Consider the following 144,179-nt stretch of genomic DNA (forward strand, 5'->3'; position numbering starts at 1 on the left):
GGTTACACAGTGTTAAATAGTGTAGCATAGTGTTGCATAATAAGGATTTTCTCACCTATAAATAGGTGAGTTGCATAGTAATGAAATCACAAGAATAACAAACGAAGGGTATTTGAAAGAGTGAGCTAAAATCAAAAGTGAGAGTAAAGGATCAAATTTGAGGTGAGTTTTATTATATTTTGAGCTACCATAAACTGCTTTATGTAAATATGTTTTGCAAATTATATTAGTTTTTAAAGTATTATTTGTTAAATGAATCATATTTGCTTAAAAGGGGAAACGCGTGATATAACTGTTTTATTAAATGTATTTTGCATAATTATTTTGTAAGTACCACCACGGAGGTCCCATGCCTTGGGGGACTTAAATAACCATTAGCCTTCTGCATTGTCACTTTAAATGACCCTCTGTTTATCATGGATTTATTGACCCTTTAATTTATGGTATAGAGCAAAGTGTTGTACGGAGCTAAGTGTTACACTATTGTGGGAGCCACCTCTTGAGTCCATACATCTATTCTATTCTATTATCTAGTATGGCGCAAAATACTATGCAGAGCTAAGTGCTACACTATTGGGGGAAGCCACCTTTAGAATTCGTACAAGCCACATCTTGAGTCCATACATCTGTTCTATTTTGTTTTGTACAATGGTTATGATGTATTATATGTCTGTTATTCAAATGATTTTTGTATTATATACTCTGTATTTTAATATTAAACTGAGTTATGTTTAGCCAAATAATTATCCATGGTGATTTTTATACCCTTTGTGCTCCCAGTATAATATTTCACACTCTACCATGCGCTTATAGTTGTTAATCACTTTTAGGTGACGTGCTAGGATCAGTGTGTGGGGTAGGTACAAGGCACTTTGTAGTCGTAGTTCAGCTTTGACAATGTAAATGAATAGAAACTCCAATGTATATGTTATAATTAAGATTTGGGTACCCTTTTTATTTTATTGTGCTGTGTTTTTAATGTGTTACGTTTGGTATTGACTTATGTTTTGTCCTGTCACGACGCCTAGCCTTTGGATACCGAGTTTGGGTCGTGACATTAATAGTTATAGAAGTAATAATATAAGTCATGATAATGATGGTAGTGGTAGTGGTGATAACAATGGCGATGGTGATAGCTGTGGTAGCAGAATTGTGGTAATGATAAGTCATTGTAGCTTTGTTGGCAGTGGTAAGGTGGTGTTGTGGTAGTTGTGGCAGTGTTAGTAGAGTGGTGATTCTCACGATGGTAGTGTGGTAGTAATATGATTTTAGTGAAGGTGGGGGTAAGAAAGTGGTTTTGGGGTCAAAGTCAATAACAGTGGTGGTAATATGGTAATGGTTATAGTGATGGTAATAACGACAACAATAGTAAGGTGGTGGTGGTAGTGGTAGCATGGACAATAGTAAGATAGTAATGGTGTGGTGGTTGTGGAAATGGTTAGAGTGGTTGTGGCGGTGGTAGTGGTGGTTGTAGTGGTGGTGACAATAAGGTGATTCTCATGGCATTGACGGTAGTAGTAATGGTGGTGATGGTAGAAGGGAATGGTAGTGGTAGCTAATTGATAATGTTTTATGGTGATTCTATGATGGAATGAAATGACTATTCATTAGATTGAAGGAAATAAATGCATTTTCACATTTTGTTGGAATAGCCATTCCATTTAAATAATTATTTCTACTTAAATATATCGTACCAAACAAGAGAAATAAAACACAAAACTATAATAGACATTTCATCATATGAAATGTGCTTTTAGGTCAAAGCATAGAGTGATTTCAATTACATTACTAGTTTATCTCTTTACACCATTCAGCTCATTACACCATTAAAAAAAATGTGATTTTCATTACATCTATTATACTACCAAAACTAACACTAAACTAAAAACTCTTCAAAACATTTTTAGTTTTGTCTCTTATACTGATAGCTTTTGGTAATATAAATTTGAATTACTCTTGCGCCATGTTATTAGACAAACTAATATTTTCCAGCCATTTGTTGTCGTTCGATTAGATGATTTTACTTTACTTTAATAGGAAATTAGTTGGAGCCCGTTTGTGAAGTGCATATTTATTGATACATTGCTATACAAATTAGATTACTCCAACGTTGTGAATTGTCTTCATTGTTGTAACATTAAAAGCATCCCTTCATTTCATTTTAATCAGCATCTCTTTTAGTTGCATCATACTCTTTAACATACCAACTAACAAAGATGCTTCCTCCTTAGATAATCTACCAACAAATGAGTGTCCTTCAAGATGTTTAGTAGCAGGGTGATTGTATTTGCATTGTTGCAATGAATAGAAGCATAATCATTCCATATATATATATATATATACACATGTAATGAAATTGGAAATGTACGGTAATGAGTAATCGAACAAATTAAAAATGTTCGGCCTTGGGTTACTAAAAATGTATTTTTTATTTAGCAGTGGTTATCGGACATATATTTTTTGTTTGACAATGTGATCTTGGACTATATTATTTTGTTCAATTTTGACACATTTAACAAAATTTGAAAAATTCTCTAAAAAACGAAACGAAAACCTACCAAACAAATAAAAAAAAATTCACAATTTCACTTTTTTGATGGTTCTTTATTACCGTTTCTTCATCCATTGTCTTATTCTATGATCAAAACACAATGATTCTCATTTTTTGAAAAGAGATATGTAGCAGGGGAGAAAAACTAAGAAATGAAGAAGAACAACAAGGATTGAAGGAACAACTTTTAAAAAATGTTTGGCCTTGGGTATTGAAAATGTATCTTTTATTCGGCGGTGGTTATCGGACATATATTTTTTGTTCGGCAATGTAATCACGGACTATTTGATTTTGTTTGATTTTGACACATCGAACAAAAGTCAAAAACTTCTCTAAAAAAATGAAACGAAAACCTACCAAATAAATAAAAAAACTCACAATTTCACTTTTTTGATAGTTTTTCATTATCGTTTCTTCATTCATTGTCTTATTTTATGATCAAAATTATCACTTTTTAAAAAGAGATATGTAGCAGGGAAGAAACTGAGAAATGAAGAAGAACAACAAAGATTGAAGAACAATGGATGTAAGCAAATAATAAAATATATTTAATTTTAGCTTTTTATCCTTAAATATAATTTCACGTAAAATAAGAAAAAAAAAAAATTCCCATATAGAAGGTACAAAAAGATAAATTTTAGTAGAGTAAGTTAGAATTACTTCAAAGCAGAGCCCATTTAGGGGGTGTATTTGTCAAACTTTGACGCTAACAGATATTGAGGACACGAGTGCAAAACAAAAAACAAGGGATTCTTATGTTCCAAATTAGGGTTGGCTTGGAGTGTCCTAAAAAAATGTATTTTTTATTTTTTTATGAAAAGATATACAGAAAAATAGAGAGGTGATGTGATGAAAAAAAGATAAAAAGATAAAAAGATAAAAAGATAAATTATATAGGTTATGCTAAACCAACCCTTAATTTAGTGTGTCTGGTTTTAATTTTTTGAAAATTAATTTTTTTTATTTTTAGTGAATATTTGTAAAATTTTAAGTATTTATTTGTTACTTTTTTTAGATCTACCTTATTTAGGTGTATCTAAAAAATAAAATATTTATAAAAAATCAATACATACATAAAAATACGAAAAATATATTAAATTATCGTATTTTTTAGGTCAAGTTTGGCATCTACTAAATAATACAAAAAGTCAAAAAGTCATTATCCTATTTAAGTCACATCATCTTATATAAATTGCATCACCTCTCTATCACATCACATCAAACCCAACCCATATAAGTCAATAAGTCAAAAAGTGCATTTTTTTAGAACATCTAAAACCAACCCTAATATTTTTGAAATTTAGTAAATTTTTTAATTTTTTTTTACAAATATTATAATTTTTAAATATATTTATATTAATGCCTCATTTGAAAATATTTTATTTCAACAATTTTTTAATTTTTTACAAAAAGATGTATAAAAAAAAGTAGAGAGAGTGATATAATAATTTGTAGTAACTTTTTAACTAAAACGTACAAATAAACATGACCCAAGGTCTCGTTTGGCAAGTGATTTTTTTGCTAAAAAGTCAAAAAGCCAAAAAATCATTAAAAAAATTAAAAAGTCAACAATTTATACAAAAAAGTCAAAAATTTTATTTTTTCTTTATTTTTTACATATTTTTTCATAAAAAATCAAAAAATTATCTCAAATATATTATTTTTTTATATCATATTTTAATTAAAAAGTTAAAAAATTATTAAAAAATTTGTTGTTAAACGAAACATAAGTGTATCTAAAAATTTTTAAAAAAATTATTTAAAATATTAAAAAAATTTAACAAAAATTTTAAAAACATACAAAAAAAACAAAATTTATTTTTTATTTTTTAAAAGTAAATTATGAACCAAGTGTCTTCCGAGAACAAGGGACGCGAGGCCACGACCAGAGAGAGAGAGAGAGAGAGAGAGACGCTCGAAGAAAGAGAGAAGAGAGAGAAAGAGAGAGTGAGTCTCTCTCTCTCCTCGTCGGCTAGCGTGTCAAAAAAAACCCCACTCTCTTCTTCTTCTTTCTCCTCTACAGGCACGCCTTCCTGCAAACCCATGAATCAAGATTGCGGTGGTAACCCCTCGCTCTCTCTCTTGCTCTCTGCTCCGTACTAGTGTATCTGCTTCGGGCTATGAAATGCTATTTGTGTTTGATTTGTACTTGTTAGGATCGTCAATGCATCACAGTCTAGGGTTTTCTCGTTGTGTTCTGCTTCTAGGGTTTCTTTATTGCTACATTTTTATACGCTGATCTGAATCGTGAACTCTCTCTTTGTTTGTGTGTGTTTGTGGGTTAGGTTGTTGGTGAAGGTGTGTGGACTGGTTGAGTCCCGAGAATGCCTTTGTATAAGAGAAAACCTTTTGCTCTGGTCGAAAGGCCCAAGGATTTGGAGCCCCACGAGCTCGTTTTTCAAGTTCGGTTCACCAAAGAGATTTTTAGGGATTATGGGTATCCTTCTATTTCAGTTTCCTGAAAATTTGAATCTAATTGCATGTTTGCTTGAGTTTTGATCTCTCTCTCGCGAGAATTTGGTGGACTATTTCTTCAAATTGTTTTATGATTTTTTTTTTTATAATTTCTGAAAGTAACCCATTTTTTAGGAACCATTTTTTTTTTTTGAATTTTAAAAAAATGCTTTTTACAATGGTGTTTTTTTTTTTTTTATGTTTTTGAAATCATGTCAATGAAACTGAAAATGAAAATAAACAGAGCCAGACGGGACTTAATGTTTGCAGGATTTTGTTGTTGAATTATGAACTGTTAGTATTAGTAATCTCATCACATCACTTTGTATTGCAATTCTTAACTTGAGATGTTCTAGTGAATACTTGAATCGGATAAATCTATATCGCCAGAGAGTTTGGACATGTAAAGTTACTGCAAAGACTAACTTGACCTATGAAGAGGCATTGGTGTCGGAGAAACGGGCGACGGAAAAGGTTCAACAGTTCCCCAAAGAATTAGTGGCGCCTGTGCTGCGTGATGTCCAATTCAGTAAGAACTCCATTTCTGAACTTTGTGTCGTGTGTAAAATGTGCTTCAGTTTCATTTTGTATATATTATTATGGTATGCTATAGTTATGAAAAACAGGGAAAAAGGGAGTTTCCAATATTTCTATTTGCTATTTGCTATCTATTTTGATTTTGTTGTGCACATATGACATGAACTGAACGCGGGGCTGAGTTGCGGATATGTTTAAATGTTAATGGATTGGTTGTATTAAAGAGAGACTGTCATAAGCATATGGTAGCCTTCAGCTAAATCCTTGAATGCAAAATAGAGATTCAGTCTTGCTAGTTTGATGAAAGGCGGTGACTTTTTCAAATATGCTGTCTTAAGAGGGTACCAAGGTGTCCATAAAAGGAGAATTTGTTGTTTACATATTTTCCCTTCAGACATTGATGTGTGCCACTTCTCTTTTTGTATTTGAGATTTCTGGTGGGGATTTCTTTGCAGCTTTTGTTTTGCTCTCTCTTTGTTTCTAGTTCTGAATTAGATCATCTGATTTTATTATGGCAAAAGATGATCAATTAGGAAATTGTTACATTATAGCATCTTCATGTCAGAGACAGAAAGGGGGGTTGATTAAAGTCATCTTATGAGAAACACAATACTAGGGGAGCAGGTACTAAAATTGGCACGAACGACGTGCTTATGAAAAATAATGTCGAAGCCATTTAGATTTTTGGGTGTAGAAGTAAGCAATCTTTGTCTCACACGTTAATTTGGAGTGCATGTGTATTGGTTTTAAGACTAAAGTGTTTGTATGGACCATGACCCACAAGAAACTTATTTGCTCTATTAATACTTTAATCTTTAGTTATTGTTTGCTTTCTTCAATATTGAGTTGCTGTTGCCTTGTAGTTGCAAGTACATCCAATTCAATCAATACAATCTTTTTTTTGATGATTTTTTGTTTTGTCAGGCATGCTCACGTTAAAAGATCTTGTAAACAAAATTGCCACAAAGTTGCAGGAGAACGTGTCAGAGGGTACTGAGTTATATGGAAAGAGGAATAGTCGTGTATATCCTTGCAAAATAATAAAAGTTATAGTGGAAGAGGCTGACAAAACCCAATATGAGGTAGTGTGGCTTGACAACGATAAAAAAATAACTGGAAATGCTGTAGTGAATGGAGAAGATTTGGTACGGAAGAAACTGCCTTTTACTAGAGATGTTCTCAAGTCTTTTATTAGAGAATCAACATATCGAAGTGTCCCTTGGGTGCTCCATGATAAATTGGCAAGGAAGCATGGAATCTCAATTGATCCTCCTGAAGAGTTGAGAAGCAAATTTTCCTTCCAGGATGGACGTGTAGTCAACAATAGGAAGAGAAGTAGAAATGAGGAAGATAGACAGAATACGGGGGTAATTATCGTGGTTCACTATTTTTGTTTTGTTCTGGAAGTGTGTGCTCTTATTGGTTTTCTATATTTATCATATTCAGGAAAGAAATAAAGAAGAGCTCAGAAAATGTAAACGAAAGAAATTGGGGAAGGAAAAATCAGAAGGCTTGTTCTCTGAGGAAAATGCTGAGAAAGGTAAGCCCTTTTATTTTCTTAATCTTTTCTTCTTATTTACTTATTTTGACGGGGTTGCAATGCTTTTCAATGTGGTGAGTATGTTTCAAGTCTAATAATTTTCATTTGATCTTGTAACTTCTTTCCTTATTTTGGAATTTGCAGAAGACCACCAAACGGACGAGCCCATTAAATATCCAATTGATGATCTATTAGTGCAACCTGCTGTGGATGATCCAGTTTTCACTGAACGCCCTTCTCTGTCAAGGGACTTCAATGTTCCCATGAATTGTGTGGGGGATCTTTTAATGGTTTGGGATTTCTGTTCTTCTTTTAGCAGCCTATTGCACTTGTGGCCGTTCTCCCTTGCAGATTTTGAAAATGCTCTGTGCCACAAAGACAGTAATCTGGTCCTTATTGTAGAAACTCATTCAGCTGTTCTCCGCATGCTTATAAAGGATAACAGGAACTATACTACGACTATAGAGAAGAAAAAAAGGAAGCCAAAGGTTAAACAATAAAACTAGATACTTAAAGTTCTTTTTTGCTGAAAAGTATATATGTTCTTGAAGTCAGACTTTCTTATCTTCCGTGGCATTTTGGTTTGTTTTTGCCTAGTTATGATATTCCCTGATTTTGATTTTTTGTTTTTTTAATTCAGATTACATTAGTCACTTGGACGGAGTATTTGTGTGATTTCTTAGAAATGGTTGATGTTGCTGAGCTATCCACTTACGTATCAACCATTAAGCGGGGTCATTATGGCCTTCTGGATGTTAATGCTAAATTAGGAATTCTACGAGAATTGGTTGCTCAAGCCCTTACTACAGATTTTGTTAGGGAGAAGTTGGATGAGTATATTGAACAGCAGCAAGTACTTGCAGCCAAGAGAAGGGAGGAAGCATTGGAGGAAGGAAGAAAAAAGAGAGAAGATAAAGAACGTCTGAAGGCAGAGTCTGATAGCAAGGAAATCACAAAAGGGCGTAATGTAGAGTCTGCAGGAAGCAGCTTAAATGCCTTAGTGAATGGCAATCACAGTAGGGAGAATGGAGATATTGCAGATAAATGGTATGCGAATGCTCTATTTTCTTGAGAAAAACATACGTTGGAGAATATTTTTCAGTGAATATTCTTACCCCCATGAGTTGCATTGGTTTTTAGGCCTTTTTTTTTTTTTAATTATTATTTAATTTTGTATATATTTTAAAAAGTTGACACTCCTACAAAATACAGGAAGCAAGTAGACACCGAGGAGAAAAGGTATGGGAAGCAACAGAAGATGGAAGCTAAAGCTCCAGTAGAAAATACAAAAGATTCAGCTAGGAAGGGAGCTCAAAAAATGACTACTGATGACAGAATGGGTGCAAAGCAAAAAAGGAGTAAAGAACAGAGGGTACTCTTTCTCTTTGTGTTTGTGTGCATGTTTGTGTGGGTAGGGCTGTGTTTATGTATTTATAGACATACATATATAGACATATATATATGTGTGTGTGTGTGCATAGACTAGGTTGTATGTTCACAAAGATAGACACTTAATCCACCTTTATGAATGCACGTTTTCTATTCATCTGTATTAACACCATGTAAAACACAGAAAGAATATATTGAACGTGAGATGGAGAAAAGATTCATACGCACCAATAGCTTGGGGAAAGACAGATATTATAACAGGTATTGGTTTTTTAAACGTGATGGGAGAATATTTGTTGAGAGTTCAGACTCAGCAGAGTGGGGCTATTACAATACGAAGGAAGAGGTATTGATTCTGCATGTAATAAAAATTACCAAATTATTTGATGTCTTTGTAGTTTTGGTGATTCTTACCTCCCTTTCTTGACAGCTCGACGCCTTTATGGGCTCACTGAACCGAAAAGGTGAGCGAGAGAGGGCACTTAAGAAACAGCTGGACAAGTACTACGATAGAATATGGTGAGTTAATCTAGAACTTGTTCCCAAGAAAATTTTGAATTGCCTTTAGAATATTCTTATCAAGAATTCATATGCTTTAATTTCTTTTGTTTGTTTGCTTGTTGGGAAACAATCCTTTTTCGTTGATGTTGAGTGCAAGTATGTGCTGACACAAAGTATCCCTATTGTTGAAAGGCCGATTAGAAGAACGCTGATTTTTGTCCTTTCTATTTTTGAAGTTAGTTTTTTTCTTATTTTCTATTTCTTGGCTACAGCTGCTGTATCTTTTTAATCACAGAACACTCCCCCACATGTATTAGTGTATAGACATTCACATATGATTAAATATGTAGTATAATCAATGATGAGTCACTCTTAGCTCCCCTAAGGAATTTGATGCCTACAAGGGATACCCTCTTGTTTGGGGGAAAAAAATGCACATACCTACTTCTTCATAGGTTTTGAAGAATAGCTTCTATGAACGTAGAGTCTCACATTGCTTGAGAGACATTTGAACTTGGGCTAATATAGCTCTGCCCTCCTCTGTAACGTGCTTTTGGCGTGTATGGGTGCACCAGATGACAAATCTGTGCAGGACCATGGTGGGTCCAAAGCAGACAATACTATGCAAATGGGTTTGGGGTATGCTATTCTGTTTAAATTTATTTATTTGAATTTCGCAATTCAAAAGGAAATGGACATATTTTTCCAATAAAATAATTTAAAACACGAGGGTAGCATTGTAACTTCATTTACTCTGATGATGCTGTTTTTGTTTTTATTTTTTATTATTTATTTTTTCTTGAAATGGTAGGAGTAATACCACTCGAAGATTATTCAACAACCCCCCCCCCCCCCCCCCCCCCCCCCCCCCGGGCCAAAAAAAAAAAATACCAGTTGAAGATAAGTTGAGAGAGAGCATGCTAAGATGGTTTGGTTATGTATAATGAAGACCTATAGATGTAACGGTAAGAAAGAGAGATGATCATCATAAATGAAAATGTTAGGAGAATGGGAAGACCTAAACTGATATGGGGTGTCGTAGGTAAAAAAGATATGAATCTATTTAATATAATTGAGCATGTAACCCTTGACATTTTTGTTTTGATAAGTAAGTCATATTGTAACCTAGAAAGGAAAGATATACAATGAAGTTTAATACACATCTTTTGTAGGGAGCAGAAAATTAAACAAAAACGAACTACTCTCATCAAAAGAAACAAAACTAAGTCTATAGAAGACAAAAACAACATTCACAGCAAAAAGAATTCAAAATTTCCCTCTAGCACTCTTCAAGTTATGAAGTTTCACTCTGAGTTTTCTTCTATTATTCTCCTTTGTAGTCTCTTCATTACTGGGGTTACTTGGAGATGGACTCACTCTAAAAAAAGATTTAGTGGGATACAAGGCTTAGTTTGGTTATCTGTTGTATTTTCTACTCCACATTATATGCAACACCTATTTGGGAGTCTATATCCTGTCGTTATCAAATTATCAGTAGTAAGAATGGTATCTAAATCAGTGGTCCAAACAGATAATGCCACCATTGTTGGCATACCGGATTGTTAAACAATTTTTGTAGGGAAATGGTTCCTCAACTCTTTACCATTCAAGGAATGATAGGATTTTACCAAGAATATCCCCTTACCATGCTTCCATCTCATCTAATTTGTCCCATTTATAAGAACAACGATATCATCTAAGAGCTTATTGCAACCCCAAGGGGTTGGTCTAGTGGTCAAGGTTTGGGATTTGAGGGTGTGCTCCCTTCATGATCTTAGGTTCAAAATCTCCTAGGTGCAAATAATTTCTTGGAGCCAATCCATTCAGGGCTTTGTCTTGTCTTTAATTGGCCCCCCACTAGTGGACGGTGGGATTGGTCCCCTGGGATAGCCAGTCCATTGGACTACATACCAAGTTATCAACAAAAAAGTAAAAATAAAAAAATTTAAGAGCTCAATGCCTTGATCCTCTAATCACATAGAGATCTAATAAAGAGAGGTTCCCATGATCCCAAAATCATGAAGGCCTTGTTTGGTTTGTATCTAGAGATATAATTTTTGATAAAAAATCTCAAAAATTTGTTTGGTTGAAAATTTTTGAATTTTTTTTTTTCAAAATCACTTCTCTCTCTATTACACATCAATCAATCATTTTTTTTTCTTCCCTCGCTTTCTCTCACATCCTGCACATCAATCAATCACTTTTTCTCCCACACCCATCTGCTGAACTTCAAAAAAAAAAAAAAAAAAATTAAATCATCCCAAACTCCAAAATTATTATCAAAACATACAACCAAACAAAATTTCAAATTTTGTGAACTCTTTCTAGAAAGTTATTTTTCAAAAATTGTTTGACAAATACAAACCAAACATGGCCAAAGTCTCTAGCAATCTGCAACCAAGGCATCCTTATTAGCGGTTGCTATAAAAGGTTTGGAAATGCTGCCAATAAAGGAGTACCCCTGCACCGCACATCATACAAAATTGGATTCTATAGCCGTTTCCTAGTTCAAACCGCATATTTACAAAATTTAACCAACCCATCTCGATTCCTTTCCACTAACCCTTCCCATATGGCTCTCGAACTTCCCTTGATGTCCAACCCCTCTAATTCACTTCAAACTTGCTATTATTAATTGACCATTCCTCCGTTTTAGCATATCTACGTAACTTTTTACCCAGTAGGGCTTGATTAAAATGGAGAAAATGATGAATCCCCAAGCCAATATCTTCAATAGGAGTACATATTTTATCTCACCCTCAAAGTAAAATTTAAATTTCTTCCATAAGCCTCGCCACAAAAAAAAAATTAGCTACATATTTTTTTCCAACCTTTCCTCAACTGAAGTAGGTATGGTAAAGAGAGACTTAAAGTAATTAGGAGAACTAGCTGAAGGACTGTTAATGAGAGTTTGTCTCCTTGAACATATATTGTCTTTTCCATCCCGCAAGGTTCTTTCCGAAACATTTAACAACTTCATCCCAAATTGTTGTGGCCTTGAAAGATGATTCAACAAGAAGCCCCAAGTACACGAATGGAAGATTTCCAACTTTGTAACGCAAAGAATTGACTGGATCTTGCACATTCCAAACCTCTCACTAGAATATGTTCTCTCTTCCTAATTTTGATTTGCACCCAGACGCTGTTTTGAAGTAGATCAGAACATATTGCAAATGCCTCAACTGCTCCACTTCTGCCTCACAAAACACTAAGGTATCACTTGCAAAAAAAAAATAAAAAATGAGAATACACCACCGCTTACCTTCCTCTATCACTCACCTTAAAACCTTTTATCACTCTGCCTTGCATTGTTTGTTTGTTTGTTTGTTTTTTTTTTTTTTTTTTTAAGGATCAACAACAAAATTTTATTGATTAATCAAAAAGAAGAAATGAGGATAAGGCATTCTCTACGTAAGAGAAGCAAAAAAAGAAAATACATAACCCAAACAAAGACTACATTACAAATCATACACTGACAACCAATCTCTAGCTTACAAAAACAATGGAATTCCCCTAAAAAGAGGATTCACCAAAGTCCAGAAAGAAGTTAAGTGGCAGACTTTATCCCACAAAAAATCCACATCTCGAGATTTATCTTCGAAAATCCGTACATTCCTTTCTAACCATAAAACCTAGAAAGTTGCAAAGATGGTGCAAAACCAAAGCACTTTGGCTTTCTTTGATCCTCCCAAAACGCGAAAATCGATTAGAAGCATATGCGCACTATCTTTTGGGGCCACTCACATAATGTTCCTCAAAGGAAACAGTCTATGCCATAAATCCAAAGCAACTGGATAGTACAAAAATAAATGATCCAAGGATTCACCATCCTTACAACACATAATGCACCATTGAGGGTTTAGAGAATGATTAGGTCTCTATCATTTGTCAAAATGCCTCCTTGAACCAAAGATCACATGAACACCTTTACCTTAAGAGGGACACAAGCCTTCTAAATTCTTTTACAGAAAGAAAACTGAGAAACTTGAAGATTATCGATAATTTTGTCAAAAAAAGACATGCAAGAAACGATACCCCAATGAATGAAGAGCCCAAATCCTCTTATCTTAAAGAGGAACAAAAGGAGAAATGATCAAGTCTTGACAACAAAGATGTCAACTGTACAGTCTCCCTATCATTGAGATTCCTAGAGAAACTGAAATTCCAATAGATGGGAGCAAAAAATGAACAAGTCATAGAAGCAATAGAGCAATTATGAGATTGAGACACTCGATATAAATGTGGAAAATCAGAGGCAAAGGAGGAGGAGCCCATCCAAAGATCTGCCTAGAATTGAACAAGTTCCTCATTATCCACCCTCACAGAAAGATAATGAGAACAAAAAGGAGATAATGGATCATCCTATATTTGTGAAGTCCCACATTGTGGGTACAAAGGGTATGTGCTGTATAAGCACAAGGGTATCCTCACTTCACATGCTAGCTTTTGGGATTGAGTTCTACCTATAACCTATATAACATGATATTAGTTTGGGGGAGTTCTTGGGTTCAAGTCTCTTCATTTGCTTTCGGGGTTGGGTTCTTGTTTTCTTTTAGCTTCTCTCTCTCTGTCTCTTTGCATCTTCATGTGTAAGACAAGGTTGGATATGAGGGGAGGGTTTTGGATAGCTTGATATAAAATGTTGAGCCCATTTCCTAACAATTTGAGTTTTTGGAACAATTGGTGATCTGACAATCTCAACTTGTTAGAACAAGAGAAGAAGCCTGATGTGGAACCATTGATCAGGACAGATAATTTAACTGAACAAATGCACTAGCTGATCCCATTCATCCGTTACAATCCAAACCTCATTCTCTAACTTGAACAGACCAAATAAACCCCTATTGCCATGATCATATGTTTTTTCAATGTCCGCATCGCAAACCAGGCACCTCATCTCCATTGCAACTTTTCAAAGCCTCCAAGATTTCCTTCTGTGAACCTTCTTTCCAAAGTAAAAATAAAGTCATGTATATTGGATAAATTAAGCTTTCATCTTCCAAAATTAATACATAAATAGATATCAGTTAATAAATAAATCGAACTTTAAACTTTCATCTTACCAAAATAAATACATAAATAGATATCAGTTAATAAATAAATTGAACTTTGTATCAGCATAGGTAGGAGTTTGAGATTCAAATGTTGAAGTTCAAAAGTTTTTTGTTGTGGTGAGTTGCGTGGGTTTGGACTTGTAGGCCTCTTTAAAAAAATAGAGGAGGTATTACTATTATTTTGGGATCAAAAGAACTCATCCTATATCAAGCATGTGTTCAACCCTTGTGAGCATTATATGTCCCTTATCAAGACTCCAAAAGTTGGGCCCTGGGTATGTGTGTGCGTGTTTGGACATATGGAGTAGGGGTCCTTGTGATAAAAATTTGGTGAAGCTCTATTGAAAATGAGGGACCTGTGCACCAAACTTACTAGTGGATTTCTCCAAGTAGTGACCTTCTCTTCCGAAGGAGCAGATACACTTGGATTTCTCCAAGTAGTGACCACCTCTTCTGAAAGCTGGACGATACAAACTATTCTACTTTCTGGTATTATCTGCTGCTGTTAATCTAAATGAGAAATTTGAGTTTTTGGTTAATTAGTTGGTATTCAATGGTGAATCTTTGGATTTTGCAATTTGAAGCTAGACTTGTTCTAGGACTTGGTTTAAATGTGAGGTTCTGACACTAATGTAATTCTTTTTACTTGTGCTGCTGTCTCATGATGAATTTATTTAATTCATGCCACTCAAATGGATTTTTACAGCTTGAAATTGCACAAGAGATCGAAGGAGGTAGCTCGAGAGATTGCAATGGATGAGGCTGTTCTTCGGAGGTCAACTCGTGTTCGTGCCCCGCCTAGGGACAACCCTGCTGTTGCTTTCCTTAGGTACGTTAACAAGTGGAAGGAAGACTAAGACTAATTGCTCTTCATTATAATCTCAAAAGTGGTGTTTTATATTGGCTGCAATTTAACTATTACTGGGATATAGGAGAAAAGATTTTTTTTTAATTATTTTGGAGCAATTGAAGAGCCTGTTCATTATTTCTTTAGTCGAATACTCGGGTGGATAGAGGGGCCATGGTGGGGTGGAGCCCAATTTTTTGGTTTTTTTCCCAGCCCCCCCTAATGACAATGGTCGCGTGTAATTGTGATTGAGGCTCGAATTTTGTAAGTGACCTAGTTCGGCATTAGAAAAATAGACCGGCATATAGTTGCCGAATTTTGTTCCATATGCTATATTTTTTACATTTTCATATTATACAGATTTATTTGTTCAATTTGGATGCAAAGAGCACAGAAAAACAGATCCAATGTTTTGTAAGTTGCCAACATTTGTTTCTCGTGCTAGCAATTTCTCAGGCCAACCAAACCAAGTGGGTTTTTTGTTGCATGAGAAGAGCTGCCGGTTGGTGGATTTAATCCGGTCCTAACATCAAGATGGGACCTTTTAGTCTGGTGGTTTAAGCCGGCTACAAGATAATTTGGTTGGTCATTTTTTGGATAATTGTGTCGATCATATAGGTAAAGAATTAAATTGATTTAAGGGAGTGTCGGTGAGCGGTAGGGATGGCCACGGGATGGGTTTGCCATTCCCTGCTCCCGCCGACAAGATCCCGTTGCCGGGTGATCAAAATATAATCTATCCCTGTCCTACATAAGTGTCAGGGTGGGTAAAATCCGCCTCATTCAGGTGGATATGGACGGATCCTGTGAATTGGATTAAAATGGCTATCCTAGTGAGCGGTGTCTCGATCTCAAATTTCCATGCATAAAGGACTCGGTTTAAAAGTTTTCCTTTGAGCATTTTCCTCTGAGCGAAGGTCAATGTATAAGAAAAATGCCCCTGTGAAATTATAAAAGTTTTTCTTCTAACTAGTCACCACAACCCTCAGGCAATACCTGCCTCTTTTGGTGACCTATTTCAAATCACACCATCATCACCTAGCAAACAATAAAAAAATTCAAAAGTTACCATTTTGTACGTAGTATAGTTATGCTTTGACAATAAAATTTTGCTATTTGAATTTAATTCAACAGTTAAACAGTAAAGTTTTACCATCACCGGTATTAAATGAATAACAAGTACAATTTTACAAAAGCAGCCTATTTTTTTGGTGGAAAGTAATATGAGCAAAATCAAGGGAATACAATTATCAAATCAATTTTATTATATATATATAAACGTAGGTTTTGAACGGAACATATCATTGGAACGGGCCTTGTGTTGGGTCCATTGGGATAGACTGGATTTGTTGGATCCAGTTATGAAAAGCCCATTTTTACCCAAAATTGAAGTCAGAATTTGAGATTGTCCTGTAAGTGCTTATTCAATTAATAATAATAATAATAATAATAATAATTTAATTAATTAATTATTTTTTGCTTTTATGACATTGGACTGCAGATTTGTATCTATCAATTAAGGAAGGATACTTAAAGCGGAGATGTTTCTTATAGTTGTAGAATTTCAAAAGCTGGAAATTTAATGTCTTCACAAGCATAATTTGAAAATTTAACAAAATTTGAAAAGTTTGAATAAGATAAAAAATAAGTCAATATTTGCCAAGGGAATTGGCATATTTTCGTTTTATTTGGATTTTAAAAAAAAAATATTTGATTGATTTATTTATTTGATTTTTGTGTTCTTCAACATTAGATGAACTTGAAATTCAAAAAAATAATCAAATTTTAAAAAATCCCAATAAAAAAGCACTCTATTTAAAAATATATAATAAATCTTACAAATTTGATATAATTATACGGACATATTTTTTTAGTAAGGTTAAAGTTATTAAAATTAATGCCGATAATGTGTAGATACAAGGCTAAATAATGACAAAATATATATTTCATGTGAAAAAGATGATAGAGTTATTTTTTTAAATCATATAACTAACAAAATAATGATCAAAATGGGACAAAATGTTATGTGAATTAAACTTTAAACGAACTAAGTATAATTATATCAAACTTGTAAAACTTGATTTATTTTCTCAAAATCTTAAGAAAAGTTGGTGTAATTTATAATATATAAATATAAAAAAAGTATATATATTTTAATATTTCATGGTCAGTAGCTTCACTCGTTGAAAACACTAACCTAAATTTATATGTAGAGGGTCTTCCAAACTTGTGAGCTTACAATAACAAAAAAATGGGTTATGATTGGATCAAAGGTTAATTGTGGGATGTGATGTGAGAATTTGTGTCTTTCGGTTTGGGGTTGCACCAACCAAACTCCTTCCAGTGCAAATAATATATATATATATATATATAAATCTACTCACATTCCATAGATTCACTACTTGGTTTTAGAATCCAATAACTAATATTTTCAATTTTATTTCATAATAAGGTTCAACATATCATTATTAAAAAATTAGACGTAAAACACAAGATGCGAAGAGGTGAAGCACACGCCTTGCGTAATGGTAGTGCTTGTCTCTTCATTATATCCAATTGGTTCAATTAGTATGTCCATCGAGCTCAAAATACATGAATGACATTTAAATAATTGGGCACTGAGATTAGAAATCTATTTATGAAATTATTGGATTAACAGGGTTAAGTTTAAATGTTTTTGAATTAAAATGATACTTATTTGTTCAAAGTTTAGCTATTTGTTGATCTATTTAAATGTCACTTATCTATTCAAAAGTTACTTATCTGTACATGTGTTACTTATTTGTTCAAATGTCTATACGTGCTATTTGTTTATTTACCTATCTGTTCAATGTCGCATATCTCACCACCACCAATCTCCACCATGACCAACTTTTCAACGTGTGTCTTTATCATAAAAAAAGATTAAACTTTGGACTAAATAACATATGATCCTATAGGAATAGCCTTTTTACCAATTAATCCAAAACAATTTACAATTGAAATAAATAAATAAATAAATAAATAAAATAAAATGTGATTGAGATTAGATCATTACGAGTGGTGAGTCACTTATACTACCATGATCTCGAGAGGGATAGATGAGAGGGGCTAGGGTTCCGCAAATTGAAGAGGTGAGGTGAAGATATCGAGGTGGTGGTGAGTGAATGAGGCAGTAGCATTGGCTTCTTCTTGAGTGAAGTTTTCTTTCGCCTCCTATGGATTATTTGAATTCATGCACGATAATTATCCAATATATATTAAATAGTTATTCACCATCATATAGATTATTATTGTGATAATTTTATTCACACTTTCCATTTAGAGGTGTAAAAAAAGATGAAATGCTAAGAATAAAGATATATTTAATATTATAAAAAAATATAATAAAATCAAATATAAATTTCAAATTTCAGCATCCTAAACAAAAATGACTCCTTCCTATAAATATATATGAGATCACAAAAACTTACAATAAATAAATTCAGTATACTTGGCGATAATAAAGATATTAATATAATAAAATCAAATATAAATTTTAAATTGTGAAAAAGGTGTAATGAATAAATGTACACGGTGTTTGATACCCCCACAAAAGAATATTTCTATGACCATTACTGATATATTGACTTGTGTTTGAATTTTTTTTTTTTTTTTGAAAATTATATCTAATAATAACATAAATAATTCAGATCAATTATAAAATTATGTTTTAGGAAATCTCTATCATTCCTACAGTATAAATAGAATGACCACAATAATAACCCATCCTATGGGTAATAAAAAAATTAAAGGGCAAAAAAGTAACTCCAACACCAACATGAAAAGTAGAGCTACCTACCAAATCCAGCACTAACTTAATTGCAACCACTCTCTCTCTCTCTCTCTCTCTCTCTCTTTTATTTATTTTTCTCACCAACTTGGTCAAACCACCACCCTCACCCCTCAACCCCACCACTCCCCTCCATTCTTTACTGAGGTCCCGAGTCAATTGCCCCCCTCCCCCCTTCTATTTAAATACTCTCCCCTCCTTTTTGTCCTCAATTCCTCTCTCTCTCTCTCTCTCTCTCTCTCTTTCGTCCAAGTTCCATGGGCAGATCTCCTTGCTGTGAGAAAGAACACACAAACAAAGGAGCATGGACCAAAGAAGAAGATGAACGCCTCATCAACTACATCAAAGCTCATGGTGAAGGCTGTTGGAGATCTCTCCCCAAAGCTGCTGGTAAACCAATCCCCCCCCCTCTCTCTCTCTCTCTTAAATTATAGAGTTTTTATTTTTTTGTGAGAAAGTATTCGGGATTTTGTTCTGACTAATTTTCATATATATTGAGTAATTATCGAGCATAAAATGGAGTGTTTGATTTTATTTTTTTTATAATTTTATTTATTATAATAGGTTTGCATAGATGTGGAAAGAGTTGTAGACTCCGATGGATAAACTACCTTCGACCTGATCTAAAGAGAGGAAACTTCACTCAAGAAGAAGATGAACTCATCATTCACCTCCATGGCTTGATTGGAAATAAGTATTCCCCTCTCTCTCTCTCTCTCACTCATTCCACATTTTTATTTTCTTAGATGTCATATGTTATGGTATTGAGAAAGAGTCTAGTGAGCAATGATCCTCTAGAGTTTTTTTTTTTTTCTAAAATTTTTTAGAGTTTTTTTTTTTTTCTAAAATTTTTTAAAGTGGACCACTTTAGAAAACTTTAGAAAAAAAACACTCTATAGGATCCTGATGAAAAACTATGGTTGAGGGCTTGTGGTTCTGCGTTTTGCTAGGTCTGTTTAGACCCCTCCTGTTTCACTCCTTGTTAATAGGAGATCCTTTGATCGCGATTATTAAGAATTGTTACGGTTGGCCGTCTCTTATTCCGTTATTCAACAAAATTTTTTTTTTTTTTTGGTTCTTAAAATCAATTATTACTATTGCAGATGGTCCCTTATTGCAGCGCGAATGCCAGGAAGAACAGACAATGAGATCAAGAACTACTGGAACACTCACATCAAAAGGAAGCTCCTCATCCGTGGCATCGACCCCCAAACTCACCGCCCACTCAACCACACACCTACAACCACCACCACCACCAATTACATCATCAACGCCACCACCATCACCACCACCGCCACGAAATCTCCACACCAACCATCACTTAATTCCATGCCATTGACAATACCACTCCTTGACAACCAGAATGGTTCAATTGACGACGCCAGCAGCAGCAGCAGCAGCAGTATGATTAATGAACAGCAACAAGAAGTAGTACACAAAGAACTCGACCTCGAGCTCTCTATAAGTCTCCCAAATCCACCTCATCATCATCATCATCACGCTTATTCTTCTTCTGCTTCTTTCACCATCGTCAATTCAAATGAATCGAAACACCAGAAACAACAACAACAACAACAACAACAGCTCGCTTATGAGCGGCTCTTCGGGGCATCATCATTGGCGATTACTAGATCATCTATCCATGAAAACAAAGTTGGTTTCAAAGAGTTCCCGGATATATTACATGCCTTTGGACTTGTAACTCCTAGAAAATAATAGTTGGTTCTTTAATTAGGTCATGTTCAAGCTTTCTCACCCTCCCTCTTCTTCATACATGTATCTTGCTCTCTAGAAGTACTGAAATGAATCCAACTACTAACAAAATAGTTGTTAATTCAAGCACGGAAATCATATGTTATGGTATTGAGAAAGAGTCTAGTTACGGACACACCATTTTCTAACACATGTTCACAATAAGTGGGCGGAGTGAGCTCACTAGGTTGATAAGTTGTGCCACAAAAAATGATATAATTTTATTTCTTTTCATTAAAGAATACAATTTTTTTATAAGCAAGAAAACATACGCACAATTAGTCCCCTATTGAATGGGGTTTGAGAGGGGTAAATTTGCATCAAATGGTATCTCCTGGAAATAAAATGTTTATGTATTCGAGTGCTACAACTCTTAGAAGTTTAAGACTGTTTTCGAATTATGGATTAATGTTGAGAATAAAGAAAAGGGTCGAGAAAAAGATAAGATGGTAATATAGTCAACATGGTTTTTTTGTCTTTAAATTGATGTCTCTCTATTTCAAGATTATTTGAATTATACATGCAGATTTTTGTATTTCGAAATTTTCACGTGTTACAATTTGAATTATGCATTGCAATTTTTATACATTGAGATTCTTAACAAGAGGGACTATTTCAAATAGGAGAGCAAAGAGATTTTTGAAGACAAAGAATCGTTAACCTAATAAGTTAATGGGTTGTAGTGCTTTCATAAATTCCAAACCAAGCTGCTCAATCCACTGAATTATGACCCAACTTGAGAGACCTCAATTATCTCTTGACACCACAAAACAAAATGGACAAAAGGAAACACTAATGTCAAAGCTAAAAACGTTACTTCCACGTCTCACCTAATCCATATTTTCAAAAGAGTATATAATAATGTTTTGAACCACAACAACTTTCACTTTGGCCTTATTCCTTAAATGCCAGACTTGCACTCAACACAACAAATCTTATTGACAAAGATATACAAATATACAAATATTCAAATCTCATAAATTATTTTTATTAATAGATGTGATAGTATTTTAGTATTACATATCACATCTCCTAGTAAAAATAATTTCAAATTTAGATGTTTATAGGGTTAATTTCACTTTTATAACTCTCATTCTATAAATTTATTTATTTAGGGGTCTTTTGAGAAGTCAAAAAAAGTCAAATTTTAGCTTTTTATTGATTTTAGATCACATCACTTCTCACATTTTTTATTCACAAAAAGACAAAATAGATTAAAAAAATCTAAAAAATTAATTTTTTACCAACTTCTCAAAACACCACTTAGTTCCTAAAATTCATGTGGTCCAATACTATTGTTGATAGTGTACAAATCAATAATAATTGAAATTTGATTTGATGGGCAAAAAACTTATTTAAAAAAAATAAAATTGAACAACTTATAACCAAATTATTTAGGTAATCGGTTACTGATTATTCACATGAATTGTTCGCCTCATATATTTCAGTCATGTTTAAAATTTCAAAGTTTATCCTTGCATATGCCACATTTGCTAATTTATATGATATTTTTTTCTTAAATTTTTGAGTTATGAATCAATTAAAAATAATAATATTATACAATTTTTTTTTTCTTCTTATTTTCATGAGTTATCTCTATTATATCATTTAGGGTAAATTATACTAATACTCCCTGAAATTTCTATTTAATATAGATCACCCCTCACATTCGAAAAATTACATATTCCCCTCCCTAAAGTATGTAATCTAGTTACAAATTGCCTCCTAAATTGCTAATGTCATGTCCTAAATTTTTTTAAATGACTATCTCGCCATTTTTTTCTATCTTTCTTATTTCTATCATTATGACTACATTCTACAACTTTCCATCATTAAATTATATCTGAACATATTCTTACTGAGTGATGATATACAAACATACATTTTTTATAAAATTTTCAAAAATACAATGATATAGCTTAATGATAACCTTTCACTTTAAAACAAAACATCCATATATAAATATGATTTATATTTTTAACAATATCACTATCACAATATTTTTATAATATTTTTTGTATAAATTTTTATATATGAATATAATTTTTCATTTTTATTTTCACCATTATATCTAGACTAAATACTAGATATACAAATTTTTTTAAAAAATCCATTGAATACAACGAAATAAGATAATATATGAAATTTTTGCATTTTTGTATTTTTTTTTTTGGTATTTGTTGGATTTAAATAATACAAAATATTATAGTTTTTAAGTATATCTAGATTAGGTGTATCTAAAAAATAAAAAAATTACTTAAAATATTTTTAAAAATTTATTAAAAATAAAAAACATGAAAAATAAAAATATTAAAATTTTTGTTTGAGTTAAACTAAAGAAAATGATTGTTATTTCCCTTGAAATTATATGAATAAAATATTTATATTATTTTATTATTTTATATGTATAAAGATTAAGGGATAAATATGTCATTTTAATTTGGCAGGGGAGTAAGTGTAACTTTTCAAATGTGAGGAGGGGTAAATGTAATTTTTTAAATATGAAGAGGAGATTTGTATTAAATAGAAGTCTAAAGGGATATTTGTGTAATTTATTCTATCATTTTAAATGCATTTTATTTCATATTTCAAAATATTTTAAAAAAAGTATTTATAAAGTGTATTAATTAATTTACGATAGAGGAGAGAGCACAAGTGCATGAGAGTTGGTACTGGTAGGTGGGAGATGACGTCATGGAGCCAACTATCAGCTGGCCTACTCCATAAATTGCTTTATAAATTTATGGTTCTGAAAGCGATTCTCTTTCTCACATATGTAACAAATTGATTGATAAATTTAATTTAATTTATGAAAAATATCATAATAATGTAGCAACAAAGTAAGATTTATATAATTAAATGTATAATAAATCAAAATTTGATACATATTATGTTAGAGTCAAATTAAGGGAGCTTTCTTAAAATTCATAAATATTTTTCTACTTATTCGAATTCTGTTAATGACAGTTCTAAACACTATCAATAAAAACATAATGTCAAAATATTTATAATATCAATACACTTTTTATATTTTTTTATACATTTTTAACATTAACATTAGCTCTAAGAATTATTTTTAATATTTTTCAATTTATATTAATGAATGATTTGTTTTTTTTAGAACTTCTAGAAGGCCGGACAAGTAGACAAATCAAAACTCCTTCCTCCCCACCTAACTTATTTGTTTCATCTCCTATCATCTTAACGACTTTATGAGAGAGAAAACCCCCCCAAACAAAGTTGATGGGTTTTCTTTGGTCATTTGAAAGTGACCTAATATTGCACCAAAACAAGTGACCTAATGTTAACTCATTATAATAATTGAAGCCTCCCATCAATAGCCACCCTAGAATATTTTATGAAAATAATTTTTGGATCTTTGTTTAAGAATGTATTGATTGAGTAAAAATTTTTAGGTTAAATTTTATTTTGCACCTACTTTACTTTACACCCAATTTTATTTTACTTCCTAACTTTTTCAATTATCTAAGTCAACTTCTTAGATTTTGAATTGAATTACAATTGAGTCTAATCTTATAATGTTATAGTGAAAATTGATGGAAGGATTAAATTGAAAAACTTAAAATGAAATTTTAATAAATATATATATATATATATATATATATTAAAGACTAAAACGAAATTATTGTAAAAGTACATGGGAACTAAGTACAATTACTATTATCATGTGATTATTTTCTTGGAGAACTTACTGATAAGTCCCATGTAACAAGTTCAAAACCCAACTAATCCCAAAACAAAATACTTGCACCAATTAGTCCAACACATTTTTAATTGTTACCAAAAAATCCTTTTTTTTTTTTTAAATTTATAGACATTGTTCACATCTTACTACTGTCGGACTTCCGTTTAACGGTCGCCGGAGACTCACCGGAATGTCTAGAATATTGCCGGAAAAAAAAAAATTAAAAAACATGTTATGAAACTGTAAAATTTTACAGTTCTAAAAAATGTTATAAAACTGCAAAATTTTACAGTTTTAAACCATGATTCATTCCAGCACCAAAAAAAAAATTTGAAACTGCAAAATTTTACAGTTTTCACCGCCTGTAACTAAAACTCGAAAACTGCTTGTTCAGAATTCGAAAATTTTCTCCATTAGAACAGAAAAACAGAAGTGTATAGCAGAGAGAGAAAAAAAAAAAAGAGATCGAAGGGGAAAGACGGATGTCTAACCAAATCTGTGTAGATCTACTCAGATTTGATGTAGATCTATATCAGATCTAAGTAGATCCATTCATCTTCTTCGTCGGAAAATATATCATCTTCTTCGTCGGAGTTGATTTCAATGCTTGGTGGTTATCAATGAACCCCGATCAATGGAGAAAGATATGATCACCGGTGGTCCTCTTCCATGACAAACACGGTGACAGAAAAATGTAGAAAAAAAAACGAGAGAGGAAGGGAAGCAAAAAGCAGAGAGAGAGAGGAAAGGACTTTTGGGTGTAGTGAAAAAGTTATGAGATTAAATGGAGATCACATGTTTCCCATGGGACCTATGGGTAATTTCCCCTATTTTCTTTTAGTTTTCGAAACAGTTCTACAGAAATGGGCCTAGTCTCAACCTCATTCTAATTTTAGGAAGTTGATTAGAATCATTAAAAGGTAGAGAGGTGAAATGACATTTATCCAAAATTTTAGTAGGAAAGCTTTTAAATGCCCTCTAATTTTATTATTTTTTTGGATCCCTACCATTTAATTGTAAAGGTTCTATGCACGTCACATATAATACCAAAACTAACCTCCATCTTTTTAAAAGAGTCGTGTTGCATGCCTTGAATATAGAGGCGCGAATTTGCCTTGAATTTGTTTAACTGGTCGTTCGAACGACAGTTTATCCCCGGTGAATGGAGCGAACTGGTCCAAGCTCCTCAAGCCCAAGCCCAAATGATCGAGCCCACCGGATACCCTGCAAACAAGTTCAACGGGGAACGGGGTAGTCCCCTAGTGAACCCTCCGACGATCAAGTTAGGAAGAGAAGTAGAGTATATAGGAGGAGATTAGAGATAGAAAACTTAACCTTTTTCTTGTCTACAACGTTCGCTTATATCCTTTGGCAATCATTTCGTTGTCCCTTTCGACCTGCTCTCCTTGCTGAAAGCCTATGCTGTAGCTTACCTTGCTCAGGGTAAGGGGGTCCTGTTTTGGCGGAGAGGTGTTGTCGTAATAAATGCTGTGATGGGCTGTATTAATGGTGATGTGCAGTGGCAATAACTTTGCAGATCTTTGTCTGCTGATGTGGTTCGTCCTTCTCCTGCCGTGTGTCTGAATGTCATTGGCTCTTTATGCCATGTTGGACTCTAGCTGTCCTAGACCTCGTCAGTTGGGTTATGCACTGGGCTTCAAGTGATGGGCCATAGGTGATTCATGGCCTTTATGGGCTTATACATGTCAGTAGTCCCCCATTCCCGAGTGCAGCTTCAGTCCAACGAAGGGAATATTAGTGACATAGATGAGTGTGTTAGGGATTGGCAGGATGGAGGTTGACCGGAAGGGGTGATCGAGGGGGGGACCGACCGCGGTGGTTGGCCGAGCGGGAGGGCCGACCGCGGTGTTGGCCGAGTGGGAGGGCTGACCACGAGGAGGGATGACCGCGGCATTTGGCTGAGCGGGAGGGCTGATCACGAGGAGGGCCGACCGCAGTGTTGGTCGAGTGGGAGGGCTGACCACGAGGAGGGCCAACCGCGATGTGGGCTGACTGGGAGGGCCGACCGCGGCGTTTGGCCGAGCGGCAGGGCTGACCGCGGGGAGGGCTGACCGCTGCGTTTGACTGAGCGGGAGGGCCGACCGCGAGGAGGGCCGACCGTGAAGGGTAAGGTGGAGGGGCGTGGAGCTCGAGACGCGGTGGGTCACGTGGTGAGTTCAAGTGGAAAAGACAAGGTAAGGGGAGGGGAAGTGGATCGTGGACGTTGTAGACGTCCCCAAACGCCCCGGGAGGGTGAGTCCCGTTCTGTTCATTTAGGGTCACTACAGCTCGGACTCTCAAATCGTCACGGTTCTAAATCTGAACCAAAGAGTCCAAATCCGGCAAATCGTTTTGAGAAAACAGATTTTGAAAGAAGTGCCAAACATGGACTGCTTTGCCAGATACAGAGTCGCCACCTAAATATTTTATTTTGGGGAAATTTAGGAAACTCTGACTCGTTGCCTAAGGCCACGTGTCCGTCATCACCAAAGTTGGGTACGATTGGGGAAGGTCACTTCGTGAGCACCCCCGCTCGCCCGATCAAAGATTGGCCTCTACTAACCATGATATCAGGTTTTGAAAACATTGTGTGTTCTTATTCCGATTTTTTAGCCTAGGTTTACTATGTGATACGCACAACATACAAGTATAGACTGGATCGCCTGAATTGGAACAAAACATTTCATGTTTATTTGTTTGAAAATGGTTTGATGGTGCTACCCGCAAGTAGGCTAAGACGTGGATTTGCCACCCTCAGGTGGGCTTAGAAAACATGATTTTGCCACTATCTAGTGGGCTTAAAACACATATTTGATGAATTGTTCCAATCCAAATAACCCAACCTTCACCCACAGGCATTCAGGCAGTCATATCACATAAGAATATAGTCTCATGGTAAGCATGCTATTCATGGCAGTCACTCACACATATGTAAGGATGCTAAAGCATAAAACTCACCGAGTACTCCAAGTCAAAACATAAGCTAATTAGAAATCCATGCATGATCCTAAATATGCTGAAATGCCTAATGCAACACATGCAAGAATGCAACTATAGCAGGCTCGATTATTCTAAACATGGCATATGAGGCGCAACAGCTAACAAGTATTCAATCTTGGAATTGAAATACAAATGTAGTTAGTATGATGCGCCGAGCCTGGTGCATGCAAAACAGATGAATGATGCAAACATGTTGTCATACTGTATGCTAATTGAAACATGCCATAATCTAACCATTATAAGCGGGTAAATAAAAGGGAGAAAGACGTGGGGTTGGAAGACATACATCACATACACGCACACTTATTACAGTTGTGCCCTCGCGCAGAGGGTCCGAAAGAATAATACAGTCCCAAATGAATATTACAGTCCAAATAATTACAAAATCCTAATTAATTAACAAATTTAACTAAGAAAGCTGTAAACTAACATGCAAGCTAGGGACTGCCTCGACTCTGCTTCGAAGGATGAATGATGCATGTCCGGGTTGCTTTGGCGCAGAAATCCACTACGATGCCCCAATTAGCCTCTATTTGCGATTGATGCCGCAATGCTTTGCAAGGCCTTTGAAAGGCTACTGATTCTTGATTTGCTGCAACAAAGAGCACGAAAAGGGCATGGCAATGTATTTTCACAAATGTATGCATGCCTCGATCCTCGTGCCACCAATCACGCATCTCGATGCATGATGGCCGAGGAATCGATTTGCACGACTTAATATAAAATGAATGCACATATGAACACAACAAAACCTAAACTCCATCATGGGTGATCCGAAGTGTCAGTGACTGGGAATTGAGACACGTTCCGTCACTCGAAGTACGAAACGTCTCTCGTTTCCCGCCCTCGAGCTAAGTCCTATCCCAAGCACAATGCAATATGCATGACATGCATGAATGCAATTAATATACAACCTAGCATGCACAATGCTATGAAACGACATACACGATGCACGAGGTAACATGGCATACACAATGCGCTAACATACAACCTAGCATACGTAATGCTATGAAATGAGATGGCAAACACAATGCAAAATGGACTTACACCAACATGAGTGGACCTCAGCCACACTCACATAAGAGGCCATAAGATGAAAATGTGAAACTCGAAATGCGTGCACACATGCACGCAAACCGATGACCGAACCTAAGGCACGAAATGCCACTCTAACAAGACATGGCAAGGCATGGAATATGGAATACAAGCATGCAAATTTCAGCGCAGAAATATGATGCGAAACAGCCCCGAATCATGGAAACATGGCACCCGATGCATGAAATAAGACCCGAAATGCAGAACTAGGCATACGCAATGGCCTATAGCTATACAAAACATAAATTATTTGATCATGAAGCATGAAGACAGATTCAAGGCAGTCCCAAAAAAAGCATATTTACAGTTTTAAGCAAGGCCAAATAGTGAACACAAATGGGGCTAAGCTAGCATGCAAAAATGGCCCCGAAAGAGAGATAATGAAGCAAGTGGCAGCTGCTGTCCCTAAAAAGAGAAGGGCCCTTCTACAATGTTGAAGAGGGGCCCAAAATATGGTATTCTACAGTTGGTGGCCGAGCCAAAAACAGTACACAAGCATGCTCAAAATACTATACAAAATAAGGCCTAAAAAGAGGTCTAAACACAAAGTGTAAAAAGGATGCTCCAAACAGCAAAAGACCCTTAATGAAACATAAAGAGGGGGTCAAAATAAGGCCATTTTCAGTTCGGACCAAAGTCCATAAACACAACCACAAGGGGCTAACAAATCATGCAAAAATGAGGCCAAAAGAGGGATAAAGAGGCAAGTGCCAAAATGAGGCCTTAAACAGTGATGAGCCCTTCAACAATGTTGAATAAGGGCTCAAAATAAGCTACTTCACAGTTTAGCTCGGAGCCCATAAATGCTTAAAAATAGGGCTAACATATCATGCAAGAATAGGCCCTAAAAGAGAGGTAAAGAACAAAGGGGGAGAACAAGACTTAAAACAGCAAAAAGTTCTTAATCAAACATGAATATGACCTCAAAATATGATCTTTTTCAGTTTGGATCGAAGTCCAAAAATACTTGCAAGTAAAGCTAAACAATCATGCAAAAAAGTGCAAGTTTAAGGGAAATAGGGACTCACCCTTGAATAACAACTTTCCAGCAGCTTTTAGTCCAAAAATCTGAGCTTTCAACCTCTTCAAATGTCCTCCAAGGTACTGAAATGAGTAATGGAGGTGATAGGCTAGGGGTTGTAGGGTAAATAGTGCAAGAAGCTTAGGGTTTTAGAGCATGGATGAGAAAGAGAGAGGGGATTGTATGTAAAAAGCTCTAAATTTTTTTTTCTAACCCTCAAACACAGCTGGGAGCTGCTAGTTTTATAAGCAAAAGAGGTGGAAAAGACGGGGGGAAAATGGGGGGGAAATTGAAACTGAAATTTCCCCCCAAAAAGGCCAAAAAGTGGGATATAAAGGCAAGTGGTAGCTGCTGGACCCAAATGGCTGAGAGCCCTTCAACAAAATTGAAGAAGGGCTCAAAACAAGACACTTTTTAGTTTATGATCAAGTCCGAAACAGCTCACAAGTAAGCCTAAAATACTGTGCAAAAAAAGGCCTAAAAGAGGGGTAAAGAAGCAAGTGGCAGTAGGAGATCTCAAATATCAAAAGGTCCTTAATCAAACATGAAAAGGACCTCAAAATATGACTATCTCAAGTTCGGGTCGGAGCCCAAAAATGCAGAATGAAGGTTCGAGAGCCAAAACACGCAGTTTGGGGCCCCGAAAGTGGGCTGTTAGGCACCGGAAGTGGTGTCCGACCACGAAATTGGTCTCTCGGACCACAGTGTCCCTCAAAAGGGAGTACATAAGATGCATGCCAAAAATTGGAGCAAACGGAGGTGGTTAAGCAGTCCCGAACCGAGGCACACGGCCAACGGCTCCGAAAAATCGAAAACTGGACTCCAAACGGGCAAAACGGCCTACGACCACGAAACGTAGCCTACGGCCACTGAGAGATGATCTACGAGACCTCTCCCTCCCTTCGGGAAGAGAAAACAGAGAAAATGGAGCCTGGTTTGCAAACCGAGGCAAAGCACAAAAGAGTCTAGAAGTCCGGAGGCAAGGCTCGCAGCCGAGACTCTGAAACTTCTGAACGAGCACAATATGCAATATCACCGAGCGCTCAACTGGTGACGTCTGAGTCTCAAGGTCGGTCAAAAATGGGGTGTCCACAGACGTACACGTGGCAGCATCCCGTAAGGGGGAGATTAGGCGTTGGATCAGAAATGAAACGGTAAGTCATTATGGGTGTTGAGGAGACAGTTTTGGCGGGTGATTTTGAAAAGTTTTCAAACTGGCGGAAATTAATTGGGATCCTTGGAATACGGGCAAACTGTAGGCTTTTGGCATTATTCGATTTACCTACCTATTTACGAAAAATCAAAATATTCCAAGCGTGAATTCCTTTGTTGCTCACAATACACCTCTGCAACACTTTTTCAATTTCCTTGTTCCTGCCGCCGAAGCGATTCGCAAACATACCACAGAAATGGCCGAAGAAGGGAGTGCGATTGTCAGGGTGGACCCGCTTGAAGATGACGATGCTGTGGAGCTAGCGGCGCAGTATAAGACAGAGAGGGTGGGGGAGTCGGTGGTACGACCCTACGGTTCCACCATGATAGCAGTTCCAAAACCAATCAGCTAGGCGAAACCAGATCATTGGCATACGAAGGCTGACAAATCCACGATAACTGGGGTGGAGTTGGAGGCTATCCGCAAAAAATACCAGATCCCTGGGGAGGTGGAGCTATTGCTGCCGACATCAACGGAAAGGCCGTCTGACGCCAGGCCAGGAGAGTTTTCTCTCTATGAGAAAGCTCTGAAAGGTGGACTGAGGTTACCACTGTCGCAAGTGGTGGTGGATGTGCTCAACCGTCTGGAGGTAGCACCGAGGCAACTAAGGCCCAACGCATGGAAGATCCTGTTGGCCTGCGCAAGTGCGTGGCCGAAAGCGAATGGAGGGGAGGCCATGACAGTAAACGAATTCTTTGCATGTTATAAGGCCTCGGGACAGCAGGAGACGTGGGTCACTCTGCAGGCATCAGTGGGGAGAGGGTTGGTGGCGGGACTACCGTCATCGATCAAGGGATGGCGACCACGATGGTTCTACGTGTCTGCCAATGGGGGGCTTGGAGTGTGCACCATTTGGAAAGTACCCATCAGGTCAGTGGAGTCGAAACAGGGGGCAGCTGCGGAGGGGAGGGTGAAGAGGGTGAAGGAGTGGAGGGAGAGAGAAAAGGCCAAATGGGACGAGCTCGTTCAGCCGTTGGCATTGTTTGAGGCGGGGTTGGGGCCAAAGCCAAATAGTGGGGACCTCGACCGAGCGGAGTTGGAGGCGAGGAGAAGGGCTCAGAAGGTGGAGGATCAGGCCATTCTTGTTAAAGCCCAACAATTCAAAGAGTCCCAGGCCGACTGACCACCAAAATCGGTTGCGAGGGAGAGGATTCGACCTCGCCCCAAACCCTTGGGAGAGAAAAACTTAGACGATTTTGTGCCGCGGCCGCCCCTAACAGACCCTTTGAAGGAGAGGTCCTTGAAGGAGATGGAGGCATTGGGCGTGGGGAAGAAGAAGAAGAGAGTGAGTCGGAGTGAGGAAGTGCCTGCCCAGAAGAGGAAGAGGGAGACGAGTGTGAAGGAAACTAGTGCTGCCAAGGGGGCTGAGGGGGAAGAAGTGGAGGGGGCCCCAGGAAAGGTAGGTGGCCCAGAAGTGGTGGATGCTGCCTCAGAAGGCATGGAGGTGGTGCCAGTGGTGGCGGCGATCGCAGCAGGGGTCGCAAAGGCCGCCACCGAAAGGCAAGTGGAGGATGAGGCAGCTGGCCTTGGGCCAAGGAGGGAGGAACAGCCCCAGGGGGTCTTGCACCTCAAGAAGGGGGAGTCAGTCTGGCCACGGCGATTTACCATGCTCGTGCGGTGGCGGGGCGGCTGGAGGGAGAAGAAGGCCCAGCCAGGGCAGGGGCAGACCGCCTGGTAGGGATTGTAGAAGAGGCAGCCTTGCGCTCGGCCTCTAGATTCAATGAGGCTGAACTGCTAAGGGGGTTATACTCCGCTCAAATGGAGGTAACCACCTTAACAGGGGCCCTGCTGAAGAAGGCGGGGACTGCCAAACTCAAGGCAGATGAGGCCAAGGCTCAGCTTGCAAAGTTAAAGAAGAAGAGTGCAGGTTGGGAGAGTGCCCACACTGAGCTGCAATCGGTTAAGGCGGAGCTGGAGGACACACGCCACCAGGTTGTGTCGCTCGAGTTCCAACTTTTTGGCGAGCAGAAAAAGTTGGAGGAGGCCCAAAGAGCCTGCGCTGTCGCGGTCAAGCGACATGAAGAGGCTATGAGCAGTAATGAAGAGCTGGTTAGGCAAAAAGATGAGGCATATGGCAAAGTGGGCGATCTCCAGAGGGAACTGGTGGGCGAGCGCGCCAAGACGGTAAAGGAGAAAAGGAGGCTTCAAAGGGAGTTGGAAGCAGAGAAAGTGCAGGCGACGGTGGAGAATGAGAGCCTGAGGAAGGAATTGGAGGCGGAAAGGGCAAAGGTTGCGTTAGAAAGGGTGGCCCTGCAGAAAGAGCTGGACGAAGAGAAGGCAAAGGCAGCCTCTGAAAGGGCGGCTTATCCCGATCTGTGCGTCGCAGCAGTGGAGCAATTCAAAGGGTCTGCCGAATTTCAGACGGCGGTTGATGCCGCGGTTGCGAGTAGCCTGGCTGGGCAAGAATCTGGGGGGGCGGGCCCATCGAGGACGACCGCTGGAGGTAGAACTGACGCAGAAGTTATTGAGAGCTTCCAGTAGTCAGACTTTTATAAGCACGAAATGGCTGAGTACTAGGACAGTGGCTGGAAGATGTTTGAACGTAAAGCTAAAGAGTTGTTCCCAAACTTAGACCTTAGTAGTGTAACGATTGGCGAAGACGATGTGGCCCAAACCCCCCTGGATGAGGGCATTGAAGAAGAAGACCTCCTCTCTAGTGAGGAGGAGTAACTGAGGAGGAAGGAAAAAGAGATACTTTGTTGTTGTTGTTTTTTTTTTTTTTTTTTTTTGAATTGCTGTAATGAACTTTTTGTACATGAATTGCTAATGAATAAAATTTCAGTTGTGCTTGTCATTTGTCATTTGTCATTTGATTGTTTCTGCTTGTGGATTTGAGATGAATGAGGCGTGGGCGAAATGTGTGTAGAACTCCTTGTTAATAAGAGTGAAATTTAAGCCTGTAATAAAGACTCAATGCAGAGTAAAGTTAAGAACTCCACAATGCAGAGTGAGATTTAAAATGATAAGCCTGTGAAATTTAAAATGTAATAAAATGATAAGCCTGTGAAATTTAAAATGTAATAAAATGGTAAGCCTGTGAAATTTAAAATGTAATAAAATGATAAGAACGTCTTTGGAATTTGACTAAGCAAAGAGTGGTGTGAAGACTTGGACCTGGAATTGTGACTAAGTGTGTCTATTAATTCCACAAGTATGAAGTTTTGCATGGGTGGTTTTGACAGAGCCCTATATGTTAGGTCTGGCCGAGTGCTTCACGCTCAGTCTGGATGGGGCTTTTAACGCTCGGTCTGGCTGAGGGTGTTAATGGTCGGACTACCCGAGGTGGCTCATGCTCAGTCTGGCTGAGGCATTTAGTGCTCAGTCTGGCTGAGGCTTTTAGTGCTCAATCTGGCTGAGGCTTGTAGCGCTCAGTCTGGGTGAGGCTTTAAGTGCTCAGTCTGGGTGAGGCTTGTAGTGCTCAGTCTGGGTGAGGCTTGTAGCGCTCAGTCTGGGTGAGGCTTTAAGTGCTCAGTTTGGGTGAGGCTTTAAGTGCTTAGTCTGGGTGAGACTTTTAGTGCTCAGTCTGGCTGAGGCTTGTAGTGCTCAGTCTGGCTGAGGCTTTTAATGCTGCAAATAAGAATGTTACTGAGACAACACATAGATAGCTGAGATATATAATCAAGAAGTTACATTGCGTGGGGGAATATCAAGAATGTGTGAATTTCCCGAAAAGAAAATACAATAACTGAGCAATACAAAAATAGGAGCTTATTGAAAGTAACGTTTAAGGTGTTCGGCGTTCCATGGGTGGGGGAGGTCTCGACCTTCCATGTCCTGAAGTCGGTAAGTGCTTGGTCGGGGTCGGGCTTTCACAATGTAAAGTCCCTCCCACTTGGCTGCCAATTTACCCTCAGTCAGATTTTTGGTAGCAAGAGTTGCTTCTCTCAAGACAAGATCCCCTACAGCGAACTCCCTCGGTCGGACCTTGCGGTTGTAGTGTGTTCTCATTTTCTGTTGGTATGAGGCCAGTCGGACAGCGGTGGTCTCTCTGAGTTCTTCAATTAGGTCGAGGTCAGCCCGACAGAGTTCTTCGGTTAGTGCTGGATCCGGATGTGAAACCTTGGGAGTAGGCAAACCGACTTCTACTGGGATAACCGCCTCAGCGCCGTATGTTAAGTGGAAAGGGGTTTCCCCAGTGGGAGTTCGAGCTGTAGTTCGATAAGCCCAGAGTACATTCGGTAGCTCCTCAGCCCAAAGTCCCTTAACAGCTTCTAGCTTAGTTTTGATGATCTTCAGGAGAGAGCGGTTGGTGACCTCAACTTGGCCATTGGCCTGGGGATGGCCAGGGGATGAGAAACAAGGTTGAATCTGGAGGTCGGCACAGAACTTCCTGTACTTGGCGTTGTCAAATTGTTTACCGTTGTCGGAGATGATGGCCTAAGGAATGCCAAACCTGCAAACGATCGACTGCCAGATGAACTTGGTTGTGTTCCGCTCGGTGATGGTGGCAAGGGGTTCTGCCTCTACCCACTTGGTTAAGTAATCAATGGCGACGATCGCGAACTTGGTCTGGCCTCGACCAGTAGGGAGTGGACCGACCAAGTCGATCCCCCATTTGGCGAATAGATAAGGGCTGCAAAGTGTGATCAACTCTGTGGGGGGTGCATGGGAGATGTTGGCAAAACGTTGACACTTATCATATTTGAGCACGAAATCGGTCGCATCACAATTAAGAGTGGGCCAGAAATAACCAGTACGGAGTATCTTGTGGGCCAGGGACTTGCCGCCCAAGTGATTGCCGCAGATCTCCTCATGAATTTCTTGCATCACATAAGTTGCTTGAGTCGGATTGAGGCACTGCAGATAGGGGCGTGAGAAACCACGTTTGTACAAGATGCCGTCGACAAGGATGTAATTGAACGATCGTGCCCTAACTTTGGCGGCTTGCTGGTGGTCATCTGGAAGTTCCCCCGCTGTCAGAAATCGAAAGATGTCCGACGCCCAAGGGATGGGCTCATTTTAGAGGAATTGTACTTCATGCTGGTCGGGGGAAATGGCGGGGTGTGATAAGTATTCGAGGCGGACACCACTGCTGAGGGCAGACTAGTCTGCGGAAGCCAACTGGGCCATCTTATCTGCCTTAGAGTTCTCCGCTCGAGGAATGTACTTGATATGGAAAGTATTGAAGAGGCGAACAAGGGGAAGTGCAAAATCCCTGTAAGTCCGCATTGTGCCCTCTTTGGCGTCGAATTCGCCCGTGATCTGTCCGATGATGAGCTGAGAGTCGCTGAGCACTCGGATGTGGCTGACACCAATGTCCCTGGCTAGGCGAAGGCCCGCTATCAATGCCTCATATTCAGCCTCATTGTTACTGGCCTTAAACAAGAAGCAGAGCGCACATTTGAAATAACCACCCTCAGGGCTGGTGAGAATGAGGCCAGCCCCACTACCTTGCCTGTGGGATGATCCGTCGACGTTGAGAGTCCAAAGGTGAGGGTCTTCTGGCTCGATGGGAGCTGGCAGGGTGGAGAGGCAGTGGTTAGGGTAGGATTAGTGAATTCCAAGATGAAGTCGGCGATAGCCTGTCCCTTAATTGTTGTTCGAGGCCGGTAAGAGATGTCTAAGTGGCTAAGTTCCACTGACCACTGCATAAGTCTGCCGGAAAGTTCTGGTTGCTGCATGACCTTCTTCAAGGGTTGGTCGGTGAGGACCACTATGGAATGGGCTTGGAAGTAAGGACGGAGTCGCTTAGAGGCGGTGACCAAGGCCAAGGATAATTTTTCTAACAGGGGGTAATTCTGCTCTGCTCCCCTGAGAGCCCGACTGATGTAGTAGACCGGTCGTTGGACAGAGTCGTCTTCCCTGATAAGAGCTGCATTGACTGCGGTGCTTAAGACGGCTAAATAGAGGAAGAGGGACTCGCCCGTAATCGCTTGTGAAAGGAGGGGTGGATTGGCCATGCACTGCTTTAACTGCTAAAAAGCCTCTTCAGATTCAGTTGTTCATTCAAAAGTTTGCCGAAGAACTTTGAAGAACGGTAGGCACTTATCTGTTGCGCGGGAAATAAAACGGTTGAGGGCTGCAACTCGGCCAGTGAGTCTTTGAACCTCCTTGACCGTCCTGGGAGACTGCATCTCAATCAAGGCCTTGATCTTTTCAGGGTTAGCTTTAATGCCCCGCTGACTGACCATAAAACCCAGAAACTTCCCAGATCCTACGCCGAAGGCGCATTTCTCTGGGTTAAGCTTCATTTGGTACTTGCGTAGCGTGGCGAAGGTCTCCCGCAGGTCGATCAGGTGATCAGTGGAGAGTTTGCTCTTGACTAGCATGTCGTCGACGTATACTTCCATATTCTGACCTATTTGGTGATGGAAGACGGCATTGACCAACCGTTGGTAGGTGGCCCCAGCGTTCTTCAATCCGAATGGCATTACTTGGTAATGGTAGGTACCTCGGTCGGTGATGAAGGATGTATGTTCCCAATCGGACGGGTGCATCAGGATTTGGTTGTAGCCAGAGAAAGCATCCATGAAGCTGAGCATTTGATAACCGGCCGTGGCATCGACCAGCAGATCTATGCGGGGCAGAGGATAGCTGTCTTTGGGGCAAGCTCGGTTCAAGTCAGAGTAATAGACACAAAGTCGCCATTTGCCATTGTTCTTGCGGACGAGGACCACGTTTGACAACCATTTAGGGTAGTCGACATTTTTGATGGATTGGGCCTCAAGGAGTTTGTCGACCTCTGTGGCTATAAGAGTATTGCGCTCTGGATGAAAGACGCACTGCTTCTGGCGGTAAGGTCGGAAATGAAGTTCAATGCTGAGGCGATGAGTTATGAAAGAAGGGTCGATGCCTGGCATATCTGAGTGAGTCCAGGCGAATACATCATTGTGCTCGGTCAGAAGGGCGGTAAGGTCGGCCTTAGCTTGGGGGGATAGCCGGCTGCCGATCTTAGCAGTTTTCATTGGGTTGGTGGGATCGATGGGAATCTCAACGAGGTCCGCCACCAGTTCGCCTCTAACCAGCTCGTCCTCATCTCGGGCGTCAAGTCCTTCAATGATCATGGCCTCCTTCAGCTTGACTTCCTTGAGTGAGGCGACATAACATTCCCTGGCTATGGTCTGCTCCCCCCGTACAGTCCCGACCCCCTGGTTGGTGGGAAATTTTATGGCGAGGTGGTAGGTTGAAGTGACAGCTTGAAAGGCGTTGAAGGCGATGCGACCAAGGATGATGTTGTAGGCAGAGGGACAGTCGACCACAAGGAAAGTGGGCAACTTGGTAGTCTGCCGTAGGTATTTGCCGATGGTGATGGGGAGGTCGATGGAGCCGATGGAGGTCACCCGGTCTCCAGTGAAACCGACCAAAGGGGTTTGGAGGAGGGACAGGCTTTCTTCTCCAATTTTGAGCTGGCGGAAGCAGCTGAGGAATATGATGTCTGAAGAACTGCCGTTGTCGATGAGGACCCGTCTGACCTTATAGTTAGAGAGAAGGACAGAAATGACGAGAGGGTCATCATGAGGATAACGGATGCCAGTACAGTCGGCGTCCGTGAAGGTGATGGGTTCTGTCCACTGCTTGGGCTGTTTGAAAGGTCGGTCTACCGTGTCCACTGCTCTGTCCGAGCCTTGCCTTATCTTCCTGAGCTCTGCCTTCTGAGCGGAGCGGGATGGTCCACCACAAGCAAGGCCACCAGAAATGACTCGGATTTCACCAACTGGCGGAGGGGGATTACCTGGGGGCCGAGGCTGTTATGGGGGACAGTCACGACCTTGGTTAGGTTGGGCTGGCTGCCGGGGTGGGGTATGCCGCGCGGTTGTTTCTGAGGAGCTCGGTTCTTTGCCTCTGTTGTGAGCGGGTGTCCGTGAACCGGCTGAGACGCCCTTGGCGAATGAGGGTCTCGACCTGATCCTTCAGGTTGATGCAGTCATCAGTGTTGTGGCCATGATCCTGGTGGAAACGACAAAATTTGGACTGGTCTTTTCGGTTGGAAGGGGTTCGTGAGGGCAAGGGCCATTTGAGAGGGTAATCCCGTTGGATCTGGTGGAGGACTTGTTCCATGGGAGAATTAAGGGGCGTGTACCGCTTGAACTGACCGGGAGGTCGGGCTGGTGCCGACCTTTCAGCGCGAGGAGGTCGGTCGGTATATTGGGGTGTTTGGCTGTTATACTGGGTGTTTCTGGGTTCCGAGTCTTTTCTCTTTTCTCTGGGGGTCGGGTTTTTGGATATTGGATCCTGCCGAGCGGCTAGTGAATCTTCGGCATTCATATACTTCTGGGCCTTGGATAATAGGGCTGCCATGGAGGTCGGGGGGTTTTTGGAGAGGGAGAAAAGGAAATCGGACGATCGTAGCCCGGCCATGAAAGCCGTGAGGATGACCTTATCGTCATTCTCCGCTACTTGTAGGGCTTCGGTGTTGAAGCGGGTAACGAAGCTGCGCAGCGACTCCCCCTCGGTCTGACGGATATTGAGGAGTTGGGTTGCAGGGCAGCGTTGGCGCTGGGCTCCAATGAAATGGCTGAGGAATGAGTCGCTGAGATACTAGAAAGTGGAGACAGAGTCTGCTGGTAACTGACTGAACCACAGTCGAGCTAACCCCTTCAGTGTCACGGGGAAAGCTCGACACATGATCTCGTCAGGGAAGGCATGGAGGATCATGAGGGTACGATAGGTCTCCAGATGGTCGACTGGGTCCGTCGTACCGTCAAAGGAGTCAATGGTGGGCATCTTGAACTTGACGGACAAGGGTTTGCCCCGGATGGAGGCAACAAATGGTGAATTTGCCGTGGTAGAGGGTTTATGCTGAATATTCTGCATGACCCCTTGGAGTTGGAGCTTCATTGCGCGGAGCTCAGCGTCCCAGAGGGGAACGTGGTCACCATGGTCAGTCAATGGAGGCTGGACGCTGCTAGCCTCCTCTTCAGGGGCTGGTGCTACGACCGACGGGTGTGGGGGTGGTGGTGGATTTATATGCGGGTGGGGAGGTTGCAAACCTTCCAAGTTTGGTGGATGGAGTTGTGGAGCAGTATGGCTCGGGGCTCTTTCTTGGTTGGGGGGAATATCTGGAGGTGGGGGAGGAGGCATTGGAAGGTTCCTTTGGAGTAAAGCATTTATCAAGGCCTGGTTTTGCTCGGCCATGCGGTTAATGCTGTTGGTAAGCTCGATAAAATACTGTGGTGGGTTGTTTGGATTGGGGGGGTCGGCTTAATGTTCGGCGGCATTATTGTGAGAAGCCATGAATCTAGTCATGACCATGCACTTTGACGGGTAGGAGAAAAAGGTTGTTGGAACGGGGCCTCCGGCGATAGTGAACACAACTGGCGCGAGGAGCAAAGCGTTCCCACAGACGGCGCCAACTGTTGATACAATTTATCCTCGGTGAATGGAGCGAACTGGTCCAAGCTCCTCAAGCCCAAGCCCAAATGATCGAGCCCACCGGATACCCTGCAAACAAGTTCAACGGGGAACGGGGTAGTCCCCCAGTGAACCCTCCGACGATCAAGTTAGAAAGAGAAGTAGAGTATATGGGAGGAGATTAGAGATAGAAAGCTTAACATTTTTCTTGTCTACAACGTTCGCTTATATCCTTTGGCAATCATTTCGTTGTCCCTTCCGACCTGCTCTCTTTGCCGAAAGCCTATGCTGTAGCTTACCTTGCTCAGGGTAAGGGGGTCCTGTTCCGGCGGAGAGGTGTTGTCGTAATAAATGCTGTGATGGGCTGCATTAATGGTGATGTGCAGTGGCAATAACTTTGCAGATCTTTGTCTACTAATGTGGTTCATCCTTCTCTTGCCATGTGTCTGAATGTCATTGGCTCTTTATGCCATGTTGGACTCCAGCTGTCCTGGACCTCGTTAGCTGGGTTATGCACTGGGCTTCAAGTGATGGGCCATAGGTGATTCATGGCCTTTATGGGCTTATACATGTCATTACATAAAATGAAAAAAAAAATTAATGTATACAAATAAAAAAAAATTACAAATAAAAAAATGACAAAAACGTAAAAAAAACCTCACTTTTTATCATTTCACAGAAAATGAAAAAAAAATTAAAATAACAATAAAATAAAAAACACATGAAAATACGCCTCATTCAAAAATATTTAAAAAATTACAAAAACATAAATTCAAAAAAAAAAAAAAGAACAACAAAAATAAGCCTCATCCAAAAAGAAAAAAAATAGAAATTACCATTTGCCATGTAATTTATAAATAAATAAAACACATTAAAACCCATTTTTGAAATAAAACACATCAAGAATATATTAAAAAAAAACATAAAAACATAAATTACCATTCGCCACGTAATTTACAAATAAATGAAACACATAAATAAAAAAAATGTTATTGTTTACCAATAAAAATAAATAAGGCAAAAAATGTAAATTAAAAAACAAGAACTAATTAATGTATAAAAAAATAAAACCCAAAATAAAAAAAATAAAAAAAATAAATATTTTACCAAAATATGCCAAAATAAAACCCAAAATAAAAAAATAAAAAAATTTAAGCAAAATACGCCAAATCCAAACCCAAAAAAAAGAAGAAAAAAAGTTAGCAAAAAAAGCCAAATCCAATCTGAAAATAAGAAAAAAAAAAATGACAAAAACAAATAAATTTTAAAAAAATAAAAAAATAAAAATACGGCAAATCTAAACCCAAAACAAAAAAAAAACAAAAATAAAAATGACAAAAACAAATAAAAATATAAATGACAAAAACAAAAATAAAAATGACAAAAACAAAAATAAATAAAAATGACAAAAACAAAAATAAAAATAAAAATGACAAAAACATAAATTTAAAAAAAAATAAAAAAACAAAGCAAAATACGGCAAATCCAAACCCAAAATAAAAAAAAATAAATATTTTACCAAAATACGCCAAAACAAAACCCAAAATATAAAAATAAAAAAATTTAAGCAAAATACGCCAAATCCAAACCCAAAAAAAAGAAAAAAAAAAGTTAGCAAAAAAAGCCAAATCCAAACCGAAAATAATAATAATAATAATAAAAAAAACAACAACAACAACAATAAGGGCACTTTGGTAAATGAACAGGAAGACACTTCACCAAAAAGTCAAAAAGTTAAAAAAGCCAAAAAGCCCTTCTCTAACCAGGTTTTTTAGCCCCGGGTTAAAATAGTCAAAAAAGCCAAAAAGCCAAAAAGTCCACCCACTTCCCAAACGGAGGCTAAGTCAACTTCTTAGATTTTGAATTGAATTGCAATTGAGTCTAATCTTATAATGTTATTTTGAAAATTGATGGAAGGATTAAATTAAAAAACTTAAAATGAAATTTTAATAAAAAAATATATATATATTAAAGACTAAAACGAAATTATTGTAAAAGTACATGGGAACTAAGTACAATTACTATTATCATGTGATTATTTTCTTTTAGTTTTCGAAACAGTTCTACAGAAATGGGCCTAGTCACAACCTCATTCTAATTTTAGGAAGTTGATTAGAATCATTAAAAGGTAGAGTGATAAAATGACATTTATCCAAAATTTTAGTAGGAAAGGTTTTAAATGCCCTCTAATTTTTTTTGGATCCCTACCATTTAATTGTAAAAGTTCTATGCACGCCACATATAATACCAAAACTAACCTCTATCTTTTTAAAAGAGTCGTGCTACATGCCTCGAATATTGAGGTGTGAATTTGTCTCGAATTTGTTTAACTGGTCGTTCGAACGACAGCTACAGTCGACAAAGTGACAATCGCAATAAACAAGTGCTTCACCCGGTCGTCCGGCCGGTCGACCGGTGACAACAAATTCACGTCATTCGTGTTTGAAGCTCTCGAGGCTTGAAGCATTAGTGTTTTCAAAAACTATTCCTTACCCCTACACACTTTTGATAGCTCAAACCAACTTTTCTCTACCACCCTATATCCTCTAGCACCATCATTTCACCTCTCTTTCTCTTTAGCAATCACACAATGTTTGTTTGTGAATGTGTGTTGGGGGTGACACTGGAGATATAGCTAGTGGTGACAGGTAGATGTGTAAATTTGGCACGGTCCGATGCATTCCTAACCTCCAATTACACAATGCTTGATGGGTAGGGCTAGGGCTGGCCCATGTCGGGCCGTGCGGCTTTCGCCAAAATTCGGGTCAACCTGGCTCATGGGCCAAAAAATTAGGCTAAGGACCATGGGGTATTCGGGCCATGGGCGGGCAGGTGGGGTTGGGCCTAGGCTCGGGCTTGTGTCAGACCTTTTATTTTATTTTTTCTACCAAAATTCTATTTTTTTTCTACAAAAAATGACACTGGGTCTCGGGCCGGGTTTTGAGCAGACCCATGAGCTGGGCCATAGGTCGGGTTCCAAAACACACGGCCCAAGCCCAGGGTCTCGGATTGGGCTCAGGCTTAGGCTTAGTCTGGCCGGGCCTGCTGAGACCGCGAGCGGCCCACGAGCCATTTTTACACTCTTAGGGGTGTTTTGGAAAGATGGTAAAAAGTAACTTTGGTTTTTAACCAAGCTTTTGACTTTTTTAGACAATTGATTTGAGAAGTTGGTAAAAAGTTAGTTTTGACTTTTTTTATTAATATTTGTTTATGATGTCAAATCACAATAAAATAACCAAACTACCCCATTCAATTTAAAATATTTACTTCTTCACCTATGTAGCATATTTTGATCCATGAGGAGTAGAATTGTAATTTCACTAGTAGTTAAAAACTAACTTTCCAAATGTCTTTAAATACAAAAAAGTTAAGTTTTGACTTTTGTTACAAACTCACAAACGTGGCTAAAAGCCAAGTACCCAAAAGAGAGTGATGGAAGTTGGTAGCCAAAAGTAAGAAGGGATTAGGGTTAAGGTTTAGGTTTGTGGAAGGTTAAGGGTGAAGGTAAAATGGATATTTTGTAATAAAAAAATTTAATATGCGGAGGGTTTAAAGAAATTTTGTGGGGATCATTTAGAAGCTTCTTTTACTAGTTGTAACACACACACACACACACGCATATATATATATATATATATATATATATATATATTTCTTTGGTAGACGGTGTTTGGTAGAGGAGCTTGTTACGAGTATGGAGTTGCCCTGTGTTTTGAAACCTACAAAGCCTTAGCCTGTTTATGAAAACCTCATCATGGAGACGTTGACACAATTGAATAGGTTGTTGACCAAAACATTAATTGGTTACATATGAAAAACATTGCTGAGAAAATTGTTGGAATGGTTATAAAATTCTGGATAAAACCAGAATTTTTTCCTAAGTTCGGTCTATTTTTTAGGTGGGCCCCGAGTGTCGATTTACTCGGGTCAAAGTGGTAACGCGTTCTATGCCGCGTTGTGATTCACGTGGTATATTTGGTTGCTCAAAACCATTACCGAGTGAATGGGAAATTGAAGCCAAAGTGTGCTCCATGGAAATGGAGTTTTGGTGGAAATTCCTTAAGGTTGTAAATTGGCTTGTCCCACATTGATTTGGTGGGAGGTTTTGAAAGGGTTTATAAGGCTTAGGGTGAGATACTTGGGGTGTGCCCCAAGGGGTACCCAAGTGTTTTAGAGGGAGAGGTTATGGGCAAAATGGGCTAGACCCATTGGACCCAAAAAATCACCACACACGCGCGCCGCCGTCCGGTCGGTCGGGCGGGCTGGGCTTGGGTGTGTGGCTTCTAATCTTTTTGGGCCAAAAACATTTGAATTTAATTTTATTTTTTATTAAAATAAAATCCATAATTCAAATTAAATTGGTTTGGATTTTTTGTTCATCCAAACAGGGCCCTTCCCGGTTTCAAACAGAAATAACCTGTTTTGGAAATAGTGCACACCCAAACAGGGCCCTTCCCGGTTTCAAACAGAAATAAACTGTTTTGGAATTAATGCACACCCAAACAGGGCCCTTCCCGTTTTGCTATCTGTTTGAATTCAAATCCAACAGGTATCATACCTGTTCAATTCAAAACCAAGAGTTACATACCTGTTTAATTCAAAATGAAGAGCCACCTTCACATCTATAAATAGGACCACCCTCATTTGATGTTTTACATTCAGAAATTTCGTATTTCACTTCTGTTTTCTATTCTTCATCTTGCTGCATTTTATTTTCAAAAGAAAGAGTGTAAACATTAAGGAGACAGTGTTAAACACTGGACTTGATCACAAAAATAATTCGAAGAAATTAAATCAAGTAAGTTATTTAATTACTTTCAGTGTTATTTTTATTTGTTTATTTATTCAGATTTTAATTTTGTTTTTGTAACAAAATAAAATCTGTTTTGTTTTTATTTATTTATTTTTATTTCGAGTTTGATTTTTGTAATCAAACATATTCTCTCCTTTTCTTTATTTCTTTATATTCTGGTTGTTGTTTTGTACACAACAGAATTAAATCTGTTTAAATACAGTGAAGATTGTCCTACAAAAATGTCAACAAAGAATGACAACATCTGTTCAATTTAATTGTGTTCAGTTTCACAATGACAATGACATATTAAACTTGATAATATAAAACAAAGTTAAATTGAATTATCGATAATTAAATACACAATTAAATCTAACCATACAATTTCGATATCAAAACCAGACTTAACACAACAATTCAACTCAGTGAAAATTGGGTAAGAACAACAAAAATACACAGTTACATCTAACTGACTGATTTAAACATGAAAAGGAGGGGTTGAAAAGGCTAATAAAATCAATAAATAAAGAGGCAATTAAATTACATATAATTGTTGATCAATTAAATTACATAAATTACATAAATAAAGAGGCAATTTCAACGTCAAAATTTACATAGTTACATCTAATTGTCGATCTTAGATTTAACATTGAACTAACAAAAAATACAGTTACATCTAACCGTGCAATTTAAACGTAAAAAGTAGGAATTAAAGCTCAGTTACATCTAATTGCATAGTTTCTACATCAAAATGGAGGGTTCAAAGGCAACAAAAAAAAAAATACAGTTAGACCTAACTTCGCAATATCAAACACAGTTAAAAGAGGTAAATAAACACAGTTACATCTAACTGTGCAAATTTTCAACATAAAAATGGGATGTTTCAAGAGACAACTAAATACAAGAGCTCATAGAATCTCATCCTGTTCTAAAAAAAAAATAGAATCTCATCCAAAATTTTAAAAAATAAAAATAAATAAAGGAAAAGATTTTCATCCTTTCCAATCAAAACTCAACCCCAACAAGGGGCTAGCAAAAATATGTTTGAACATTTTCTTTTTTCTTTTTTTGGAGGGTGGTTAATGAAGGAATTCCCAACTATACCATAGATGAGGTTCCTGAAGACTCACCTACATCCTTCAATGTCAACACAGATACTTCTTCATTTAGCTTCCCTTTATCTGCTGAGCCATCGACAGCCCGGTTCAGTCTTTTCAGCCAAATATCATAATCAACCGGATACGGGGTCCCACAGAGGCTGTCGACATAATCAGCGAATGCCTTCAACAGAGCCGAAACCTCGCCTAATCGCTGCTGAATCAGACGCTTTGCCCAGCATCTGTGTCTCCACTGCAATGCCGACTCAATAGAATCCAGTTGCTGCATAGTATTAGTACCTCCACAAAGAAAAAAAAGTAGGTAAACAAGGCTCTCTGCATCAGATGACGGACACAGCTTTCCATGCTGAAGTGCGTGAGCTGACGAGAACTGCAAATTTATACCCGGGCTGTCCTTTTCTTCCAAAACTGCACGTCCCCACGAAATGGGAATGTACAAAAAACTGCCAGCTGTGCCTACAAAACGTATTATGTTTTCAGGACAGATGTCACCATGCTGAACGTTGGCTGTTTTTGCGTTTCTCAGAGCTGCTAAGCAGTCCCTGCAGCAACGGAGCACTTCCGCAGATGAAAATGAGCCGTCTCGTGCTACTGTGGATGAAAGTGGCTCACCAACTGGATATGTCACAAGTATGGGGGTCCCACACAAAGGATGATCGCAGCAACCCACCGGGGTCTGTTTCTTACAAGGACCGGCATGTAAAATTCGGCCTGATGCGATTATTTCCGGCAGATACTTTTTTGAAATATCATGCTGTTTGAAGATGTTTAGTACTTTTGTTTGCCTTTGAACATGGTACCATAGACTCATATCCTCCCAAGATGGCTCGAGTCTTGATGGGTGAGCACCAACATATAAATTCAACAGCTCATTCGCATAATCTAAATCGACAGCGCTGTATGAACAGTTGATTCCTCTGTCTCTGAGAAACTCCTGTATTTGAAAACTTTTTTGCCCGTCTTGCTGATCTTCTAATAGTAATATATCACCTCGCTTAAGCTTTAAATGTGTTGATTGCTTCCTCGAAGACGGGTTATTGTTCTGGTCAAGTTCAACAATTTCTCCTTGGTGGTGAGTTTGTTGACAGGGGACTAGAGCGCTTCTATTTTCAAAGAGGTGGTACTCCATCCTTCGCTTGTGAAGACGGAGGCTGTGATCTGACGCAAGTGAGGCAATCGACTTTCTTGGTGGGCCGTTCCACTGAACAAGGGAGTAAAACGTCGCCAAAAGTAGTTGCAGCATTCCTAAGTCTCCCCAATTTGGGTTTCCTAGCTTGTTCCATATACAATCCACTTGAGAGACACTGACTTCAGCGTGACACATTAACCAATCTACCATAGACTGATTTGGGTTCGACAAATTAAGCTCGAGTTTGCCAAGATCACCCCCGAGTTTGACGACCCCACCAAATTTAGAATCAAGAACTAAAAGAAAAACAGAATCACTGGTAACAGAATTGTACTTGTTCAAACTCCTTGAGAGAAGTATGTGAACGCCATAGAAGAGGGCTTCACAAATAGCAGTAGAAGAAAGTCCCAATTCATTTTCCATCAAAATGTTCGGTCTGAACAATGCTAACTCAACCACGTCATCCCAGTGAACGTGTAGATTGCCCTTTGTTTTCGATATCAAAGCCGCACCACAGAGCCCTCCAAGTCTTTCTCTCGATATTGCTTTTTCCACAGTATAAAACTTGAATCCCGGATAGTGTGGGCAAGATACAAAGTAGGGCAATGGTGCATCTTTATGCCAAAATGTACGCCACAAGCCATCTGCCATAGTGTGAAGGAAATCTTCAAGTGCTAGATACTCATCTTCTTTCAGATCATCAGAAGCAAAAGGCGAGCAAGGCATACGGAATAGCTGCTGAAAACCCCCCCCTTCTAATGCAAAATCAAGTGTGCGCAATTCATCGATCGTAAATGGAGAACTGAAAGACTGTTGTCCCTCATTTGTAGTATCAACATGTAAATTCTCAAGAACCCAATCTTCAAGACTTCCTGTAAATAAATCAAGATCGGCAAGCTTCCTTGCATAATCATTCAGCACCTTGAACACCCTTTTTGAATTACGAATGGACTTTGTTGAAGCCGAAGTACTGGATGTCCTATGAGTCGAGATATCTGCATTCAGTAGCATTCCATGTGGTTACTAAAAGTAGTAACTTGAATGCAAAAGGGGAAAGAATAATTTTGATGACAAAGAAAGAAAAGTTCATATAACATAAGCAGGTATAAAAAAAAGATGAAATTAAACCAAGCAACTGCTAATGTAGAACACTAGAACTAAAGGCTAAAAATAGAATTATTCAGAAAACCAAAGAGTTCAAAAAAATGACAAATGCACTACTGCTCTCAACCTGTAAAAAAGGTCAAAATTCCAACAATGTTTGTTTATGTTTGCTAACAATGCAATTTCAGTTGGTACTGTAGTGGGAATTAATCCTATACTATGGATACATATCTTGAATATCAACCATGGATACATACACTAAAAGGCATGTAATTGATGAGATACGTCATTGCCCCAAGATGAGAGAATGAACAACCTCAAAGAGATGACAATTTCCTGCTCTATCTGCAACACCATTGGATTCAGGGGTAACCACACAACTTGTCAGATGAAGAATGCCATGATCATTAAGATAAGCATAAAAATTGCCATCAAAATATTCAGTGCCATAGTCACTTGAAAGGACTTAAATTTTGGCATCAAGTTGGTTACTTGTCATATTATGAAAAGACTAAAAGCATGAGAAAACTCCACTTTTAGGTCATGTTTGTTTACCGGCGTGGGTGACCAGATTGGATTGCTATGGCTATGGGTCTCACCCACATCGTGTTTGGTGATGATTTACGAGGGAAGATTGATAGTGCGAGGGGCTTAGTAATCCCCCTCAGTAGAGAGATTAACCTGGCTAAATTTTGGGTGGGATTAGAAAAATAGTGAGCGGATTAAGTCTATTTTATATAAAAAATTTATTTTTTCAATTTTATCTTTATTTATCAAGTGCAATTGTTTGTTTTAATATTTGTTTTAGTTTTTTTTTTTAATATAGAAATAATTTTTTAATTTATTTTATATAAAAACAATTTAACAATCCCATCACTAACCATTTCCCACACTATCATCAAAACAAACACACTTTTACTTAATCTCCTCATTAACAGTTTTCACATTAACAATCTCTTCACTAACCATCCTCTCACTAACAATTCCATCCAACCTAATCTGCCAAACAAACGTGGCCTTAGTGTTAAGTAGATAAACCCAAGTAACAAGAAAGGTAACAATCAATAAAGGTTACAAATCAACAATAGCCACAAGTAGAAACAATACAGGAGGCCATCCACACATCAAAATGAATAAACATGAAAGAAGGGCTTTTGTGATTAGCAAGAGGGTAAGAAGAGCATTTGTACTTGGCAAGTTCACAAGCATTACAAATAAAGCTATTTCTACGACAATGCTTACTAAACTAGGGATTTTTCTTTCTCATTTGCCAAAACAAGGATTTCCCAAGAGCCTACACCACTGATGCAACAGTTGAAGAGAAGAACCATTATCTGCCTATAGGGCCTAACCAGAAGACAAAAGCTAAGAGCAAGAATCATGCTTAGTATCCAAAAAGTATTGACCACCATGTGCCCTACCACAGCCAGTCGTTTTTTCCGTCTCCAATTCCTGAAGGACACAATGTGTAAGGAAAACATCATAGAATAATTCAAGGAATTGGCAAGACAAGTAACCAAAAGTAGGCTAGTATAAAAATTTGGACCATGGAAAACAACGAAAGAGAAATAGATTGAGAACAATGGATAAAACCATTCCCAGTTATAGAGAAAGAACCATCAACCACTCTAACCTTACCTGAACACGTAGAGTAACTAAGAGTGGAAGATATTGAAGAGCTTGTCATACGGTGACCAGCTCTAGAATCTATCATCAAAGGAGTACAAGGAGAAGATGCACCAAGAGCTCTAGCAACACCTGTATAAGCAAGGTGGATGGGGAAAAAAAGGTAGAAGCTGTGGTAGATCATCTACCGTAGATGTAGTAAGTTTGGTCATTAGACACCCGAGGGTGTGCATTTCTGCTGTAGAAAGAACACCACTACCACTAGACTCTGATTGAGTCTCTTATGATACTTCATGTGAGCATGTGAACACAAGTCACTCCGGCTACCACCATGCCTATGGGCAAGACCACCGTTTAAATTCTAGCAAAACTTTCTAGTATGTTAAATTTCCCCACAATAATTACACTTCAACTAGTTTTGACCAATCTTGTCACTTTTATTGAGATTTGTCATATGTATACTAGCCTCCAAAATGTTGACGAAACAGAGATAATACAAGTAAACAATAGTCACTGAGAAAACTGCAATCTGCAATGGCCTGATTGAAATTTCTCAAAAAAATAAAAATAAAACAAAAAATCAACAATTACCCAACAAACCAAAGGCTAAAAGACACCAAAATGCCTCCATAAGTGACTGAAAACAACCAAAAAAAAGGCTCCACCTGACTATTGAACACTATAATGGCACAAATCTCAACAAAAAATGCTCCAAATCACTGAATAAATGCTTTTACAGAGCTGAATGATACCCAAGAACAAACCAGACAACACCAAGAAGTAGCAGCACAATACTCCAGGAGCCCAAGCCAAACCTCCAAAATCACACACCTATGAAACACCGACACTTCAAAACAAATGCCATATCCGTGTTGGACACACAGACACTTCGAGGACACGCGGACACATGTGGCGTGTCCCCTTATTTAATTAACTTATTTTTGGGGGATACACTAGGGACATTCCAAGTTGTCTTTCCTCCCATTTTCTTTAGTACTTTTAATGAATGTTGAATGGTGAATGTTTATTAATTTTTTCTTAGATTTAAATACTTATATCATCCATAAAAAAAGATATAAATTGTAAGTGTTAATTTAAAAGTTTTTTTTTTTAAAAAAATATAGAATTAGAGTTATTTTTGTTAATATTGATTGTTTGTGGATGTAATATTAATCTAGATAGAAAATAAAAATATATGAAAGCATATTTTATTGTCATGTCCCTCCCGTGTTTGTGTCCCCTTTTTTTAAAAATCATTGTGTCCCGTGTCCACATCCGTGTCCGTGTCCATGTCCGCATCCGTATCTGTGCTTCTTAGACACACACACACACACAAAAGAAAAAAAAAGAGCATGGCCTTAGATCAAATCACCCCCAAAAATCCCTTAGAATAGCTACTTGACACCCCTGGAGTGGATTGGGTGGAACCAAACATGACCCAAAAGCCTCAACACCCAGATCCAAAAAATGGCTCAAAAAATCCAAAACATATATATGAAAAACACCTACTAAATGGCTTTAAAAAAAATCCCAAATATATTACACATGAAGAATCAAACCAAAACTAGTGTAGGTCTGTGTTGATGTCAGCATGATTCACAATCCTTAGCGGATTCTCCACAATTTTAAGGCTGAATATGATTCGAGTGGATATTTATTTGAATGAAGAAAATGAGAAAAGAAAAAAGAAAAAAAAGTAGCAAGAAAAAGAGAAGAGAGTCATATATGACAAAAAGGGGAGAGAGAGTGACATAATTGGGTTCTCTTCCTCATCCTTTTGTATTTATATTAATGTAATAATTTATGTATTTATTGATTGATTGATGTATTACAAGATAGATAAATTACAATTCCTATACAATCTATATATAGAAGAAAATGTGGTAGTAGGTGTAGTGGAGGTGATAGTGGGTTAGGTGAAGTGGAGTGTGTGGTGAAGTGGAGGTAGGTGAAGTGGAGTGTGTAGTGGAGTAGGTGAAGGTAAAGATGGGAAATTCTAACAGCCCCCCGCAAACTCAAGGAGGAGAGAAACTAACCAACTTGAGTTTGGAGAGAGTAACAAAACAAGAAAATACATAAAAATAAAAAAGGATAGGAGACACTGTATGGTCGTGTCAGACCGTTGGTGAAGACACTGAATGGTGGTGTCATAACGTTGTAGAGGACACTGTATGGGGGTGTCATAACGTTGTAGAGGACACGGTATGGTGGTGTCATAATGGTGTAGAGGACACTGGATGGCGGTGTCAGACCGCTGTAGAAGACAGTTTATGGGGTCATGTCGGACTGTTGTAGAAGACAGTATATGGGGTCATGTCGGACCGTTGTAGAAAAACAGTTTATGGGGTCATGTCGGACCGTTTGTAGAAGACAGTTTATGGGGTCATGTCGGACCGTTGTAGAAGACAGTTTATGGGGTCATGTCGGACCGTTGTAGAAGACAATGTTGTGACAGTTTACGGAGTCTTGCTGGACCCTTGTAGAAACTAACCGGAATCAATGTCGGGACAGTTTACAGAGTCTTGTCGGACCCTTGTAGAAACTAACCGGAATCAATGTCGGGACAGTTTACAGAGTCTTGTCGGACCCATAAAGGAGCTAACCGAAATTAATGTCGGGACAGTTTACAGAGTCTTGTCGGACCCATAAAGGAGCTAACCGGAATCAATGTCGGGACAGTTTATAAAGTCTTGTCGGACCCTTAAAAAGTCGCACCCTCAAAAGGTGTGCCCAATTTTTCAAAAGGCGTGCCATCAAAAGGCGTGCCTACTTTATCAAAAGATGTGCCATGAAAAGGCGTGCCAGTTTGTCGGGCGTCGAGAGGCGCGCGATGCGCGTGGCTGCCTTGGCTATATAACCAAGACGAAGGCAGAGGCTGAGGCAAAGAAAAACTGAGAGAAACCTCTGAAAAATCCTTCGTGTTGCTGAGAAAGAGAGTTCCTTGTGCTGAGAGAGATTTCTGAGAGAGATTCTGTATAACACTCTGTTGTCTAGAAAATGGCTTCATCGTCTTCCCGCGGGCTGCTCACCCTCTTTCCCGACCTCAACGAGTCCACAGGAGAGAGAACTGGTGCGGTGGCCAGTGAACCTCAACCAAACACCGCTGGGTATACTCCGTTGAACTTTCCGATGCGGTCTGTGGAGCAAAGAATGGCAGTGCTGTCGGATGTGGAGGCCAATCAGTATACTTTGAAGGCATGTGTGGAAAGCATGACGGCAGTCACAAATTTGTCGAACCGGCTGCAGAGTAGGACAAATGAGGTGCAGCATTTAAACTCCCAGCTGGCTCTGCTCCAACGCATGTATAAGGATGCGCGAGCAGAGATAAGCGTGCTAAGGGCAGAAAACAAGGAGCTGAAGCGGAAGGCCACCGTGATGTTCCGATTTGGAGGTCCTCCATATGCTGCAGTGGAGGAGTATGGGGGAGTGAACGTGCTCGGCGGCGTGAAAAACACGGAGGCAGCACCGTCAAGGGCCGCCCAGGACGGAGGCAAGAAGAAGAGACCGGCGGCAGAGTAAAGAAGAAAATCCCACTGTGGGTGTGGGTGTGTGTGTGTCTTTTTTTTTTTTTTTTTTTTTTCTTTTTTTTTTTTTGGTGTAAAATTGTGATCGGGGTTGTGTAAAATTGTGATCGGGGTTGATCCCTAATATAAATAAAACAAAGTGTTGTGCAAATTTGGAAATGTTTTTTTTTTTTTTTTTTTTTTTTTTTTTTGTTGTGTTTTAATAATAATAATAATAAAAGATGAATGGAAAGCATGTGATGATGGCTGGGTGTAATAATAAAAGATGAATGGAAAGCAGTTCGTGCCAAGAGAGAGAGAGAGTGGATTGAATTAAAAAATAAAAAAAATAAAGAAAAAGAATGTTATCAGAAAGTGCATGTGCAAATCAATTGGTGTGTCGTGTGCTTTGCAAAAAGATGGAGTAAAAGAATAAAAAAAAGAAAAAGAAAGTTGAGTGGCTCTCTGGCTTTGCTTCCTTTCCTTTCTCATCATCTCCTCAGCAAGTGCTTGTGATCGTTGTGTGCATCAAGGCAAAGTTGCCTACTTCTCCCAAGAATCTGCTCTTTCATATGGGGCTTGTGGGTATGGTTCCCTGGCTTTAGGCTTCAACAATGGGCTCCTTGCAGGTTCTGATTCCAGTCTTACAAAAATGGAGCTGGTTGTGGTGCATGCTTTAAGATAAGATGCAAGAACCCAAGTCTGTGTACTAAACAGGGGACCCAAGTGATAGTTACTGATCTGAATCTGAGCGACCAGACAGATTTGGTTCTAAGCAGCAGGGCTTTCATGGCTATGGCCAACAAGGGCATGGAGGAAGACTTAAAGAAACTTGGGGTTGTCGACGCGGAATACAAGAGAGTACCCTGTGAATACAAAAAACCAGAATTTGGCAGTCCGAGTGGAAGAAATGACCCAACCAAATTTCTTAGCAGTTAAGTTCCTGTATTAAGGTGGACAGACAGAAATTGTAGCAGTTGATGTGGCTCAGGTTGGTTCACCAGATTGGACTTCCATGAGTCGAAACTATGGCGCGGTGTGGGACACAAAGAAAATACCAACCGGGGCATTGCAATTCAGAAAATTTGGGTTTGTCCGGCGGACGGCCAAAGCGAGGCTGCCGCCCGCCGGTGAAGCGGAATCACTAAGTTCTTAACCTTGCTCACCTCGCTCTGATACCATGTAATAATTTATGTATTTATTGATTGATTGATGTATTACAAGATAGATAAATTACAATTCCTACACAATCTATATATAGAAGAAAATGTGGTAGTAGGTGTAGTGGAGGTGATAGTGGGTTAGGTGAAGTGGAGTGTGTGGTGAAGTGGAGGTAGGTGAAGTGGAGTGTGTAGTGGAGTAGGTGAAGGTAAAGATGGGAAATTCTAACAATTAACTTAGTTCAAAGCACAAAAAAACCCATTTCCTAGTCATAACACATAGAATAACAAGATAAAAGATATCAGTCTTAGTGTAGTCCACAGGACACGGACTACAATTGAAAAGCAGTCTTTGTTGAAAAATTCATTCCTCACACTTTGTCATAATTGTTGGAGAATTTTCAATACAAGAACCTTGGGATGGAGGGAAAGCAAAATAAACACAGAATATATATATATATATATATATTGTTGAGCTTTTTTGCTAACACCTTAAGCTTTTCGGGAATTTGCAATCTAACAACCCATTTCCTAGTCATAACACATAGAATAACAAGATAAAAGATATCAGTATTAGTGTAGTCCACAAGACATGAACTACAATAAAAAAGCAGTCTTTGTTGAAATATTGATTCCTCCCACCTTGTCATAATTGTTGGAGAATTTTCAATACAAGAACCTAGGGACGGAGGGAAAGCAAAATGAACACAGAATATATATATATTGTTGACCTTTTTTGCTAACACCTTAAGCTTTTGGGGAATTCACAATCTAACAATGAACATTAAGGTTAACATAGATTGAGGTTGTAAGAGAGGGTTTGAATGATAAAAACAGAAAATATGGCTCTGCATAAGGTTGAACAGTGAAAGTTTCATCACTGTCACGTATAAGACCTCAAATAGTGTATATATATCAAGCTATCCAACACTGACCCTATTGTGCAACCCCACTATGGATTGGTACCAAATGAATAAATGAACTGCACATGTTACACAAACACAAAAAACTGAGTGCACAAACAATATGGAAGAACAAATGTCTACCACAAGACTTGAACTCAGAACCTTCATGGCCTAATACTACGATCACCCGTTGTCCCCAAAAGCTTAAACTGCTAGTAAATAGGCCCAACAATATACATCAAGCTATTCAACATTCATCAAACATAATTTAATTTGAAATAACATAGATAAACAATAATGTGACTTAAACACAAATTTAATAGTTGAAGGTAGAGAAAATTAATTATAAATTGTTTAAGGAGAATTTAAAGAAGAAGGAAGATCAGCCAAATTTACAAACCAGACTTAGACTTCCTGATACTTCCATTTAAACTATGCCTTGGAGATGAGTTGATATCATTTTGTTGAAAACCTGAATAATGTAATACAGAAAGATTGAATGAATAACCACATTTTTTGAATTATCACATACATTTATGATCATATAAAATCAGAAGGAAAAAACAATAAAAATAAAGAAATGCAGAAATAGTAAAAGAAACACATGGTTAAAATTGCACACCTTTCTCAGCAAACTAAGGGAAATAATCCACTTAGTCCCAGGTGGTTTGGTTCCGGAGTACTTTACCCCGTATCATTGAAAAATAGCCCAAGAGGCTTCATGTGTTTTGGCATTTACCTCCTTACCATTATTAGTTTTGTCAAAACTAAAAGAATCAATACGCACCAATCTTGAGAGTTGGTATAAAAAAAAAGTCAATTTCCATAGCAAAAGGACAAATATGCCCTTTTTCATCTTATTCCCATTTTAGAACCTCAACGCTGACACACCCACCACCTACCACCACCTCCATCCTCATCCCCCTCCACCCCAACCATCTTCCCCATTACCCCTTACCTCTTCCCCCTCCACCACAGCCACCCTCTCTCACATCCAGCCACTTTCTCCACCCCCTCCCTCCTCCTCCACCATCCCCTTCCCCCGCTACCATCTGCTTTCCCTTCCCAACCCCCACTGCTACCCCTTCTACCTATGGCACCCCGCTGCCTCCTTTCCCCCCCAACCACATCCCTCGCCACCTCATTCCCCACACACACATCCCCATCCACAATCTGTTTTGTTCAACCACAATCGACTAGGTGTACGATTTTTATACCCACCATTCGTTCAATCACAATCTGTTCAAAACCTAAAACAAGTGTGGTATATATGGATATGTATAACAGTGTATATGTACATACACTGTTATCCAAAAAAAAGAAAAAAGAGTATAACAGTGTATATTATGTATATGTATGGTCTGTATATATATGCATATGTACATATATAGGTATTATTGGAAATGTAATTAAACTAAAAATTATGTCATAAAATTAGGGATATTTGGGTTAATATGTTGTTTAATTGGTTAATATGTGATTAAGTTAAAAAAATCATGTGCATAACAGAAGAGAGTGAAAGAGAAAATAGCATAGGGATATTAAGGTCATTTTCACCAACCATTATGGAGTATGCATTGCCTTTCAATCCAAAATCACATAGGGCCTTTCGGCTATTTTTAAACAACAGCAGGTAAAAGTTCTCCGGGGCCAAACCAAAAGAGGTAAAATGGATTTTGCTCATTGACATGGAGCAAAATGAAAAACTCCTCAAAAGTAAGGCAAGTAGATGTATGGTAGCAAACAAGTAGATGTACAATAGCAAGGGAACAATAAACTCTTAATCAAACCTACCCTACTTGTTAAAGATAACAAGACAATAAACAAAATAATGACCAAAAAAAGAAGAAAGAAAAATGCATATTATATCACCGAGTATAGTTTGGGATATGCTATATAAGCACACTTTTTATCTTTTTATTTTTTTTGGGTCACACCACCTGTTTACTTTTCTGCACATCTTTTTGTAAAAAGTCAAAAGTGCACTTATTTACATCATCCCAAACAAACATCAATTTGGATTATCAAATCTTGTACAAATGTTCTCAATTTTATACTTTCCCTACTCTTACTCTCATCCAAAAAATAAAAAAAAAATTACACCATATTCTGATAATGATCATGTTTGTTCAAATCATGATTGCAACTGGGTCTTGGCACTAGTTTAAAGAAAATAAAATGGAATGGATTTCTAAATATTAATCCCTCCTTTTAGCTTTTTAGCATTTGAAAACAAAATTCTTTACAGCTTCCAATTATGAATAATTCAGTCTTCCAACAGCAAGATAATAGGCTTTCTATTACCTCTTTTCCAATATATAAATGTAAAAAATAAATTACTTGTCATTATTTTCATATCATAAATAGAAGTTTATTTGTTGTGGGAAAAGGAATAATTTGCAGTTACATGTTGTAAATGCCTCCTAACCGGCCTTGTGTCATAGACGTACAAGCAATGACTTATGCCTTTCACGTAGACATAAAGGACATACATGTGTTAGCCTTTAAGGCACAGACATTTGGTCCATGTGTTCTATCATAATCGAATGAATTTAAAGGTCCTACAACCCTTCATATGTGCCCAAGACCTAGACTTCAATTTGAACATTACTACTACGGTGGTCAAATCATGCATCTTAATATTACAGTGATTATACTGCACATCCTATGGCTTAATTGTGATAGTTACAACGCATGAACCATTTCGTCCATGCAAAAGTCGTACCATGTCCTCCGGCATGCACCACAAGACTCTAGGACTTTCTAGCACAGAGGCTGCAGATGGAGGTTTGTCAATGGTATCTTGCACCGTGCTTGTCAGGTTGCCTTATGCTAATCCTATTGAGAGAGACCTCGCTACAGGATCGTACTTTGCAAACACCCAAAACCACGTCTTAATGTTAAGTCACCAATTATCCAAAAAGTTTAAGCCATTAGGAAATGAGTCCAACAATATATATCAAGCTATCCAATACCCTCCCTCACGTGCAACCTCGTCTTGCACGTAGAGAGAGACAAATGGAGAACCAAAAAGAAGGTGAAGCAAACAACCAAACAGAGAAGAAGAAACCAAACGGGGACTAACTATCAAATGCGAACGGAGAGATTTGAACACGTCTCTCAACTTGAGCTCAGATAACATGTTAAGTCATCAATTATCCAAAAAATTTAAGCGGTTAGGAAATGGGCCCATTAATGTATATCAAGATATCCAACAATAGTGACTTAGACCCATTAATGTATATCAAGATATCCAACAATAGTGACTTAGACGTAAGAGGAAATCTGAACCTTTCTAGTGCAAGGTAGTGCTCATCACTGCCTATCCCAAAATTTGCTCAAATTTTTATAAACTATAGACTCCTGACTTGACATAGCCATTCCTAATTGCCAAGTATAGAGTACAAAAAATTTCATGCAAAAGCATCAAGAAGAAACAGAAAATGAAATATGAATACATGTAGCAGAGAGAGAGAGAGAGAGAGGGATGAAATTTACACTTCCTAAAACTTCCATCCAAACTTTGCCCTGGGGATGATGAGTAAACATCATCTTGTTGAAAACCTGATTCAGAACAAAAAACTTGTAAATTAAAAAGGATGAAAAGAATGATTTGGCTTACCCATGAATGAGGTAAAGACCATGTATATATAATAGATTCATGATACAATTTAGGAAACGATATAAATAAAGAAATAATACTAAATTAGTGATTGACACAATCACAAATTATATAAATAATACTAAAAATAAAAAGATTCTATGTGCTCTAATTTCCATATTCAACACTCCCCCTCAAGTTGGTGAGAAGATATTTAACAATTGCAATTTGTCAATGGATGACTGGAGTAATGTTGGTCCTACAGACTATGAACATATCTGCTAATTGCTGAGAGGAAGAGACAAAGGATGGACTCACAATACCAGTCTAAACCTTTTCTCGAATGAAATGAATATCAACCTCTATATGCTTAGTATGCTCATAAAGGACAGAATCAGAGGACAACATAATAGCAAACTAGTTGCCACAAAATAAGGAGGCAGGACTAGTCTCCTCAAAACCCAACTCTGCTAGGATAGAACAAAGCCATAAAATCTCACATGTTCCCTGTGTCATAGCTCGATACTCAGCTTTTGCAGAAGATCTAGAAATAACTTCCTGATTCTTACTCTTCCATGATATAAGATGATTACCATAGAAAGCACAGAAGTCAGAAGTAGAACACCGATCAGTTCTAGATCCTGCATAGTCAGCATCAGTGAAACAAGAGAGCCCAGACTAAGGATTGGCTGTAAAGAATAATCCCAAGCTAGGAGGGGTCTTCAAATATCTCAAAATGTGATGAACTGCTTTAAGATGATCTGTACGAGGTGCGTGCATGATTTGACTAACAACACTGATTACAAATATCAAGTCAGGTCTAGTGTTGGTCAAATAAATTAGACGTCCAACAAGACGTTGATACATGCCTGGGTCCTCTAATAACTCGCCAGACTTTGATGTGAGCTTAACATTGGGATCCATAGAAGCATAAGTAGGTTTACACCCTAACATACTGTAGAAATTTAATGTATAAAGAGAAAAAGAGAATTGTATTATTGATTGATGTTTGTAATTGTTGAAATATTGAATGCTACAATGATTCCTATATATAGAAGAGTAGGTGGTAGTAGGTGGTAGATGGAGTAGGTAAAGTGGAGGTGGTAGTGGTGTAGTGGGTTTAGTGGAGTAGGTGAGGTGGTAGTGGTGTAGTGGGTTAGGTTTAATGGAGTAGGTGAGGTGGGTGAAGTAGGTGGAGAGTAGGTGGATTTTAACAGCCCCCCGCAAACTCAAGGGGGATAGGAACTAACCAACTTGAGTTTGGAGAGAGTAACAAAACAAGAAAATACATAAAAATAAAAGAGGATAAGAGACACTGTATGGTCGTGTCAGACCATTGGTGAAGACACTGGATGGTGGTGTCATAACGTTGTAGAGGACACTGTATGGGGGTGTCATAACCATGTAGAGGACACTGTATGGTGGTGTCATAACGGTGTAGAGGACACTGGATGGCGGTGTCAGACCGATGTAGAAGACAGTTTATGGGGTCATGTCGGACCGTTGTAGCAGACACTGTGTGGTCGTGTCAGACCGATGTAGAAGACAGTTTATGGGGTCATGTCGGACCGATGTAGAAGACAGTTTACGGGGTCATGTCGGACCGTTGTAATAGACACTGTTGTGACAATTGTTGTGACAGTTTACGGAGTCTTGCTGGACCCTTGTAGAAACTAACCGGAATCAATGTCGGGACAGTTTACAGAGTCTTGTCGGACCCTTGTAGAAACTAACCGGAATCTATGTCGGGACAGTTTACAGAGTCTTGTCGGACCCATAAAGGAGCTAACCGGAATTAATGTCGGGACAGTTTATAGGGTCATGTCGAACCGTTGTAGAAGTTGCACCCTCAAAAGGTGTGCCCAATTTTGTCAAAAGGCGTGCCATCAAAAGGCGTGCCCAATTCATCAAAAGGTGTGCCGGACATGATGGCGAGGCACGTGGGCGCCTTGGCTTGCGCGCCCGTTTTGTCGTCTGGTGGCAAGAGGCGCGCGATGCGCGTGGCTGCCTCGGCTATTTAACCAAGACGGAGGCTGAGGCTGAGGCTGACAAAAAACTTCTGAAAATCCTCTGAAACAAACTCTTCCTTTGCTGAGAAACTCTGTAATACTCTGTAACCAACCCGTCTCTGAAACACTCAGCAACATGGCCTCTTCTTCCCGTCCAGCTACCCAGAACATGGCCTCCTCTTCCCGTGGTCTGCTCACGCTCTTTCCAGAACTGAACGAGTCCACAAGAGAAATAACTGGTGCGATGGCCAGTGAACCTCAACCAAACACCTCTGGTTTTGCTCCATTGAACTTTCCGATGCGGTCGGTGGAGCAAAAAATGGCGGTGCAAACTGATATTGAGGCCAATCAGTATACTCTGAAGTCATGTGTGGAAACCATGACTGCGGTCACAAACCTGTGGCACCGGCTGCAGAGCAGGACAAATGAGGTGCATCAGTTAAACTCCCAGCTGGCTCTGCTCCAACGCATGTATAAGGATGCGCGAGCAGAGATAAGTGTGCTAAAGACAGAAAACAAGGAGCTGAAGCGGAAGGCCACCGTGATGTTCCGATTTGGAGGTCCACCATATGCTGTAGTGGAGGAGCAGGGAGGAGGCAACTTGCTTGGTGGTCTAGGAAGCACGGAGGCAATACCCTCAAGGGCCGGCCAAGACGGAGGCAAGAAGAAGAGACCGGCGGCAGAGTAGAGAAGAAAAATCCCGCCTGTGGATGTGGTTGTTTGGGTTTGTTGTTGTTGTTGTTGTTTTTTTTTTTTTTTTTTTTTTTTTTTTTGGTGTAAAATTGTGATCAGGGCGAAATCCCGATAGAAATAAAATGAGTGTATTGTGCAAATCCGAATGGCTTGAAGGTACAAGACTGAGCAGAAAAATTAGATGGAATGAATTTTTTTTATTTTTAATAATAAAAAATTGAGGTTCAAGGAAAAGTTGGGCTGTGGAAAGAAGAAAAAGAAAAAGTAGCACCCACGTGAGTTCCATCCAATTTTTTTTATATATATAAGATAAAAAAAAAAAGGTTTGGACGGTGGAAAAATATTTTAAAATAGAAAAAATTATATAATATAGTTATCTCTTTGAAACTATATGCTGGTGTTGATCAAAAAAGTGGGCCAAATTACCAATACCGCCAATCTTGTAGACATCCTGAAGTGGGAGACGAAGAGGCTTGTCTGATGGCCTCTTGGGCTCTGTAATCATGTCGAGGGCATCAAGAAGGGTTGGGCCCTTGTACCATGTTACCGGTGTAGAAGACACTGTATGAGTGTGTATATAGACTGCCCAAAAGATATACATGGATATAGATATCGAGCCCTCAAAAGTCGTGCCCTATTTTGTGGCTTGGAATAGCAGGGGATTGAAACCAGACGCAAGGAAGGCCGGTGTCGCGACGGAGCTTTGGCAAAGGGACATCGACGTGCAAGCGGTGGTGGTCTCCGGCGACTGAACAGTAGTGCACTCAGAAAGGAAATTTCAAGGTATGTGTAGAAAAATTTTAGCAGATTAGGTTGAGGTCCGGCGGACGGCCAAGGCGAGGTTGCCGCCGGCCGGTGAAGCGAAAAATACTAAGTGCTTAACCTTACTCTGATACCATGTAGAAATTTAATGTATAAAGAGAAAAAGAGAATTGTATTATTGATTGATGTTTGTAATTGTTGAAATATTGAATGCTACAATGATTCCTATATATAGAAAAGTAGGTGGTAGTAGGTGGTAGATGGAGTAGGTAAAGTGGAGGTGGTAGTGGTGTAGTGGGTTTAGTGGAGTAGGTGAGGTGGTAGTGGTGTAGTGGGTTAGGTTTAATGGAGTAGGTGAGGTGGGTGAAGTAGGTGGAGAGTAGGTGGATTTTAACACATACTAGTATCTTGAAGTAAGTCAAGAGTGTACTTTCTCTGAGATAAGGAAATTCCTTACCGTGAGAGAGCCACCTCAATCCCAAGAAAATACTTGAGACTCTCCAAATCCTTAATATCAAAGGTATGCCCCAAATCCCTTTTTACTTGATCGATGGCTACAGAATCATCACCTATGAGAATAATATCATCCACATAAACTGCTGGAAATTTGTGTTAATAATAAGATAGTGGCATGTATATAATATGATAGTGGTGTTGGTGGTAGATAGTGGCATGTATAGAATATGTGATGGTGGGGTTGGTGGTAGATAGTGGCATGTATAGAATATGTGATAGTGGTGTTGGTGGTAGATAGTGGCATGTATATAATATGTTAGTGGTAGATAGTGGTAATATATAATATGTAAGTGGCATATAATGGGTTATAATGATGTTTGTAATATCTCCTATATAAGGAGTGTCATTTGGTCTTGTAAGATAAGAAGTTTTGAATATTACAGAAATATATTCCTTCTTTCTCATATTTATCGGAGTTCTTCTTCCTCATATTTTCTAAGTTGGTATCAGAGCAACAAAAAACACAGCAGCCCTAAAACCGTCATAGCCATGTCGGAAGTCACGTCCGAAACCACTTCAACCCCTGCCGCTGTCATTCCGGTGAAAACGTCCAACTCTCACTCTGTCCAAATCACCACCATCCGCCTAAATGGTGATAATTTTCTCCGCTGGTCACAATCTGTCCGGATGTATATCCGTGGGCAAGGAAAGATCGGTTACATCACTGGTGACAAGAAGGCTCCTGCTGTTAATGATCCGCTATTCGACAGTTGGGACGCTGAAAACTCCATGGTTATGACATGGTTGGTCAATTCCATGGAGGAGGATATAAGCTCTAATTACATGTGCTATACTACTGCACAAGAGTTGTGGGATAATGTTAGTCAGATGTATTCTGACCTAGGAAATCAATCTCAAGTTTTCGAATTAACTTTGAAGTTGGGAGAGATTCGTCAAGGAGATGATTCCGTCACCAAATATTTCAATTCGTTGAAAAGGTTGTGGCAGGATCTTGACATCTTCAACACATACGAATGGAAATCGGTTGACGACTGCAACCACCACAAGAAAACTGTGGAAGACAGCCGTATTTACAAGTTTCTTGCCGGCCTCAACATTGAGTTCGATGAAGTGCGAGGAAGAATTATTGGCAGACCTCCTCTCCCATCCATTGGCGAAGTATTTGCCGAAGTCAGAAGGGAAGAGAGCCGAAGGAGCGTCATGCTTAAGAAAAAAGGTACTGGTGAATCAATTGAAATTTCTGCTTTAATTAGCGATGCTGCGGCCAACAAGGCTGCAAATTACCAGCGCAGGTTTGATGATAAGCCACGGGTCTGGTGTGATTTTTGCAACAAGCCTCGCCATACACGCGAAACGTGTTGGAAGATCCATGGCAAACCTGTCAACTGGAAAAGCAGCAAACAAGGAGAGAAGAATCGTGGCTTTCCTACCGCTAATGAAGCCGATTCAGGTCCCTTCAACAAAGAGCAGATTGATCAACTCTTAAAGCTGATAAAATCCAACTCCTCATCCGGTACTCCTAGTGTTTTGTTGGCACAAACAGGTAGAAATCCTAAAGCCTTCTCTTGTCTAAACTTCTCTCCGTGGATCATAGATTCCGGTGCCTCCGATCACATGACTAGTTTTTCCCATTTATTTAGTACCTATTTCCCTTGTTCTGGTCATGACAAAATCAGAATAGCCGATGGTAGTTTTTCACCTATTGCAGGAAAAAGATTTATTAAACTAACTGAGAAAATTAATCTCAATGATGTTCTTCACGTCCCCAACTTAGCCTGTAACCTTTTGTCTGTCAGTAAACTATCTAAGGATTCTAATTGTCGTGTTACATTTTTTGAATCCCATTGTGAATTTCAGGACCAGAACTCGGGGATGATGATTGGGCGTGCTAGGATGCTTGAAGGTCTTTACTACTTTGATGAAGTACCTGTTAGTAATAAAAAAGCTCAAAGCTTTAATAGTACTAGTTCAATCTCTGTTCGAGAAAAAATAATGCTATGGCACTATAGGCTAGGACATCCTAGTTTTCTTTATCTGAAACATTTATTTCCAGAATTATTTAAAGGGATTGATTGTTCTTCTTTTCATTGTGAAAGTTGCATTTTTGCAAAATTTCATCGCTCTACTTATTTGCCAAAACCTTACCAGGCTTCCAAACCTTTTTATTTGATTCATAGTGATGTTTGGGGCCCTTCTAAAATCACTACTCTTTCTGGTAAAAGATGGTTTGTTACATTTATTGATGACCATACCCGCTTATGTTGGATTTATTTGATGAATAAAAAATCTGACGTGAAAAATTTATTCACAAATTTTTACAATATGATTGAAAACCAATTTCAAACCAAAATTGGTATTTTACATTCTGATAATGGAACAGAATATTTCAATGAGCAGTTGGGTGAGTTTTTGGAAAAAAAGGGAATTTTTCATCAATCTACATGTCGGGATACTCCTCAACAAAATGGCATTGCAGAACGAAAAAATAAACATCTACTTGAAGTAGCATGTGCTATAATGTTTTACATGCATGTTCCTAAATATTTATAGGGTGAAGCAATTTTAACAGCCTCTTATTTGATAAACAGGATGCCTACAAAGGTGTTAACATACAAAACACCTTTTGATTGTCTCAAAACTTTTTTTCCTGATACGAGGTTGTTTTCTGATTTACCCGCCAAAGTTTTTGGATGTACTGCCTATGTTCATGTTCCCAGTCAATTTCGTTCAAAACTTGACCCCCGTGCTATAAAATGTGTTTTTTTGGGTTATTCCTCAAACAAAAAGGGGTATAAGTGTTTCGATCCTCAAACCAAAAAATTTCATGTGAGTATGGATGTGTCATTTGTGGAAACAAAATCCTATTTCCCCAACACTTCTCTTCAGGGGGAGACAAGTGGAGTAAAAGACCGTTTTTGGGATATTTCTATCCCGCTCCCCAATGTCATTTATCCTACACAAAAACCACATCTGTCTGATAATGATCACTTAGGAGAACCAAGTTCTATGGTGCCTAGTCAAGAAGATTCTTGTTTAGGGGGAGAAGTACTACAAAATGATCTAAATCCTGAGCTTCAGGTTTATACTAGGAAGCGATTTCATCTGAGGAATAATGACCCGAATGTCCATCCTGATGACCCGAATGTCCACCCGAGTTCTGGCATCGAAATTTTAGGTAATCCTATTCCTTCTATTTCCGACCTTGATGTTCCTATAGCAATTAGGAAAGGTGTCCGAAATTGCATTAAACATCCTATTGCAAATTACCTCTCCTATCAAAGACTGTCTAAAAACCATAGAGCTTTCACATCTAGGATTTCACACTTGTTTGTTCCAAGGAATATACAGGAAGCATTAGATGATCCGAATTGGAAATTGGCAGTCATAGAGGAGATGAATGCTTTAAGGAGAAGTGGTACTTGGGAGATAGTTGATCTACCCAAAGACAAGAAAACAGTTGGGTGTAAATGGGTGTTTACGATAAAATGTAACGCAGATGGAAGCGTTGAGAGATACAAGGCGAGACTGGTGGCTAAAGGCTTCACTCAAACTTATGGGATAGACTATCAGGAGACGTTTGCTCCTGTTGCTAAAATAAATTCCATCAGAGTACTGTTATCTCTTGCAGTAAATTCAGATTGGCCTCTACATCAACTTGACATTAAAAATGCATTTCTCAATGGTGATCTTGAAGAGGAGGTGTTCATGAGCCTATCGCCGGGATTTGAGCAGAGACTTGGAAGCAACAGAGTATGCAGATTGAACAAGTCATTATACGGACTCAAACAATCACCAAGAGCGTGGTTTGAACGCTTTGGAAAGGCAGTTATCAGTTGTGGCTTCTCGCAGAGTCAAGCAGATCACACAATATTTTATAAACATTCAAAAGACAGTAAAATTGCAATTTTGATTGTTTATGTTGATGACATTATTTTAACTGGTAATGATGAAGCAGAGTTAGCAGCCCTCAAAGAGAAACTCGCAAAAGAATTTCACATTAAGGATCTGGGAGCCCTCAAGTATTTCCTCGGAATGGAATTTGCAAGATCCAAGGAAGGTATATTCGTTAATCAGAGAAAATATGTTCTTGATCTCCTTGGAGAAACAGGTATGCTTGGTTGTAAGATGGTGGAGACTCCGATCGAGCCTAACTTGAAGTTACAAGCTGCTAAGGCTGAAGAAGTCAAAGAGAGGGAACAATATCAGCGACTTGTAGGGAAATTGATTTACTTGTCTCATACGCGGCCTGATATTGCCTTTGCAGTTAGCATGGTAAGTCAGTTCATGCACTCACCAGGGGCAGAGCACTTTGAGGCCGTTTATAAGATCTTAAGATATTTGAAAGGAACTCCAGGGAGAGGCTTACTGTTCAAGAAACATGGACATCTTCAAGTTAATGTATACACAGATGCAGACTGGGCAGGAAGTGTTACAGACAGGAGATCAACATCCGGATACTGCTCCTTTGTAGGTGGGAACCTAGTTACATGGCGGAGTAAAAAACAGAATGTGGTAGCTAGAAGTAGTGCAGAAGCAGAGTTCAGAACTGTTGCCCATGGAATCTGTGAAGTAATGTGGATTAAAAGAATTCTTAAAGAATTAAAGCTTTCTCACCCGACACCTATGAAGGTCTATTGTGACAACAAAGCAGCTATATCTATAGCTCATAATCCAGTTCTACATGATCACACAAAACATATAGAAGTGGATAAACATTTCATCAAGGAGAAAATCAATGCTGGCATAATCTGTATGACCTACCTTCCAACAGGTGAACAATTAGCTGATGTGCTAACGAAAGGACTACACAAGAAGCAATTTGATAAGCTGACTAGCAAGCTGGCTATGGAAGATATCTTCAAACCAGCTTGAGGGGGAGTGCTGGAAATTTGTGTTAATAATAAGATAGTGGCATGTATATAATATGATAGTGGTGTTGGTGGTAGATAGTGGCATGTATAGAATATGTGATGGTGGTGTTGGTGGTAGATAGTGGCATGTATAGAATATGTGATAGTGGTGTTGGTGGTAGATAGTGGCATGTATATAATATGTTAGTGGTAGATAGTGGTAATATATAATATGTAAGTGGCATATAATGGGTTATAATGATGTTTGTAATATCTCCTATATAAGGAGTGTCATTTGGTCTTGTAAGATAAGAAGTTTTGAATATAACAGAAATATATTCCTTCTTCCTCATATTTATCGGAGTTCTTCTTCCTCATATTTTCTAAGTTAAACTAACAAGACTATACACTAACCAGTTGAATTACAACGAATGAAGCAAGTATGATCGGAGTGGCACTGAACAAACCCTATGGAGATGATGACAAAACTGAAATGACCAAACCAAGCTCGTGTAGACTATTTCAAGCCATACAAAGACTTGCGCAATCGACACACTTTTCCTGAATACTCTCCCTCAGCCTGAAAACTAAGAGGAGGTGCCATATAAATTGTCTCAAGAAGATCCCCATGAAGAAAGGCAATCTTGACATCAAGCTGATAAAGAGACCAAGAATGAGATGTTGCAAGAGAGATGAGAAAATGAACTGAGATAAGCCTGGCAATAGGTGCAAAAGTGGCTCCAAAATCCTTGCCAAGAACCTGGGTGAAGCCCTTAGCCACCAAGTGGGCTTTGTAACGGTCAACGGAGCCATCAGCTAGATACTTAATAGTGAATACCCATTTCCAACCCACAGTACTCTCGCCAGAAGCTAAAGGAACCAGATCCCAAGTGTGATTCTATTCTAAAGCTGTTATCTTAACCTGCATAGCCTCTACCCATTTTGGATTTTGAAGGGCCTCTAACACAGAACGAGGAATGGCCTCGGATTCAAGCTTGCTAAGAATAGAGCAATAGGTAGAGGAGACCCTGCCATATGAAAGATATTGGGAAATGGGATGATTAGTACTACTCAAATAACCCAACGGTTTAGAGGATGTCAATCCTGAGGGGGATTATGACAAGGAGGTGGAGGGGATGTATATAAAAGAGAAGAAGTACCTGACCCAAAGACCAGAGAGGCAATAGGGGGAAGCTGAGAGCAAGGGCGACGAGAGTATACCAGCAATGGGGGGTGAAGGAGGCAAAGGTGGAGAATAAGGAGAGAAGACAACCTCATTCGTAATATCGTCCAAAATAGGAATAGGGCGAACACTATAAGGAACAAGAGTGGAAGCCTGCAAATGAGGGTAAGTACCAAAAAAAGGGAGATCCTCACAAAAAGTAACATCCAAAGTGTGGTGAAAGTAACGAGACACAGGATCAAAACACCTATACCCTTTTGACATGGAAGAATACCCTAAAAAGACACAACAAATAGACGTGTCATCTAACTTGGTACGAGCGGGACTTCGATCCTAAACAAAACAGGTACACCCAAAGACACGGGATAGGAGAGGAAATAGAGTAGTATGGGGCATAAGAACATGAAACGGAGTAAGACGCTGCAACACACGACTAGGGGTCCTATTAATAAGATAGACAGCGGTGAGGACAGCCATATGCCAATAGGACTTAGGGACACTCATACCACAAAGGAGACACCGCACAACAGACATAATATCACGATTTTTACGTTTAGCTACGCCATTTTGCTCAAGAGTCCGTGGACACGTAGGTTGTTGAAGAATACTAGTCTGATTAAGATGGGAGCAAAAAGTATTAGACATATATTCCCCACCATTATTAGAACAAATATTCTTAACAACTGTACGAAACTGAGTCTTAACCATTTGCAAAAATTGAACAAAAATGAAAAACACGCCAAACTTACGACAGAGCAAATATACCCAAGTGCATCTAGTGTGGTCATCAATAAAGGTGACATAATATCGATGGCCAGAAAAAGCAGGAACAGAAGATGGACTCCAAACATCAAAATGTATAAGGTCAAAAATTGGTATGAGTATGTTTAGATAATTCGCAAACCACACAAGGAAACTTAGAATCTTTGCAAACTTTATTTAATAAAGGAAAAAGTTGACATAAGTATTGAAAATTAGCATGACCCATACGTGCATGCCATAATTCTAAAGTTTGAACATGAAAAACACAAGATATAGAAACAAGCAAAACAGACACCTGGAAACTAGCTAAAGGAGAAAGAGGTTGGTCTGGTGGATTTCCAAAGTAGTAAAGTCCATCGCGCTCATATACCCTGCCAAAAATCCTCTTTGAACTCAGGTCCTGTAACAAACATGAAGAAGGTAAGAAAATAATAGCACAATCGAAGGACTTGGCAAGCCAACTAATGAATAGTAGATTATATGCAAAACAGAGGATAGAGTAATATCAGGAGATAAAGACATTTGACCTTTATGACGAACTGAGGAGAAAGACCCATCAGCAAGACAAACAGATTGGTCTATAGTAGTAGGAACTGGAGATGAAAGAAGGGAAAACTTATCCATCATATGATCATTAGTCCTAGAATCCAAAACCCACGAGGGACTAGCATACCGAACATGAAAAGCAATAAAAGTACCTGTAGCAAGAGTAGCAGTAGTAAAGGAGGATAGGCTAGAAGAACTAGTAGTCAAAGTCCCAAGTTGAGTCTAAAGCTGGCCAATCTGAGTCTGTAACTGCTGTAAAATAGGAATACTCGAAGACCCAGAAGCTTGAGAGGCCTCCACTAAAGCAGCAGTGCGAGGTGTGCCAGAGCCATGAGGGCGAGAGAAGATCATTGCCTCATCTCAGGATGAAATTTGAAGCAGTGAGCCCTAACATGATGAGGAGCCCCACAACGATGATAGGTAACTGAACCAGTAGAACCCCAGGAACTAGAGTTTGCGGAAAGGGCCATATGGTCAAATAAAACAGGAGTCACTGGAGTAGTGGTGTGCAGAACCAGACGTCAACGACGTTCATCACTATTAATGGTGGCAAAGGCCTCATAAAGGAATGGCATGGGCGATGTAAAAAATTAATGTATTATTGATTGATATAATGTTATCAATTACAAATGGTGAGGGGCTCCTTATATAGGAGATGTAGTGGAGTAGGTGGTAGTAGGTGGTAGTGGTAGGTGTGTAGTAGGTGGTAGTAGGTGGTGGTAGGTGTAGTAGGTGGAGTAGGTGATGGTAGGTTTTAACAGCCCCCCGCAAACTCAAGGGGGATAGGAACTAACCAACTTGAGTTTGGAGAGAGTAACAAAACAAGAAAATAATCTGAAAAATAAAAAATGGATAGGAGACACTGTATGGTCGTGTCAGACCGTTGTAGAAGACTGTATGTTTATGGCAGACTGATGTAGAAGACACTGGCTCGTGTTGGACCGATGTAGAAGACAGTTTATGGGGTCATGTCGGACCGTTGTAGCAGACAATGTTGTGACAGTTGTTGTGACAGTTTACGGAGTCTTACTGGACCCTTGTAGAAACTAACCGAAATCAATGTCGGGACAGTTTACAGAGTCTTGTCGGACCCATGAAGGAGCTAACCGGAATCAATGTCGGGACAGTTTACAGAGTCTTGTCGGACCCATAAAGGAGCTAACCGGAATCAATGTTGGGACAGTTTACTGAGTCTTGTCGGATCCATGAAGGAGCTAACCGGAATCAATGTCGGGACAGTTTACAGAGTCTTGTCGGACCCATAAAGGAGCTAATCGGAATCAATGTCGGGACAGTTTACAGAGTCTTGTCGGACCCATGAAGGAGCTAACCGGAATCAATGTCGGGACAGTTTACAGAGTCTTGTCGGACCCATAAAGGAGCTAACCGGAATCAATGTCGGGACAGTTTACAGAGTCTTGTCGGACCCATGAAGGAGCTAACCGGAATCAATGTCGGGACAGTTTACAGAGTCTTGTCGGACCCTTAAAAAGTCGCACCCTCAAAAGGTGTGCCCAATCTATCAAAAGACGTGCCATCAAAAAGCGTGCCCAATCCATAAAAAGGCGTGCCATCAAAAGGCGTGCCTATCAAAAGGAGCGCCCATGTTGTCGGCGAGCGCCGAGAGGCGCATGATGCGCGTGTCTGCCTCGGCTATTTAACCAAGGTTGAGGCGGAGGCTGTGCAAACCAGTCTGAAACCGCCGAAAATCCTTTGAAAAAACTCTTCCGTTTCTGAGAAAGAGATTCTGGAACACTCTGTTGCCATTCTGTAACCAACCGTTCTCTGAAACACTCAGCAACCCATAACATGGCCTCGTCTTCCCGTTCAGCTACCCAGAATATGGCCTCTTCGTCCCGTGGTCTGCTCACTCTCTTTCCCGACCTCAACGAGTCAACAAGAGAGATAACTGGTGCGGTGGCCAGTGAACCTCAACCAAGCGCCTCTAGTTTTGCTCCGTTGAACTTTCCGATGCGGTCGGTGGAGCAAAAAATGGCAGTGCAAACTGATATTGAGGCCAATCAGTATACTTTGAAGTCATGTGTGGAGACCATGACGGCGGTCACAAACCTGTCGCACCGGCTGCAGAGTAGGACAAATGAGGTGCAGCAGTTAAACGCCCAACTGGCTCTGCTCCAACGCATGTATAAGGATGCGCGAGCAGAGATAAGTGTGCTAAAGGCGGAAAATAAGGAGCTGAAGTGGAAGGCCACCGTGATGTTCCGATTTGGAGGTCCGCCATATGCTGCAGTGGAGGAGCAGGGAGTAGTGATCGTGCCCAGTGGAGTGGGAAACACGGAGGCAACACCGTCAAGGACCGCCCAGGACGGAGGCAAGAAGAAAAGACCGGCGGAATAGGCGAAGAAGTGAGGTCGGTGGGTGTCCGTCGGCAGAAAAGAAAACAAATCTTTGGGTGTTTGTGTTTTGGTGTTTTTTTTTTTTTTTTTTTTTTTTTTGTGTAAAATTGTGATCGGGGTTGATCCCTGAGATGAATAAAATATGGTTTGGTGTGCAAAGCTATATATATATATATATATATTTTTTTTTTTTTTTGTGTTTTGTGTTTTGTTTTTTGTTTTTTGTTTTTTGTTTTTTGTTTTTTGTTTTTTTTTTTTTTATTGTGAAAAATGGAACACAAAAAAAAAAGATAAGATAAATAAATAAAAATTCTATTTTGTGGTGAGGGAGTCGGTGAGGGAGGTGCAAAAGGTGATTAAAAGAAATAAATAAAGAAAGAGTGTGATAATGGATATGGGTATAGATGTAATAAAGGAATGAAAAGAAAGAAATAAATAAAGAAAGAAAAGAAGAAAAGAAAATGGGTTTGTGAATCTGTGCAATATGTTATAATAAACATATATATATATAGATATATATTAAAATAAAAGAAAGTTGAGTGGGTTGATTTAAAAAAAGGATTGTGGGTTTGAAAGTGGAAAATAAAGAAAAGAAAAGAAAGGGGATCATGTGGTGAAAGAAAAAGGAGCTGTGGGTTTGAAAAAGTAAAGTGAGAGAGAGGAATTTCGTTGCAAGTTTTCTGACTCTTCTCAAAAACAACACAGCAGTGTTGACATCCTTGGGCACCACATCAAAGATGAGAGAGAGAGATGAGATGAATCTGTTTGGAACAACCACAGCCATGTACTTCCCATGGCGATGGAACAGCCACAGCAGCGTTAAACTCCACAAATGCCTTCTCTGGATCTTGATTCCTCAGAAAATTCTTTCCAGATTTCAAATGGGAAATCAATTCATGCTTCCTTGGATCAACAATTACTTCATTTTCTTGTATTCTACCACTAACAGGAGCATAACTCAGAGTGGGGGCATAAGACTCGATCTTTGCTTGCCTTCTTAGTGCTGCATTGATCTGGCGCAACTGCTCATTCAGCCGTTCCAATTCTCCTCTCCTGTGTCTTGCAAGCAGTCCTCCAACTGTGGCCCCTACAAGGGCTACAAATAGCAGTAAGGGCATGTCGAAAGCAGATCTATCAGCCTCACATGTTTTTGCCAGAGCTTCAAAAGGCATACGCAACATCAAGGCATTAGTGACAATAAGTGCCACGGCTGGGGATCTTACAGGAACCATCACCTGAGCAACTAAGTCTTCCAGAGTGGTGTCATAATCTACTTGTGTATGGACAGTATCACAAGTTCCTTTTGATACAGAGGTGTTGACATCATTTACTCCTGTAAGCATAGACCGACTGCCTAGCAGTGGCAAAGACATGGAGTTTGAGAGGAATTTGGCCGGAGGAAGATGAGCGGCGGTGAAATACGGCGGCGGAGTGAGGGCGTGTAGAAAACTTTAGCGGAATTTGGTTGAGGTCCAGCGGACGGCTAAGGTGAGGTTGCCGCCCGCCGGTGAAGCGAAAATATTAGGTTCTAAACCTGCTCTGATACCATGTAAAAAATTAATGTATTATTGATTGATATAATGTTATCAATTACAAATGGTGAGGGGCTCCTTATATAGGAGATGTAGTGGAGTAGGTGGTAGTAGGTGGTAGTAGGTGGTAGTGGTAGGTGTGTAGTAGGTGGTAGTAGGTAGTGGTAGGTGTAGTAGGTGAAGTAGGTGATGGTAGGTTTTAACAGGCGATGTGTTTAAAATTTGAGTTCAAAGAGATTCAAATTCAGAGTTTAAATCCATCAAAAACTAGTAAGTGTGCTGGCAGGCAAGGCGATTGGACGCAAGAACGGCGGCGTCTACTGGTAACTCAGTCAAGGGCTCATATTGAGCCAATTCCTCCCAATGAGCCTAAAGGTATCCAAAGAACTCTGACATAGAGATACCCAAAGCAGATTGGGAGGCACGAGCAATGTCTTGATAAAGCTCAAAGATACGAGCATCATTATGAGCATGGGCATACATCTGAGACAAGGCACACCAAAGACTCGAAATAGTGTCGCAATAAAGAAACATGTGGTAAATATGGTCCTCCATGGAGTTGAACATCCATCCTAGAATAGTGCAATTATCTATATCCCTCTGGGGACATGTAGGATTAGTCACAGCAGGCTGAATAAAAAATGAAAGCCAATGGGCCTTTCCCTTTCCCCCTAAATAGAGTTTAAGGAAGTGGCCCCAAGCAGCAAAATTTTTCTCATTCAACACCACACTCGTAATGTGATGAACAGGAGTGTGATGAGAAAAGAAAAATCATAAGTCACAGGTAATGGTTTGGTGGGCATATTGGAACAACATGGGATGGGTCAGTCACGGTGGATTAATAAGGGCAAGAAAACACAAAATCACAGCAACATAGTCCAGAAAAATACAAGAAGCCGGAAAAAACTAAACGGCTAGTCCAAATAAATGCTACTGAACAAATCTGGTAGTCCACTAAATAAAAAGGCCAAAAAGTGCTTAATACATCAGCATCACACCCTAGAAAGGAAAAAAATAGGGATTGAACTGTCCTAGAAGAGCGGTTGAAAACACCCTGGTTGATAGCCAACAAGACACTCGGCAGCACTAAGGCAGCCTGTCGAGGGGTGTAGAGGATTGGGTAGGTGGTTTTGAGGGGTCTAGGCTGGCTAGGTGGGGCTGTCAAGTGAAACAAAGGGCTGGAAGGAGACTGTTGGCACTCAAGGAAGCAGGAAGAAGATGAGACAGTGGCTGGGCAAAGAACTAGGGTTTCTGTGCTCTGGCTCTGATACCAAAAAAGATGAAAAGAATGATTTGACTTACCCATGAATGAGGTAGAGGCCAAATATATATATATATATATATATAATAGATTTATGATACAATTTAAAAAACGATATAAATAATGAAACAATACTAAATCAGTGATTGACACAATCACAAATTATATACATAAATATTAAAAATAAAAAGATTTTATGTACTCTAATTTCTATATTCAACAAATTAATCATATTTGGCAGAGTGCCATCCAATTAATACAGCACTAGAACTAATGGTTGTAAAATCTGTTGATAATCTAGGTCAAGAAATGCGATTCATAAAAGGGAAATAAGAGATGATTTTAAAAATAAATATTTTGAAGACAAAAGAATGGGAGAACACAAAAGACGAGATGGGAAAACTCCAATCTCCAGAAGAGAAGGCTCCGTATGTAATAGGATGCACCATGGAATTAGACAGGCGCACATCCTTATTTGCTTATATGTAGAACAAAAGTAGAAAATATTGAGGCGGTGAAGCTCTTCCTGTAGACACACATAGTGTTAAAATTCAATGTATAAAGAGAAATAGAGAATTATATTATTGATTGATGTGTATTGTATATATTACAAGGAGATGTGCACTCTCTTTTATAGAGAGGAAAAGATACATAGGGTGCCAATTAGCACCGAAATCATAAAGCAAAGGGGGAACACTCATTATGAAAGCTAGACATAATGATACACTAACAATTATGACTAACACTACTAGATGTACATAATATACTAAAGATACTAACACTAATATATTTTAACAACCCCCCGCAAACTCAAGGAGGATAGAAACTAACCAACTTGAGTTTGGAGAGAGGAACAAAATAATAAAATACATAAAAAATAAAAGATGATAGGAGACACTGTATGGTCGTGTCAGACCGTTGGTGAAGACACTGAATGGTGGTGTCATAACGTGGTAGAGGACACTGGATGGTGGTGTCATAACGTTGTAGAGGACACTGTATGGTGGTGTCATAACGTGGTAGAGGACACTATATGGTGGTGTCATAACGTTGTAGAGGACACTGTATGCTAACCGGAATCAATGTCGGGACAGTTTATGGGGTCATGTCGGACCGTTGGAGATGCTAACCGGAATCAAATGTCGGGACAGTTTATGGGGTCATGTCGGACCGTTGTAAAAGTGGCACCCTCAAAAAGGTGTGCCCAATCTGTCAAAATGTGTGCCATCAAAAGGCGTGCCCAATCCATAAAAAGGTGTGCCGGACATGATGGCGAGGCACGTGAGCGCCTTGGCTTGCGCGCCCGTTTTGTCGTCTGTCGGCAAGTGGCGCGCGATGCGCGGATCGGCCCTGGCTATTTAAACCAAGGTTGAGGCAGAGGCTGTGCAAACCAGTCTGAAACCTCTGAACTCTCGGAGAGCTTGTCTCTAAGAGCTGCAAATCTTGAAACACTCTGTAACCAACCCTTCTCTGAAAAACTCTGCGTTTTCGGAAAGAGAAACTTTGTAACACTTTGTAGCCCAGAAAATGGCCTCCTCGTCTTCCCGGGGTCTGCTCACTCTCTTTCCCGACCTCAACGAGTCAACAAGAGAGAGAACCGGTGCGGTGGCCCCTGAACCTCAACCAAGCGCCTCTGGGTTTGCTCCGTTGAACTTTCCTATGCGGTCTGTGGAGCAAAAAATGGCGGTGCAAACTGATATTGAGGCCAATCTGTATACTTTGAAGTCATGTGTGGAAACCATGACGGCGGTCACAAACTTGTCGCACCGGCTGCAGAGTAGGACAAATGAGGTGCAGCAGTTAAACGCCCAACTGGCTCTGCTTCAACGCATGTATAAGGATGCGCGAGCAGAGATAAGTGTGCTAAAGGCTGAAAACAAGGAGCTGAAGCGGAAGGCTACCGTGATGTTCCGATTTGGAGGTCCACCATATGCTGTAGTGGAGGAGCAGGGAGGAGGCAACGTGCTTGGTGGTCTAGGAAACACGGAGGCAACACCGTCAAGGGCCGGCCAGGACGGAGGCAAGAAGAAGAGACCGACGGCAGAGTAGAGAAGAAAAATCCCACCTGTGGGTGTGGTTGTTTTGTTTGTGTGGTTTTTTTTTTTTTTTTGGATGTAAAATTGTGAACGGGGGGAACCCCGACATGAATAAAAGGAGTGTGGTGTGCAAGTTCGTCGTCTGCCTGTTTTTTTTTTTTTTTTATAATAATAATAATAATAATAATAATAATAAGAGGGGACAAGCCCACATGGGTGGCTTGGAAACTATATGCTGGGTTTGATCAAAACCGTGGGCGTGAAAGTGAGAGAGAGAGAAGAGGATGATGGTCTGTGCAATATAATAAAATAAACATAGATATATATATATATATAGAGATATATTAAAATAAGAGAAAGTGGAGTGGGGTTGATTAAAAAAAATGTTGGCATCAGAAAGTGCATGTGTGTCTGTCAATCCCGTGGGTGTGTGTGTGAGTGTGGGTTGTGAGTGCCGTGGGTGAGAGTGGAGTGTCAGATCCACTTGTTTTTGTTTTTTTTTTTTTTTGTGTTTTTGCTGTTAAACAAACATGGCTCTCATAGTAGAGAAGACCACCACAGGCCGTGAATCTGCGTCGTTCATTCTGCGGGCACGAGATCGTGAGTGAAGCTTGGTTGGGTTCCTGATGACAAAGCCATCCTTTACCAACTTCCTTACGGGTTGCCGAGAGTTGGCCATGGAGATCTCGTTGACTTCATTGGGATCAAGCCAAACCTTGCCTCTGCCATACTTGAGGACGCTGGCGGCGAGCCGCTTCTGAAGCTTCAGCGACACCATGAGCTCTCCAAATGGAAGAATGAGGAAGGGAGGGGGTGGTGTCGGCGGCGAACCTTGATGGAGTGGTGTTGGCAGCGAACAGTGAGGCTGATGAACCTGATTGCTGCTATTCACGGCGGCAGCAGCACCGGGGGTGGTGGTGTTGTGTGTAATGAAAGGGTGGTTCAACAATTTTCCGGCAGGCCATCTCTGGGATGGATCTCTCTGCAAACAACAATTGATGAAATCACGAAATTCTCTCGACGCCGTAGGCGGTGCTTGAGGCGGCTGAGACATACAGATTGCACACATGAGAGACTAGCCCATGTGTGTGTGTCTGTCTTTCTCCCTGAATTTCAAGAGAGAGTTGAAGATGCAGCGGAGTGAAGGTATGTGTAGAAAACTCCAGCGGGCAGTGAAGGCAAGGTTGCCGGCCGACTGCCCGCCGGTGAGAAAGAAATATAGGTCTAAATCTTATAGCTCTGATACCATGTTAAAATTCAATGTATAAAGAGAAATAGAGAATTATATTATTGATTGATGTGTATTGTATATATTACAAGGAGATGTGCACTCTCTTTTATAGAGAGGAAAAGATACATAGGGTGCCAATTAGCACTGAAAGCATAAAGCAAAGGGGGAACACTCATTATGAAAGCTAGACATAATGATACACTAACAATTATGACTAACACTACTAGATGTACATAATATACTAAAGATACTAACACTAATATATTTTAACACATAGTACAATGGATTAAATCACTCCTTTGTCCTACTGCATTAATTTATCTACATTACACATGGCCAAACTATCTCAGTCAACTTTTTCATATTTTACTTCAATTCAGAGTCACTTCTAACTTAGCACTAGTTCATTCATTTCATAAGATCCCTCAAAGTCTCAAGCAACTCATTTGAACTACACTCACTTTTTGGACAATTGTTTATTTCACATTCTGTCTTCAAATGTAACAGCACTTATAAATCTAATGCTCATTTCGCCTACACATTTTTTGAATATATTGTTTCTTAACCAATGAACCATCTATACAATACAATAGATATGCCCTTGTGTCTTACAGAACTTGGGGAGCAGAATCTGCTTCACAGAGCAGAATTTGCTAAGAATAAAAGGAAACCAAAGAAAGAACCTAAAACTGGGATGGGAGAAGATATCGAGAGAGAGAGAGAGAGAGATGCCCTAGCAAACAATAGGCCCTTCCAAATTTCCAAGAAAACCAGAGACTGACTGTCTCATAGGACATTCATTTCTTTGCTCATGGCAGTCCACTAGAAAGAAATGGTGGCATTGGTCCATATATTGCTTGTTTCCAAATCTTTAAGTTCTAATTTCACATATTTACTTGAACTCTTAACATACTTCTTTTTTTCTTTTTCTTTTTCTTTTTTTGCATACCATGAGTTTTTTGGGTCCTTCCTAATTGCTTTCCTCTAAGTCCTTGAAGAAAATTGCTTATCTTAAATGTAAGAATTTATGTATTATTGATTGATTGATGATTGTTATATTACAAGATTGATATATTCTGTATATTACAACTCCTATATATAGAGGACAAGATGGTAGTGGAGTGTGTGATAGTGGAGGTGGTAGGTGTGGAGAAAAATAGTGGAGGTAGTAGGTGAGTGGTATAGTGGAGGTGGTAGGTGTGGAGAAAGATAGTGGAGGTAGTAGGTGAGTGGTAAATTCTAACAGCCCCCCGCAAACTCAAGGAGGATAGAAACTAACCAACTTGAGTTTGGAGAGAGGAGCAAAACAAGAAAATACATAAAAATAAAAAAAGATAGGAGACACTGTATGGTCGTGTCAGACCGTTGGTGAAGACACTGTATGGGGTGTCATAACGTTGTAGAGGACACTGTATGGTGGTGTCAGACCGATGTAGAAGACAGTTTATGGGGTCATGTCGGACCGTTTGTAGAAGACAGTTTATGGGGTCATGTCGGACCGTTGTAGAAGACAGTTTATGGGGTCATGTCGGACCGTTGTAGAAGACAATGTTGTGACAGTTTACGGAGTCTTGCTGGACCCTTGTAGAAACTAACCGGAATCAATGTCGGGACAGTTTACAGAGTCTTGTCGGACCCTTGTAGAAACTAACCGGAATCTATGTCGGGACAGTTTACAGAGTCTTGTCGGACCCATAAAGGAGCTAACCGGAATCAATGTCGGGACAGTTTACAGAGTCTTGTCGGACCCTTAAAAAAGCTAACCGGTATCAAATGTCGGGACAGTTTATAGAGTCTTGTCGGACCCTTGTAAAAGTGGCACCCTCAAAAGGTGTGCCCAATTTTGTCAAAAGGCGTGCCATCAAAAGGCGTGCCCAATTCATCAAAAGGTGTGCCGGACATGATGGCGAGGCACGTGGGCGCCTTGGCTTGCGTGCCCGTTTGTCGGCTGGTGGTAAGAGGCGCGCGATGCGCGTGGCTGCCTCGACTATTTAACCAAGGTTGAGGCGGAGGCTGTGCAAACCAGTCTGAAACCGCCGAAAAACCTTTGAAAAAACTCTCCCGTTTCTGAGAAAGAGATTCTGGAACACTCTGTTGCCATTCTGTCACCAACCCTTCCGAACATTACCAGTCTGAAATTGCTATTTCGCTGAAACACTTAGCAACCCAAAAAACATGGCCTCGTCTTCCCGTCCAGCTACCCAGAACCTGCTCACGCTCTTTCCAGAACTGAACGAGCCCACAGGAGAAATAACTGGTGCGGTGTCCAGTGAACCGCAACCAAACACCTCTGGTTTTGCTCCATTGAACTTTCCGATGCGGTCGGTGGAGCAAAAAATGGCGGTGCAGTCGGATGTGGAGGCCAATCAGTATACTCTGAAGGCATGTGTGGAAAGCATGACGGCGGTCACAAACTTGTCGAACCGGCTGCAGAGTAGAACAAATGAGGTGCAGCATTTAAACTCCCAGCTGGCTCTGCTCCAACGCATGTATAAGGATGCGCGAGCAGAGATAAGTGTGCTAAAGACAGAAAACAAGGAGCTGAAGCGGAAGGCCACCGTGATGTTCCGATTTGGAGGGCCGCCATATGCTGCAGTGGAGGAGCAGGCAGGAGGCAACTGGCTGGGTGGCCTAGGAAGCACGGAGGCAGCATCGTCAAGGACCGCCCAGGACGGAGGCAAAAAGAAGAGACCGGCGGCAGAGTAGAGAAGGAATGTCGGTGTGTGGCCGGCTGCAGAAAAGAAAACAAAGCTATGTGTTTTTTTTTTTTTTTTTTTTTTTTTTTTTTTTTTTTTTGGTTGTGTGTAAAATTGGGATCGGGGTTGATCCCTGAGATGAATAAAATATGGTTGGTGTGCAAAGCTATATGGGATGAATGGAATTGGAAAGAGATTAAAAATAATGGGAAAGAAAAATAAAGAAAAGAAATAATAAAAATATATTTAAAATCAAAAATGAAAGATGGGGGAAACAAGGAAAGTGGGTTGGAGAAAATAAATAAAAATAATGGAGTGTGAAATTAAACGGAGGAGAGATGATTTTTTTTTTTTTTTTTTTTTTTTTTTTTAATATATAATAAAAAAGAGATATATATATATATATAAAATATAGAAAGTGGGGAAAGTGGCGGTGGATGCAAAGTGGGTTGGAAAGTGAAAAGATGAGAGAGAGAAGGCATGTGGGTGGTTGTGCATATGTAGCTGGTGAAATCAAAAGATGGAGTAAAATAATAAAAAGAAAAAGAAAGTTGATAAGCTGGGTTTGATTCTTTGGACTTTCCTATGTTTGTTTTGTTAAGTGGGCTCTCTCTCTCTCTAAACGGTGTGTGTGGTGACGGCAAGGGTGATGCCCTGTTTGGCTTGGGGCTTCTGCTGGGACGAGGGCTCCTAGATCTTCTTGGCACAAACGCTTACATTGATGCAAACTTGCTCGTGTGATTGTTTCAGTTGGTGGGTAAACCCCATACAGGGAGGTGTGCTCGTATGTAGTCATGAAGGAACCAGACATACAGTCCTGCCCATATGGAACCAAACATTCCAAGTTAGACTCCATTGTAGAGGAAAATGGACAGCTGCAAACAGAGGAGCCTGATGCATTGAAGATGCAGATGCCACAGAGGCCACAGGTTGCAAAGACGTTGCACTGATTCTCAACAGCTTGCCAAACCGGTCTCCATAACCTTGAAACATCGTGCCAAGAGTACAGCCGAAGATTTCCATCGACATCTAGCCTCAGAAACCGGAGTTTCACATCTGAATCATTGTGATCTTCTCCAAACACAGACCAAACCACTTTGGATCTGTGATCGATCAAGAAGTTGCAGGGTTCCATCAGAGCTGAGAATAGCTCGGAGGATTGATTGAGAAGGGCGTCCACTGGTCCAGTATACAATGTTATTTTCCCACCGGAGATTGCAAGAGGACGTGGGCGGAGTAGAGGCAAGAGGACCGGGTTTATAAGAAGAACTTTCTGGTATTCGGAGCTGTGGAGGAAGCACATGCAGAGTGATCAAGGTATGTGTAGAGGTCCAGCGGGCGGCCAAGGCGAGGCTGCCGCCCGCCGGTGAAGCGGAAGTACTAAGTTGTTAACCTCGCTCTGATACCATGTAAGAATTTATGTATTATTGATTGATTGATGATTGTTATATTACAAGATTGATATATTCTGTATATTACAACTCCTATATATAGAGGAGAAGATGGTAGTGGAGTGTGTGATAGTGGAGGTGGTAGGTGTGGAGAAAAATAGTGGAGGTAGTAGGTGAGTGGTATAGTGGAGGTGGTAGGTGTGGAGAAATATAGTGGAGGTAGTAGGTGAGTGGTAAATTCTAACATTAAAACCAATTTGCAAATTATATTATATGCTTGTGGAATATGGTTATTTTTGTTCTTTTCAGTTATCTTGATATATTTTACAAGCTCAACTAAAAGTATAAAACTGTTCAAAGTTTGTCAAATCATTTTCTAAACCCATTTCAATGTTTACTTCTTTTGAAGAGCCAACAATTGTCAGTGGTCATAAAACAGGTATGAAAAATACTGGATGTCTATATCAATTAGGAACATGAAAAAACAAGACTAACGTACTCAAAAAACAAATTGTCACCCAAAGTTCACTTTCTGCTAAAGTTGACAAATAATTCATATTTTCAACTGTTCCATGACAACTGTTTCATATAATTTTATTTGTTTTCTGTCTCTTCCTTTGGTCTGTATTTGTTCGCCCCCCATCACTTCATGGGTTCAACCATTTAAAATAAACCAAAACAAAACAAAATAGGAAACAAAGATTGAGCATAGCTATGCAAAACAGACTAAAATGGTAGACTGGCAGTTATAGAAATTCAGACATTTTTTATATTCCACAAAAGAAATCAAAACCATTGTCAAGCAACTTTTTGTAGATTTGACTTAAAGTCATACTAATCCCAAATCCAACCTTAACCCATTATTTTAATTAATTATTTTAAAATAAATAAATAAAATAAAGAACTAACACACAAAAAACTTAAATTTACCATTTTAAGCATACATAAATGTATATATATATATATACTGACCTAGCTTCATTGTGAAGACCTGTCTGAAGAGTAAAGCGAAGAAGAAAGAGTTGAGAGATCGAAGGAACCCAAACAGCCAGAGATCCTTGGAGATTGTATACCCACCATTTTCTTGAAACCCAGTATGACAAAATGAGAGAGAAAACAAGGGACAAAAGGGGGAAATGTAGAGAGAGAGAGAGAGAGAGATGGATCTGTGTTGAATGAAGAAAATGTCACATACAAGCTGTGAATGAATGGAAAAAGAGAGAAAGGAATGGATGAAATGAGAATTGAATGCCAATAAAAGGGAATCACTTTCAAGAAATAGAGACGAGCTTTGATTCCTTTTTTTTGTTTCTTTAATGGGTTTATCAACATTTATTTTGACATTTTATTACACTCTTTATCACATCACATGGGTTTTGATGATGTTTTGTGTTTTTCTTTTAATTTTATATAATTTTTTTTTAGGATATAATGTAATTTAACATAATATAAAATTTTCATGAAAAGATGGTTGTTCGGTTTTGTTGTTGTTTTGTTGTTGTTATTTGTCTGCACACTCTGTTCTGATCCATCTGCAAACCACTCTTTTGGAGTGGAAAGTGAAAATTGGGATGAGATTCTCTCTCTCTCTGCACAGTTTGAACTCGTGATTCTGTGGCAGTGCATATTCCGATGATTTAAAAATAACAGTTCATAGGTAATTTTTGTAATAGGAAAATGTTATAAATTTTAAATTTTTTATTAAATAAATAATTAAATATTTTATATGGGTGTGGGTTTATGTCAAATATTTAGTTATTTATTTGATAAAAAATTTGATATTCCTCGTATTACTTTATAAGAAAATTGTGTCACATCTATGTTTGATTTATATGCACATAAACTTAAGAAATTTACATAGTCCTCGTTTGACATAAGTTAAACAGGAGTTTTTTTTGTTAAAATAGTCAAAAAAAACAAAATATGTTTTTTAATCCAATGGAACAAAATGTCACATCCAAACCATAATCATTTCGGTAACGTTTGGTAGAATTTTCTAAATATGATTTGAGAATAGAGTTGTATTTTGAGTTTGTGAGTTTTAGAATTACGATTTGAGAGTGAAAAATTTGTTTGGTTGTGAGTTTTGAAGGAAATTCTGAGTTTTTAAAATTAGAAAAGTTATTTAATTAAAAAATTTATAACTCATAAGCAAACACACAATCCAATATCCTATTCAAAGCTCATATAAAAATTAAAAAAATTTCGAAAATATTTTTTATTTACAACATAAAAATAACATGTACCCAAGAAGGAAAAAAAAAAATGAACACTGTTCCGGTCAACCGGTCGAACGTTCGAGGGACATCCTATAGTACAACCAGATTAGTCAAATTTTTCTGCTTGAAAAGGAGTTTTCAAAAGTATGTGTGAAATTATAATTTGAAAGTTCAAAAAAAACACTACACTCAAATGAGTGGGTGAAAATGTGTTGGGAACACATAGCCAAACACAACCTTTATTTTTTATTTCACAAAAGTCAAAAAAATTCAAAAAACTTATTCCAAACAAGATTTTTTTAGCCCCAAGTTAAAATAGTCAAAAAATCAACCCACATCCTAAACGAACCCTAATGAAGTTTGAACTTGTATTTCACTTTTATCCTTAGCCCTCGTTTGGCATAAGCTAAACAAGGGTTTTTTAGATAAAATAATTACAAAAAGGCAAGATAGGTTTTTTAGTCAAATAAGACAAAATGTTACATTTAAACTGTAATTATTTCATTTTCTCTCACAAAAGTCAAAAAAACCAAAAAGTCTATCCCAAACAAAAATTTTTAGTCCCAGGCTAAAATAGTTGAAAAATTAAAAAGCCAACCCACATTCCAAATGAACGTGGTCTAAATTTGTACATTTTTATAGTGGAACATGCCTATTGGCAAGTTTTTTTCAAATTAAAATTGTATGTTTTTATAATTTATGGATCCCACATCAATTGATGATGTTTCAAATTTTTAATCGCATAATAAATTATTTATTTTATTAATAAATTATTATTTTAATCAATAATTCAAGTAATTTTTTTGTTATATGAAAGAATAATTAAAAATTTTATTTTTTTATTAATTCTGTTAAATAAAAAATTTTGATAAAAAAATATTTATACTTTTTAAAATTACAATAGACGACTTGCATTTTAAATAAATTTTAAAAAATATATTTATATTATTCCTAAAATACAATGAAATTGTGTGATTATATAAGGATAAATTGGCCTTATATCTACCTTGAAATATGCATATAACATTATAACATAAAAATGGCCAAAACGACGTCGTTTTGGCCATTTGAGCTACTTTTGAGCCACAAAATTTGAGCTACGTAGCATTGTCGTTTTTGAAAAATTAAGTTTGAGTATAAATTATTTTAGTAATTTTTTGATTTTTTATAAAATGATATATAGAAAAGTAAAGACAGTGATATAACAACTTATAATGAATTTTTGACTAAAATACTTAGTTCTCAAACGAGACCTTAATAATATTATTATTAATGTTTGTGTGTGTGTGTGTGTGTGTCTTTATGTGTTTTATTGTTTAAATTTGAAAATGTTTTAATTTTAACTTTATATTTATATTTTTAATAAAATATATACATTTAGAATCATTTTTTTTCCCCTTAAAGTTAAGCAAGACCTGAATATGAAATTTTGTAAAAGACAACAAAAAAAAATCAAAAATCAAAAATCAAAAATTTCAAGGATCACATAACAGTTAGATATAACTATTTAGGACAATAAGATTTTACTAAGGTCTTGTTTGGGAAGACGGTTGGATTAAAATAACTCATTAAAAAAATTAGTTAAAATAGTTAATAAAATAAAATATCGCATTCAATACATAATCATTTTATTTTTTCTTTCACAACTATCAAATCAACTACAAAAAAAAAAAAAATTAACTTTCTAAATACAATAATTTTAGCCAAGCGAAAATAGCTAAAAAGTTAAATAGTCAACTTTCCAAACAAAGCCTATGAGCATTATTACCTTTTATATTCCATTTTTAATTCCATTGGTCAATATAATTGCACAAACTTAATAATTTCACATCATTAGATTTGATTTTTGAAATTAAATGAGCATTTTCAACCTAAAATGTGTTTGGTAATGTTTACGTTTTCAGTTTATATTTACAAAAATTTTATAAACTGGTTTTTGTTTATTTTTTGTTTATTTTTAGAGAAACATAAACTACAAACGCGTTTGGTAATTGACAAAATGTTTAAAAAAAATTTAAAATATAAAAAAGAGTGAGAAATGGCGAGTGGGGGCAAGTGGTGGCGGAAGACGGTAGTGCAAAGTGGTGACAGTGGGTGGTGGGTGGTGGTGGGTGATGGTGGCGGGTGGTAGCGAGTTGGTGGTGGTGGTGGTGACGGGTGGTGGATGGTGGTGGCAGGTGGGTGGTGGTGGCGGGTAGGTGGTGGTGAGTGGGTGGGTGACGGTAGTGGCGGAAGACGGTGATGGAAAGTGGTGACGGTGGATGGTGGGTAGTTGGTGGTGGTGGGTGGGTGGGTGATGGTAGCGAGTGGAGTGGTGGTGGTGGTGGTGGTGGCAGGTAGGTGGTGAGTGGATGGGTGACGGTGGCGGGTGGTGCTAGGTGGTGGCGGGTGGTGATGGTGGGTGGGTGGGTGACGGTGGCGGGTGGTGAGTGGTAACGAGTGGGTGGTAGTGGTAAAGGTGGCGGGTGGTGGATGGTGGTGGCAGGTGGGTGGCGGATGGCGGGTGGTGACGGGTGATGGTGGGTGGTGGGTGACAATGGCGGGTGGTGGCGGTGGTGGTGGCGGTGACGGGTGGTAGGTGGTGGTGGTAGGTGAATGGCGGATGGCCGACGGTGGCGGGTAGGTGGCGGATGGTGGTGGTGGGTGGGTGACGGTGGCGGGTGATAGGTGGTAACGAGTGGGTGGTGGTGGTGGGTGGCGGGTGGTGGTGGCAGGTGGGTGGGTAGTGGGTGATGGTAGTGGTGGTGGTGGTGGGTGGTAGGTAGTAGCGGCGGGTGAGTGATGGGTGGCTGGTGGTGGCAGGTGGTGGATGGTGGTGGTGGCAGGTGGGTGGTGAGTGGTGGCGGCAAGTAGGTGGTGGTGGCGGGCGGTGGATGGTAGTGGTGAGTGGTGGGTGGTGGCGGGTGGATGGCAGGTGGGTGGTGGGTGGTGGGTAGTGGGTAGTGGTGGTGGTGGTGGCGGCGGAAGACGGTGGTGGAAAATGGTGGCGGGTGGTGGCTAGTGTTGGGTGGCAAAAAAAAAAAAAACTGAAAACTCAAAATGGAAACACATTTTTTGTGTTTTCATTTTTTGGCTAAATTTATAAACTGAGACCACTGATTTATAAATCAAAAATTTTACCAAACAAGTTTTTATTTGAGTTTTTAAAATTTTTGTTAATATAAACAGAAAACTGAAAACATAAGTGTTACCAAACGGCACCTATTGTTTGGGATAGCTATTTTTTTTTTTTTTTTTTTTAAGATGGAGGGATAGCTAGAGTTTACTTTGCTTTTTAAACTTAATAATTTCACACCAGGACTTTATTAAATGATGATGATTTGAGCATTTTCAACTAGAAAATGATGATTTTAAAATAGTAAAATATAAATTGGATTAGTCATACAAAGCAACTTCGTCATTGCATGAGTTTCTTGAATTTCAAGAGAAACTGTGGTAAATTATTAATAATTGACAATCATAGGGGCAGGACAATAAAATGTGCCAACATAACAACATTTTTCCATTTTCTTTCAACAACTGGATTACTTTAACACAAATAAACTAGAAAGAATTCTTTTAGTTGTAGCCTACAAATTGCCTTATTTTCATATTTAGTAATTTTTTTTAATATAAATTTTAAAGAGTGCTGTTATTAGCACTCCATAAATTATTTTAAACCCTTTTAATTTTTAAACTTTTTTTTATTACCATAATAATCTCAAATAAAATTATTAAAAATGACATCATTAATTTCGGGGCACCCCCATCTCACAATTAAACCTACACACCTACTACATCATGAATTAGAATTTATGAGAGCACTCACCTCCACCACCACCCATCCATCTTCCCTAAATCTCTCATTCAAAACCTATCTACCCTCAAAACTTTGAAAATCCTTTAGTGGCAATATTCCGGCGGTAATACTGGCAACCATTTGATTACCTACACTTCTCCGGCAATGGCAATATTCCAACGGTAACAGTGACAACCCTTTGGCGGAATACAAGCCCGAACATTACTTGTTTGAGACGGCGCTCCCGAACAAATAAGTGATGTTCACGAAAGGTTCGAATATAAAAATTTCTTAACGCATTAAACAGTTAAAATTGTTAATGCTTACAAAAATTTTCATTTTTTCAAGTTTAGGAATACAGATCCGAACATTACTTATTTGTTCGGGAAAGTATTCCTGAACAAATAAGTAATGTTCAAGAATGCAAGTCTGAACACAGAAATTTCTTTACACATTGAATGGTCAAAATTTTTAATACTTCCAAAAATTATCGAAAGTAGCCCAAATCTATTATCAAGTTCAAAAATTATTCTTTCATCGCATAACTTTGATAATATTACAATATAATTTTCTGCTGAACTCACAATTTTATAATATCTACCAACCAAACCAATTATTATAATTTTTTTTTTCTGCAAGAGAATAAATTATTACAAAAAAATTAAGAAATTATGTGTGTATATATATATATATATATATAGAGAGAGCACATATCAACTGTAAGATTGGTGGATAAGACAATAGAGACGGTAATCACATTGACTTCTTTTTGATAGATTTTGTTAGAATTTTTTGGAAGGGAGATTTTTTTTTAGTGTGTAAATATTCATTCAATAAGTAGAATGTTTTCATAAAGACAATTTTGATATTATTTGAAAAGAAAAAATAAATTTTGAAGACCCAAAGAAATGAAACGTCCAAAATAATTCAGAATGCTAATAACACCACTCATTTTTAATCTGTCTAGACTGGCAAATTTAAAAGTACTGATTTTTTTTTTTTTTTTTTTTTGAAAATGCAGAGTGGATATTTTATTTCAAATTTGAAAAAATTCACTAAAAATAAAAGTTAACCCAAATAAGTTAGGCAGCTCATGATTTGGTAAATCTTTGAATAAACTAACTTCATGTCCAATGCATGTGAGAATTTACTGGTATTTTAAAAAACGAGTGAGTCTAAAATATCAAATTCTAAAACTTCCAAGGATAAGACTATTTGTAAAACTGCAATAATAAAATGAGATAAATTGCTCTTCACACCAGCGGCTCTATTTGTAAACATCACAAACTTGAGGCCAATTTCCGAGTGACGAGGACCGAAAAACAATCCTAAAATACTTTACCAACGTCGTAATGTCAGCATAAACATCACGTTACAAAGTACAAATTTAAAAATAAAATTACATGATTACATCCCTACACTACAATACAACAAAACAAGATCAGGAGTTGGGTTGAGTCTCGAATCATCACGATGTATAAAAGTACAGCTGCACAGAGAGTAACAGTCCACACAAAAATAAAAAGTTATTCAGCAGCCAAAAGCATGATGGAAGAGCATGTGTTCATTAGAGCGATTAATATGACACCACAGCAACAAAACATGATCAACAGTTGGGGGTGAATCTTGAAAAGCGATGCGTAATAATACAAATGCAGAAATTAATAACAGTTCAGATAAACGTTATTCACCAGCGAAAAAGTATCCTCAAAGCTGATGCAGAACAAGGAAGCTTTCTTCCCAATTTCATTTGCTATTCTTCTTCTTTAACTGAGGCCTGTGGTGGATCAAGCAAACAAAACAAAAAAATAGTTGGATTCAGCAGATTAATTCCTAGTCAGATTCGGCGAATCCAAGGTGTTGTTTGACAAAACAACTTTGTTAGTTTTCTGTTTATATATATATATGGGAAACTTTAAAAACAATGACCAAAAATCAGTTGGTGTATAAAAAATTTCGAAAACAAAAATAAATAAACATGTTGGTGAATTGCCAGAGGTGGTGGGCAGAATGCTGTCGAAGGTCATGGGCAGTGACCAGAGTTCATTGGGGCTCATCGGCAGTCAGCTGGCCGAGCAACCGATGGTGCAAGAGGTGGTTGGAGGGGCACTGGGTGGTGGGAGAGGGACGAGAGAGTGAAAAAACACCTTTTTTGTTTCCAAAATTTTAAAATTAATTCACTTTTTTAAAAATGAAAATAATATACCAAACAGTTTTTTATTCTAGTTTCGCAACAAAAAAATGCAAAATGAAAACAGAAAACAGAAGGGTTACCAAACAAGGCCAGCAGTAGACCCCCAACCTAAAGAACACACCCAAACTGGAGTCATAAATGGCATAAAAAGCATCTTATTCTCTTTTATTACACACTGCAAATTCGCAAGAGGCATAAAAAGCATCGTATTTTCTCACTTTACATAAATCAAATTTAGAAAATCTTAATATAATTGTACAAATTCAGCTAGAAACTCCAAAAAGTAATCACAGCATATAATCCCCAACAAGATCATGAGACCCACAATGGGCCGTACCAGTGATATTTGGAGACATGCCAAGCATTTCAACTTAGAAGTAGAAATTTTTCTAAGAGGATGATCAAACAACTAGTTAGAGTTATCAACCTCATTTATACTACTTTCTTCATCAAATATAATGAGATTACTAGAGGAGATTGAGTGGCGATCTTAGGCCATCATTCAATTTATCAGCAGATGTAGAGACATTTTCTTTACATTGCGAATCCACTAACGAATTAAACAATTCAAAGAAAGATGCACGGCAGGATTTCAAATTTCAACCTGTAGGAAAAGTGACTCTGGGGGGGTGTAGATGAGGACAAGGTAATCTTCTAACATCTTACTGGAGTTTCATCTGTCTATTAATGTTAACCCTCTAACAATTGATGTTTAATAATTGAATAATATCTATTAATTATTAACTTTTGACAAACCAATATCTTTCTTATCAAGTAAAAGTAAAAATATTAAAAAGCACCAAGGGCGCACACCCATGTACAAAAATATATGCATCACCTATACATTAAAAACCCATTTTAAGGCTCTAGACTTTTAGGTTTTACTTGACTAGACAAACCAAAAAAGTAAGAATTTTTTTTAAATAATTAAAAAAATCCCACTAAAGACAAAAACAAAAATAAAAAGTCGGCTTTCTTGGTTTTTTCTTTTTTGGGGGAGGGGGGGGTGTCTATGCTGAGTTTTTTTTGAATTTTTTAACTTTTTAGATTCTTTTTCACTAGACGGATCGGAAAAGTAAAAAATAAAAAATAGACACAAATTAGAAAAACAATTACTAAAGACAAAAAGTTCAAAAAACAAGTGAATTTTTTAGCTGGTTGCCAAATGAGCTCTAAATAGAACATGCACCAAAAGCTTTTACTTAACACAACTTTTCAAATCAAAAAACTGCAGGTAAGAACAGATCCATCAACCAACTTTAGTAGAATATGGTTTCAGTTCCAATTCAAATATGTATACATATATATTTGTTGTTAAAAGACAGAAACGATCTTTAAATTTGAATAGAAAAAGGGGGAAACAATTATCACCAAAAGTTAAATTTTTAACAAAATGGAACACTTTCTGGTCCTTTATAGAAAGGGTTCATTGGCTTTTGTTAAAAATGTATGACTAATCATACTCTAAAAGCATGCAGAAAAGGGTATGATACAACAAGATAATCCTTTTCCAATTTGTAAGTTTGTGTTTTATTTTTCAAATTTTAAATTAAATTAATCTAGTTTAATAAGCCAATAACGATGCTTTATCAATCTCATTACATTTATGGAGTCAAAATGATGTCCCATCACAGTTCAAACTAGTGACATGGATCCTATTCACGCTTTCTACAACAATTTAGATGCACATGGACATTGTTTTCAGGATTCATCAGTCCACTAGGACAACAACACATGGTATACAACTACAACCGAGATGAGAATTCGACAGTGCTGCAACTAAGAACCAACATAATCTATTTCTCATAACTTACCTAGTAATTGTCTCCAACTCCTCCACGGCAAGTTTCATTGCATGAAGACTCATTTTCTTCACCTGATTCAAAGGCCCAAATGTTTAGCACTTGCACAACAAAAATCTTACAGAATACAGGTCTCTTATACAGATACTTCCTATCCTTATCCTACATTTCACAGTGCAACAATTGCAATCCTACACCAAAACACTAAGCTGAATGGGGATATATATATATACGTGTGTATATATCATATGTAACTGAATAGGGATAGAGTGAGAAGTCTAGATATTTCAAAATGATGGAGAAGGATAGTAGATTTCAAATTATATATACGTATAATATATAATGATACACCATGTACAAACAAATTTGCATTTTGATTAGCCGTATGATGATTTGAGCTTCACTCTCAAGCTTTCCAACCGTCACATTGAATGACCCAAAATTGACTTACCGAGTTTGAGAACGAAAGTCAATTTACCTGATTTTGAGGAAAGCTATTTTTTTACAAAAATATTTTTCATAGATTTTGTTCAACCAAACAGAATAATTGAGTAAAATATTTTACCTCGAATCAAACAAAGCCTAGGTTGAAACTAATATTGTAATCATTCACCAACCAATAATTCAGATTGTAATCATTCCCCAACCAATAATTCAGAATATTTTCCAAATACAGAGAGAGTATCATTAAAACAAACAGTCAAACTGAAACCAGCAATCACCTAGCAAGATTGCATAGATTTGATTTGTTTACTTCTTAATGCTCTTACTTAAATTACAGAAAGCAGCAATGTCAAATGACACAAGTGATCAAGTGGACAAAAATACATTTAACTCAATACATTACATGGAGTGAGAATAAACTGGAGATTCTGATTGCAGAATTAACTCCAAAGTCAACCACTTTGATAAAGAGAAATGAGTATCATGAAACCATTAAAGCCCAATACTGGATTGTACAGGAAATGGCATTGAAAACATGGAAATATGAAAATATACCGAAAACCATCAAAGAGTTCAACAGACAGAAATGAGATGGTATACCTCCAACTTGTCTTCCTTAGCCCTATGATTATTTGGAAGTACACGGAATTCCTCTGTCAAACGGACACACTCATGAACATTTTCAGGTGACACAAAGTCGAGGGCAACCTTTATACACGACTGTAAAAAAACATTAGAAAATCATTTCTGAAATGACACAACACAAAAACATTCATAGATCACCAGCAAAGTATTAGAAAGAAAATAGCTATCACTTCAGCTTACCTCGGTAAAATATATATATATATATATATAGAACAATAAAAACAAAAGTTTGCCTAGGAAAGTACTCAACTTGAACTCTGGTCACATACGCAACACAGACACACATCAAATCACCACACAGCCACGATGACAGGAATTTTTAAAAAAATATAAGACACATGTGGGAGACAAGTGCACCATATATAGCTTTATATATTTATTATGTATCATATATACTAATATTTCATTCAAAGACGATACAAAAAAATACAATATAACATTAATTTCTAAAGTTTACAGGAGAGATTTATAAGTATAAATATGCATTGTTTTTCTTTTGACATTAGATCCCAAGTTATTTGATTTCATGGATACAAAGTGATATTATCAGCTCCAGTGTTTAAACCTACTGGCAGTGTCTGAACCCAATATGATCACCTTGCTCATGTTGGATAGCTTGATATACATTATTTGACCAATCCAAACAGCATAAACTTATGGGACTAGTGGTGACCTAACAATCAAAGCCCCCTAACGATCAGACATCATTTCTCAGTCGCCCCATAGTTAACTTGCCACACATCATCTCCTTAGTTGCAAAACCTAGCTAGAGCTGTCTCAGTCGCCAACATAGATAAAAGTCTCTCCAATTTTTGAACCCAGTTGACGAACCCAGTCAATGTTTTTGACCGTTGTCAATAGCAGCCTGTCATCATCACATACACTATTGCACAATTCCTCTCGGTTTTGTCAACCCTTCTCTTGTTAGAAGTATATTTTGCTTCATCGTTGAAGTCCCACAACCTATGAATCACAGATACTTCTAAAAGAGTCATATCCATATCATACCCGAATCGGATACCAATGCTCCTTGGGATACTTGCAGATACATATCAAATACTTCCTGAACATTTCCAATACTTTATGTTAATTTTGATAAGTATCAGATACTTTTCAGACACTCTTAAGTCACATATCCAAAAATGGTAATAATTTTTCATATTACAAGAGTATAATTGCAAGAATTAAAAAAAAAAAAAAAAAAAAAAAGTTTTTCAATATTTTCTTATAATTTACCAAAGAAGAAAAGAGTAAGATTAAAATAGTACTCTACTTTTTCAGATTTTATCAAATTAAAGTATGCATTGGGGAAAAAAGGGGAAATTGACTATTGACTCTAAAACTAATATCTCATCCCTAAAAAAGGATTTCTCACTATAGTTTGAGCTCATGTATAATATATTTCTAAAAATTATTAAAAAAATTCAACATATCCAAGTTCGTACCTTTTTTAAAAAAAATAAATATGGATTTTGTCATATTGCCATATCCATATTGTATCATATTAGTATCCCTTATCTGTAGCCCACAACCATTTCTCTATCACTACATCTTTGATTTCTTCGCAAATTTTCGTTTGACATCTCCATGACCCTTTGAGATAATCGGGGTATCTCTCATCAAAGTTTATCGCAACCAAGCAATTGCAACTTTTGTTTGTCGCAACAGAGTCATATGCAACAACATTGCTGACCCACTTAAAGATTAAAACCAACCTACAAACACTCAACCCAACCTAAACCCTTTATAATCAGATATCTACAAATGCTTTTCTTCCACCAATGGTTCTTTGTTTTTATTCCCACTATGTCCGAGGTCATGTAGCAACCCATCAGTATTCGTCTGAATGAGAATAATTACTCTTATTGGTCCAATGTCGCAAGGAATTTTTGACTATGTAAAGGAAAGTGGGGTTATGTGACATGTTCAGTAGTTAAGCCCATCGATCCTAGGTTTAAAGGATTTGAGAAATCTACAACAACATGGGATATTGAAAATGCTCAAGTGCTTACTTAGTCCACAACCCCGTCGAGAAAGTACTAGTTTGAACTTTTCTATGTATGACACAACAAAGAAGGTATGAGGCTATTTGAAAAACATAGTATCAGCTCAAGTTAGGGGAGGTTTTAGGTTCAAGTGTCTTTGTTTGTGCTTGCTTCACATTTGCATTTTGTTTCTCTCTATGTATGTCTTCTCTGCATGCAAGAAGAGATTGCACGAAGGAGGATGTTGGATGGCTTAGTACACATTGTAGGACCTATTTCCTAACAACTTGAGATTTTGAGCCTTGTGGTGATCTAATAACTTACGCCTATGCTGTGTATTGAAATTTAAGAGACAAGATCTTTGTCGTGTTAGGGCTCTAGGGATCGTTGGAAACCAGACTCTCAAATTCACAACTATGGTTAGATCTATGTTACGTTGTCAATGGTTTAATAACAAGTGCCAGTGTTTCATAGGTTGAAGACAAAAATCCAAGCAACTACTCAAGAAAGGTACAGGAACACTCACTTTTTTCATCAGATAGCTAATACTCATAGGAGTAACTTCACCAACAAGATTCTAATGATTAAATCTTATATTCAAAAAAGGAAATCAAGAGTGGTATTGCAAGTTTTAAAGGGGGGATCTGTTTAGATTCTATGAATTGGAGACCTAAATTAGATGGGATATTGCTTAGCCATCTCTGCCAAAGAGCGTTGTTTTACAACAGAGGTTATTGTAGCTTTCAAGTCCCTTAATGGAGATAAGGCTACAAATCCAAATTGGAGGACTCTTGCTTTTTCTCACTCTTGAATTTTTTTGTAACATCTAAAACATGTATTGTAAACAAATATTGAATTTTATGTTGGTTTTAAGGCTAGAGAATGGAGAGTTTTCATCTAGTGAAAAAATTTCACTCATGGTTAATAAAATCGCGATCCGGATCGTAGGAGCCTACTGTGAAGCTAAGTCCCACGTCGCATGTGTACTAAAGTAATATGAAGTATATAAGCGTGAGGGCACCTTCATCTTAATAGTTAGTTTTTGGGGTTGAGTTCTACCTATGACCATGTAACATGGTATCAGAGCCGGAGTATCAAGGATGGGTAGGGTGCGTGCCATTGGCATGCACTGCGCAAATGCTGCCAAGTGAGCACGCTGAGCATGAGGAAGGGTGTGAAGCGAAATCCCATATCTCCTGAATACTAAAATAATATAAGGTATATAAGTGTGAGAGTACCCTTACCTTAATACCTATTGTTTGGAGTTTAGTTCTACGCAAGATCGTATAGCATAGTGTTAGATATCTTGATATACATTGTTGGCCCCACTTCCTAATAGCTTAAGCTTTTGGAAAAATTAATGACTTAACATGGTGGCAGAGCTCTAGCAAAAGGAGATCTTGGGTTCAAGTTTCTCCAATTACGTTCGGCCCCCGTTTGCATTCGTTCTCTTGTTTGCATTCTTTCCTTGTTTGCATTATTGTAGGATCAGTGTTATAACAGGATCGTATGGGATCATATAAGATCATAGTAGAATTGCTAGATTTGTGATTTTTCACGTTATTTTTAATATATATCATCCTAATTTATATTTTTACCATATTTTTAATAAAAAGTAAAATCTTACGATCCTCGATCCTATCCTACAATCCAATCCATGAGACTCTCTCATTAATCCTACGTAAGATCCCGATTTTAACAACCGTATTTTCACTATCTAGGATAATTAAAAATGATATTAAAATGGATAATTCATAACAATAAAACAAACATAATTCAATATACGTTGGTAGTACAATCATTACAATGATATTCATACAAGTTACACAACAATAATGCAAGTAGTGAGTCTAGTCATTTATATTACATGGAACATGCTCTAATATAGTATTAAACTACTAACTTGGGAACTACTAAGTACTAACAAACTAACCTACCAACAACACTTCCCTCTTTGATGTTCACATATCAAACCCAAAAAATATGAAGGATGTGCGACTCCCACTCGTCATCATCAGATCCAAAAAGAAAGGCTTAGAGAATGTTGGTAACCCTCGCTCATGTTGTCATCATCATCATCATAAGTTTGTTGATGTTCAAAAAGTAGTTCGAGTTTGCAAATCCACTATTAGGAATGGCAATGGGGGCCAATGGGGTGGATATTAATTCCCCATCCCCATTCCCCTATAATAAATTTTCCCCATTCTCCATTCCCCATTCCCCATGGGTACCACCCTCCCCATTTTTTAATGGGTATGGATTTTCCCCAACCCACTTTAATCCCCATTTTTATTTTTTATATTTAATGTTAACAATCACTTTTTTTTTTTTTTTTTTTTTTTTTTTTTTTTTTTTTTTAAGGTTCACAACAAAAACTAAATATGCCTTCAATCTTTTTTCTTTCTTTTTAAATATATTTAATGTTAACAATTTTTTTTTTATTTATTTTTTATTTTTTATTTATTTTTAAGGTTCACAACAAAAGTTAAATATACCTTCAATCTTTTTTCTTTCTTTTTTAATATATTTAATGTTAACAATTTTTATTTATTTATTTATTTATTTATTTATTTTTTTAAGGTTCACAACAAAAGTTAAATATAACTTCAATCTTTTTTCTTTCTTTTTTAATATATTTAATGTTAACAACCTTCTTGTTTTTCTTTTGTCTTTTTTTTTTTATAAAGGTTTTAGCTAAATATACCTTCAATCTTTTTTCTTTCTTTTTTAATATATTTAATGTTAACAACTTATTTTTTTATTTTATTTTTTATTTTTTTAAGGTTCACAACAAAAGCTAAATATACATTCAATCTTATTTTATTTTATTTGATTCAACAACAAAATCAAATACAAATTAATTAATTAATTAAAAAGTTTGTTTTATAATAATCAAATATATAATTTTGAGAAAATCAAAAAGTTTGTTTGAAGAAAGTGTTATAAGACTCATATTAAATTGCATCAGGGCATAAACAAGGAATTGTTAGCCACGGACAATTTAGACATTAAACCATCTTTCTCTTAGCAAATTTAAACAATTCATTTTAATTTATCCAAAATCTAATTATACCTTTAACAAATCTGAACCACTCATTTTAAGATATCTATGCATTACCACACCCAATCCATCCTCCATCTTCTTCCTTTAGTCCCCCACGAATTTTGTTGTTTGTTACTTTTAAAAAACAAAAAATATTTTTTCAATTAAATTTTTACTAATTTCACAACACCATCACCACTATTCTCACTTTCACTGTCACACTACCATCACCATAGCCACTACCATCATCACTGCCGCCATCACCCCACCACTATGTAACAATTTCTACTTTCACCTTCGTTCCATCACCACCACCACCAAATATAAAAAAAATATATTTTGAATTTTTTTTATAAAAAATATTTTTCATTAAAAAATATTTTCTATCTAAATAAATGAAGCATAACATTGGGAAACAAGTTGATTTCAGTTAAATCTGTTCATAACTAAGAAAAATTCTTTTAATTTAAAAAAAATTATTTAGTATGACTTTGTATCCCCTTTTTGTTTTTCTAGCAAATAAATCTATGTACCCATCATTTCTAACCAACCACAACTCATGCTTGTTTTGATTCTCTACAATTTCCTTATTTTCAAATACATTCATATATATATATATATATATATATATTGTATAAATTGTGTGATAACATAAAACAAATAGATTCATACTCGTTAATTGAAATTTCAGAACAAGCAAACCATTCTGAAAATTACAATACACAACAAAATAAAATAACATAGAAAAGCAAACCGAAACCTACACTAGACAATGTCCTTAATTTTTTTTAAATAAATTTAAAAAATTCTAGATATGCATAAAATTTGACAAGAATAATGTGACAATGTTAATTAATGTGTATTTCATTTTATTGTTGAGCCAAATAAAATAAAATAAGATTGAATGTATAGCTTTGGTTGTGAATCTTAAAAAAAAAAAAAAAAATGGTTGTGAACCTTAAAAAAAAAAGAAAAAAAATATATATATATTTAGCTTTGGTTATGAATCTTAAAAAAAAAAAAAAATGGTTGTGAACCTTAAAAAAAATTAAAAAAAGGAAAAAAAATTAAATGTATATTTAGCTTTTGTTGTGAATCTTAAAAATTAAAAAAAAAATGGTTGTGAACCTTAAAAATAAAATAAAAAAAGATTGGAGGTATATTTAGCTTTGGTTGTGGATCTTAAAAAAAAAAAAAAAAAAAAAAATTGGTTGTGAACCTGAAAAAATAAATAAATAAAAAAAAGAAAAAAGATTGAATGTATATTTAGTTTTAGTTGTGAATCTTAAAAAAAAAAAAAAAAAAAAAAAAAAAAAAAAAAAAAAAACATATGGGGAAATTAGTGGGTACCCATCCCCAACCCATCCCCTGTGGATATTTAAAGAATATCACCTACCCTACCCAATGGATAAGAAAAAGAGGGGAAAACCCATGTATTTGGGTTGGGTCTCCATGGATACCCACAGGGTAGGGTATCCATTGCCATCCCTATCCACTATTGATTCTACTACAACCATCAACACTACCACTGGAATTTTTTGGATGTTGACAAACATAACCATAAGAAATGGGTAGCACAAGTATACCATATCCATAGCTTTGAGGTGGAAAAAAAGCTATAGGAGGTAGTTGGTAGTAGTAGGATGGTGGTGGAGATAGTATAGAGCTAGAGGCACATGAGGTTTTGGATATAGGTAGGTAGGTAAAGTTGAGTAATCCCAGTGTTTTTTAAGGCGAAAAGCGAACCGAGGCGACAAGGTCTCCTAACGCCTAAGCGCGAGGCGACGAGGCGAGGCGAGGCGAGACGACCAAAAATGATATTTTTTAAAAATAAATTGTATAGACAAAAATACAAATATTTTCAAGAACCATCATGCAGTTATCATTCCAAATACTAAATATCCATAAACAAGCAATTCAATGTTTCAGCATCAAGAAATTAAAGAACATATTTTAACAATATTAAAGAACATAAAGAAATTAAAATAGTTGAAATTAATTGAATTAAAATAATTAATTGAATAACCAGGAAATTAAAATAACTAGAAAATTAATTGAATTAAAATAAACAAATTAATTGAAATTAATTGAATTAATTGAATTAAAATAATTAATTGAATAACCAGGAAATTAATTGAATTAAAATAAACAAATTAATTGAATTAAAATAATTAATTGAATAACCAGGAAATTAAAATAACTAAGAAATTAATTGAATTCATTGAATTAAAATAAACAAATTAATTGAATTAAAATAATTAATTGAATAACTAGGAAATTAAAATAACTAGGAAATTAATTGAATTAATTGAAATGTTAACACAGAAAAAAAATAATTGAATTAATTGAAAAAAAAATTTAATTTTAAAATAATTGAATTAAGGAAAATTTACCCATAAGTCCTAGTTTCTGAAAAGTTGAACCATTTAGTCCTAAAAGTTTTCTTATGCTCCATTTAGTCCCATTTGCACATCAATTTAATGTTCGAAACATTAATCTGATGTTCGAAATCTAATATTCGAAACATTAATTAATTTTTGCGAATTAACAATTAATTTAAAAAAATAATTGAATTAATTTTAACACTGGGTTCAACAGTGAACCCAAGTAAAGTCGAAGGGAAGCAGAAAAAAATGAACAAAGGAAGAACAGGGGGGAAGAAGGGGGGTCCGACAGTGAACCCAGGTGGAGTCGAAGGGAAGAAGAAGAAGAAGGAACTCACCTGTAACGACGTCCGAAGAAGGAAGACGAAGACCCAGGAGGTGAAGTCGACTTCGGTATGCCTTTCAATGTCGACCCAGGAGGTGAACTCAACTGTAACGACTGCGATCTAGGGTTTGGACTTCACATTTAGTAGAAAGCAACTATAAAAGTAATTAACTTTGTCGATGAAGGGCCCAGATGAGTCGAACGAGTTGATGAAGGGCCCAGATGACTTAAACTGAAATCAGGCAAAAAACAGGCGAAGCGTCGCTTCGTTTCGCCGCACGCTTCATCGCCTAAGCCTCGCTTCAGGCGCTTCTTCATCGCCTCACCATTTTGCCTCGCCTCAGGGTGCGTGAAGCGCTAAAGCCTCGCCTCGCCTCGCTTAGCACTTAGGCTCGCCTCTGATAACACTGAGTAATCCAATTAGATTCTCTAATTCCAAGCTCTCCTAAATGTATCATTTGATGAATGACGACGACGTCTCCTCATATCAGCTATATTAGTATGTTGTGGAAATTATTGCACTTCACCAATTTCTTCATTATCACCAAAGCTATGCATCCCAAAGGTGAACTGCTTCTATCACCATGTCCAGACACTCCAATTTCATGTTGGCCACCACAAGCATTGCCCCCTCATCAAAGAGTGAATTGGTATCATTGTGTGACTACAACTACGTGGACTCAAACCATCATCAGATCCACTTGCAGAAGGACAAGAATGTTGCACATTCCCTTGTGCCTGACTAGTTGCATCATCGTGATCATCATCATTAAGGATTAGTTAATCATAATTGTCTTGCCCATCTAATATTGGCTGTTCTCTCTTTTAACCACAAGCTAATGGCTCATCTTCTTCAAAAATATAATCCAAGTTGATTGGATAAAATGAGCCTCTGTCACTTTGGCTTCTCCTTGTGGCATGCCTGATCTTCAGCCTCGTTGTAATAAACGTAGACATGCTCTTTTAATTTTTTATATTTCAACCTATTCCTTGTGTTTGTACAAAAAGCTCCGATTTTGCTCAAAATTAGAGGATGATGTAGTTTGGCTCAACACTTTGCAATTCTTTGAAGCTCAGAAGCATATGTGCCATAATGAATCCACCATTCAGCTACATTACATGGGGAAACCAACAATTAAAATTTGCAATAAGTAATATAAAACTTGAAAGATTAAATAAATTTGTGCAATATCCAATTACCAGGATTAGAATGTTGCACCGCCTTCGAAGTTATTATTACATTACCAAATGAATCTGGTTTATCCCGAAACAGTAAAATCTACAAATTTACCAAGTAATGCAAATATTTTTACTAAATAATATTATTCAAAATTGTAATACATAATAAAATTATCAACTTACTTGATAAATGGCTCTAATTTGATTATCAATGTTAGACTCCAACCTCCAATAATCTTCTTAATGGAAGAGGATCATTTCCAGCACTTTCATCCAACACTTGATCTAAAGGCCACAATTTAATACTAGTCATTGTCATATTTTGTGGCGTCTAGATCAAGTGTTGGATGGTGGCTGGATGGTGGAGGATCCGAATCCATTCTTAGCACCATCCACGACTTCCATATGGTTAGAAAGAGTTCCACCATATTGGAATTGGGAATTGAGAAAATAACCTACCAAGTATTTCATAACGTATTGAATAAATGTGAATACTCACCAGCTGCATGTAAATCAAGATGTAGCTAAAAACTCCACCTTTTATCAATGAAAACTACTATAGACCTAGCAGAAAGGAGCCCAGGTTTCGCTCAGGCAATTTTTAGCGCTCCTCGGCAACTTTCTAGCAAGAAGTAAAAACACTTCCAAAGTGTAGATTTGGGAGGGCTTTGAGAGTTTCTCCCCCGAATTCTAGCATAGATTTTTGGATTTTCAACACCCACAATGGTCCCCTCTTCTTTCAATCCTCCTCCCTTACTATTGTGGGTGTTCTTCTTGAACGTTGGCTTCTGACAGTAACCAATCTACAAGAAGGCAACGGCGGCAGCGGCGAAATTGAGCAACGACAACAACAGCAAAATTGAGCAACGGCGGCAGGGACAACATCAATGACGATGGTGGGACTGAGTTCTTTTTAATTGTAGATCTTGTTTTCCAAACCACATCTTTGAGTAGATAGTGGTTTTCCCTCACTGCTGCTAGTTTTTCGGCAGCTTTTATTGTTTGTTGTTGTAGTTTCAATAGGTTTTCTTGTTTGGTCCTTTGTTGTTTTCTTTTTTGCTATGTATGATGTTAACTTTAATTTTAATATAACTGCTTTTTAACTTTTATAAAAAAAATGATCTTCCAATAATCTTTATAATACTGTCAGTCTCTTTAAATGACATGTTTTGCCATATCCATAGCTTCATATAGAAAGCCCATGGTAGGCTTCTCATCTCCATCTACTAGTGGAAGTACCCTGACAAGAGGTTCTTACACTTTCATAAGTTCCTTCTTTATTCCAAAATTCTTGCTCAAGTATTATCTTTCTTACTTCATGTCCCTTTCCTCTCTATTTATTTGCCTATTTAAAGATTCTTCACCCAATAGAGTTGAACATATCTTTCAAGGCAATCTTATGTCACACAATATTTCCCAACATAATAAAATTTGTGCAAAAACTTATGATGGTGGGCTGTAATAATTCTCTACCATTGGTAAATTGCTTCATTAAATAAACAAGCCAAGTAGAGTTATAAATAAAACTTGTGATTGTCTTCCATCATCCAACACTTTCGCCACACTCTTTTACTTTCCAGTGTCAGGTAACATAAGATCAATGCAATGTGTTACACATGCTGTACGACACAAATTCAACCCCTTCAACATAAGCTTCTTACCTGCAAGTTTCATTGCAGGTTCATTATCTATTACAACTTGGACCACATATTTCTCTCCAATTTCTTCAATAACCTTGTCCATTAAACCAAAATAATAATCTGCATACCTTCTAGGTACATCTGTGGCATCCATAGACTTATGAAAAACTGTTCCCCGATTGACATAAACTAGGAAATTGATTATATGCTTCCTAGTAGGCCCTATCCATTCTTCACACATTATAGATACCGCTCTCTCCTCCTAAATAGGCATATGGGATTCAATCCATTTCTTTAACATGTCACTAATTGAGCAAATATACTTTGGTCACCTCATATGGAGTTGGGGGTTCTACATTTGGTACAACTTCTCTAGCAACATCCAACATTGGTTCAAACGAAGGATTAAGAACTACATTTGCAGATATTCAAATGTATATGATGACTTGGCTCACTGTCCCACAGAAACTTTGCTCTCAAAGTGTTCATCGTTGTTGTAGGGAGCTTTGGCTGCTTGGAAGTTTTACTCCAATGCAAGACTAAATCAATTGTGTCTAATCTTGCTTTTCGTGAGTTTCGATCAGTCCACTTACTATTACGAGTACTCCTCGTCTCCCGAACACTAGCAGATCGACGTCCCATAGTAGCTCAAGGTGATCCTGTCAATTCGGATGAGCTGCCCCTACTTCATACATCACTCCAGCATATGCTCTACACCTTTATTTTTCTTCCCATTCCTTCCGATCCCTTAGACTTGCCTGTATTGCCATTGTTAACTCAAGATCAGTGTCATCACTAGCAACAGTAATACCTTCAAAATCAGCATATTCTTCGTTGTCAACATCATCATCACTACCATATTGTTCTTGAGAAACTCTAATATGTTCTGCTACTTCATCCTTTTCACCCCTTCAATTTTTTTTCCTTGTAGGCCAAGAGGTGTTTCATCATTGTTTCTCTAATTTCTGCTGTAACATTGGGACATGGTAGAACATGCCCTTCAAAATGAGTTGATTGTTGCTTTCATCTAGTGATTCCACCTATAATAAACCCGTCACACACCTAACTTGCAATACAATTTATGCCTATTATCTGGCATTGGATCTGCAAAACTCCATCGAATATCACCACCAAATGTTTCCCCTGATGTCCTAGTTACTCTGCAATTACATTCACAATTCTCAAGAAAATTACTCAAATTAAATTGAGAGTATCACACAACCACTCATTGCCCATTGAGTCACTGATGGTAGAAAAATTAGAACAAATTATAAAACTTAATAGATCTCAAAGACTCAAAACAAATGCCGACTGACCCACACGGGTCTCAACCTGTAGTAATTAATTACGAACTCAATAAGGGAAAAAAATAAAAACTTAACAAGGTGGCATTCAATCAATCCATTTCTCTGATAATATGATAAAAACCAAAATAGAGTAGGAGCAGCAGTGCTTCCAACCCATATGATGTTAATTTATTATATTAAAACAAAAAAAGAGTTGGACAACCCAACTAGAACAGCCGTTCGGTCATCCGAGACCCACCGACCCAACAAAGCAGCAGAGAAGACAATGAAATAGCAAAAAAATTGACAAAACATTTTACCAAAGCGATCAATCACCGATTCACACAACCCAGTCGTCAAATCTTGCAAAGCTTCAATCCTACTATTTTGTCACATTCAACAGTAGTAGAGCAAGCTTCAATCTTTTTCGAATATTCAACCCCAACTGAAAATCAACCTTCGATCTTCCTCCAAATGCGTAGATATAGGTTTTTACTTGAAGAAGAGAGGAAATCTGGGTGGGCCAAGAAAATTACAAAGCTACACAGTGAATCTATGGAGTCAGGTTTGCTTTTTTGCCGTCATAATGATTAATGTATGTTTGTCGAGCGTTACACAAAACAAAAAGCTAACGTTACGTCATGATTCATAACAGTAACAGGACAATAACGGCAGCTTCCGGTGTGAATTTTTTTTTAACACTTGCAATGCTATGCGCATCCGAAACGTAGACTTCATTTTCTGTTATGTAATGGTCGTTCTGTTACGTAACACCCATTGTTTTAAACCCTGCAACCAGCCAACCGTCTCTAAAATCTCTCAACCACCAAGTCTCAGGTCAACCCAGCTAAAAAGGAAGAGCTGAGATGTAATCCCAAGTGTTCCACTGTTTACACCCAACAATACTCGCCAAGGGCCCCACATGGGGCCCCTAAATCACCAGAAAGAGAGAAGATTTCCCCAACTTTGGTTTCAAGCCTGAAACAGTCTCAAAGCAAAAGAATAACACAGCAGAGAGATAGCCCAACTGTTGAGCCTCAACCCACAAAAAATGGTACCATCTCCAGAGAGGAGATCGTAAACTACTAAGGATGAACTGCATAGTTGTCTAACAACGAAGTTTTCTTAGAAATGTCCATGCTTTTTAAGATCAAATACCAATCATTAAAATATAAATAAATAAACACAATGGCCCTGTTTTTTTTCCAGACTAGGTTGGATGGGATTATTGAGTAAGGGGATTACTAGTGTGGTTGGTATTAAGTTGCAGATATAAGATAAATTGGGTTTGTTTGTACACTAGTGTAATAGTATTAATTGGTTGGGATTAAATCTATGAAATTATGTAAAAGTTCTCATTATATAAAATGTGACTATTGTTTTTGTAAAATGGGGAGCAATGAGATCTTTTCACCTCCAATCTCATGGGATTGAATTAGCAAACCCAAGTCCCCCATAGGATTGCTAGTCCCCTACTTGGAGGGGTTTCATAGTCCCATGGGACTCTTAATCTCGTGGCAGCTTTCCAAAACAAACATGATTTTTGTGGGTCCCAATCCCACACTTCATCTCTGAAAACAAGTTCCTTTCCTATATGGCTGTATTAGGTTTTGATTAGATACCCAAAATACACTACCTGCTAGAGTGGTGTTTAGATTTCTTTTTTCTTAACGACTCTTATTTTCTTGACATTATAATGCTTTTGGGTTTGATTAGCATACAGTAGCGAATTGTTTTGTTTCATGTGCAAAACTCCAGTAGGCTAGTTCACAGCATAATCTACACCAGCTTATGAAAACAGGTCAAACATAAAAGCACAGTAGATAGATGTGATGTGGCATTATAATGAAAACCTAAACACCATTCTCTTGCTGACATTTCCACCTAACCTCCAATTTCTTATCAATTAAATTCAGTAATATACTGTTAACTTGATAATATAAAGCAGAAAACACAGCACTCTGTGATGGAATATCAATAACCCACACAGTAGTAACAAGTTCAAAACATATTTCTAGACTGGGGCAATAGGCATAAAAGAAAACCCACTTGGACAATCTATTTTACCTGCAGATTCCTAACTTGATGGGGACAGCCAGCCGGTATAAAAACTGCATCCCCTAGTTTTTGCACAAAAGTCCATGGTTCAATTCCTACAACACAAACAAAAGCTTACATGATCAAAGGAACTGCAATTATAAATCGAATACCCGCATTGAAAAAACTAAAAACCAACCATATTCCTCCTTGAGCCTCCTTTTATGTTCTAGCGTCAAATAAAATGTTTGGTCATGAATAGGGTGAACAACCTGTAACGTCATTATCACAAAAATAAAAAATAAAATACTGTAAACTAAAAAGAATAATAAAATGCTAAATTGAAAAGGTCAATGTTAACAGGGAGTATTAAGAACAATTCTTCCCCAATAATGAAACAGCTGAACAAACCATGCAGAAGAACACACATTTGACACCAACTATCTGTGCATTTTTCTAGTGAACACAATCCATGCATTTCATCTCCTAGTTTTCGAAGTTCAGCAATTCTATTTATTACCATTTGCCAGATGTATCTTAAACCAACTAATAGTCTCTCCAAACTAAGAATTTTAGGTGCATCAAGACACAACAAAGAAAATGATATCAGTGATTGCTTTTAAAAGCACTGAAAGATTTTATAATGATGCTCTACAGTAGTAACATTCATCCAAGAGAATAGATTTTAGGTATACAAGAATCGCTTTCAACAATTCCTTCCCTACCTTTTCAAAATGATTGCTCTAGTCATGTTTGGTTTGGTTTTCTGACATTTAATTCATAAATATTTTTTAAAAAACTAAAATTTGATTTGGTGCAATAAATAAATAACACTTATCATTTTTATATAATTTTACTTTTTGGAAGGCCAAAACTAATTTTAAAAAATTTAAAAATATCTTTTTGATATTTAATTTTATCAAATTAGTTTTATTTTTTCCAAAAAAATTTTGAATTTTTTTTTCTGAAAAACAAACCAAACATTTCAACCCTTAGAATTCTGGGGAAGAAAAAGGACAATTTCATGAAGAAAAAGCATTTTAGTGGAAACAGCTCAAGATAAATGCATTTCATTGAGGTGAGACTAGGTGCAAGTGGGCATTTTGTCCCATGTCGCAGCTTTCACTTGCACTGGACACAGACACTTCCATCTCCATGAAAATTGCAATTATTTTAAGCCGTTCCTACTGAAACACAATTTCCCCTACTTTCATTTCAACAGGTCAGCAACATATTTCACTTGAACAGTAGATAAGAATAATTAATTAGCCAATGGATAATACAGTTAGAAACTAAGAAATAACACAAAACATGTAATACTAATGGTAAACATTTGCATGCGCCAGAAAGTCAAGCTATCGATTGATAAGGTTTCTGCTGTGAAATTTGCAATCATTTTCTAGCCATTTAATATTTACATAAGTAAAAGTCAGGTATTCAACACATTTTTCTCTTTCTAACTAACCTGGTAGATTCAAACTTCAAATTTGCACTATTTCCCAAGTGAAAAGGACATAAAGGGAGGAGGAAGGAGGAACTTCAAGGAGTGGCACTTGTTTAGCCATCAATTATTTGCATGTGCCAGAATGTCAAGCCATTGATCGATAGATTTTCAGCTGTGAAATTTGTAATAATTTTCTAGCCATTTAATATTTATAAAAGCCAGGTATTTCACACATTCTTCTCTCTCTACCTAACCTGGCAGATTCAAACTTCAAATTTACACTATTGCCAATGTGAAAAGGACATGGAGGGGGGAGGAAGGAGGAACTTCAAGTGCTACCCATTTAGGGGGGTGCAAGAGGAAAGAACTTTTACATCTATTGCCATTTTCAGGTGCTCTCCTACAACAACCCATTCCTTTCTAATATAATATGGCCTTTCTATATTTCAAAAATATAACATGATGTAAGGTTATGGATATTACTGGAATGTTTATAACCTGCTGCAATGGAGAACAATAAATATGCCTGAATTCCTTGAAGTGTTTCCTTAGATATTCCTGCAACTTAGGAACATCTTGTCTCCGGAAGATGTCCCAGACAGCACCTCCGTCTGCATTTTCAAATCCATCTAAATCCTTTCCCAAAACTGCAGGGCCACCATTCTTCATGATATCATCTCGATCCACTTTTGCCTCTCCACTTGTTTCAGAAGCTTCAGCCTCATTAGTAAATTCTTGTGCATCAGAAACATCAGTTTCACCATTTCCCCAGATAAAATCCCTGTGACTTTCTTCACCACTGCCAGTTTTTCCTATTATTGGAGGTTCTGTAATAGCATTTTCAGCCGTCAACTTCTTACACTTCCTAGACAAACCTGCATGCAATTTCCCTCTCTTCCTCTTACCCTGAAAACCTTTCTTTCTCCTTCCATTTCTGTCAGTCTCACCATCGCAACTTTTCTCTTCAGATAGTATATCAGAACAACATTCTTTATCTTGTTTGTCTAACACAACTTCATTTAATTCATTACCAGTGGTTCCATAGCAATTATTATATGCTTCATCCGCACTGCATGTCTCAGCAATTTTAGCTTCAGTTTTGTTTTGAGTTCCAAAAGCACTTAAAGGGGCACATCCATTTGCATTTTCTCTACCTTCAGCAATTTCATTCACTTTCTCTCCATCAGCCACACCTTCTGAACTGACCTCCACCTTAACTACAGTATTTAGCATGTTTCCACTTGAGTGGGTATAAGAAACATTCATGCCTTTGGCTTCTTCATTCACACCCGGAAAATCTTCTGACTTAGACATTAATGAATAATCTTGCATGTTCAACCCAGACACGCCATTTTCACCATGTTGCTGACAAGCTGCATTAACAATTCCTTCGGCAGTTGGATCGCCCTTTTCGACACCATCAACATACTGTTTTATATTTGCAGGCAAACCTTGATCCCTACCACCATCTAAGGTCGAAACTTGCAAACAGCTAGATGCCTCAGCAGTAAAATTTGTGTCCAACTTAATTTCAGAGGAAAATGAAATGTCCTTCTCCATAGATGGCAACAGAGGCTTCTCCTCAACTATTTGGTCCAATATCTGACTATTTTTAATAAATTCCCTTTGATCCTGGGCATTGTGCTTTTTCTTTAACTTCTGCACTTTGGTAAGCTGTTCCCGAGAAAGGATCACTGCGTTAGTATGCGTCAAGATATTCACCTGAAACAGCAAGTTCAAATATTTGTTAACCGCATTAAATATATATATATAATTAAAAACCCTTATTATGATGACGTTAAGCATAAAGAAGAAAACCTTAAGTTGGTAGGATGATATGCTATATTAACATTACACATTGCAAAGGCATAATTCTTATAAGCCTGAAGCCAATACAATTTAAAGAAAAGTAATAAGTTTAGAGAACTAATTTTTGAACAAGTAACTGTATTTTCAAATCATATAACATCTCATTCTGAGAACTTGTTTTTTAAGTTCAGACTCACTGTTTTTTTTATTGGATGTGTTTTTACGTGTCTACCAGACAGCCACAAACAATCACTAATAAGAGCTAGAGGGAGAAAACAGAGAAGTTAGAAATGCTGTGAGGCAGCTGTTTCCTTGCCAAAAAACCAATTTTACAGCATGCCTTCTTCTTAGCAAATGAAATATCTGGGGAATTTTCTGCTGGTTAATAGCACTTATTCTGGACCAATGTAGAAGGATGGGCAGAACAGCAAAGTATCTCAATCATATGAAACTTATAGGACACTCGATCTCAACAAATGTAACTGCTGATCTTCAGTGATCAGAACATGATTAAGGCCCCATTGAACTGGCAAATGTTTGCATGTCTGAGTGAGTGACCTTGTATGGCTCAGAATGCCAAGGTAATAAATTCAGATTCATCTAAACCTAAAATTTTGGAAGATAACAAAGTCAAACTGACAACATAACTGCCTGGTCTACACTTGATTTAATGTTAATCCAGATACCCATCAACCTGGCTTATATATGCTAGTTGAACTTTTAAACCAGGGATGATCAAAATCATTTTATACTTAACATTACTATTGTTAGAATAGACATGTGCAACAATTGAGTTTAATATAAATAAATGCTGAGGTGAAGGGTTGGATTAAGAACCAAAAAACCTATTTTCTGCCGTAACCTCTTTTCTTCTCTCTCTCTCTCTCTCTCTCTCTCTCTCTCTCTCTCTCTCTCTCTCTCTCTCTACTTAATCCCAACCCTAATTTCTACACTCTTTACATTTTAACTACTATTATAGTATATGATTAAAAAATAAAATTAACACTGCCAAGAAACCTTGGACTTTCTAAATAATTAGTTAAATTTTAAAATCTTAAACAATTTTATGCCACAAATTTGGAATGCTAGAGGTTTCTACATGATTACTACATATTTTAAATTCAAAAACTTTGTATACTTGAATTTATCTCCATCTACTTAACTACCCTGTTATGTATGTGCATATAAGTATTTCAAAATCTTCAGGCAAAGATAGTACAAAGCTTGAGCCTCTTAATCCCCCAAGGCATAATTTATTTCTAACACGCAGCAGGAGGCCAAATCCAACAATAGAATTTTTAAACACTACCGCTGATCCAAATTGTTATGCATTGATAACACTCTTTCCCCTGCTTATATGAACACAACAGACTATTATATCAGGAAAAAATAAAAACAGACAAGCAAAGGGACGTGAAAAAATCCAAGCAGCCATCCCATCCTACAGAGAATTTCCAACAAAGAATGGCACTGAAGTGTACAGAGAAACTCAAAGAAACAAAGCATACCGCATCAGACATATCACAGTGAAGCTTGGTTACAGAATCCCCACGTCCCAGCTCCTGAGCAACTCCATAGGCAATATAAGTCTTTGGTCCCAAGTCTGGCTTCAAAGTTGCCTCAGGTAATTTTGTGGCAAGGTTTAGAAAGCCACAGCGAGGATGTGTATATTCTTTAAAGGGCAAGCAACTGGTGAACTCAGCACCATGCCGAGGTAAGCGTTCATCAAACAAGCTTGATGGGGGCCAGTCTTTCAACTTAAGAATCTGAGGCCAGTCATAACTGTCAAATCGACCCTCCAAATACCCTTTAAAGAATTGGTGGACATTAATATCCACCTGCATTTCATCACAAGAGTAACAAAATCAACCAATAGCTGAAAAAATTTTACGCATCAGATAATAATAAGCTAGAAGAAAAAAAAACAACAACAACAACAGACTCCATTAAAATGGAAAATATAAAAAGAACAAGTAGAAAAATAAAAAACAAAATCAGATACTAATACAATAAACACTGTAAAAGTGCAGCCACATCAAAAGCTAACTTTAGATCCAATTATAATCAGTGCACAGAAGAACAACCAATTGATATTACACTAATTCACGGCATGCACATCAACTCATCAAGACTACAAAATTTTCTAGCAGTTGGGAATATTTGAAAAGATAAATTCCAAATTAAAAAGAAACAAAGAAAGAAGGTAGCAAGTAACGGATGGTTTTCTCATGAAGATAGTACGGAAGGGGGGAAAAGATAAATAAATTAAAACATCAGTCCAGGGGGAAGTTACTTGCTGCAGAAATACATATTTGTGTCTTTAAACATGTATAGTGTAAGGAGGAAAAACAAAACTAAAAATGATGTAACAATAATAATCATTCATCAGTACCAGAGGGGATTCTTAGTGCCACGCTGATTATCAAATTTACTATCGTGACTGACACTGGCTAATCTTTTGCATGTGGAAAAAAGGATCTTTAGTTATTAATTCTTTACATTTAGGATGAAAGACTTCAATGCATTAAACTACTCTAGCTTTTTCTAAAAGCAAAAAAAAAAATATCAAAAAGCAGTCAACTCAGAATTAAAAAATAAGCAAGAAACCATTTGAAATACAAAGGCATATTCAGAATTTGTAGACATATCCTAATGAAATCATGAAGCAATATCAAAACATTTAGCAACTATTACAATAGCAAAAATCTACCATGGCTGACGAATACACCTCATATAAAAATTTTGCGTCAATAAATCTTACCAAACCCTGAGAAGATAATCTGATGGACTAGAAATATCAATTGACACATCAACTATATTCAGCAAACTAGATTTATAACTGGCACAACAAAGTTAGAAAAATAAACTAACCTCGCACCAATCCAAGCAATTAATGGCAGTCACATCTAAAAGCTGGGAATGTTTGAGATTTGTAATTTGACGGAATGCACGCCACATAACCATCGGTTCCCAGCTCAAACCAGATGTAGTATCAAGCACATCACTTACAATCACCGGCTCACCTTTATACCAATGCCACTGAAAATGCTTCAAATCTTCATGTTGAATATCTTTAGCGGTTGGACAGAACAAATCGTTGTCAGCCGAATCTTCTCGAGAAGATGCTTTCCTTAAATTACTACTGCCAACGTCAATTTCACCAGCCTCATTGGAACAGGGGCACCATTGTGGAAAACTTTCAGGCTCATCATTAAGGTCATAAGTTTTGGCTATCTCTTCGGCCTTCACTAACAACTCTGAAACCCAGTCTTCTGCAAACATACACTTCAATTCCAAGATGCCCTGACCACAACCACCCCTGGTTTCTGGAGGGCAAGGAATGCTACCGTCTATATTGGCCTTCCATTCAGATGGTGACTTAACATTATCCACTTCGCTAGTTCCAACAGGTATATCTATAGTCTCTGTTTTCATTGAAGTCCCACCCATGGTTCCCAGGGGACAAGGAATGCTACCATCTTTATTAGCCGTACATTCAGACACTGACTTAACATTATCCACTCTGCTAGTTCCAACAGGTATATCTGAATTTTCTGTATTCCTCAAAGACTCAGAACAGCTTTCCCCACCATGAAAGTAACCCAGTTCATTATAAACATACGGCATGATAACTTCCTCCTCACCTCCCTGTAGGTGGCCATCGCGGAACTCCCGGCAACATATCAGACATAGGTCATAAGAACAGTGAGGACAGCTTCTGTGGAAGTCAACAATAGAAGTTTGGCAATTGTTGCTGCATATAACAAGCAATTACATTAATCTGTCAGCAAACTAATAAAAACAGATTGAAATCATTCACAAAAACCTACCAATAGACACGCTCTGTTTTACTGCATTTCGCCTGTTGTAGCTTTGTCTGTAACAATGATAAACCTGCCCAACCAGACAATAAGTAAACTACAGAACAATATAGTTGACACAACAATTCTCATTCACAGACATTGAAAAATATAGTCATTGTGTTTGGTTTCAGTTTTCTAAAAACTGAATTTTTTGTTTATCGTGTTTTTTTGTTTTTGTTTTTAGTAAATATTTTTAAAATTTTAAGCATTTTTTTTTTACTTTTTTAGATGCACCTTACTTAGATGTATCTAAAAAGTAAAATATTTCAAAATATTAATAAATACACAAAAATATGAAAAATATACTAAATTTTCTTCTTCTTTCTTTTTTGTATTTTTGGTATTTAGTGAATTTTTTAAAGATTTTTTTTCACGAAAATTATACTTTTTAAGTGTATTTATGTTAGGTGTGTCTAAAGATTTAAAAAATTGCTTAAAATATTAAAAAAATTCAATAAAAACAAAACAATACGGAAAACAAAAAAGTAAAATTTTCTGAAAAGTGTTTTTAGAAAACCTAAACCAAGCAAAGTGATTTATTTTTGGAAAAATAACTTGCAGGTGGATTTTGGGGCTAAATATTGTAAATCAATGGCAATCTTCTCAAAATAATGCCACAAGTGAAAGACTGCCAATATATATATTTATGGAATTAGAACGAAAATGCCCTCATCTCTTTTGCAACACCACCCCCACCACTTCCCCACCTTCACCGCCCACCCCCACCCCCACCTAACACTCCTCCACCCCTCTCACCCTCCCTGACACTTCTCCACCCATTCCAATCACCTCCGCCACTCCCCGACCCAAAACCATAGACGACCCAAACCCAAGCCACCAACACAGCCCAAAACCCTCCATACCCTTCTCGTAGCCACCCCACACCTCCTCTCCCCTGATGCAACAAAATTTGTAGGGTGCAAGTCCAATATACTACAAGTTTAATATATGAAGGGTGCAAGTGCAAGCTGTGTTGGGTACGTATATGGTACAACACTGGTGCACAACCCCACACGATTTCCACTTGCACCCTGCAAGATTTGCAGCAGTGAGAGAAAGGAGGTGTGGGGTGGCAATGGGGAGGAGTTGGAGAGTTTTAGGTGGTGCTGGTAGCTAGTGTGTGTTGGGTTGGGTGGGGATGGACTGGGGTTGGCATAAGTGGGTAGGGGAGTGGCAAGGGTGAAAGAGAGGTGAGGAGGGCGTGGAGAAGTAACGGAGGTGGGGGGAGGGGTGAATAGTGGAGGGGTTTGGCTGTAGACAATGAAGGAGAGGTGTAGGGTGGAGAGGTTGGGCACCAGACAGTGGGGGAGAGGTGGAGGGTGGAGGGGTTGAGTGGCAAACGGTGGGGAAATGGTAGGTGTGCGAGGGAGGGCAAAGGAAGTGGAGGGCGTGGCGGCAAAGGGCGAAGGAGGGTACGTGAAGAGGTTTGGGGAGGTTTGCAAAAGAGACAAAAATAAGGACATTCTCATCTTAATTCCATGGATTTGTAATTTATTTTCAGCCTTCAGCCTGTGGTGCAATTCTGAGAAGATTCCTAGTCATTTGCAATATTTAGCCCAAAATCCACCTGCGCGTTATATCCCCTCATTTTTCAATGCCACAAAATTTTCTTAAACAATCCATTTTGATTCAAGAGTAGAAAGTAATTAAGATGTTTAAATAACAAAGCAGGAACTTGAATCCCATTGAAATAGGAAGCCCACCTAACATCATAATTGTAGAAAATACCTTGAATCTTAGCCTCCACCTCCTTCTCCGTCATTTGTTCCCAATTGAAATTTTTCAAAAATGGAAGAAGTGCTAGTAGTATATATTTGGAGTGCTGAATTTTTTCCTTATCATTGTATTTAACTTCTAAATTCTTCAGGTTCTGCACCAAAAGGGATAAAGATATGGTATTTCATGTACAGACATCAAAAAGAGACACCAGGCAAGCATAAACTAAGAAGCTGAAGCAACTTACAATTGGTCCATCCAAACGTAAGCATCGCTTGCAATTGCAAATCTTAAGACAAACAGGACAAGCCTCAGCGAAATCATCCTCAGTCATCTTAGGGTACCTACATACCATTAAACAAGTCACGATAACAACAATAGAATTATAACAAAAAGAGAAGATAATGGTTACTTTCAAGAAATGAAATATTAACACACACACACACACACAGAGAAGAGAGAGAGAGAGTAAATTACACTCACCTCCCTTGAAGTTTGAAAAAAAACACAATTAACCTCACACTTCTTACATAATTACAGTGGTCTCTCTTGAGGTTTTAATTTACGCAACAATCAGACCATTTTTCATCAATAATTTGTTCGGAAATTCTACGGTACACACCCCTCCAAGAGTGTGTACCATATGCACTCTCCACAAATTGGTGTAACTTTACCATAAAATTTCATAACATCAACCACAAAATACATAACCTCGCCACAAATTGGGGTAATAAAAAATGTCACAACCAAGCCACAAACTTTGTTACATGAACCACAAAATTTTGGACATTTTGTTAGGCTAATTTGTGGCGAGGTTAAGCATTTTGCCATTGATGTTACGAAATTTCATGATAAAGTTACACCAATTGTGATAGGGTGCATATGGTACACACCCTTGGAGGGGTGTGTACCATAGGATTTCCCTAATTTTGTTAGTCGTATGAATGAAAAAATGATGTTGTTATCTCTTTTCTACTAAAATATATATATTCATTTTTGTTCATTTCAGTACCTACTCACCATTTGCATTAGTTTTGGACACTTTATTAGCCTTACTAAAAGAGAGCTCAACGTAATTATTGCAAAAGTGTGGGTTAATTTCACTTTTATCCCCTACACTATTGTCATTTTTTTTTATCACCCCTAAACCTAAACTATCAATTTCATCAAGTTAGCTCCTAAAATTTTGGATTTCGATTCATAAGGTCTAATTGGAGACAATCTATCCAAATCCCAATCAATAATGGTAAAAAAACCTAGCTTAGTGAGCAAAAAAAATAATTTTACAATTTGGACAACCTATATCATACAATCAAACACTTACCTACTTACTCACACTATATTAGACAACTTACACCCTGCAACCAAACACCCATCTTCTCCTCCAACCGTCATTTCAAACTATGAGTGTTTGATGGTATGGTTTAAGTAGGTTTTGACACTTACCGATTTGGACAATTGTCTTCAATGGAACTATATTAGCTGAAATTAGAAATGAAATTATAAACTTTTGGGACTAAATGGATGAAATTAGTAATTTAATGATGGAGAAAAAATGGTGACAGTTTAGGGAAAGAAAATGTAGGAATAACCCTAAATTGAAAAGAAATAGCAGTGGCAACTGCACAAAGTTTTTTTTGGGTGAATAAACTGCACAAAGTTTCATTACAAAGTAACCTCAGATGAAACTCAAAAAATCAACAAACATTCAAATCATACAAAATAAAGCAATTGTAACAAATTAAATACTAGCAGAATGAGTAAAACATTCAAATCATACCATCTAGTCATACACGGAACACAATATCGCTTTCTCATACACTTGGTGCACCGAACGACCCGTCCTTTGTCATTCCTCTGGCACTGATGACACATATTAGACACCAATTGACCCTGTAAAATCCAAAGTCAGAAAGCAGAAAACCCCAACAACACAATTCAAAATATTCAATCAATTGAAATCAAAAAGCATCAAAATTAAAGCAAAACAGAAAGAGAGATAGAGAGAGTACTAATTAGTACATTTTCATCCTTCCTTGCACCCCTCACTGGCTTGGATTCTGTATTGACTGGCTTTATAGCTCTTTCAGCCCTGAGAGAATACCTAGACTTGGTTTGATCTAAGTTTTCCTTATGTTCTTCATCTTTCGTATCTGTTTTTGAAACCTTAACACTACTACCCCTCTTCCTTCTCCTCTTTTTCTTCCCTCTTTCTTCATCAGAACAATTACCATTTTCATCTTCACTTCCACCTCCTTGGCCTTCCTCATGTTCTTCATCTTTTGTATCTGTTTTTGAAACCCTAACATTACTATCCCTCTTCTTCCCACTTTCATCATTAGAACAACCACCATTTTCATCGTCACCTCCACCTCCTTGGCCTTCCTCGTGTTCTTCATCTTTTGTATCAGTTTCAGAAACCCTAACCTTAGTACCCTTCTTCCTTCCCCTCTTTTTCTTCCCACTTTCCCCAACAGAACAACCACCATTTTCATCTTCGCCCCTACTTTCTTGGCCTTTCTCCGCCATCACGGCATCACTATTCCCCTCATCCCTCTTCACCTTCGGACGACCCCTACCCCGCTTTTTACTCACAGGAACACCTTCATCGTTCACTGAAACCCCTTGTTCTTGAACATTCTCGTCAGACCCACCAAGTTCCTCCATTTTCCGACCAGCTCCCTTCTTTTCCTTCCGGTTTTCCCGAGCGAGAAAATATATTCCCCTTTTGGGAGTGAATTAGCGATTCTTGGGCTTCGGCTTTTGAACTGAGGAACAGTCAGTGGAGAGAGAATTGGTTGCTATTGAGGCTCAAAACTGCGGCTGAAACCATGGATTTTTCCTGTTTTTTTTGAATAATTTAACAATTTGGGGCTCTCAAGGTGTCAACTTGGGAACAATGAGGAATTCGAGTGAAGCGATGCGTTCTAACGTGCGCATGGAGCTCCAAGATGGTACCAGACAGAGTGAGCCCTACCGTCGGATTAGTGGTCCGGTCCCGAGATATGTGCAGCCCAAGATTTCTGAATGGCCCAAAACCTTAAAAATTGAAAATTTATTTTGATTTTTGGGAAAGGATGACTGATCTGAACTTAATTGTTTATATTGTATCGCTTTATAAATAAATTTTATAATTTTATATTGATTGTATAATATTTATAAGATAAATTAATCGATGATTTATTCTTAAAATTTTACTTATTATTAACTTTTTTAAGAATCATTATGTTAAAGACAATAAATAATTAAAATATATATATGAATTAATGTACTAACTGATATATTAATAGATATAATAAATTTATTAAAGATAAGTGCATTAAATGAAAATATTTCTTCCAACTTATACGTATAGGAATTTATTTATTAGTAATTCTAAAAGTAGATGAAAAAAACCATATATATATATATATATATATTTTACCCGTTGCTCATTATTTTTCACAAAGGTGCCCCTCCTTTCCACTACTTCCAAGAGCTTGGTTTTCATAATATACAAACGCACAAAATGTATGGAGACATATATATTATATAAATATAAATACATAAATTTCATATTAGAATAAATTACTATGAATTAGAGTGAAAGGGAGCATTAGTTACATTTGGCATGTCGAATAAACAAAAATAAATATATATTTTTATTGAAAAAAATATGATAATATAATTTTTTTTATTTATATGATTAATTAATTATTGATAAAAATAATATAACTATTACGTGAATTAAAATCTTAAGAAAAATTAGTGCATTTATGTCAAAAGTATGAGGTTAACAGTATTTTTCTAAAACCTCTGGGAAGAGGTAAGTATAATTTACCTATAACCTAACCATATGACTAGAATCTTAACCATTTGAAGGCATCTATTTCAGCAAAGATATAAATAATAATTATATATTTGTGAATAATCTAAAGCTAGTGAAATCAATAGGATTGATAATATTATATTGGGTAATTACAAATAAACTTCCTAATATTTATTTAAAGTATAAATTGTTTATTGTGATTCTAAAATTTTCAAATGACACATTGTCAACATTTGTTATTTAACATAAAAATAAATTAAAATTTCCTAAATGCCCTCATATATAATAATAAAATTATCAAAACTGTTAATCAAAATATATTTTTTGTATTATTAAAAACTGTTAATTGACTTAATGATTAATTAATGAAAGAGATTATTTCTTATGTTATTATAAATTTAAAAGGGTGAAATATAATTTATAAAATCAATTAATATTAGCAAACTAATATTAAACTACGTACTATTTGTAATTTACTTACGTACTATTTGTAATTTACTTTATACTATGCAATTTGGATCATCAGCCCAAGGTGAATGAACTTCGCCGGCCCAAATCTATACCACAGGCATAACGTTCCTGGCCCACAATTCTCTTTTTGTCATGGGTCTAAAGGCCCTCAAATCTTCCCAACTTCCAACTGAGTGAAACGGGTGATTTTATCTGCACCAAAATAATAATTTATTTAAAATTTTAATTCTTATTATATCATAAATTCAGGACTTGTTTGACAACATTATTTTTTAGTTTAAAACTCAAAAAGTCACTAAAAAAATCAAAAAATTAACAATCTATACTAAAAAGTCAAATATTCTATTTTCTCTCTATTTTTTACTCATCTTTTCGTAAAAAATTAAAAAATAATCCCAAACATATTTTACATTATATTTTAGTTAAAAAACTAAAAAATTACTAAAAAAAATATTCCCAAACGAGGCCTTAATAATATGGACAATACACAATAAACCCTAAAATAAAATATTTTTATCATGGTACACCCAAATCACGTATTATTTATATTTAACTCTCTTTATCTTCTTCTCAAATTTTTAATTATTTTTTCTTTATTTTCTTCTTCACTCAAAAACTCCAATTCACCCCATCAAAACTTTTCAATTATCATAAATATAATTATTTCTTATGGTGTTGTTACTTACAAAATAGAAAAAAAGTTTAAGCAAAACAAAAGAATAAATGAAAATAATAATTAAGTGCAAAGCTCGAATACCAGAACAAAAACAATATCAAAATCTTGTGCAGAAGGAATGGGAGTGGCGGGAAATAGTTGGGCCGTTTTGGTTTGAATAATGTTTGGGATCGTGAAAAAAATATCATAATATGCATTGTGAAGATTTTTCATCATTTAATTAGTGTGTGATATTTTATTATATGTGTAAAGATAAAAAATTTTCCATAATCATCTTTATGATTTTTTTTCATGATTCCTAATATTACACTTTTGGTTTTCCAACATCAAGACATGGCATGAATGCATAAGTTCAATGTTACAATGATTGGTAAAATAATCATACACAGTGATCTCCAGAGCTTCTCCTCCATCGTATCCACCATAGCAAAAACTTAGAGAAACAATGGATGTTTTGGGATAGAGTTATGCTGGGGACCCAAAATATTCTATCAAACCTCTCAAATGGGTATGAGACTCACACACATGTGGATTTGTGTGAGTCTCACCCTATGTGAGAGGTTTTGTAAAATATTTGGTAGAATATTTGAGATACGTAACATTTCTCTTTGAGAAGTGTTGGCTTTTTGACTTTCAAAGGTTATTTTTGTAATTATGAGCGTGCCAGCAAGGATCAATCAGTCCTTATAGAATATTAATTACCAACCAATTATCAGACGATTGTGTTTTAATTCTTTTCAACCTCAATGAAGAGGGCTTTTATTGGTGGCTTTGTTTAAGAGAATTAAGCAAACAATGATTAAATGAAGAACAATTGTAGTATTTCATTGAGCAAAATGAAAGACTTACAACAATCCAAATCAGCCTCGTAGAAGTTTACAGCAACAAGCTATTTGAAAACTATTCTTATGAACGAAATGCAGCACGAGAATTTGAAGTACAGAAATGTAAAGAACAATAAATGTAAAACTGGAAAAGAAATAAAGTAGAATAAAACTGATTTTTTGGATCTGAGTCTGGACGTTTTTCCAGGCCTTCTCTGCTATTTATACTTTTTAATGACAACCGTCGAAATGGATTTCTAACTGTCGAACCATCTCTCCACGATCACTGATTATGCTTCATTGCAGCTAGCTTAACTATGTCACATGCAGTTAGGCTTCCCTCCTGATTGTGAATTTAAATATGTGAGTAATCGTTAAGGTCACGTCATCTTGCATCTCTTTGCTGATTCAGTGTTATGCAGATCTATAACAAACCAATGCTAACTGTCACGTGTGTGATTATGATTGAAGATTTGAATTATTTTTCCGTACTGCCCTTATTCTGCCACGTGCCGAACTATGATTGACTTGTACAAAATATGTAGCTAAAAAGAAGATAGTTAAAAATTATTTTTTTTTAATTTTTTTTAAACTTTTTTTGAAAAATATATATTAAAAATAAAAGAAATGATATGATCTAAAATTAATTAAAAACTGAATAGTGACTTTTAATTAGCTTCTCAAAAGAAGCCAAGAAAACAAAACAACATTATAAGTTTTCAACTGGAACGTATATAATATAAAGAATAAGCTTTTGTTTTTGTTTTTTCCGCAAATCCCAATTGAAGCAGTAAAGAACAATAAATATCAAATTATGCATCGTTAATAGCGATGGGTTTAATTGATACCGAGAAATCTGTAGGTGAACAAAAGGAAAAACTCTAATGAAAAATTTGTTTTAGGTTTTTAAAGTGTTGTAATTTAAGATTTTTGATTTATTTATCATTTCGGTGTATTATGGACAATTTGTAAAAAAAAATATAGGTATATTAACGATAAATTATAATTATAAATAATTTAATAAAATATATTAAAAAATTGAATCTATTTTATAATTTTTTTTTTTTGTTTTTTGTTGATACAAATAGAATCCTCCAGTGAAACATAACATTTGGGCATAGCCCATATCAGTCAACTTTTGTCGTTTCGGTTATTATTATTATTATTATTATTTATTTACGTATACTTATTTTTTATGAAATAAATTGTATTATTACTGAATTGAAATTTAAATGTGCTCTTATTGGTTGTATTGTATTACTATTTTTCATATATAAGCTAGTAAAGAAAAATCAACAATAATAATGTGTTTGGTTTGAGTTTTCTGGATTAAATTTTTTGGAAACTAAGTTTTTTGATTTTCGTATTTTTTTATTTTTAGTGAATATTTTTAAAATTTTAAACATTTTTTTTACTTTTTTAGATGCACCTTACTTAGATGTGTCTAAAAAGTAAAAAAATTATGAAAAAATATTTTAAAAAAATAAGAAATACATAAAAATATAAAAAATATTTTTTTTGTATTTTTGGTATTTAGTGAATTTTTAAAAGATTTTTTCTACAATTTTTTTACTTTTTAGGTGTATTTATGTTAGGTGTGTCTAAAAAGTAAAAAATTTGCATAAAATATTAAAAAAAAAATCAATAAAAACAAAAAAATACGGAAAATAAGAGTATAAAATTTTTTAAAAACTGTTTTTAAAAAATGAGAGCCAAACAAAGTGATATAATTTTAAAAATTCAATAAAAAAAAAAAATCCAAATCGAACCAAACTTTTCAACAACAAAAGCAAGTCAAAAGGTGGGCCATGCGCTATTGGGAAAGTACTTTTGATAAACAGTCGGTCCCCATTTTTTTCTTTAACTCTTGAACTTATGTTGGAAGGTTTAGGAAGATGGTAAAAAATTATTTTTTTTTATTTTTAATTAAGGTCAAGTTTGAAAAGTGGAAAAAAAAGTTAAAAAGTAAAAAAATTATTTAAAAAGTTAAAAAATTATCACTATTCATCAAAAATAAAAAATTATGGTTGCACAATTTTCAATTTTAATTTTTCCCTACACACTAGTTTATACAATTTTTTAATATATATTTTTTCATAAAAAATCAAAAAATTAACCCAATAACCATATTTTCTTCCTCAACTTTTTAGTCTAAAAAGACAAAAAGTACATTTATGTAAGACATCCCAAATAACTTCTAAGTTTTTTTATTTTTTCAAAAATTCATGTCAGAAATTGATAAAAAATTATTTTTTTGTGTGTTTATTTGCGTAACATTTATCTATGTTATCTGTCAACATGGCTAAATTAAATTGACAAAAAATGAAAGCTAGTTCCTTAATTTCACCTGTGGCTTATAACCACAATCCCAAATCAATTTAATCAGTTTAACCACAATTCCAAATCAATTTAATCAGTTTAACCACAATCCCAAATCAATTTTGGCAAAAATAACAAGCGTCTAGCATCCGCATTCAATGATTGGACGCGGCTTACTATCGTGTTGTCAAAATTGCTCATAGTATCCTTTTTACCATGGTTTTCAGACCCGGACCGGCCCGGCCGGTCGAACCGGTGTAACCGGGAACCGGTCCCCTCTCCGGTCCGGAAAACCCTCAAGACCCGGGGTTGGCCAAAAACCGGTGTTATTAGTGAAAACCGGAATAACCAGTGGTCCAACCGGGAAAACCGGTGAACCGGCGCCGGTTCGGTGGACCAACCCGGTTGGTTTTTTTTTTCTTTCTTTCTTTCTTATATATATATATATATATTATATCAAAATTTTGACTAAAAATTCTTACTTCAAGAGTCTCCTCTCATGAGGAGGAGTCTCATTGGAAGCTTGAAGAAATAATGAAAGTCTATTCCTATTTATAGGAAAACAATTGTTCAAAGAGAACCTAAAAATTGAATGTGGGATTCAATCAAATTGTTTGAATCATATTTGATTGGAGGGAAAGTTGAAAATTTTATTTCCCTCCAAAATTAAATCTAGCATTCAATCAATTTGTTTGGAGGGAATGTTAAATTTTTTTAATTTCTTTAAAACTAGTGACTTTTTTTTAACAATTATGACTTTATTAAATATTATTAGTAAATATTATGCAACACTTTTTTTTATTATTTCAGTAATTATATATATTTTTATTTATTTATAATTTATAATTATAATTTTAATTATATAATATTAATTATGACGTCACGGTTCGACCGCTTCGACCCGACGGTTGAACCAGTGACCCATCCACCCGGTCCCTTTTCCGGTTCGCTCACCGGTCCGGTTTTCAAAACAATGCTTTTTACCACCATTGCATCAACTATTTATAATAAAAGTTTATTCTTAAAAAAGTAAAAGATAAAAAATAAAAAATAAAAAGGCATCTGTCAAACCAATCCCCATACTATTCACTAGGTTTGGTTTCAATTTTTTAGATTTAATTTTTTAAAAATTAAATTTTTTATTTTTTTATTTTTTTTGTTTTTAGTAAATATTTTTAAAATTTTAAACATTTTTTTACCTTTTTTAAATGTACCTTATTTAGATGTATCTAAAAAGTAAAATATTTGTAAAAAAATATTTTAAACAATTAATAAATACACAAGAATATGAAAAATACATTAAATTTTCATATTTTTTGTATTTTTTATATTTAGTGAATTTTTTTTAAAAAAAATATTCACAAATATTATACTTTTTAAGTATATTTATGTTAAGTGTATTTAATTTTTTTAAAAAAACTTAAAATATTAAAAAAATTCAATGAAAAACCAAAAAAATACGAAAAATAAAAGTTTTAATTTTCTACAAAGTGAATTCAGAAAACTCAAACCAAACAAGCTAATTAGTTTCAATATTTGTTCGTCTTTCATAATAGAGGAAGGCATCACATGACATTAAGGATATTTTGTATAATTTTTATGAAATGTGTATAGTTTATTTTTACTTTTACAGTTTGTGTCAAAAAAAGTTTTTGCAACTTTTATTAGCGTTCCTATCAGTTTACTTAAATTTTACCTTAAAATATTATTAAAAAATTCATTCCCTATTTTCAAAATCACTTTTTCATAAGGGTTGGTTTGGGATGTCCTAAAAAAGTGCACTTTTTGACTTATTGGTGGGTTTGGGTTGGGTTTGGGTTGGGTTTGATGTGATGTGTTAGAGAGGTGATGTGATTTAAATAAGATGATGAGACTTAAATAAGATAGTGACTTTTTAACTTTTTGACTTATTTAGTACATGCCAAACTAGCCCTTAATTTCCCATCAAACTCCTTATTCTTTTCATAAAATGTTATTAAAATATTCTTTTCCTATTCTTTCCCTTTTTCATCATCTTCCTTCACTTTTCCTTTTAAAATCCATATCTCTACTTTCTAGTGTGATCGGATCAAATCAAACCCATCTTTTATACATACAAGTTTGTGTTGACTTTTGTATTGTTGTTCTTGAATATATATATGGTAATTATGGAGCTTCCACTTGGACTTGCACTTCCAAGCAATCCCATGAAAGGGTTCAGACCCTTTGAGCCACGTAGCTTTGATGAAGCCTTTGTTGAGTCCCAAACTTTGCCTTCGTTGTTCTGGAACAATGACCCAAATAAAGAAGATGATGATGATCATAATAAAGAGCTTGACAAAAATGGAGAGCAGACAGAGCAGAGCAGTGACGGGGCGGTCGACCAGCTGGACATCTAGGTGGACAACCGGCAAAGCAAGTTTTGCTCAGATCACTCGTCTGGAACATCTGAATGGACGACTAGTGTCAAATATGAGAGAGTTACAGTAACTCTCTACAAATAAGGAGTCATTGTAACAAATATTAATTTTGAATGACTTATAAGGAAGCTGATGGGGTGATATAAAGGGAGTCCCAACCCTTAAAATAGGTAAGGGAGTGATTTAGGGGCTCTACTACGGATGCTTTACAACTTATTATTAGGTAGGATTAGCTAAAATAGATCGGAAAAAACGAATTATCTAAATAAAGGAAGAATGGTGTTTTCGACTTGTGCTTTTTGATTATCAACATTAATTTATAAGAAACTGCAACAAACAGACTCATTACCACGCGGTACCTTATTTGCATCCAATAAATTATGCGCCGAAAGACAATAATATATAAAACATTACGAAGCAATATTTCCCACATTTATACAATTTGAGAACTAGAGTGAGAGCAAAAATAAAAGTGATACAGTGAAAAAGCTTCAAACTCAATTAAGCTAACTCATCAATCTGGATTGAGCCTCAGGATCTGCTTTCCCTCCATCCCCTTCCCCTTCCCCTTCCCCTCCCCGACCCAAAAATAAAAAAATAAAAAAGTGGTAAAATTAATTAGGCATAAGCACAATTATTGTTAATTAATTAATTGAAGAAGCATGGTCTTCCATAATTTAAAGACATGAGATGATGATGCTGATATAGAAACATGGCATTTGATTCTGAATTCTGTGATGAATAATTCAGAGATTCAACCAACCCTGGAAACCATATTGCATCTCTTACTTGCTTCAAAGTCTGCCACTGCCACAACTTCTGCCCCATGCATGAAATATCAACCTACATGCAAATCTAATCTAGTCAACATGGTGAGAGATATAACTTTTCTTCAAAAATAATATTAAGTGTGAGGGTGACCCTAAATAATAAAAAGTTTTAAAAAGTTGCATCTATATATAAAGTTTTATAATTCTTTATTTTTCCTATTAAATTTTTGGAAACTACTATTTTAACTTTAATTTCGTTTTCATTTGCCCGCTGGAAACTTTTTTTATTTCACCTTTCTTTGTTGTGTTGTGTATGTTTTTCGAATTAGTAAAGTAACAAATTTTATTGATGGAAGAAAGTATAGAAATATAGAGAAAGATATCAATATAGCGATAAGAATGCACCAAGCATCAATATGTTTTCATCTTTATTTGTTGTGTTGTGTATTGTTTAAGTAAAGCTTTTACTTTCATTAGATAAAATGAATCACCTGCTTGGTTTTCAGTTTTCTAAAACACTTTTCAAAAAATTCTACTTTCTTATTTTTCGTATTTTTTTGTTTTTACTGAATTTTTTTAATATTTTAAACAATTTTTTTTACTTTTTAGACACACCTAACATAAATACACTTAAAAAGTAAAAAAAATTATAAAAAAAATCTTTTAAAAATTCACTAAATACTAAAAATACAAAAAAATACAGGAATTCAGTACATTTGTTGTATTTTTATGTATTTATTAATTTTTTAAAATATTTTTTCATAAATTTTTTACTTTTTAGATACATCTAAGTAAGGTGCATCTAAAAATGTAAAAAAAAATGTTTAAAATTTAAAAAATATTCACTAAAAACAAAAAAACGCAAAAACCAAAAAAGTCAATTTAAAAAAAACTTAATCCAGAAAACTCAAACTAAGCACAGTAAATACTATTCAAAAATAAGCAAGCAACTATAAACATGAGAGTACATAAAAATACAGTTTTCCACTAATATAATTGGGACAAAATTGTCTTCAGTACACTATGCCGGAAGTGGATTTGGGACTAAAATAGTCACAAAAAATAAAATAGGCTTTTTAGCCCTAATAAGATAAAACATCACATTCAACTCATAATCATTACATTCTTTTTCTCACAAAAAAATTAAAAAAGCCAAAAGCCCTTCCCAAATCAGGCTTTTTAACCCCAGGTTAAAATAGCCCAAAAAAAATTAAAAAATTAAAAAACTAACCCACTTCTCAAACGAAGCCTATATAGACTGTCATGTCTAGTCTAAGTTTTATTTATTTTTTAGGTTACTTTGATTAAAAAATAAATAAAATCACATTGATCCAATAAATGTAGACATATAATTTCATCATATTTGCTTTTGAAAAAACAAAAACAATTTATTTTCAAAATCATTCTAGTGTCTAGTTTAAAAAATGTTTAAATCATATTACTACTACTATCAGTTTAATAACTAATAAATCATCTATATAGAAACTTACAAAATAAATTAAACAAATACTAAAAATCAAAGAAGACTTTTGATGAATCCAGACCAGAACTGAATGTACAAGTCCACCGTATATTGGAGGAGACAATCCAATTCCTATAAGAAAATGTTTGGGAATTCTAAATTGGGAGCTCTAAGTGTGTGGGTTACATAGTGATGGTGATGCCTTAGTTTTTATTTTATTTTTTTTTTATTTTTTTATTTTTTGTCACATTATTAAAACTCAATTAAAATTTTAAAATTAAGAGATGTGTCATTACTTTTTCTATAAACACTTGAGTAGGCAGGCAGTGCTGGTCGACTACTTTAAAACAGGCCTAGACATGCACATACCAGAAGAGAGGTACACAGCATAATAAAACCTAAACTTAAAATTTCTATTTTACCCAAAAGGTCAGTCCAAAAAAAAAAAAAAAAAAAACCCTCACAGCAATATTCCATGCAAGCCTAATTATTGTGATTATTGTTTACCAGCAGTGATTTAGAGCTCTACTGACGTGAAAAAACAAAAAACAAAAAAAACACAAAAGCACAAGTCAAAATATTATGGGTATGTTTGGTTTGTGTTTGAGAGATGTGTTTTAGAGATAAAAAGTACGAAAACATGTTTGGTTTGGTTTTTTTTAAAAGATGTTTTGGAAAATTATTTTGAGATAGAGTTTTGGAAAAAGTGATTGATTTGATGTGTGTGAGAGAGAGATTTGTTTGGAAAACTTGTTTGGTTTACAAGTTTTGGGAAATTTTTTTGGGAAAATTTGTTTGGTTTGGTTATTTTTGAAAACTTATTTGTAGAGAAAATTTCCCAAATTTTTTTCAGAAAATCAAACCAAACGAGCCCTATATCACATGATGAGACCTACTATTAGAGCTCTCTTTAATACTCATTTTCTAGAACTCTCGATCTTTATTCTTGTTTATCATTCACCAAGTACAAGGTGGAGTATCTTATAACCACATTTTAATAGTTTTTTTTTTTTTTTTTTTTTTTGTCGAGATTATAAAATGCCAATTTGTTAATAAAGTTAAATTACAACAGTATAATAGAATTTGGATGCAATTGTAAAACATATTTTAGGTCTCGTTTGGCAAGTTAACATTTCAGCCAAAAGTTACTAAAAAAACCAAAAAAACCTATAACCTATACCAAAAAGTCAAAAATTTCATTTTCTCTTTACTTTTTGCATATATTTTCGTAAAAAGCTAAAAAGTCACCCCAAATATACTAGCTTTTTTTACCTCATATTTTAATCAAAAAATCAAAAAATTACTAAAATAACATGTTCCCAAACGAAACCTTAGTCATAAGATGGTGTCAAGTTCCACTATAGTTTTTGGAACTGCCAACCGCCGATGCCAAACCCTCTTCTTCACCCTCTCTTGATGTGCCATCTCCCTCAACAACTACCCTCACTTGCAACTTGCAAGGCCCTCCTCTCGCTCTTCTCCCTCCTCTTCAACCCTCGTTTGCCTCTCCTCTCCTCCCTTGCCGTTCCTCTCACCGCATATACCCTTCATCTCCCCTACTTAGAAGTTAGGATCTAATTACATTGTATCGTGACTATAATACTAATCATAACTCAAATTCAATAAATTAAGATTGGATGATTATTCAAAAAAACACCTCCTTTCCTCTCCAGCCAGTCTTCTCTCCATTAGTTATCTTCTTTTGTTTTGGTTGTCTGTAGCTTTAGCACATGATTATAACTTAGTTGGGATATGTTATTTAAGCATAATGTTGTAGCAAGGTCTATTTTTTATTGATGTGTGTTGGATTGTACTCCTTGTACTAGTGATTTACATCAATAAAAATTGTCTTTTCCTGATAATAATAATAATATTAAAAAAAAAAAAAACAAAAAAAAAAACATGATATGGGACTCATCTAGGTTTCATGTGATGTGTTTGTGACACTGAATAATCCTATTAGGAATCTTGGGGTAGTCAGAAAGAAGAACTATACTTTTCGTAAAAGTGCCAATAAGGGTCAACAAGTTAAATGGATTACTACTACTACTAGCTAGCAATGTTCTGTGTTTTCATTTCATCATCATATATACATACATAATGTAGAGTATACTTTATCATCAGAGACTAGACTGAATGATCATGTTTGTTTGGCTTTGGGAGAATTAGATTAATCGCGGATGGGCCTATCTAAAGAGTATTTAGTTAGAAATATGAGTAATGAGATTAAACTATTCCTTGAACTAGTAATTCCTCAAATTAGAAGGATTACCAATCCCATAGAGGGTTGGGATTAGAAATTAAGTGAGGGGATTAGTAAAATTTTAAATAATATTTAAGCAAAATTTATATCTTTTAGACAAAAAAATTACAATATTAAAAAAATACTAAAAATTTAAAAATATTAATTTATATATTAATATTATACTAATCCGGTAATATATAAACAAACACTCTTTATACTACATTTCTAACTTAATACCACCATATTAATAATATTCTCACTCAATCTCACCGTACTCTTAATTTCCTTTATTAACGCAATGTAATTTTTTTTAAAACAAATTACACAATAATGGTAGATTATATAACATTAATAATTAAAATTTATTTTTTTTTCATGTACGTGTAAATACTGTTTAAAAGACCGCTGAATTGTAACTATCCCTTATTACTTTCCACCTAGGATAGCATCCAATTATACAGCTTTTAATATAATTATTTAAGGGGAATCATTACAGTGTAGATTTGTAAAATTATTTTTAAATTAATATAATTATTCAAGGGGAATCATTACAGTGTAGATTTGAAAAAAAAAATTTAAATTAAATTAATGGTAAACTATATATACATTAAACTATAAAATCATAAGCTTTTTTTTTTATTGATAAGTAATTAAAATTTTACCGACGTACAATGTCACAATTAGTCATATAATGGGGGTGTTTGGCAAAGATTTTTTTTAGTTTTTTGGATTAAAACTCACAAAATGACAAAATAGACTAAAATAAAAAATAAGACAATGTCACATCAAACCCATAATTATCTCTTTTTTTTTTTCTTACAAATATCATATTCAATTATAAAAAAAATCTAACTATTTTTCCAAATACAAAAATTTTAACCTACTAAAATAGTCGAAAACTAAAATAACCTACTAAAATAACAACTTTCCAAACACCCACAATAAGAAATTTTGCAAGTGAGACATATTAACTCAACTTTATTATGTGATTAGAATACGAAAATAAATGATGATTCACTTACGGTTATTTTAAGAATTAGCTATTTTTGTTGATTTTTTGATTTTTTATTAAAAAATGAACAGAAAAATACAAAGACTAGTTGAGTTTTTGGTAGTGATATTTTGACTTTTTAATAAGTTGTCAAAACAATGCTAATATATTTATGTTGTACTCATTGATTAAGAATATCACATAAATAATGTCACGAATATTTTTAATAATTTTTTTAAAACTTATGAGTGAGTGAGTTCAAAATTCAAACTCCAACCCATCAAAAACCCTAAAGCAAGCGGCCATACCCATGATTTGCATGTATGCAGGAGGCTAAAAAGGCAGGCACATCATTAGCCTAAACTGATCAACGTCAAGAAAATCTTGTCATTTCCTCTAAACAAAGATATACACTTCCATGCAAGTTTCGTAATTTCAAGTTAACAATAATGCTATAAATTAAAAAAATAATAATCAGAATTTTATTTAGAATTTGAATTGTATGAATGAGATTATATTGGGTATCATCCAAAGTATTTATTCACTTTTTAGGTAAATTTTCTGTCATAGTTTCTAATTTGTATAATTTTTGTAATAATTATTGAAAAAGTACATAATAAAAATAGTAACACTAAAACTAAATACAAAATCTGGATCTTGTTAATAAGCTAGATTTCTAAAAAATGAACATTAATATGGATCTTTTAAAATTCTATTCATTTAAGCATTGTGTCTTTTTTTTTAATCAAAATTTTAACAATGGGATCATATATAGATCAAGGTTTTAGAATTATTACACTAATATTTTGTGACATATTAATTGTTATTATTCAATATTAATCGATATACAATCATATAGTTAACTTTTTTAATAACATTATTTAAAATAATAGGGGGGTGTGATTACCTCAGCTTCATTGGAGAGACCAAGCTTTCTAACCAGGTATGTCTTAACCACGAAAACTGTCACGTTCTCATCTCTTTTGTACCAAAAAAAAAAAAAACAGAAAAAAGAAAAAAGAATGAAATAAGAAGGAAAAAAAAGCAAATAAAAGAAAAGAAAAGCAACGTCAGCTTTTTCACTCATTTCACTGAACACCATCATTACCATGTAGAAATTAAAAAGATTGCTAGTAGTAAAAAGGGCAAAAAAAAGCGACTATAACATGACACTTTGATATGATCATGCGTGATTACTAACGTGCACCACTTACTTCACTCTAATGTACGCCTTTGCTAACTGGGGCAGCTCTTCTCCATTCCTGCAATTCCACAAACACCATTCATTCAACATCATCATTATGAATTACTACTACTATGATGAGAGAGAGAGAGAGAGAGAGAGACTGGTTACCTGTTGATTGAGGAGCGCAGTGTGAACCACAATCCAGGATGGGGTCTATGATAGGTATCATCTGGAACCGGCATTAACCGGTCATGAAGGCCGAGAAAGCTATTTGATGAATCTACATCTACATGCAATGGCCAAGATAACAATGATGGTGAGGTGAACAAACCTAATGATGACACCATGTTATGATCATGATGATAAAGATCATAGTTACTTCCAGCTGGTAGAGCCACACACTCATTACCAAACCCTAACCCTAACCCTAACCCTAATTCTAATCTTTGTTGGGTTTGTTGTAAAGGCAAAGAAGAAGTGGAAGATGACGAAGCTGAGCTTGACATATCTACTGGGTTTTTGCAGACTGAGCCAAACCCTAAACCTAACTCAAGCCAATCTCTCTCTTTCTCATCCTCTTGTTGTTTTGCTGGATCAAAATCTTGGTTGGTTTTGGAAGAAGAGGCCATGACAATGTGTTTGATATAATTCCACTTTATGCAAAAAAGATGTTTGTTTGGTAGAAACAAAGATAGAAAGATAGGGTTTTGTTTGGTCCTTTATGGATAGGCAAAAACTTCTCTACTGTTCATACCAAACCCACAACCCTACCCCTCTCTCTCTCTCTCTCTCTCTCACTATGTTTTCATTACTTTCATATTGCATAATTTGCATATAGTTGCTTTGATTTGTATCATTTATCTTTTTGGGGGTCTTTTGGAATTTAAGACACATGCACGGAATTATAGAGGGAGGGTAAGTGTTGCTCTTTACCGAGGCGTGCTCTGCTTTCTCTCTCTGTCTCCTTCTTTCTCTTTCTTTTTTGGTTTATTTCTTGTTGTCGTTGTATGATTGTATCTGAATTGATGAAGAACTAAAGGATTATATATATTGTTAGTTTACTTCCAGATGCACGCCAACGCAGTATGAGAGAGAGAGAGAGAGAGAGAGAGAGAGGAACGATTGTGTTTGGTACCAATTAGCTTTGCATCGATTCATTCAAAAACTGAAACTATTACTCTCAAGTCTTGACTTGGTTCGGTTGCTGTTTTCTCATTAAAACAGTGTTCTTGACGACCAGGTATTTCATGCCACCACATGGTAGGGTCTGTATGATATTGGTCCTATTTCTATCATGACATTCTAATTCACTTATGGTTGATTTACCATTTGCCTTAAAAGTACTATTTCATTATAGTTATTTTTATTTTTATTTTTTTGTGGTTAAGATGCTATTAAGAATTTATAGAAAATAAGATAATGTGTAAAATATATGATATAAATTTTTAAAGTAAAAATATTCTTATCCTAGTGAACGCATTTATACTTTGTCACTAAGATGAAGAAAATAAAGTGCAAACGAAATCACTAAATAATAATATTATTATCCTAAAACAATTAACAATGGATATTATTGTTTTAAAAATTTAATAATGTGTCGTGTGTTTGACACATAATCTGATTTTTTGTAAATTGTAATAAAATCCAAACAAAAAAGATTAACTGTAATAAAATAATATTTTGAAGGGGTTAATTTGTTGAGTTCTGAAGTTCAGATAAGTAAAATGCAAATAAGTCATAATTTAAAAAGATTTACAGTAATTTATCTTTAATTTTATGTCAAAATTATCTTCACATAAATCTAGTTCCTTTTTTTTTGGTACTATCAAGATGTGTCATTTTTTATCATGTGAAATTTTTTTAAACTTAATTAAAATACCAAGATTTTGAAAAAAAAATTTATGTTTACAAGTTAAATTTTATAAACTAAATTCTAGTTAATAAAATTATTTATAATTTTTTTTAAATTTTAACTTAATTTTATTTTCCTAATTTATAAAATTATATTCTATTACTATATTTTTTTAATAAATTGATTAAAAATAATGAACAACAATACATTATCTTAAATTAAAAAAAAAAATCATATTAGCCATAAATATACTTTTTAAATCATTTGAACGAAATTACTTAAAGGATTAAAAAATGTCATGGTATCTCTTAGTGAAAATAATATTAAAGTAAATAACTTTTTTTTTGGTAAATATAAAATAAGTAATTAATTATTCATTAAATGAATTATTATTGATAAATTTGTATTATGAGGTTCAACAATAACTTGATCCGTTAACTATTTGTGTTATTAAAACAAAAAGATGGGTTCCAACGAAGGTGGTTGGAAGCCGGTGTTCCGACAAAGACAAGGTAGGAAGGGTCCGGTAGCAAAGCTCCACACAATCTTTGTGGATGAGATTCCGGAATCGATGAACCCTAAAAGATTGTTCACTATGTTTTCAAATTTTGGTGTCATCAAAGATGTCTATATCCCTGACAAAAGGAGAAAAGCAACGCGAATCAGATTCGAACTTGTAAGGTATGATCGTTCTGTTGCAGCAGGAATAGTGATTCAGAAAGCTAATGGAGTATGGTGTGGTGATAGAACATTAAAGGTAAAAAAGACAGATTTTGGGAGAGATAAGGAACCAACATATTCAAGAGCAGCAATTCAGAAATCAATTAGGATACTGACATCAATAGGGGCAGGTGTTGAAGGGAGAAGCTCTTACGGTGTGGTTTTGAAAGGAGGAATGGATGTTAGTGGCACTAATACCAAGATTAAGGTGGAAGAATATGCCACCAGTTGGCTACTAATGAGTGTAGTTATTAAAATTAAAACCCATTGCAGCTTCGCTGACCTCAAAGTAGGATGCCAACTTAGAGGATTAAAGGATATTCAACTCAGAGGGTGGTGGGAGAAATGCGTTGATTACTGTCAAATCAAAAGAAGACATGATGCAATTGATGCATAGCTTTGGGGATTGGATTATGGAGTGGTGCGAGTCAATCATTGAATGGCATAAAGGTGTGAGCTGGATAATGAATGAGTTGTGTGGGTAAGTTGTTTTGGTGTGCCTCTACATCTGTGGAATGTTAATAATTTTTGAAAAATTGGTGAAGCTTGCGGTGAAGTTGTTGAGCTGGATCATAATGTTTTAAGCATGGAGCCGTTGAAGTGTAGGCAAGTTCGAATTTGTACATCTCAACTGAAACGTATCGATAAAACTGTGCTTATGGAAAGAGATGACAGTATGAATCATGTTCATGTAGTCGAAATTGTGGACGTGCCAAAAAAGTCCATGGGTGATGGTGATCTTAGTTTTGCAACGAACCATGCAAGCAGAAAGAAGGATGATGATGTGGCCAACCTTATGGCTGATGTGGCGAAAAGTCGTGACATGGAAGATAGTAAGAGGAGTAATGATGTGTCAGTAGGGGTAGGGTCTGAGCACACGTCTAATTCTGCCTCTCTTTCTATGGTTAATGAGATAGGTGTAGAAATGAGAATTTGTAATACTGTTGTGGTTAATCCACTACCCAATGTGAGCATGCAGACATCATTATTGCAGGAGGTTAAGGGGAGTGGAAGTCGAGCAGTTGAGGCAGTGGAGGCATCATCTGAACTGAATGGGCTTATGAAAAGTTTAAGTGAAAATGATTTACTTAAGCCCAACATATCGTTGGAAGTGATTTTGGATGAAGCCCATTTTGATGGGCATAGTAAAGGGCATGACAATGATAAGGCAGTTTCTGCTGAGAAGGAAAACCCAATTGAGAAAATGGGAGATAGTGATGATGAGCTTAGCCCAAGTGAAGATGAAGGAGAAGTGTCCCAACCTGGTGCATATGTTTAGGCCAATAGAATTGCGGCCCAAGTTAAGGAAAGTAATAGGACAAGAACAAAAAAGGAGCTCAGTGAGAAGGAGACGATTAACACTGTTGATGTTCAAGGCAGATTCTGGGGAAGAAAGGGAAAATGAGGGGCTCCATTCAGAAGTGGCTTTCAACGAGGTGCATTGGTTGCAGTAATGGCTTCTTTGTCATTTTTCTCTGTTAACAATGACGTATGTAAGCAAAAGAAAGTTAGAAAAGAGGCTGAGGCCACAGTGCAGATGAGAATCAAGTTGGAACTGGCATTGACTGGGCATGAAGCTGGCTAATTCATATGGAAAACGAAGACATTGATAGAGTGAAAGGACAAGGGGTGGGGCCAGGTGCTTAAGTGTAGCACTTGTTAAGGGGCTTTTTGGTAAATTGTTATGTTGTTATGAAGATTCTTTCCTGGAATGTTCGCGGATTTGGTAAGGCAGAGAGACGTTCAAGGGTTAAGGAATTGTTGAGGTTGAAAAGGGTAGACATGGTCTTTCTTTAAGAAACAAAGCGCTCAAGTGTTGATGCCAATGTTGTTAGATCTTTGTGACCTATTGATTCGGTGGAGTTCATGGTTGTAGATGTGGTTGGCCCTTCTGGAGGATTTCTATGCATCTGGAATCCAGAGGTTTTCTCCTTAAAAGAGTGTTGCTGCTCTAGAAGTTTCATCCTTTTAGGAGGTACTATGCACTCTTCTCTTAATTGTGTTATTGGTAATATTTATACACCAAATGAAGATATAAATAGGAGGAGGTTGTGGAGAATTTTAGTTAATTTGAAGTCTGTTTTCCCTGATCCATGGTGTCTAGGGGGGACTTTAATGAAGTTAAAAATATTAGTGAAAGAAAAGGGTGTGTCAGGAGAGATAGAGGTATGAGAGAGTTCAGTAATTTTATTAGTACCCTTTAATTGGTTGGCATCCCCATGTTGGGTAGGAAGTGCACTTGGGGAAATTCTCAAAGTTGGAGTAGAATTGATCAATTTCTAGTTAACCCTGAGTGGTTGGAATGGAACAAATATAAAGTTTGGGGGTTATCTAGATTTTTTTCTAATCATAGCCCCATTTTGCTGATAGAGAACGATAGGGATTGGGGTCCAAAACCTTTTATGTAGTGACCTTGATTTTTTCGTAATTCGTTATTTATTTATTTTTTATTATTATTATTACTTTATTTTATTTTTGACTTTATTAATTGCGTGGTTACATGAAAATTTAATGTGTAATTTAATTAATTTAATGTGATATTTAATTATATATAATTAATTTGAATATTTATATTTATTTTTTATATATGTATATAAAAGGTGTTTTATATATATATATATATACATATATATATATGTACTGATCATATATAACCTATTTATATATGGGGAAATTATTGAAAAATCCCATTTGAGAGAGTTTTAGTCTAAGGAGTTCTCCTTGTTTTTTAATACTCTGGAAAGTCCTTTCTTTTTGGTAATATGATCCACAAGATCCCATTTGTTAATTTTGGAATGGATTTCGTGACATTTTTACCCTTTCTTCATGTAACGTTTTTAAAATGATTTTTGAATTCCATTGCTTACATTTGTTTTGATGTGCATATTTTTGGAAAGATCAAATATGGGCAGGATTTTGTGGGTTTCTAGAGTTCATGAGTATTTAAATTTTGAAAACTGTAATTAAATGTGAAAGTGAACTTGAACGTTCTCTGAGGTCACGTTGCATGTACATTATTGAACGATGTGAATGTGTGATGTAGCAACCATATGTATTGACTGTATGAACGTACCATTTATGTTGAAAATTGAAATCCAAAAAAATAATACAATGATTTGTTGCGAAATCGCATCAACACAATAGGTGTTAGTATGTATGACCATTGCAACGTGACCATGTGTTTGGTGCCACAAATTTTCAAATGTGGCTCACCGACACCACATCGCCGCATAACATCACACAATGACCAATTGCATGAACCACATGACAATATTTACACCCCAAACAACACCCAACACAAACCTATTAAAAAAAGAACACAAAAACACATGACCATTGGTAAGATTTTTTTGTGGGAGATTCTGTATTTTTGGTTGATGTGAGATGGGGAGTTTCCTTGACTACATTGTGTGATGTGAGATGGGGATTTTCCTTGACTACATTGTGTAATGTGAGATCCGATTCTGCTCAAAGTGAGATTCACAACAATTTTAAAACCCTAAAAACTAAATGAAACTTATTTCGAAATCTTGACTTACAGTATGGAGATGTGGTTGCCACATTTCGGATGAAGATTTGAACGTGAATCGATGGTCCACACGAGTGTGAAATAACCAAATGAGAATAATCTACGGCGAAATCCTAGACAACCAATGAAGCTATTAGCTTCCTTAATTTTGTGGTGGATGCATTTGGGTCAGATTCGAACCTACAATGACACTTTCGGAATTTTGGATCCCACATATGTGGTCACCACTTGCAAATACAACGTCCATAGTGAAAACCCCACCTGGAGTTGGCAAAAACCATGACCCAATTGAATGTGGACTATAGTGCGTTTTTTTCAAATGTGGCAGGCCGTAACATACGCAATCTTCATTAGTCACCATTAAATATCATACCTTATGGGCATAAACGTAAATCATCACAAATTAGGACTTCTGAGAGTATTATAATACATTTAGGACTGAAAGGTTCACAAGTCATTCAAATGGGATTTGAAGGTCAATCCCCATTTATAAGGATATATTGTATTTGTATAATATAATATAATATAAATGTAAATTAGGTTATCTAAGGTGCCGTTTGGTAACACTTACGTTTTCAGTTTTCTGTTTATATTTATAAAAATTTTAAAAAATCAAATAAAAACTTGTTTGGTAAAATTTTAGATTTATAAATTAGTGGTCTCAGTTTATAAATTTGGCCAAAAAATGTGTTTCTGTTTTGAGTTTTTTTTTTTTTTTTTATCACCTAACACTAGCCACCACCCGCCACCATTTTCCACCACCGTCTTCCGTCACCACCACTCACCACTCATCACCCACCCCCCACCACCACTTGCCACCACCACTCACCTGCCATCCACCCGCCACCACCCACCACCCGCCACCACCATCCACCACCTGCCACCACCACCACTCGCCACTTACTTGCCACCACCACCCACCACCCACCTGCCACCACTAGCCACCCACTACCACCAGCCACCTGCTACCCATCTGCTACCACTACCCACCACCACCACCACCATCACCCACCCGCCACCCGCCACCTACCACCCACCACCAACATCGCCATCACCACCCACTCGCTACCATCTACCACCCCCCACCGTCACCCACCCACCCACCACCACCACCACCACCACTCGCCACCACCCGCCATCCGCCACCCACCTGTTACTACCACCACCACCACCTACTCACTACCACCCGCCACCGTCACCCACCCGCCACCGTCACCCACCCACCCACCATCACCACCCACCTGCCACCACCCACCACCACCCGCCACCTACCACACGTCACCACCACCACCCACTCGCTACCACCCACCATCCGCCCACCCACCACCACCACCAGCCACCTACTCGCCACCACCACCCACCTGTCATCCGCCACCCACCTGCCACCACCACCTGTCACCACCACTTGCCGCCACCACCACCACCACCTACTCGCTACCACCCGCCACCCGCCACTGTTACCCACCCACCATCACTACCTACCACCCACCACCCGCCACCAACACCACCACCACCATCACCCACCCGCCACCACCCACCACCACCCACCATCCGCCACCCACCTGCCACCACCACCCACCACCACCCACCACCCCCCGCCACCACCACCCACTCGCTACCACCCACCACTCGCCACCGTCACCCACCCACCGACCACCATCACCCACCCGCCACCACCCACCACCACCAGCTACCCACCACCCACCGTCACCACTTTCCACCACCACTTGCCACCACTTGCCATTTCTCATTCTTTTTTATATTTTTAATTTTTTTAAAACATTTTTTTCAATTACCAAACGTGTTTGTAGTTTATGTTTTTCTAAAAATAAACAAAAATCAGTTTATAAAATTTTTATAAATATAAACTGAAAACGTAAACGTTACCAAACATACCATAAGTAATCATCAAACAAAAAAGAGGGCGGTGCTGTGTGCGGCCAACTGTGAGAGAGAGAGAGAAAGAGAGAGAGAGAGAGATTAATCAAACAAAGAGTGCATCTTGAGAAAACAGAAAAGAAAAGGTGGGGAAGAAGAGGAAAAGAGAAAAAATAAAAAGATTAGGGTTTTATTTTGGTGGCTTTATTAATTGTTTAAGTGATTCTTTGATCTTCAAAAAAATATTGTGAATACAAAACCCACTTCCCTTGGTTTATGTTTAATTCGTTGTTTTTATTTATTTATTTTTATTTATGTGATGTTAGTTTGATTTTGTATTTACATGATGATGATAGATTGATTTTAATTATTTTAAATAGTTGTGTAGGTCAGGTTTAGAGTTTTTATATGTATTTATTTTATAATTGTAATCACACTCATGGTTATATGAAATTAAAATAAATTTAGAACTCATAGATAAATTCCTTACACTCCTCCATGACTCCATGGATTGTTATTTTATCTGAGTGTTGGTGAGAAAGAGTGTATAAAAAAAAAATGAGTATTTTGAGATTTATTTGAATGCCTTAGGCTTGGCATTGTTATGTTTGTTCTCATGAGTAGATGAGAGATTGTTGCTTCATTCTCATGAGTAGACGAGTGCTTTAATTTATGCGCGTACGTATATGCTAACTATCCGGGGAGTGTGGGTCAAACTCGGGATGATATCCCCATGCAAGTTTGGCTTCGAAGCAGTGTTAGGTATACAGGAGGCACATGGGATATATGTGTTGTGACACCCCAAAATTTAAGGATATCATAATAAGATTTAGAATTTAAAATCAATATTGCCATCAATATTACTAATATCCATTAATTAACAACCCAGAAAATTAAAGTTCTTAAATTACAACTTAGTCTTAGTACATAAAAAAAAAACACAAATATAAAAAGAAAACTAGAGAAAAACTAGAAAATTTAGAAAATAGTTCATGGAACTTGGGCACTCTTCAAGCTAACCAAGGTTGATGTCGCCTTGCAAGGCCTCGGTGTTCCCTTCGGTTTCTTCGGTACCTGGCATAAAACGCCAGCGCAATGGGAATGCAATGAGCGACGAGCTCAATAAGATACTACAACCTGAAAATACCCACCTCGATAATAATACTTACAATTAATGAATAATGTGTAGTAACAGAATGATAAGTAGCATTTAATAAGCATAACATGAATGCTATCCATTGAAATAATAACAATACATAATAATAATAAAAAATGGCAAACAGAAGTAGTATTTTATCATAAGAAAAATACCAACATTTCTTTTTAAATTCTCATAAATTTAGTTTATCAGATAAGTTTAAGTAACTTCTCGCGGAACACTATTTCCACTCAACCGCTAAGCAATAGTCACGGACAATTTTAACTCCCCCTTGGTTAAATATTCAAATGTTACTTGCTGTAACTACCAATGATGCCAATACATTAGGGTTTCATACCTGAGTTGTGATATCACAGTCTGCCCCAAGGAACGGTCTATGTTGTGACACCCGCACCACCAACCTTATATCGCCTACACCGATAAGAGCCAAAATACCTTCCCGTGCTATGTTAGGGTTCGCAACTCACTTACGCAAGATTCTAAATCGGGCTCACCCCATCACTTTTAAATTTTAATATATCATCGGTTCAATTTCGTGTTTCTTTACTTCGTCGAATTCATATTTTGATGCATACACTACAAGAATTTTCACTTTTGGTTTTAGTCGCCAAAAGTCAATTTTTAGTAGCCGAAGGGCTTTAGCGACTAAATTTTTTGGTCGCAAAATTAGTAGCTGAAGAGTAGTCGGGAAAGCTAATTGACGACTAAAATTATTTTAGTCGCCAAATGAATTCATTTGCCGACTAAATATTTAGTCGCCAAAATGTTGGACATTAAATTAAATTAGACCCTTTTCGGTGACCAAACTTTTAGTCGCCTATAGTCCCACCTTTTCAACTACTAAAATTTTAGTCGGCAATGAGTTCTTTTTTGACTACTAAAAATTTAGTCGTCAAAAGTCCCCATCTTTGGCTTCTAAATGTTTAGTCGGCAAATAGTTTCTCTTTTGGCTACTAAATATTTGGTCGCCTAAAGTTTTACATTTTTTGCTACTAAAATTTTAGTCGGCAAAAGTGTGTTTATGATTCAGTTTTTTGTTTTTAGCTACGAAATATTTTAGTCGCCAAATGTTTGATTTTCTTTTGGCTACTAAAGTTTTAGTCGCCAAATGTCTTTTTTTTTTTTTTGGCTACTAAACTTTTAGTCGCTAAATGTCTTCTTTTTTTTTTTTGCTACAAAACTTTTAGTCGCCAAATGTCTTTTCCCAATTTATTTTTAGCTACTAATTGTTTAGTCGCCAAAAACATGATATTATGTTTTATCCCTGTCTATATACAATGCAACCTGTAATATGTATAAGAACAAAATGATACATACCATCAATCATTCCACAATCTGCATCCATATACCAAAAATAAATAACATTAAATATCAAAGTCCATACAAATCAACTATTGTCCAAACTAAAATAATTATTCCATACAAAATATATCATACAAAAATCAAAGCCCTCTATATACAAAAAAATACATTTACTACCAAGCGAAATTATCATTTGGCATGGTACAAATTACCATCGTAATCTGTACCACAACAAAAGGTGATATATGTACCACGACAAAAGTTTTCAATGGACCATGACAAAACGTCCTATATATACGCCGACAAATG

The 144,179-nt window shown here is 36.8% G+C and overlaps 5 protein-coding genes and 2 pseudogenes across 17 annotated transcripts; 3 read left to right on the forward strand and 4 right to left on the reverse strand.

Moving 5' to 3' along the window:
• Window positions 1–4,372: 4,372 nt before the first annotated feature.
• On the forward strand, window positions 4,373–15,247 carry LOC114317075 (DDT domain-containing protein). Its single transcript, XM_028263765.2, has 11 exons — window positions 4,373–4,613; window positions 4,837–4,988; window positions 5,362–5,534; window positions 6,467–6,909; window positions 6,989–7,082; window positions 7,227–7,570; window positions 7,723–8,129; window positions 8,295–8,454; window positions 8,656–8,817; window positions 8,902–8,990; window positions 14,733–15,247. Exons 2-11 carry the CDS (start codon window positions 4,876–4,878, stop codon window positions 14,881–14,883), a joined length of 2,136 nt encoding a protein of 711 aa, XP_028119566.2. The 5' UTR covers window positions 4,373–4,613; window positions 4,837–4,875; the 3' UTR covers window positions 14,884–15,247.
• Window positions 15,248–18,703: 3,456 nt separating this feature from the next.
• Window positions 18,704–20,523, forward strand: LOC114317076 (uncharacterized). The gene is made up of 3 exons (XM_028263766.2): window positions 18,704–19,074; window positions 19,249–19,378; window positions 19,788–20,523. The coding sequence occupies exons 1-3, from the start codon at window positions 18,942–18,944 to the stop codon at window positions 20,398–20,400; spliced, it is 876 nt and encodes a 291-aa protein (XP_028119567.2). The 5' UTR covers window positions 18,704–18,941; the 3' UTR covers window positions 20,401–20,523.
• Window positions 20,524–45,381: 24,858 nt separating this feature from the next.
• Window positions 45,382–83,898, reverse strand: LOC114317077 (uncharacterized). Of its 8 annotated transcripts, none has more exons than XM_082923640.1 (6): window positions 83,459–83,597; window positions 69,732–69,836; window positions 58,598–58,663; window positions 55,500–55,571; window positions 48,163–48,250; window positions 45,382–47,796 (listed from the first exon to the last, which is right to left on the reverse strand). In XM_082923640.1, exon 6 carries the CDS (start codon window positions 47,525–47,527, stop codon window positions 45,653–45,655), a length of 1,875 nt encoding a protein of 624 aa, XP_082779766.1. In that variant the 5' UTR covers window positions 47,528–47,796; window positions 48,163–48,250; window positions 55,500–55,571; window positions 58,598–58,663; window positions 69,732–69,836; window positions 83,459–83,597; the 3' UTR covers window positions 45,382–45,652. The 8 variants fall into 8 exon arrangements, with proteins under 8 accessions (XP_082779766.1, XP_082779763.1, XP_082779760.1 ...); XM_082923637.1 differs by lacking the exons at window positions 48,163–48,250; window positions 83,459–83,597 and adding exons at window positions 69,964–70,029; window positions 70,135–70,221; XM_082923634.1 differs by lacking the exon at window positions 48,163–48,250.
• LOC145790834 (expansin-like A1 pseudogene) lies at window positions 48,488–54,258 on the forward strand (annotated as a pseudogene).
• LOC145824067 (protein FLUORESCENT IN BLUE LIGHT, chloroplastic pseudogene) lies at window positions 72,572–75,321 on the reverse strand (annotated as a pseudogene). The gene has a single exon (XR_014365926.1). The product of XR_014365926.1 is annotated as a protein FLUORESCENT IN BLUE LIGHT, chloroplastic pseudogene (transcript).
• Window positions 83,899–89,697: 5,799 nt separating the features above from the next.
• Window positions 89,698–119,367, reverse strand: LOC114317079 (lysine-specific demethylase JMJ27). Of its 5 annotated transcripts, XM_082923610.1 has the most exons (16): window positions 118,302–119,279; window positions 118,060–118,172; window positions 116,527–116,623; window positions 116,292–116,433; window positions 114,531–114,594; window positions 113,572–114,454; window positions 112,209–112,538; window positions 109,390–110,613; window positions 107,647–107,719; window positions 107,478–107,563; window positions 102,506–102,584; window positions 101,319–102,415; window positions 93,524–93,643; window positions 92,492–92,553; window positions 90,175–90,260; window positions 89,698–89,972 (listed from the first exon to the last, which is right to left on the reverse strand). In XM_082923610.1, the coding sequence occupies exons 1-12, from the start codon at window positions 118,944–118,946 to the stop codon at window positions 102,354–102,356; spliced, it is 3,798 nt and encodes a 1,265-aa protein (XP_082779736.1). In that variant the 5' UTR covers window positions 118,947–119,279; the 3' UTR covers window positions 89,698–89,972; window positions 90,175–90,260; window positions 92,492–92,553; window positions 93,524–93,643; window positions 101,319–102,353. The 5 variants fall into 5 exon arrangements, with proteins under 5 accessions (XP_082779736.1, XP_082779739.1, XP_082779741.1 ...); XM_082923613.1 differs by lacking the exons at window positions 101,319–102,415; window positions 102,506–102,584 and adding an exon at window positions 94,577–94,631; XM_082923615.1 differs by lacking the exon at window positions 102,506–102,584.
• A 7,793-nt stretch (window positions 119,368–127,160) lies between these two features.
• LOC114317080 (uncharacterized) lies at window positions 127,161–134,449 on the reverse strand. The gene is made up of 4 exons (XM_028263777.2): window positions 133,599–134,449; window positions 133,459–133,506; window positions 133,152–133,224; window positions 127,161–127,619 (listed from the first exon to the last, which is right to left on the reverse strand). The coding sequence occupies exons 1-4, from the start codon at window positions 134,057–134,059 to the stop codon at window positions 127,425–127,427; spliced, it is 777 nt and encodes a 258-aa protein (XP_028119578.2). The 5' UTR covers window positions 134,060–134,449; the 3' UTR covers window positions 127,161–127,424.
• Between the last annotated feature and the right edge of the window lie 9,730 nt (window positions 134,450–144,179).

Source organism: Camellia sinensis, chromosome 1 (assembly GCF_055761805.1).
Source record: "Camellia sinensis isolate YWXY chromosome 1, ASM5576180v1, whole genome shotgun sequence".
In the NCBI taxonomy this organism is placed as follows: domain Eukaryota; kingdom Viridiplantae; phylum Streptophyta; class Magnoliopsida; order Ericales; family Theaceae; genus Camellia; species Camellia sinensis.

Coding starts and splice junctions, on each gene's coding strand:
- LOC114317075 (XM_028263765.2), top strand. CDS start 4,876: ATGCCTTTGTATAAGAGAAAACCTTTTGCTCTGGTCGAAAGGCCCAAG. Junction 8,130..8,294: donor GGAGATATTGCAGATAAATG/GTATGCGAATGC, acceptor TACAAAATACAG/GAAGCAAGTAGACACCGAGG. Junction 8,991..14,732: donor AAGTACTACGATAGAATATG/GTGAGTTAATCT, acceptor GGATTTTTACAG/CTTGAAATTGCACAAGAGAT.
- LOC114317076 (XM_028263766.2), top strand. CDS start 18,942: ATGGGCAGATCTCCTTGCTGTGAGAAAGAACACACAAACAAAGGAGCA. Junction 19,075..19,248: donor ATCTCTCCCCAAAGCTGCTG/GTAAACCAATCC, acceptor TTATTATAATAG/GTTTGCATAGATGTGGAAAG. Junction 19,379..19,787: donor CATGGCTTGATTGGAAATAA/GTATTCCCCTCT, acceptor TTACTATTGCAG/ATGGTCCCTTATTGCAGCGC.
- LOC114317077 (XM_028263767.2), bottom strand. Junction 55,572..58,597: donor GGATGGAAGTTTTAGGAAGT/GTAAATTTCATC, acceptor TACATTATTCAG/GTTTTCAACAAAATGATATC. Junction 47,797..55,499: donor TATCAGGAAGTCTAAGTCTG/GTTTGTAAATTT, acceptor TACTGAATGCAG/ATATCTCGACTCATAGGACA.
- LOC114317079 (XM_028263773.2), bottom strand. CDS start 118,946: ATGGAGGAACTTGGTGGGTCTGACGAGAATGTTCAAGAACAAGGGGTT. Junction 107,720..109,389: donor ATTGTTCTCCATTGCAGCAG/GTTATAAACATT, acceptor ATGACGTTACAG/GTTGTTCACCCTATTCATGA. Junction 107,564..107,646: donor GAGGCTCAAGGAGGAATATG/GTTGGTTTTTAG, acceptor TTTGTGTTGTAG/GAATTGAACCATGGACTTTT.
- LOC114317080 (XM_028263777.2), bottom strand. CDS start 134,059: ATGGCCTCTTCTTCCAAAACCAACCAAGATTTTGATCCAGCAAAACAA. Junction 133,507..133,598: donor CTGCGCTCCTCAATCAACAG/GTAACCAGTCTC, acceptor GTGGAATTGCAG/GAATGGAGAAGAGCTGCCCC. Junction 127,620..133,151: donor GTCTCTCCAATGAAGCTGAG/GTAATCACACCC, acceptor ATTTGCATGTAG/GTTGATATTTCATGCATGGG.